Source organism: Palaemon carinicauda, chromosome 44 (genome assembly GCF_036898095.1).
Source record: "Palaemon carinicauda isolate YSFRI2023 chromosome 44, ASM3689809v2, whole genome shotgun sequence".
Taxonomy (NCBI): domain Eukaryota; kingdom Metazoa; phylum Arthropoda; class Malacostraca; order Decapoda; family Palaemonidae; genus Palaemon; species Palaemon carinicauda.
In genome coordinates, this window is record NC_090768.1 from 44,453,119 (window position 1) to 44,579,983 (window position 126,865).

The 126,865-nt window shown below is 40.6% G+C and overlaps 3 protein-coding genes across 3 annotated transcripts in view; 2 read left to right on the forward strand and 1 right to left on the reverse strand.

The window, feature by feature from the left end:
- Window positions 1–53,328, reverse strand: part of LOC137634299 (tyrosine-protein phosphatase non-receptor type 23-like) — an 81,804-nt gene extending 28,476 nt beyond the window's left edge. Inside the window, 12 exon segments of the mRNA XM_068366651.1 lie at window positions 7,370–9,940; window positions 14,202–14,398; window positions 16,078–16,312; window positions 17,308–17,439; window positions 17,934–18,066; window positions 23,916–24,157; window positions 26,540–26,716; window positions 28,501–28,613; window positions 37,535–37,679; window positions 39,288–39,465; window positions 39,842–40,044; window positions 53,175–53,328. Of these exon segments, the coding sequence (XP_068222752.1) occupies window positions 7,370–9,940; window positions 14,202–14,398; window positions 16,078–16,312; window positions 17,308–17,439; window positions 17,934–18,066; window positions 23,916–24,157; window positions 26,540–26,716; window positions 28,501–28,613; window positions 37,535–37,679; window positions 39,288–39,465; window positions 39,842–40,044; window positions 53,175–53,261 (4,413 nt within the window). The 5' untranslated portion in view covers window positions 53,262–53,328.
- Window positions 53,329–59,598: 6,270 nt separating this feature from the next.
- On the forward strand, window positions 59,599–119,629 carry LOC137634446 (DNA cross-link repair 1A protein-like). The gene is made up of 12 exons (XM_068366842.1): window positions 59,599–59,712; window positions 71,564–72,451; window positions 76,723–76,815; window positions 78,220–78,347; window positions 88,863–88,950; window positions 102,769–102,909; window positions 106,105–106,216; window positions 107,480–107,623; window positions 108,748–108,872; window positions 109,223–109,398; window positions 111,521–111,665; window positions 112,297–119,629. Exons 2-12 carry the CDS (start codon window positions 71,695–71,697, stop codon window positions 112,461–112,463), a joined length of 2,076 nt encoding a protein of 691 aa, XP_068222943.1. The 5' UTR covers window positions 59,599–59,712; window positions 71,564–71,694; the 3' UTR covers window positions 112,464–119,629.
- A 3,108-nt stretch (window positions 119,630–122,737) lies between these two features.
- Window positions 122,738–126,865, forward strand: part of LOC137634514 (SET domain-containing protein SmydA-8-like) — a 22,526-nt gene continuing 18,398 nt past the window's right edge. The window contains exon 1 of the mRNA XM_068366959.1: window positions 122,738–123,209. The gene's annotated coding sequence lies outside the window, so the exon portion shown is untranslated. The remainder of the gene's footprint in view (window positions 123,210–126,865) is intronic.

Below are 126,865 nucleotides of genomic sequence, written 5' to 3' on the forward strand. Positions count from 1 at the left end.
GGATGTGGCAGAGATGAGAATGTCGAGATCGATGTGTGGGGTGACAAGAAGAGATAGATACGGAATGAGGTAATTAGGGGTACCACAGTAGTTAGAGAACTATCAGATAAGATCCAAGAAAGTAGACTGAGGTGGTACGGCCATGTCATGAGAAGAGACGAACAGTATATTGGGAGGAGAGTAATGGAAATGGAGGTACAGGGAACGAGAAGGAGAGGGAGACCAAAGCGAAGGTGGGTGGACTGTATCAAGGATGACCTTCGATCAAAGGGATTAACCGGTGATGAGGTGTGGGACAGAGGTAGATGGAGAAAGCTGACCAGAAACATCGACCCCACATAGAAGTGGGAAAAGATGTAGACAAAGAAGAAGAAGAAGAAGAAGAAGAAGAAGAAAACAAAAGGTATTCCCGTGGAAATTCGAAGTAACTACCACGAGGTAAGAAAACGACCAAACTCCTTACTAGATAAAAACAAAATTATGTCAGAACACAGAAGCGAAGTAGAGTTACAAATGGAAATAAATTACGGGAAATGATAGCTCAATGAAGATAAAGAATAAATGGTTTTCCTGGAAGAGGGCAAAGTAGATAGCCAAGCGAAGCATTATTAGTGGGTCTCGACATAGCCACTAGGGGTGTCTCTATATGGTAGTGGTGAAACTGGGATTTAGTACCACACGGGTAAGGAAATATAGGATTACAACAGGAGATTCAGTGAATAAAGGATAATGAATGAATGTAAACAACTATCCTTTTGACGAGATATTCTGGTAAAACTGTACATAAAATACTAGAGAAACACAAACTATGAGGAGGGTGGTTAGATTCTCCGGATGGGACCTAAGCAGGCATGAAAAATTGCTCTTCCATCCAGTATACAAACGTAGTGTCTCGGGACATTAAGCCCCCAAATATGGGCATATCATGACCGAATAGGTTGTGATAAAACAAATGAGAAATTTTTAGCTAACAGCCATAATCAACTTTCATTATGAAAAATAATTTTCTATCAACTTCCACTCATAATAGTAATCAAAGTTGTAAGATTAACTGACATTTGCTTTACATAAAATACAGCATTGTACAACAAAGCTAAAATTTAAAAAAACATAAAAAAACCTTTATGTCTGGCAATCAATTCAATACAAAGTGTATGAAAAAAAAATTCAAATTTTTTTACACCAAAACAGGGTGGAATTTACAACTCAGATGACAAAATAGCAAAACTTGACATGAGACTTCAAGCTAATACCTGCAGCTGACAGATGGTGCACATATATGCAAGTCCTAATTTGATTATGCTGAGTAACCAGAAACTAGGAATGTTCCTTTTTCTTTCTCCACACATATTTTATATAGACTGACATATTCTCTACACAGAAGTTCCCAGATAGGTGGTTATGAATTCATGAATAGTCAGGAAAATAGCTATATCACGATGAAAAATAAAAAAGGGCATTGATAAATACCTCTACTAAACAGGAATTAGGATATTGTAACATGTGAAATACAGAAACAGAAGAGAATGGAAAAAACTTATTCCACTTCTGAAGTCACACAAGAAAAGTCCATAGAAAAGTTGGTAAAAAATTTCAAGGTTATAGGCGATTCTTTCTTTTTCAATCAATAAGCACGTACCTGGAACTTTAAATTGTCATACTTGTCAAGAAAATTAAGGTCATGATAACATACAGGCTAAAGTAAAGTTCAAGCCAATCAATTAAAATCAATGACAAACTAATTTGATATATCAGATCAACTAGAATTCGGCAACTCAAGGACTGGAGTTCCCAATGTTCTAATACAATGAAAACCTGATAACATTTATATACTTGTGAATTACAAAGTCTATCAACTGAAGGCTGAGAAAATTAAATATTACCTCAACACTGAAATTTTCTGTATATTTAAAAAGGAACAGTAGAATGCACTCCAAAGATTTCCAAGGCTTTCATTAACAAAAATAGTACTAAATTATTTTTCTTGTTTAGATAGGGGGCATTTAAAAGTAAATACAAAAATACAAACCATTTAAAAATATCTATCCTATATTTAATTTTGGCTTCTATGAAATATAAGTAGGATTACTAACTCCAAAAAACTACAATCAAACTTTTTCCCAAAGTTGTTGCAAAACATGTCAAATGATCTATTGCATCGAGATGGTTTTGTCACAATATTCGACCTAAAACCACAACCTCAAATAAATGCTTCCGTAATATTACCCTCAATACCATATTAAAAAATTCTTGAAATATCAAATTTTTCAACAGAAACAGTCTCCAATTAAGCCAAACACAGTTATAACATTTATATTTTTTTTATTTAAAAGTTTCTCCAGATAAACTGAATGAGATACCCACCAATTAAAAACTTTCAAACTCATCAAACCTTATCTTACAATTATTTAAAACTTACTTGCTTTCGGTCCCTTGCTAGTGCACTAATAAAAAAAGTATAAAAAAAACACTTCATGCCCCTTTTGCCCTGCACGGGGTATCACCTACAATTTACATTATACGGCACTATGTAGGCAGTACTACAACTGCATTGCTCCTACCTCTACACTTTATCTAATCCTTTTGTTTCTGGTTTCTTCCACACGTCTCCCTTTAACTTTACCTTGAACCTATCTAAAAAATAAAAAAAACACTTGAAGTCATACTTCTGAGCCTATAAATAAGACAGCCAATTGTCTAATTCTTTATCATTGATAATAGCAGTACAGTAACAATATTGCACGAGGATGTTTACTGCCTGGACAGAGTAAATGGCTTTTACACTGTAATTTATAAAAATTTCACAACCTATAATGCCTTTCCTCTGACTCAAACACTTTCACCATCATTCTCTGGATATAGAACAGATTATCATGAGCTAAGTGATGTGTAATCACTACAACATTCAATGTTCTTTGAAATGTTCTCTAAACCCTGTAACTCATGAATTTTTATTTGCTTTACTTCTCTTCCCGTGTACCACCTTCCCTTCTTTAAATTGGATCTTATAATTTTTGCAATTCATTTATGGGTTGGTTAGATTACATTATAATAACAGCATTACGGAATACAAAGATTATATTACGTTTTCACTATCTAGGAATTTGAGACATGTTATAGTTGTTTCTTCAATTCTAATAATGATGATAATTATAACAATTATAGTACAACACTTCGTTTACAAACATATCCTTCAAGGCCAGCCTTACAGTATTAGCTTTTTCAAAAAATTATACCATAGAATTTATCTTACCTTTTTGGCCTTAATTTTTTTTTTTTTTTTTTTTTTTTTTTGCTACAATGCACGGAAACATATCAATCACTTTCATCCCCGTTCCCATCCCTAAACTAAGGGATCAGTTGCATCTACGCATCTTCTCCTACTATTTCTATCTAGAGTATCGTCCTCCATGAAACCTTTTTCTAAATTCTTTACTTTGTCACGCCATCCAATTTTCACATTCCACCACAACATAATCATTTCTGTTACCTCAGATTCAAAGCCTCCCTCCTGGCTTACAAAATATATCCAAATAATTTTAAACTTACAAATCTAGGCCTCTTTTCTTTTAAAAGACTACTCATGAATGGCAGAGGCAGGGAACAGTAACATTGCCCTATCAAGCAGGACAATGCCCTAAAGACTGACCATATATTCATATGGTCAGCACCCAAGGCTCCTCTCCATCCAAGCTAGGACCAAGAAGGCCCAGGCAATGGCTGCTTCAGCAAATAGACCTATAGACTCCCCTAAAACCCCATCCTTAGCTCACAAGGATGGTGAGGTTGCAGCAACCAAATAAACTAATGAGTTTGAATGGGACTCAAAACCCAGTTTAGCGTTCACCAGTCAGGGACATTACGACATCGGCCACCAAACCACTAAAAACATTTCATTAAGAATGTCATGCTTCTCTTCCGTGGTGAATAATAATACTGCATGATATTTCCCCTACTGATAAACTTGATCTATTACTATTTTCAGGTTCCCTCAAAGTAGCAGCTCTTCACAACACACTCATAGCACCTTAGATAGCCATAGACTTTATGCCAATTACAATATTGATTAAATTCTCTCCTTGTACTGTATTACTAAAAACCAAAGAATTTACTTTGTCATGTTTTATTCCCTTATCTATTCCAGCCCGTCTTACTTATCAAATATCCTTATTCAAAAATATATATATATACTGCACACAGTGCATCACTCTCGGGAACGTACCACAAAAAGCGTACTGTATTATACTAATATATGACACTGCAGATAGTACTAAATGGTTGTCCTTCCAAGGCAAAACTTTTTTTAATATACTCTACATATTCATTGACCTTTTCCCACTGTAACGTCTCATTCGTGAAAACCAAATTTTTCACCAATAACGTGAATCAAGTTATATGGTTAGATAGTCTAGCTAAAATAATGGTAGTTACACATCTGCATCTAAATATCTACTTATTATGTTTCAATTTTCACCCAGTTGTCTACGTTTCTTAATACCCTTTCTACTCTCGCCTTATCCCTATGGCATTTCACAACTATGAGCAACGAGGGGCATCCCCACCCTCCTCTATGCAAATCAAGACCAGATTCAGTCAGTTTTAACAATGAGCACCAACCCTTTATCAGATAATTTGGCTCCTAAGTCAGAGCCCTTTGAGGGAGGATATTTTTCTCAACTCAGCAATAAACTACTGTATCCAAAGAAAGGACTTACATATTGTATTTCAATCAATTTAATTCCTCTCAATATCATTTTACATATTTTGTAAACTTTTCATGTAAATAAATGGAATAAAATTTGCAATAGCGGGAGTAGACAAATCATAACTAAAATAAGTCTAAAGACACTCAAAGGGATGATTTTCTGAGGGGAAGGGCAAGGATCACATTAATGATTCAAGAACAGAATACGCTATTCGGCACCTTTCAGCAATAACCTCTCTCAGTTGTTACATGCAGTACGTGATCCATTAAACTCTAAGTCCTAATCACAGCCAAATATAATATCCACCAATAATAGCTAAAATTTCCCATGAACTCACAACAGGATCTTAATGACCTACTGCTGACTTTGCTACCATGATAATGCTGATTATGTTAATTAAAATTAGACAGAAATAAACTGTTATTGAAAATATTTGAAATTAATTGCAAAGTCATTACAGAATACTAAAATGTAGGTACAGTATCCTCAAGAATATAAGAAAAACTGATTACATAATCAATGTAAGTCTGTAAAACTAGATTACCTGTTAACCCTTTTTCCCCCACCATAAGGTTAAATTTCGAGCACATTTTGCTATATAATTTTTTTAAATTGCTCTAAAAAGCTTAATTTTTGTCCTAGAGAGGTCAGGTTGGTCTCATTCTTTTGGAAAATGCCTGAAGTTTCTCAAAAAATTATCAAAAATATATAAAAATATGTAATTAATAGAGTTTTGCAAGAACGTACCGGTACGTCCTTTGGGGGTGAAAGGGTATTTACCTTTAAAATCTTACTTTTAAAAAATTAAAAGCAGGAAACTTATATAAAGAGAATATAAAAAATTAATCATAACTGATGTACGCGAGTATATAAAAAAAGCACAATACTGTGCGCCATTTACTTCTACAATGTAGATGGGGTGTAAAAATATGGATATAAATCACAAATTAGAATCTTACTGGTCTAGTTTAACAATGTTATTATCATTATTATCATTACTGAAGTATGTCCAGCCATGTAGAATAAGGCTTTATACAGTACTGTATATCGATTTTGGCAACTTATGTATAAACGCAATAGTGTTGCAGTAAATTAAAAGCACATGATTTAAACTTGCCATTTAAATATGAGGGCACATATGGACTCTCAGCATACCTTAATCTGGATGCCATATACCCTTCACTATCGAGATTCTTTACAAGTCAACAGTTATTTTCCACATCTTTAGCTCCACACTAATCTCTGGAGAGATCTCTTGTAATTAGTTGTTATTAAGTGACCAACTTGTGCGGTCACTATACACGGCAACAAACACAAGCGTCTATCCTCTACACAGAAGTATAGCCCAATGGTTGCAGGGAGGTCTAAAGCAAAGCTCCCACTAATGGCATAGGATCTAACGCTTCACCCAAAATCTCTCTGGTCAAGGTAAGACTGAACCAAATATTCGTCATTAAAAAAAGGATCTGTCTGTAAATGTGAAAGGCGTAACTTCAAAGTTTGAATTCTTTCACGGCTTATACTCTAATAAATTTCTGAAATCCTGAAATTGAACAATTAAGGATGGTATTTGTGAAGTAAATTTACAGTTATACGAAGAGGAGGAGGAAGCAAGACTCAATGACAGCCTGCACAACAAACTTACATTCAAGCACGTTCATCCAGTTTTAATTTCCGGAGTTCAAAGTAGGTAAGGATGATTTCCCATTAAGCAGGTTCACGTATAAAGCTCATACTTTGGCCACTTATCTATTTTCTTATTTCCTTGCTCTATTAAAAGGTATTGTTTGTTTTTATACATCTTTTACTTTACTGATTTCCTTTCCTTTTGGAGGTCTTGGGTTTGTAGAATGTGGTTATTCCCAGTAGGGTTGCTGAGTTGCTAATAATAATAATAACAAACAATGATGATGATAATAATAATAAAGATAATCCCATTAAAAAATATCATTTAAACCACATTAGTGTAAATCTGTGACAACTACCTTTATCATGTATCCCGATTTTCAATATCAAGAAATTAAACAATCCTCTTATTTAAAACTAAATGCAACCATAGATAATGTGCATATCAACTTTCATAAAACTTCTACTACAGTACATTTTCAGCTACTATATTTCAATAATTAAAGATACAAAGTGCTCATAATTCCTCTCATTCAGTTATAAAGGAAGCATGCATCACATCGATTACACCGACTTACACGATTCTGTCCCTTACAAAGTGGTGTACGAGTATGTTTGAAATGGAAATTTAATGATTTCTTATAAGATTCTAAATTCTCTGTTAATTAAGCTCTCTTAACAGCAGTCTTCTAAATAATCTCTTTAGCAGATAAAACTTTAATCCAAATTCTATTTGCTGTCTCAATATTCAAATCCATTTTGTAAGAGATATTCCACACAGTACCACACACAAGAGATTCCCCTCTAAAAAAAAAAAAAATTGTTTACAAGGTTCTAAATAAAATACTAAATATTTCCAAAGTACTCGATATATGGAGGACATATCATTCAGTACCAAATACTTACTTAGGGTCAATATATTATCAACTACAACAGTGCAGATACATGTGAAACTCCCTATACTCTGCACCCGAATCTAAACCCATGCTCTTACAGCTAAGAAAAACAAATTATAAAAGTTAATCCAACAAACTTACACTAGATACAATATTGGGTAATGTGTTCCCAACATTAGAAGCCAACTGGTTTGAAGAAGCCGCAGTAGAAGTCACATCAGGAGCAGTGCCAGAATGCGCAGGTAAAGCCGGGCCGGCTTCTCCCGCGGCGGCGTTGGTAGTATCCGACGCGGGTCTCCCTCCGCCCCCTGCTGGCTGAGGAGTTAAAGGCGACCACTGCGAACCTGGTGGAGATGTCAGCTCGATACCCGAGAGCAGGTCCAGATTAGAGATGCCGGTTGACTGTTGTGGTTGCTGTGGTTTTTGTTGATGAGGTTGCTGGGGATAATGTTGCTGTTGAACTTGCTGTTGAGGTTGTGGTGGTTGCTGGGGTACCTGGGGTTGTTGATGCTGGGGTAGCTGAGGTTGCATCTGCTGTGGTGGGTGTTGAGTTTGCTGCTGAGGTTGCTGTGGTTGGGAAAGTGGCTGCTGTAATTGTTGATGTTGCTGCTGTGGTGGTTGTACAGAGTGCTGAGGCTGGGTAGCACCCATCTGTGGCTGCTGATATGACTGTGGAGTTCTGTATTGAGCCCATTGCTGCTGTTTTGAATAATCCACATTATGCTGCTGTTTTGAATAATCCACATTATGCTGCTGTTTTGAATAATCCACATTAGGATACTGTGTTGCTTGGTGGTATTGAACACCAGCCTGACCTTGGGGCCCTGTCGAGGAGTAGACCCCCTGAGAAGTGATCGTGCCCCCACCAGCCGACGCTGTCGTGTTAGTTGTCACGGGAACAGTTGTCATATGGCTGTACGGATACGAGTAATTGGTCCCAGTTGTTCCGCCCATCTGACTTGTCTTTGTTCCTGCTCTGCCTGCTTGACTGTTGGTATATGATGTAATACTACTAGGAGAGCATCCACAGTAAGTGTTCCAATGTCCGGCAGTTGTAGCTAGGGGATGATAAACAGACGAATTTGGAGTTGCACCTACAGTTGACTGGGGAGTTGTGGTGGGGGGATGTGCTTGGTAAGCAATTCCATTATAAGTACCAGTGGCCTGTGTTGCGTAAGTTCCAGAATAACCAGGCTGAGTAGCTGAGGTCTGTGAAGAATAATATGTACTTGTTGTATTTGCATACCCTGCTTGACTCATATAGCCTTCAGCATTGATATGCCCTGTCATATTAGTTGCCCCACGATTATCAGTGGCGACAGGAGTGGTTACAGCTTGAGCTTGTGGATACTGATATGAATATGGATTGCTACTACCTGCAGTGGGGGATGTTGCTGAAGATGAATAACTAGGGTGAGTCACAGCAGGCTGTGTGTTAGCACTTGTAGTTGACATTGTTGTAGGAATACCACTCACACCACTACTAACTGTTGATGGGTGTTGATAATAATTATAATACCCTTGAGTTGAAGTGCTTGTTCCTCCTGATGCAACTGACTGACTTCCACCAGTTCCATTTGTGGCAGAATTCATTCCAGGACTTGGAGAAGATATTGGACCATAACCATACTGCAGGTGATAGGGGTTTTGTTGTGCTGAGGCTCCAGCACTTTGACTTGGGGAACCAATTGGTAATTTAAGCTGGGAATTATTGTTACTTGATAAAGTGGATGTTGTATGGGATGATGCTTGATAACCATAATAGGGATTCTGTGAATTATACCGACTTGATGGCTGAGAAACTGCTGCTGAGACTGTGGGAGGATAAGATGGTGAAGTAGTGATACTTGGAGCAGTGGCAGCCACAGTTGAGGGATGGGTGGTGCTCACAGCCCTGCCAGCTGTTGTTGCATTTGGGTACGCTGTGGAACCCATTTGCTGTGCTGCATAGTAATGCGGGGCTGCTCCATACGGACTTGCAATAGGTACCTTGTGAGGCGAACCCGAGGCTTGTGGTGCTGGGGATGGAGCTGGAGAAGGAGCAGATGGCTGGTAAGCCCCAGCCTGACTTGCGTAGCCTGGAGCATAGCCTCCAGGTAATTGACCGGCGCAGGAAGCAAGAGCATCTCCTTGTTCCGAACCTAAGGGAGCAGGTCGCATGTTACTAGCATATGGTGCAGTTGCATCAGTATAGCCATAGCCAGGCATTCCCATCTGAGATGGAGCGTTGCTGCTAGAAGGCATGGCACCTGCAACACTACCACCACCACCTTTCATATGTTGTAAGTAGTCTTTTAATTTTGGCCCACTTGTACTGCTGGCACTTGGTGGGTTCATAGCAGAAGGCTGGCCAGAAGGCAACATGGGTGCACCAGGAACTTTAGGTATTGCAGCACCTCCAGTGAACTTTTTTACATTAGCTGAAAGGACTTCTTCTCGTTCTTCATCCTGTACGCGACACACCGACTTTACACGGGCGGAAAGTTTGTTAACCTGACCTTCTAACTTGTGATAAAATTCCTGAGCATCCTCAGCTTTCTTTAAGATGTTGAGATAAGCATCATAAGATGCCAAAAGTGAGGAAATGACTTCTGTTCGCTGCGCCTGAACCTGGTTGGTGAGACGACGAGTTGTGGCATACGCAGCATTGGCTTCCGACAGCGCTTGAAGGATGTTATTCTGTGCAGACATGTTTTGCTGAAGAGGAATCACCTGCCCAAGAGAATGTTATCATAAATTGAGGTTCAAGATATAACTTATGAAACAATAAATAAATAAAATGCATCTGTATGGCATCAATAACTTTCATTTCTAAAAATTAATATAAAGACCTTTAAAATAAATATCTAAAGTTTAGTTTCATAAATATAAACCACTTACTCTATTAACGCCATAACATACATAACCGATGGGTTCATTCAAGTGATATTAAGGTGGGAGGTCAAACTGTTGTGATTTCAAACCTTTTCAAAGGTCCAATGGAAACAGTATAGGAATTAGATAGAATAGGGCAAGAAACAAGTCAAAATTATTTTCATTTGGAAATTTCCTTACATCGCCAATTCTCAAAACAAAAGAGTATATCCTTGTGATGGTCTGTCAAATCCAGGAGACTTACAAAGATCTAATGGATCCAGTAGAGCACTTGTGAACAGAATAGGTCAAGAAATAAGAGCCTAAATTATTTTCATGTGAGAATTTCATTACATCAAGTTTTTCTCAAAACCACTGTGACGGCCTGATAAATCAAAGAGACAATTATATTCCTTGAGGACATAATCTTAAAACCCATATCAAAAATATTCTTGTAAAAACTAAAGCAGTTTCCATGTTCATTCCGAATAAACTTTAATCATTCTAGCAGGACAAAATCAAATAATCCTCGTCCTGAGAAGAGACTGTAACAAGGCATGGATCGCAAAAGCGAGAGACACTGAAGATAGGTGAACCTGAAGAGATTTTTTGGCAACAATACAAGAACTACAGATTCCAATTGATAACTAACTCCAAGGGAGCCAGATTATTCCTTAAGACAGGAAGCTCACTGACATGCTTACATGAATCTGTAGTTGAAAGACAAATAAATCTAATGGTTAAATTTACCTGAGATGCATCAACGAGAGGTTCACGGCTCTTCAAAATTCGAGATAAATTCCAACAAGGATATTCCACATATTCCTAAAGCAACACCTGAAATGAACCAATCAACCAAAGGGACTTCCTGAATTTCATATTTATACAGGAATATGTCACCTTTTTCTATGAATATAGGTGTCCCTTACCACAATGAACACTCTGCTTCTTATTACACTTGCCATGTTCTTCTTGACCACATTAAATGAATGTTACTGACTTTCAGGTTCTTTGGAAGAAAGTACATTTACATAAGGCACAGGATGTCCATAGTAAAAAATTTAACTGCTGGGGGAGATTTCATTTGTTTCATATATCTTACTTTCTTGGTGAATGATCGTAATATATTTATATTCTAGTGCATTTCTTAGTCAACCAAAAAAAAAAAGCTCTGAAATAAAGGTTACTAACCATCCCCTCTGATATATCTTCCCAACCATGAGATATATTTCAGAGAAATCTTTTATAGAAATCAAAAAAATATAGCGGGTAGAGTTGGGCATATCAGTCAATCAGTTTAGTGAGAGCTTTCTTTACAAAGATACAAATATGATTTTGTATTAGCAATCAAGAGTTATCATATCATTAGAAATATAGAATTTCTAACTACCTTACATTTTCACTTGAAATCCCACTTTTTTCATTTAAGAATATTCTCCATACTCAGAAATAAACTGAGAACTAAAATTAAACAATTCCTACAATCTATGCTGTTTTGCATTATGCTGAAAGTAACGTATCTGTATCTGTACATTCATTTGTATCCCATCATATGCTTCCTTGCTTTGAGATCAGCTTTAGATATGTCCTCTTAAGGTTAACTTTGCAATCTTAGTGCATTTTGCCTTATACAGTGGAATTTTCATCCAGATCCTTTACACAATGTAATTTAAGTACTTTACCCACTGGTTTTATGCAATTTCACCCAATGGCTTCTCTTTACTTATGATGCAGCAGTGGAGTATTATTACTTTGCCATGATTCTTCTCCTACCCAATGGAATAGTGAGCTCATAAGGATACATTATAAGTATTCAAAGAGCATGGAAGAAAAAAGGACCTAAGTCTTAATTATTATCATTACTAGCTAAGTAACAACCCTACTTTGAAAAGCAGGATGGTATAAGGCAAGAGGCTCCAACAGGGAAAATAGCCCAGTGAGGAAAGGAAAAAAGAAAAACAGAATACTTTAAGAGTAACAATATTAAAACAAATATCTCCTCTATAAACTATAAAAACTTTAACAAAACAAGAGGAAGAGAAACAAGATAGAATAGTGTGCTCGAGTGTACCCTCAAGCAAGAAAACTCCAACCAAGATAGTGGAAGACCATGGTACAGAGGCTATGGCACTACCCAAGACTAGAGAACAATGGTTTGATTTTGGAGTGTCCTTCTCCTAGAAGAGCTGCTTACCATAGCTAAAGAGTCTCTTCTTCCCTTACCAAGAGGAAATTGGCCACTGTACAATTAGTGCAGTAACCCCTTGAGTGAAGAAGAATTGTTAGATACCAAACTTCAACTTTAGTTTCCAATCGTTCAATGGTTTCAGCTTTCCATTTTAAAGTCAAACAGCGAGGGATTCCACTCTTACACATTAAGTCTCTTCTTCAACTGCACGGAAAAATGGCTTATTAGTTAAGTCTTGTATGATATTCGGTGATAAATCTATTCTGAGGGAGTGTTTCAATTCTTTCATTCTTCCTGGTTTAGAGTATTCATCTTCTTTCTGGTCTTCAGCTGCCGAGTCTCATCTGAATTTGGTGGACAGGAACTTATGGTCTATTAAATCTCTTACTCCGGACCTATATATTAATCTCTAGCACCATCGTTCAATTAGTTCTATATGCATGTTGCATAAAATTTTTCATAACTCTTGACTATCCTTTACATCCAGATCTTCCAGGACAGTACCATCCTGTTCATAAGATGCGGTTAATTCTAACAATCATGCCTTCTCCATCATGAGGCTCAATACTACTCGGTATTCTAGTAGTTTTATTCTAGCTGTAACCAAGTTGTGGAATGGTCTAATCAAGCAGTTGATTTGGTAGAACTTCAAACGTTCAAACTTGCTGCATATGTTTTAATATTAAACAGACTGAAAGTCTTTTTACAGTTTATATATGAAAGATCTGTTTTGATGATACTATTTATAAAATATTTTATCTTAATTGTTCATTACTTCTCATAGTTTATTTATTCCCTTATTTACTTCTCTCCCTTGGATATTTTTTCTTGTTAGAGCCCTCGGGCTTAGAGCATCCTGCTTTTCCAACTAGGGTTGTAGCTTAGCTAGTAGTAATATTAATAGTTTATACTGTACACACAAAATCCATTTTACCATTGTTACTGATAGAGATATTTAATTTCTCTTACTCATTACTCATATAATTTTATCTGTATACTTATTTCCTTTACTCAGAGGGCTATTTTTTCCTGTTGGAGCCCTTGGGCTTATAGCATCCTGCTTTATCAACTAGGGTTGTAGCTTAGCAATTAATAATAATAGTAATTATCCTAAATAACACAAAAATTAAAGCAGCCAGTTAATGATGCCGGGAGAATGTACTCTAAGAGCTCGGTGGGCAGCAGTGTTGCCGCCTCGACACCACTCAGTGTGGACATATGCAGTGTTGCCATTATAGCTGCATAGAATTTCCGTAAGGACTTCGTGATGTTTTCTGCGACATAATTATTTCCTTCAGGGTTAACTCTAAGCAGAAGGACATTCAATTCTAATTTTGATGAATATTTAAAGTCTTATCATTCACTGATTAAATCGAAAAGCCATAATCTATATTTCATATGCGGGAAGTTTGGCTTCATTATCAAAGCTTAATTACCAAAATTTAAAGTAATGTTCCAAAGAGCTTTTTTTTTTTTACATAGGAATGTAGTCATACTCAGGGTGACCAAAGTGAGATGCCAGATATTGCTATTTGACAGAGTTTTGGAAAAAAAAAAAACACAAAACGGCATCACTTGTAGCCAGTCAGGTTGAGAGGGCTTCCCCACCCCCAACAGCAACTAACGACACCTCGTTCAAATTTTAACAGCAACCTTCCAGTTATGCTGAAAACATACCCTATGAAAGGGAATAAGTTTATATTTATGTAGGAACTAATATTATTTAATTTGATCAGGAATACTCAACAGTAAGAGCATGAAGGCTCAATTTCATCTTGAATAAAACAATAAAATAAACTACAAGTTTCATATGAGACTGAGGATTCCCCAAAAATTTATATTCCTCAATCTTTTCTAAAAGATTTATCAATATTCAGGACTCAATTTCTATTGAATATCACAAGTGACTGCTATAAATTAAACTATACTTACGAGTTTGTCATGTTTCTTCAACTCGTTCTTGAAGAACTCTTCCATGTCTTCTTGATTTGTAACTAACTGTTTTGTGACATCATCCTCGTGAAGATCTCTTCTCAGCTGATCCTCCCACCTGGCACGCTGGGCCTGCATTTCGCTCACCTTCCCAAGCAATCGCTTCACTTCCTGCCTGGCAGCAGGATCTGCTTGAGCTGTGAAAAGAATGAACAGGATTTAAATTAGAGTGGAATTGGGCTCCACAAAGCTCTAGAAGAGTTGGAAGACCCAGGCCTACGTGGCTGGGGACTACGAAACGTGAAGTAGGAGATGACGAATGGAGAAGTGTCAATTTAAAAGCTCAAGATAGAGATGACTGGCGAAATCTAACCAAGGCCCTTTGCGTCAATAGGCGTGGGAGGCTATGATGATGATGAAATGTGTGGCATACATTAAGAATTTTATATATTCACCAAAACTTATGCTAATTCTTACTAAAAATCACTAACGAAAGACATGGCATAACAAATAAGCTTACAAAATATTAAATAAAATTGAAAACAAATGCTTTTAGCTTAAGAAATTAGTTTACATTATTATTGATAAATGATAATCACTTCATGAGAACTTACTCAAAGGTAACTAATTTCTTCCTTTCACCTTGAGGATAAAATTAAGGCAGAGAGTAATGCAGCTAGAATGAAAGGGATATGACAAAAAGCCTTACAGATATCTACAGTTTTCTACAGAGATTTAAAAGTCTTCCCTTCTTATAGGCAGGGGAATGGACAATTCAGACGAGTCTATTAGACACAAGAAAAGATTCCCCAAAAAGCTTGGGAACCCCTACAGCTGTCATTAGAAATAAGATTCAAGTCACCATACTCAGATGTCAGAAAGGGCTGTCATAAATGACCATGAGATGATTGTTTGTTATTAATCCATTCAGAGATATCATGATTACAATTTCAACAATAATAATAATACCCCAGAAGGGTTTGTTGTTACTTTTAACTAATAATTAGAACATTCTATATATGGATGAAGAACATTTAAGAGGATTTAGTATTTCTACCTACACCAAAGAAGTTGGGAGGAGGTTATGTTTTTGCCCGTTTGTCTGTCAGTTTGTTTGTGAACAACTTCCCGGCTACAATTTTACTCAGAGTAGTGAAACTTTCACAAATTAATTGTCAAGTTGAGATGAGGAGGCGATTCAATTTTGAAAGTACTTGGTCAAGTTCAACCAAAAGGTCAACTGAATTAGCCCTAAGCCGTGGCGGAGGTCTGCAAACTCAGAGCCCTTTTCTAGTTGAATTGTGTAACCATTTGCCTAAATTTACGCATGTACTCAAATAGCTATACAAACCTAAAGTCATTTATATGGGTTACTGCTAGTCCTGTTTTTCAAAGAAAATTGGTTTGATTTCGCCATGCATCGTTAATAGGTAACCATAGCGTAAGTGTATGCAACAAGAGGACTCTTGCCGGCATCGCCTCCATGTAACACTGCCGGTACGAGCCGGTATGATGTGAAGAGGTTATGCTCTCACTTCCTCTCTACGATCAAGCCTCTTGCATTCAACTCGCTTCCCTTTTAGTTTAACACTCATGACTTGTGTCTTTTCTCTATTCACAGTCACTTGCGTTACTATTCATTATCTGTGAGTTATGTGCAAGTGCTATATATCTAGTAAATCACGGTATTAATATTCTTTCCCCGGACAGGATAGCGACCATTATGGCATCCTTATGATGCTGGACAGACATAGATACATCCTTTTTGTCCCAATTGCCTGGACAAGGGATGTTCAAGGGGATAATTCATGCCCCAAACATGCTGTTTTCTAAGACTCCCTAAGTCTCACTCATAAGCTTTAAAAAAACGACTTACCCTCTACTTCAGACGTGGATGGGATCGAGGCCACTATCTGATCCAGGGGCTTGGACAACAACTGTAGATTCGCCATGTGATTAGTGATAGCCCTATGGAGAGCTGTGTTATTATCTTGCGCACTCTGATGTGCCTCTCTGTATTTGTTTGCTTCTCGCTTCATCTCTCCAAGAATCATGTTGGGAGCTCTCTTGCCCATCATTGTTAGAAACTCCTTTTCCTTGTGCTCCTCCTCCTGGTAAAAAAATATTTTATAATTATATGTATTGCAACAACTACTTTTACATTTATCAACATAATTCTTGGAACATAATGTATGAGGATATACAAATAGGAGAACTGTATACAAAATCTTCCATTTCAATCATTTCTTAAGCTACAATAGGTAAATATTAGACAAAATCCATTAAAAATCCATGAAATATTCCAATATCATGTAACGAGGCTTAATTTCCTGAATAACTATCTAACTGACTGTACTAAACAGGTTACTGAATATTTACAAGCATTGGAAAAAAAAATTCAGCCTTAAACTCGGCAAACAAACCAACTAGTGCCCTATAATCTTAAAATGAACATGAGTGACTAAATATCCTGATAAAATATGTGAAACAAAGTCAAGCTCCATAAAAATGTATGTTACATATTTCATTCATACAAACTAACCTATGCCATTTGAAATCTATAAAAGGTTAAAGGGAGAATTAACCGAATTCTATTTGTAACTACCATTCAAACAATGACCTTAGCAAAGCTTACAAAATGCTTTTCGCTTGGCTACTTTTCCTTAATGACTTTTTGTTTCTCATAGATTATTTTTTATACTTTCTCTTCTGGGAGAAGGACACTCCAAAGTCAAACCATTGTTCTCTACTCTTCGATAGTGCCGTAACCCCTGTACCATGGTCTTCCACTATCTTGGGTTAGAGTTCTTTTGCTTGAGGGTACACTTGGACACGCTATTTCCATCATGTTTCTCTTCCTCTTGTTTTTATGAAGTTTTTATGGTTTATATATGATAGATCAATTTAATGTTGTTAATGATCTTGAAATATATTATTTTGATTATTATTACTTCTGCTGTAGTTAACTTATTTCCTCGTTTTATTTCCTGACTGGGATATTTTCCATGTTGGAGCTTGGCCTTATAGCATCCTGCTTTTCCAACTAGGGTTGTAGCTTAGCAAGTAATAATAATAACAGCAAACACAAAAAAAAATATATACATACCTCAATTAAACTATGAATAGCTTTCAGCTGGGCATCAATATCGTGGTAAAAATTGGAGATTTTATTCATGATGTCTGACAACTTCCTCACACCACTGCTGGCACTCAGATCTGCACAGCATTCCACTAGTTCCTGAAAACATCATTAGCAGTAGGAAAAATATCTATTTGCTTATGATTAATGATAATTTCATTTGTACAAGATAAAAATACAAAATATTAACCCTTGCAATTAACCCTTTTACCCCCCCAAAAAAACGTACTGGTACGTTTCACAAAACTCATCCCTTTACCCCATGGACATACCGGTACGTCCTTGCAAAAAACTGCTATTTACATTTTTTTTTTTTTTTTGCATATTTTTGATAATTTTTTGAGAAACTTCAGGCATTTTCCAAGGGAATGAGGCCAACCTGACCTCTCTATGACAAAAATTAAGGCTGTTGGAGCAATTTGAAAAAAAAAAATATACTACAAAATGTGCTTGAAAAAAATAACCCCTGGGGGTTAAGGGTTGGAAATTTCCAAATAGCCTGGGGGTAAAAGGGTTAACAATTCAAGATATTTAATCAAATCTCAACCATTATCTCAACAAACATCTCGCCAAGTTTTCATCTCATAATTTACCTGAGGTAAAGCATCTGAGTTGTCATCCAGGGACAAAGAGTCTAATTGCATGGATGCTAAATAAGTCTCCAACTCCTCATTCTTCTCCTGAATTTCCCCACAGATATGCCTCAAAAGTTTTGCTTTTTCCTCACTGGAATATAAAAGATATGATAAAATTAATCAGTTCATTTAAATGTCCTACAAAACACAAGCTTTGGCAAGCTGAATTCATGCATTGTTGTTATTGCTGTTGTTAAACCAAAGCATTAAATGTATATCAACCACTTAAATTAATCAATTATCAGCGATATCAATATAAAGGCTACATTAATGTCAATCATAAGGCTCGGTGACTACACTGTATTCTAGAAGTTTTATTCCAGCTGTAACCTAATCGGCTAGTTGAATCTGTGAAACTTTTAGAAGTTCAAACTTGGCATGTTGTTGAACAGGCTGACATAAGTCTTCATAGTTTATATGTGATAGATCTATTTTAATCTTGTTACTGATCTTATAAAATCTTATATTAATTATTCATTACTTCTCATGTAGTTTATTTCCTTATTTCCTTTCCTCACTGAGCTATTTTTCCCTGTTGGTGCCCTTGGGCTTATAGTATCGTGATTTGCCACTAGAGATGTAGCTTGGCTATTAATAATATCAATATGTTATTTTTATAATAAAATAAATTTTTGAATATACTTACCCGGTGATTATATAAGCTGCAGCTCTGCTGCCCGACAGAAAAACTCTACGCTCGAAATCCGCCAGCGATCGCTATGCAGGTAGGGGGTGTACTTCAACAGCGCCAACTGTCGAGCAGGTACTCAGTACTCGATGTAAACACAGAACTCAATTTTCTCCTCGGTCCACTGGGTCTCTATTGGGGAGGAAGGGAGGGTCCTTTAATATATAATCACCGGGTAAGTATATTCAAAAATTTATTTTATTATAAAAATAACATTTTTCAATATTAAACTTAGCCGGTGATTATATAAGCTGATTCACACCCAGGGGGGTAGGTAGAGACCAGCAATAATTGTTTACATTATTATGAGCTAAGGATTTCGTATTTCATTTTAGCAGTTATTCAAAATAACAAACATAAAATAAATAAGTACCTGGTAAGGAAGTCGACTTGAACAATTACTCTGCCTTTTTTAAGTACGTCTTCCTTACTGAGCCTCGCGATCCTCTTAGGATGCTGAGCGACTCCTAGGAGCTGAAGTATCAAGGGTTGCAACCCATACTACAAGACCTCATCAAAACCTCTAATCTAGGCGCTTCTCAAGAAAAGAATTTGACCACCCGCCAAATCAACCAGGATGCGAAAGGCTTCTTAGCCTTCCGGACAACCCAAAAAAACAACAATAAAAAACATTTCAAGAGAAAGATTAAAAAAGGTTATGGAATTAGGGGAATGTAGTGGTTGAGCCCTCACCCACTACTGCACTCGCTGCTACGAATGGTCCCAGGGTGTAGCAGTTCTCGTAGAGACTGGACATCTTTAAGATAAAAAGACGCGAACACTGACTTGCTTCTCCAATAGGTTGCGTCCATTATACTCTGCAGAGATCTATTTTGTTTAAAAGCCACTGAAGTAGCGACAGCTCTAACTTCATGTGTCTTTACCTTCAGCACAGCATGGTCTTCTTCATTCAGATGGGAATGAGCTTCTCGTATCAACAGTCTGATATAATAGGAAACTGCATTCTTTGACATAGGTAAAGAAGGTTTCTTAATAGAACACCATAAAGCTTCTGACTGTCCCCGTAAAGATTTAGTTCGTCTTACATAGAACTTAAGAGCTCTAACAGGGCATAAGACTCTTTCTAGTTCATTTCCAACCATATTTGAAAGGCTTGGAATGTCGAACGATTTCGGCCAAGGGCGAGAAGGTAGCTCGTTTTTGGCTAGAAAACCAAGCTGTAAAGAACATGTAGCCGTTTCAGATGAAAATCCGATGTTCCTGCTGAAGGCGTGAATCTCACTGACTCTTTTAGCTGTGGCTAAGCAAACCAGGAAAAGTGTCTTTAAAGTAAGATCTTTAAAGGAGGCTGATTGTAGTGGCTCGAACCTTTCTGACATCAGGAATCTTAGTACCACGTCTAAATTCCATCCAGGTGTAGCCAAACGACGCTCCTTCGTGGTCTCAAAAGACTTAAGGAGGTCCTGTAGATCTTTGTTGTTGGAAAGATCTAAGCCTCTGTGACGGAAGACTGTTGCCAACATGCTTCTGTAACCTTTGATAGTGGGAGCTGAAAGGAATCTTTCTTTCCTCAGGTATAATAGGAAGTCAGCTATTTGGGTTACAGAGGTACTGGTTGAGGATACTGATACCGACTTGCACCAATTTCGGAAGACTTCCCACTTCGACTGGTAGACTCTAAGAGTGGATGTCCTCCTCGCTCTAGCAATCGCCCTGGCTGCCTCCGTCGAAAAGCCTATAGCTCTAGAGAGTCTTTCGATAGTCTGAAGGCAGTCAGACGAAAAGCGTGGAGGTCTGGGTGTACCTTCTTTACGTGTGGCCGACGTAGAAGGTCCACTCTTAGAGGAAGAGCTCTGGGAACGTCCACCAGCCATTGAAGTACCTCGGTGAACCATTCTCTCGCGGGCCAGAGGGGAGCAACCAACGTCAACCTTGTCCCTTCGTGAGAGGCGAACTTCTGCAGTACCTTGTTGACAATCTTGAACGGGGGGAATGCATAAAGGTCTAGATGTGACCAATCCAGTAGAAAGGCATCTATATGAACTGCTGCTGGGTCCGGGATCGGTGAGCAATATATTGGGAGCCTCTTGGTCATCGAGGTTGCGAAGAGATCTATGGTAGGTTGGCCCCAAGTGGCCCATAGTCTCTTGCACACATCCTTGTGTAGGGTCCATTCTGTTGGGATGATTTGACCCTTCCGACTGAGGCAATCCGCCATAACATTCATATTGCCTTGTATGAACCTTGTTACTAGAGAAAGGTTTAGATCTCTTGACCAGGTGAGGAGGTCCCTTGCGATCTCGTACAACGTCATAGAATGGGTCCCTCCTTGCTTGGAGATGTACGCCAAGGCCGTGGTGTTGTCCGAGTTCACCTCCACCACTTTGCCTTGAAGGAGGGACTTGAAGCTTTTCAAGGCCAGATGAACTGCCAGTAGCTCCTTGCAGTTGATATGTAACGTTCTTTGATTCGAGTTCCACGTTCCCGAGCATTCCCGACCGTCTAGTGTCGCACCCCAGCCCGTGTCCGATGCGTCCGAGAAGAGAACGTGGTTGGGGGTCTGAACAGCCAGGGGCAGACCCTCTCTGAGGTTGATACTGTCCTTCCACCAAGTCAGTGCTGACTTCATCTTCTCGGAAATGGGGATCGAGACCGCTTCTAGCGTCTTGTCCTTTTTCCAGTAAACAGCTAGATGAAATTGAAGGGGACGGAGGTGTAGTCTCCCTAACGAAACGAACTGTTCCAGGGATGATAGCGTCCCTATCAGACTCATCCACTGTCTGACTGAACATCGTTTCTTCTTTAGCATGTTCTGGATGCATACCTGGGCTTGACTTGTTCTGGGGGCCGACGGAAAAGCCCGAAAAGCTTGACTGTGAATCTCCATCCCTAAGTACACTATAGTTTGGGATGGGACCAGTTGGGACTTTTCCATATTGACCAGGAGACCCAATTCCTTGATCAGATCTAGAGTCCACTTTAGATTCTCCAGACAGCGACGACTGGAAGACGCTCTTAGAAGCCAGTCGTCCAAATAGAGGGAGGCTCTGATATCCGCTAAATGCAGGAATTTGGCAATATTCCTCATCAGCCTCGTAAATACAAGAGGAGCCGTGCTTAGGCCAAAGCACAGGGCTTGAAATTGGTAGACAACCTTTTGCGTGGTCTTGGGTTCGTCGATGTCCGTATGCGGGTCGTCAATGTGTGCAGCGTCGTCATCATCAGAGAGTCCATCATCTGAAAACTGAGGAGGAAGCGGCAAAGGAGTAGGAATCGGCTGGTCAGCTGAGTCCGGCAGCACGGGTGCACGCATGACTGAACCGGACGCAACGTCATGGAACTGTTGCCCAGTCTGTGAACTGGCAACAACCATAGCAGCGCGGGGACGCAAAGCGTCTACTCCAGACTGTCTAGTCTGCTGTGGGCGAGTAGAGGTATCCACACTGGGTTGCGGAGGTTGACGCACCGCGTCAAAACAAAACTTAGGTTGTTGTTGTAACTCGCGAACGTCAAAGGAAGGTTCCGTGCGTCGCTGAACGTCAACATGCGGCTGGCAGGGTACACTGGAACGCATGGGTGGCGGGACTCTCACAGCTGGAGTGCGGGAGAAGGTAGCCTCAGCGTCCACTGGACGCACAACCGTGGGTGGTTGTAGGCTAGAGGTTGGTGCAGCGTCAACCTTCTCCGCACGAAAGTCCTGCATCAATGACGTTAACTGTGCCTGCATGGTCTGCAGCAAAGACCACTTAGGGTCTACAGTAGCAGGTGCGGCAACAGACGGTGTTACTGCCTGATGCGGTACCGCTTTGCCTCTCTTAGGAGGTGAACAGTCATCGGAAGACTGCAGCGAGTCCGAACTGACCCAGTGGCTACAACTGGGCCATTGGACTTGCGCGGAAGGGACCGACTTGCGCTTAAGAGGCCGCGAGACCTTGGTCCATGGTTTCTTCCGAGAAACCTCTTCCGCAGACGAGGAATAAATGGGCTCTCTCGTCTTCGTGTGGGTGGGGCGATCTTGGTTAGATACGCCCGAAACCACGGAGGGAACGTCTGTTCGCTGATTAAAGCCTCTCGAACCCTTTGGTCGTACGACATTGCTTCTCCCCTGGGCTTGGGGGCTTGGGAGCTTGCAAGAGGTCCCGGACTGGGAGGACGATAGGCACGAACAGATGAACCCTCAAGCGCAACACTATCTACAACACTTTCCACAACACTACCACTCACTTTGTCACTACCCACTGCACTCTTACACTTCAACTCCTTGACGTCTGCCATGAGTTGGTTACGATCACTCGCCAATGACTCGACTCTCTCACCCAGAGCCTGGATGGCACGCATCATATCTGCCATCGAAGGTTGTTGAGTGCTAGAAGGGGGATCAGGAGCAACCACTACAGGGGAAGGAATAGGTTGTGGGGCATGAGGAGAGGAAAATTCAACGGAGTGAGATGAACTTCTCCTGACTCTATCTCTCTCTAGCCTACGTGTGTATTTCTGGAATTCCGAAAGCCCAACGCATTCCTCACATCGATCTTCCAATTGACAGGTTTTATCCCGACAATTGGAACAAACGGTGTGAGGATCGATCGAGGCCTTCGGAAGACGCCTTGAACAGTCCCTAGCATTACATTTCCTGAACTTAGGGACTTGAGAAGGGTCAGCCATTTTGAATTAGTCAAAGGGGAATTCAAAATCTATTCAAAGTCGTCAACAAATAATCCAAAATCAACAAAAGAATGCAAGGATGTATTGAAGATAACGTCTGCAAAGCGAAAGCTCAAAACTAGAAATGTGTACTTCACCAAAATATGTGAAAACCAATCCAGTAAGCAACAGCGAATTTAGTAGGTCTTGCCGGTGGCACGACAGAGAGAAAATTGAGTTCTGTGTTTACATTGAGTACTGAGTACCTGCTCGACAGATGGCGCTGTTGAAGTACACCCCCTACCTGCATAGCGATCGCTGGCGGATTTCGAGCGTAGAGTTTTTCTGTCGGGCAGCAGAGCTGCAGCTTATATAATCACCGGCTAAGTTTAATATTGAAAAAATAATAATAATACTTAACCTGTACCCGTGACTGGAATTACTGAAACATAAAGGCATGTTTACAAGGAGATAGTTTACTAGCTTCAACATACTATCCCGGTGCAAACGCTTACTATCCCCACACAAAGGCTTACTATCCTGGAAAGTTTACTTGGTGCTAGTTACTCGCACAAGTGAACTATCCCCATGTAAACCGGCCTTATAAGAGCAAACATGAGGCTAAAAGATAAGAACCAAAAACTGACCTGTACATAGATGAATGTTGGTGAGCCTCGATGGGAACTAATTTACTGAATATATCTTGTCCCGCTACCTCCGGATCATTCACACTGAAAGGAATGCCCTTCACTAACGAGGCTCCCTTCACTTCCGCAAGAGACGATACTGGAGGTACTTTTTCATGGTACACAAATTCATTTTCCTTCTGGGCTGCTGTCAGTTTCCCACCCATCACGTCGTTGGAGAAGGTTAAACTTTCTGCGATTAGCTGTAAGGAAATAAGAACACAAAAGTGAGGTTCTACAGGAGGTTCTCAACTTACTAACTTATTAGGTGCTAAGAAGCTGTTTGCTATTAGAATTCTGATAAATTTTGTCTTAGGGTAGACCTAACCAACTTACAAACTTAATAGGTTCTAAGAAGCATTTTGCAATTAGAATTCTGATAAATTTTGTCTTAGGGTAGACCTAACCAACTTACAAACTTAATAGGTTCTAAGAAGCATTTTGCAATTAGAATTCTGATAAATTTTGTCTTAGGGTAGACCTAACCAACTTACAAACTTAATAGGTTCTAAGAAGCATTTTGCAATTAGAATTCTGATAAATTTTGTCTTAGGGTAGACCTAACCAACTTACAAACTTAATAGGTTCTAAGAAGCATTTTGCAATTAGAATTCTGATAAATTTGTCTAAGGGGAGGCATAACCTAACTCTCATGCCAAAGACTTCTAGCTGCACCAAGTCAACAAATAGTCCCTTTTCATATAAAATGAATAACAGGTTATGACATTTTGCTTACTTTATTAAATTATATAATATTGGATTATTGCAGTATTTCATTATCTCACATCTTAGTACGGTATACGAACTTTTGATACATGAAATTTATTTCAGTTAGATTTGTGTTTGTTTCTCCAACTGTTTGTAAGTTGAGGAATTATAATTATTCTGCTTATAACTACCTTGGAAACTTAGCGGAAAAAGCACTTTATCAACTGCTGCTATAAAAAAGTTTTACCTAGTTTTCAGCTTATCGTTTCAGTAGCAACGTATAACACAATAAAGCCGTACCGATTCAAGATACTTGTACCTTACAAAATTGGACAACTTTTTGCTGAACCAATTAAAGCAACTAAAGGTTACATCGCTTAGGAAATCGTCACGAAGTTACTTCGGAATAAATTTCTAAACTTACTTTCAACCAATACCCAAATATTTAACAGGCAAATTATGTGCAAATTACATATATAACTTTCATTGTCACTGGATAAAGAAAAAGCAAGCATTCAAGAAAAGTTACGCAACAAACAACCTCGTTAGAAGGTTAACTACAAAAGGACAAGATTTTCCAGACCTCCACAGCATTAGTTTCATTCATGGACTGCGCAGCCTTGTTGAGACTGTTCATTTCATCCTTGAAGCGAGCATGACATTGATAAAACATTCCTATTTAATATTTCATTGTAAAACCAGTACATCCTGACCATTATTAACCTGATCCAACATAAACTGTAAAAAACCTTCCCATTTTCATTGTTAGCATTCCACTTATGTCATTATGATTATCATTTCTAAACTTCGTCTATGTTTGTCCATATTGCATTTGATTCCACATTAAATACGACAAAGAAAAGTCAAAGAAAATTTAATGTAAAACACAAAAGTACTTGACCTTGTAGATCTCCTAACCAGGAAAACAAACAAAACACTAACTAAATCATGTACAGTATCTCAACAAGCTTACACTGTACGTGTAAGTACACAATCTTATTATTTCAAAGGCTTCATGAGAAATTAATCAAATTAATCTTAATTTCTTCTAAATACAAAATAACTAAACATCTTACTGTTTTTATCTCTTATCACATATAATTCTTTATAAATTTGTGTTAACAAGACAAATTTGGAAGTAATTTGTATTTTTCCTAACGTACAAACATCTAGCTATTTAAAAGGGATTATCTTCCAGCTTCGCCAAAAGATAATCCCTATTAAATAGTGTTAGGTTTGTTAGTGTTGAAACAAAATCGTTTTGTATTCACGATTTTTCACAAAGTCAACCAACTGCACAATCATTTAAAATTTCAACCCTAAAGTGATATAAATATCCTTTATATTCCTGTATTACTGACAAGATAAAACGAAAAACAATGCTATTCAAAATGCTATCATTAACTGCTACATAGCATTAATAAGACCAGTGTTAATGTATGGATCAGAAACTTGGGTTTTAAGATGAAAGAGGAAGCAAAGCTTGAGAGAACAGAGATGAGAATGCTAAGGTGGGTTATGGGAATATCACTATTTCAAAGACTGGAAAATGATGAAATAAGAAGAATCGCAGGAGTAGTTTAGAGTACCGAGATGATAAGAGTGTCACGACTGAGATGGTGTGGGCATGTGTTAAGGATGAAGGTAGGGAGGGAGTAAGGAGGGCTTAGGAGGAACCTGTAAGGGGAAGAAGATAAAGAGGGAGACAATTAGATGGCAAGATAAGGTGAAGGATGATATGGAGAGAAGAGGTTTGGTGGAAGAGGAAGCCTTTGATCGAAGGCATTGGAGAGGGCGCATCAGGCAACAGACCCCTTAATATAGGGATAACGGTGGGGAAGAAGAAGAAGAAGAAGAAACAAGTCATTTCACAATACCTCTTGTTTCTCCAAATTCTTTGAGAGTTTTGATGCTTCACTCAACATGTCAACAGCTGCTTGGTAATATGCAAGGCGTTCGCCCATCTTCTGTTGCTCTTCCGTCTGCATTCCTTGATACAAAAGTGCAACTGCTCCATAATAGGCTATCTTGAACTCGCAGTATTTCCGCCACATCTTCATCAAGATAATGTTTTTATTTTTATATATTGTCAAATGCCTTTTCTTTTATTATTATTATTATTATTATCAAAAATTTTAAGTAATTTTTATTTTTCCTAACATACTTACCGAGAACTACTTTCTTAGGAGTTACCAGTAACCTCCTCTCTACCGACCTAACTCCTAAGAAAGTAGTTCGAGGTAAGTATTCTTACCGAGAACTACTTTCTTAGGAGTTAGGTCGGTAGAGAGTAGGTTACTAGTAACTCCTAAGAAAGTAGTTCGAGGTAAGTATTCGTGTTGGAACAAATTATTATTATTATTATTATTTATTACTACTAGCTAAGCTATAACCCTAATTGGAAAAGCAAGATACTATAAGCCCAAGGGCTCCAACCAAGAAAAACAGCTTAGTGAGGAAAGTAAATAAGGAAATAAATAAACGATATGAGAAATAATAAACAAAGTAAAATATTATAAAAGCAATAACATCATCAAAACAGATATTTCATATATGCAAACTATGGAGAGACTTATGTCAGCCTGTTCAACATAAAAACATTTGCTACCAGTTTGAACTTTTGAAGTTCTACCAATTCAACTACCCGACTAGGAAGATCATTCCCCAACTTGGTCACAGCTGGAATAAAACTTCTAGAATAGTTTGCAGTTTCATTTTGATTATAACAGGAATGACATAAGAGGAAGAAGAATAACTTCTATAAGGCTTCAGAGAAAATAAACTGACATGTGTATATTCAATATGTTCTTTGCCCATACTGTAGTCTTTATTTAAGATAGGCAAAGGCTAGGAGAAGGAAAACTCCAAAATCAAACCAAACAAGACCCCAACGGCGGAGCTTCCCAGCGCCGGCGGAAGAGGGCAATGCCTGTCGGGCAGGCAACAAGGCGGGCCTTGACATAACAAGAACCCGGCAGCCCGATGCAACCAACATCGGAGAAGCCGCCTGTCTCATATGTCTTGCGCCGCGGTGAAAACAGTGTGGGCCAAGTGTGTGTGCGTGGCCGTTGCAAAGCCACGACCACCCAAAACAATATACCCAGCTACTGGCATTCTGTCGTTTCCTCATAAGCACCCACCCCATAGATAGGAGGCTGATGGCTGATGGCTAACGACAGAAGCCAATACTCGGACACGAGTGGGCGCCGACGACGACGACGAGTCTAACATGGATTCAATTTCATCTCTTGTCAATAAAATTTTTCTTCCAAGAACGATTGCTTCTCAAATTAAAAGAACAGTAAATCACATGAACCAAGTGAGCTTAAATAAAGGTACAAAACTTAATTCATTGGAAAAATTGGGCATTATTTATTTCTAAGTTATTATCCTCTTGTTATTTTGAAGTTTTTAAAGTTTATATATGAATGACCTATTTCCATGTTGTTATTCTTAAATTCCCATTGAAGTTTATTTCCTTATTTCCTTTCCTCACATGGCTATTTTCACTAGTGGAACCCTTGGGCTTATAGCATCCTACTTTTCCAACCAGGCAATAATAACAACAACAATAATAACTGTAATAATAATGATAACAACAATAACTGTAATAATAATAATAATAATAATAATAATAATAATAATAATAATAATAATAATAATAATATCTTTCCCATTATTCACAGCAAATATCAGGAGGCACAGTACATGAATTCTATATACTGTATATTACAAAATCATAGCTTAAAAACAATCAGCCAGCGAGTATGGAGAAACATTCTACTTTATAGAATATCAAATATTGCAAACATAAATTGCCTTTAAAATGACTACATACCTTAAGTTTTTTACCACCAACAATCTCTGTGATGACAGCATCAGCTGACTTTGCAGAACCCAGGTTTTTCATGGCAGTCTTTAAATACTCCACAACTTGCATTGCAACCTTAGCTGTAAAGCAATAGAAATGTAATAAAAGGCGCAATTACCATCAATTAATTAATCTTAGAGTAATCTAGAAACCAAACGTATAATACAAGAGAAGCCTAGTTTTTGTTTATCATAATCTGGATTATAGCCTTAACTTTCACTGATTACAGTAAAAATGTAGAATAATTTCAGGTTTCTGGCCGACCGATTAACCATTGCATTATTTTGTAGCTTCTTCAATACAATTTCCCTCTTCTCTTTCCCCAGATTCCTCTAATACAATACTGCAATATCTCTCATGAAGTGATCCTTCCGTAATGAATCAAGCTCTCTTCTCTTTAAGGTATCCAAGATACAACCAGGGAGGGCTAGGCAATGGCTACTGATGGCTCACTAGGTAGACCTACAGGCTATGGCAAACCCGGCCATTCTTAGCTCTAAAGGATGGTGAGGTTGCAGCGACCAAAGAAAGTAACGAGTTTGAGCGGGACTCGAACCAGAGTCTGGCGATCAGTAGTTAGAGATGTTATCAAATAGGCCACCACAAACCATTATCATCAACCTTCTCTATGCCTTTTTCTTCTTCTTCAGGCATAGCTATGATAAGAATATTTTAGATCTCAGACACATTCATTAAGATTTCTTTTAAATCATAATGCCCGCTTACTTTCTGAAAGCGTGTAAGAGTCCTGTTACACCATTATAGCAGCCCACATTAGTCACTTTTATAAAATGTTCAAATGTTAGTGTTTATGAAAGTAAGGATTGCAAAGCTAGTATACTATACTACTTCAAATTACGCAAGTTCAACCTTTCAAATAATCCCCAATTAACTTTTGTAAGCACACATTAGTTCTCTTCTAAAGAATGCATTTCACACAGACTCCATGAAATAATAAAGTTTCAGGTATACAGTAAAAATGTTATTTTCCTTAGTAAAATAAATTTTTGAATATACTTACCCGATGATCATGTAGCTGTCAACTCTGTTGCCCGACAGATATATAAGGTCGGGATACGCCAGCGATCGCTATACAGGTGGGGGTGTACACAACAGCGCCATCTGTGAGCAGGTACTCAAGTACTTCTTGTCAACAAGAACTCAATTTTATCCTCGGTCCACTGGTTCTCTATGGGGAGGAAGGGAGGGTCCTTAAATTCATGATCATCGGGTAAGTATATTCAAAAATTTATTTTACTAAGGAAAATAACATTTTTCAATATTAATCTTACCCGATGATCATGTAGCTGATTCACACCCAGGGTGGTGGGTGGAGACCAGCATACATTAGAAGCTAAGTATCCCGTATTTCATTTTAGCAGTTATTCAAAATAACAAGCATAAAATAAATAAGTACCTGGTAAGGAAGACGACTTGAACAATTACTCTGCCTTTTTAAGTACGTCTTCCTTACTGAGCCTCGCGATCCTCATAGGATGCTGAGCGACTCCTAGGAGCTGAAGTATGAAGGGTTGCAACCCATACTAAAGGACCTCATCAAAACCTCTAATCTAGGCGCTTCTCAAGAAATGATTTTGACCACCCGCCAAATCAAGTAGGATGCGAAAGGTTTCTTAGCCTTCCGGACAAGCCAAAAATATTTCAAGAGAAAGATTAAAAAGGTTCTGGAATTAGGGAATTGTAGTGGTGGAGCCCCCACCACTACTGCACTCGTTGTTACGAATGGTCCCAGAGTGTAGCAGTTCTCGTAAAGAGACTGGACATTCTAAAGATAAAAGACGCGAACACTGATTAGCTTTTCCAAAAGGTTGCGTCGAATATATTTTGCAGAGATCTATTTTGTTTAAAGGTCACGGAAGTTGTGACAGCTCTAACTTCGTGTGTCCTTACCTTCAGCCAAGCTTGGTCTTCCTCATTCAGAAGGGAATGAGCTTCTCGTATTAACAGTCTGAAAATAATAGGATAAAGAATTCTCTGACATAGGCAAAGATAAATTCTTAACTGAACACCATAAAGCTTCAGACGGGCCTCGTAAAGGTTTTAAAATAGAACTTAAGAACTCTTACAGGACATAATACTCTTTCTAGTTCATTTCCAACCATACGATAAGTTTGGAATATCGAACGATATTGGTCAAGGCCAAGAAGGCAGCTCGTGTTTGGCTAGAAAACCAAGATGTAGAACATGTAGCCGTTTCGGATGAAAATCCGATGTTCTTGCTGAAGGCATGAATCTCACTGACTCTTTTAGCTGTGGTTAAGCATATCAGGAAAAGAGTCTTAAAGGTGAGATCTTTCAGGGAGGCTGATTGAAGTGGTTCGAACCTGTCTAACATAAGGAATCTTAGAACCACGTCTAAATTCCAACCAGGTGTAACCAAACGACGCTCCTTCGTGGTCTCAAAAGACTTAAGGAGGTCCTGTAGATCTTTATTGTTGGAAAGATCTAAGCCTCTGTGACGGAAGACTGATGCCAACATGCTTCTGTAACCCTTGAGTGGGAGCTGAAAGAGATCGCTCTTTCCTCAGATATAAGAGGAAGTCAGCTATTTGAGTTACAGAGGTACTGGTCGAGGAAACGGATACTGACTTGCACCAGTTTCGAAAGATTTCCCACTTCGATTGGTAGACTCTAAGGGTGGATGTTCTCCTTGCTCTAGCAATCGCTCTGGTTGCCTCCTTCGAAAAACCTCTAGTTCTCGAGAGTATTTCGATACTCTGAAGGCAGTGAGACGAAGAGCGTGGAGGCCTTGGAGTACCTTCTTTACGCGTGGCAGACGTAGCAGGTCCACCCTTAGGGGAAGAGTTCTGGGAACGTCTACTAGCCATCGAAGTACCTCGGTAAGTTATTCTCTCGCGGGCCAGAGGGGAGCAATTAGCGTCCACTTGCCCCTTCGTGAGAGGCGAAATTCTGCAGTACCTTGTTGACAATCTAGAACGGAGGGAATGCATATAGATCTAGATGAGACCAATCAAGTAGAAAGGCATCTAAAAGAACTACTGCTGGGTCCGGGATAGGTGAGCAAAGTATTGAGAGCCTCTTGGACATCGAGGTTGCGAAGAGATCTATGGTTGGCTGGCCCCAGGAGACCCAAAGTCTCTTGCATACATCCTAGTGGAGGGTCCAATATGTTGGAATTATTGTCCCTCCCTACTGAGACAATCTGCTAAGAAATTCAAGTTGCCTTGGAAGAAACTTGTTACTAGTGAAAAGTCTAGACCTGTTGAACAGGAGAAGAGGTCACTTGCGAACTCGTACCATGTCAGAGAGTAGGTCCCTCCTTGCTAGGAGATGTACATCAAAGCAGGGAGTTGACCATGTTCACCTCCACTACTTTGCCTTGAAGGAGAGACCTGAAGCTTTTCCAGGTCAGACGTACTGCCAGAAGCTTCTTGCAGTAGAAATGCATTGTCCTTTGACTCGAGTTCCATAATCCCGATCATTCCCTACCGCCTAAGGTCGCACCCCAGCCTACGTCCGATGCGTCTGAGAAGAGAACGTGGTTGGGAGTCTGAACAGTCAGGGGAAAAACCTATCAAAGGTTGATAAAGTCCTTTCATCCAGTCAGACCAGACTTATCTTCCGGAAACCGGGATCTAGACCGCTTCTAGCGTCTTGTCCTTTTCCAGTGAAGAGCCAGATGAAACCGAAGAGGACGGAGGTGTAGTCTTCCAAGTGACACCAATTGAACCACGGATGACAGTGTCTTAACCAGACTCATCCACAGCCTGACAGGGCCGCGTTCCTTCTTCAGCATCTTCTGGATGGATAGCAGGGCTGGGGGTTGATCGTCTTGTTCAGCCATGTCCTCATCAGAGGGTTCCTCATCCGAAACTGATGAGGAAACGGCAACGGAGTGGGCAACGTCTGACTCGCTGAATCCGGTCGCACTGGTGGATGCGTGACGGAGCCGGACACAAGATCATGGTACTGCTGCACAGTCTGTGAACTGTCAACCATGGGGAAGCGAGAAAGTACAGCGACAACCCGAAACTGTCTAGACTGTCTGGGTTGTGCAGACAACCCCTATAGGGTTGCTGAGGTTGCCGCACTGCGTCACAACAAGTCACCTCTGCTGGTTGTTGAACGTCTTCCTAGTGACACACTGAACGTCCACAACCACCTCCGAGAGTCGCTTAACGTTAACGTGCGACTGGCAACCCACACTGGGTCGCACCGGAGGAGGAATCATCTCAACTGGCGGACGTGAGTAGGAAATCTCAGCGTCAACAGGGCGTACAACCAACCGGTAGGAAGGTTGTTGGCAAGAAGGTTCTTCTCCGTAAAAAATCCTCTATCAAGGACTAAGCTTGGACTGCATGTCTTGCAACAAAGCCCAAGGTCTATGGGAGCAGGTGTGGCAACAGACGGGGTAGCGACTGAAGCGGAACCATTTACCCTCCCTGGAAGCATGTTATGCTTTAATTAAAGTCCATAGGAGGCTAAGCAGCTTAAGGCTCCTCTCCAAATGACAGAGTCCTCAAGGGAATATCAGAAGGAGGGAGAACAGCACTTTCTCATCTACAGGAACCATGTCCGAGAAAAGCTAGGTTATCTCAGTGAGGGTCTCACTGGTGCAAAAGCAGCAGACCAGAAGGCAACGTTATGAAACTGCTTGACAGTCTGTGAACTGTCAAAAACTGAACTGTCAACCACAACAAGAGCGTGAGGACATACAGCACTGGTGTATAGTAGCAGACCAGAAGGCAACGTCATGTAACTGTATGACAGTTTGTGAGTTGGCAACAACCAAAGTTGTGTGGGGAAGCCTCAACTCTTGACTGACTAGTTTGCTGCGGGCAAGTGGCGGTAACCACAGTGTGTTGCGGAGGCTGACACACCGTGTCAAAACACGGCAGCTTGTGGTAGCTCACGCACGGCAACGGAGTGCTCCGTGTGTCTGTGGGAGTCATCATACGTCTGGCAGGGTTGACTGTGCATGGGTGGAGGAGCTCTCACAACAAGAGTGTGGGAGCAGGCAGCCATGCCGGGCGCACAACCGTGGAAGGCTGTAGGCCCACGGGTGCATCGTCAACCTTCTCCGCAGTCGGAGTGTGGGAGCTGGCAACAACAAAAGCGGAGAGCTGGTGCGTGGGAGAGACTGCCGTGGGTTGCGGAGCATGCCGCATTGCGGCAAAACACGGCAGCTTGACAGCACCTTCCCACTGCTGATGCGGTAGCTCACGCATGTCAACGGAGGGTGCAGCATGAACATGCGTCTGGCAGGGTCGACTGCGCATCGGTGGTGGAGCTCTCACAGGTGGAGTGTGGGAGCAGGCAGCCGCAGTATCTGCTGAACGCACAACCGTGGCAGGTTGTAGGTTAACAGGTGCAGTGTCAACCTTCTCAGCACGATACTCCTGCATGAAGGAAGCAAGCTGAGACTGCATATCTGCAGTATGGACCACTAGGGTCTATAAAAGACGGCAACAAACGGAGCTACTGTCCGTTGTGACTGAGGGTCTAAAACAGCTGGTGCAGCAACAGACGGAGTTACTGCCTGTTGCGGTACCACCTCCTCTCTCGGAAGGTGTGCACAGGGTTGCCAGGTTGGCCTTTTTTCAGGCCAACAAACCTCGAATTTGACCCTTTTTTTTTTTTTTTTTTAATTGGCCTTCAGTAATATCATGAAAAATATGCGGATATTAAGTACTATATATTTGGCCTTTTTCTCCATATAGGTTTTTTAAAGCTTCCGTTGTTTGAAAGATGGACTTATCTCATATAGAAAATCTGGCAACCCTGGGTGTGCAGTCGTCGAAGACTGCAGCGAGTCCGAACTGACCCAGTGGCTACACCAAGGCCGTTGGACTTGCGCGGAAGGGACCGACCTGCACTTGAAAGCTGCAAGTTTGGTCCATGGTTTCTTCGAGAAACCTCTTCCGCAGACGAGGAATAAATGGGCTCTCTCGTCTTTGTGTGGGTGGGGTGATCACGTCGGCAACGTGTGTAGATACACCCGAAACCACCGAGGGAAACGTCTGTTCGTCGATCAAGGCCTGTGAAACCCATAAGTCCTTCGACATTACTTCTCCCCTGGGCATGGGAGCTTGTAAGAGGTATCGGACTAGGTAAACAACTGGCACGAACAGACGAACCCTCGAACGCAACACTGTAACACTTTGCGCATATCACTTTATCACTTTTGATTTTCTGTTTGCACTTATTTCACTGAACTCGAAACTTTAAGTGATTTGTACCTGAAACACGCAATCCTATCCTTCATTAAAAGGTAGTAATTGCGAAAACAGTTTTACAATGCAACAGAAAAACATAATGAAAGATAAAGAATTCAGTGGCTGGAAAAGAGACTAAACACTAGATCAAATATACTACGTTTAAAATCTCTCACCGCATAAAGCCTGGGAACAAGAATAAAACTCTAGAAACGTTTTACCTTCTTCCCCTATAGCGACTAGGGAGAAGAGTAAAAAACGAGAACAACGTTACCCGCTTGAACGAAACGTTTATTCTCTTCTCTCTCCCTCCGTCTCTATCTCTCTCTCTCTCTTGACTTAGAACCTGAGAGATGAGCCCAATTATATATCGTTAAAACATATTATTTGTTAAAGGAAAAAAACTGAAAGGTTTCCCAAATAAAAAGTTCCTTTATTAGAATTAAAACCATTTAAGCTAAGAAAGAATGAACGAAACGCTAGAATCGGTTTACTCTTACTGCAACGTGAAACCGTGAAATACTCTCTCTCTATCGTAACGCTAGAGCGCATGTTGAACGTTCTGAACGTCAACAACTGCGGAGACTAAACTAAACGTTAGTTCATCTTTGAAAACAGTACGAGACTATCAAAGAAATTCTTTCAAAAACATTAAAATTAAAAAAGTATACATTCTTAAAAGTAAATACGATATGACGGGCTCAATGTTAATTAACTTCAGTTCCAAGTAAGGACCGCCTACTATTAGGAAAGGTCGTATATAAACAAACATAAAAATTAATTTTTTATAAGTTTATAATAAATGGAAAGTTAATCGAAGAGGCCTATAAATGGCGGAGAGATATAAAATAAATAGCAAAATTACCAAAAACCTAAACACACTTCCGTCTAAGGGAAGGGTCGGTCATTAAAAAGTGAAAGAGAGACCATACTCTCTTCGTCACCAACACTTCCGTCTAAGGGAAGGGTCGGCCATTAAAAAGTGAAAGAGAGTCCATACTCTCTTCTTCACCATAATTAAATCTATCCAAAACGAGTTCAAGTTTTGAAATGAAGATAAAACCCCTGCATAGCGAAAGCTCAAAACTGGAATAGTGTACTTCACCAAAACGTTGTGAAAACAAATCCAGTTAGGGACGGCGTATTTAGTAGGTCTTGCCTGTGGCACGACAGAGGAAAAATTGAGTTCTTGTTGACAAGAAGTACTTGAGTACCTGCTCACAGATGGCGCTGTTGTGTACACCCCCACCTGTATAGCGATCGCTGGCGTATCCCGACCTTAGATTTCTGTCGGGCAACAGAGTTGACAGCTACATGATCATCGGGTAAGATTAATATTGAAAATTAAGCAGACTACTAAACATTCTCATTTGCTTACTGCCAAAGTAGTTGTAAATAATTGAGATCTAATCGTGACAGTAATGACTTTACAAGTAATTGTTAAGTACCCTAATTTTACCTATCTTATTCTTAAGGCATAATTATGAAACCTTCTACTTCAAGGAAAATACCATAATGTAGACAACTTAGCGGTACTGTACAGGTCTCAGGAAAACAAGAGGAAAAAAGACAGTGATGATGACCATAAAGGAAACTATAGATAAGATCCTTTACAAAACAAAACCAAGTAGGAAACTTCAGCTTACAAAGGAATTTCATCCCAAAAGCAAGGCAGAATACCGTCTATTTACTATTAGTATTTTTGAGAGGATAAACTGTAAAGTCCTACCTATTTAGCTTTAATCCCTCTGAAAGGCTCAAACAACCAGATCCAATATTAATCATTTCTAAATAGGGTTATCTGGAGACCAAACCCTTTAACATAGCACTTGACAAGTTTTAATTTGGCCAAGAGTTAATGTCACATTTTTACCATGAAGTTAGCCATGCAAAGTGATATACTTACACTAAACAGGGATTCTAATTTTTTTTTACCTTTTTTCCTGTAAACTTAATCTTTTCAAGTGTCGAAAGTTTGTTGGCACACAAGTCAAAGAAATTAGCTGGATCATTTATCTTAGGGTTCAAGTCAGGGGACAAATACATGGAGGAGTATTGATCCAATAGGCAATCATTTACTTTAAGGGGCCAAATACCTCTCTTTACTTTTTGGTGTTTGCATACTTGAGAGACGAGTTTTGTGTTACTATTTATAATCTTAAATTCCTTCCCTTATTCAGCTTGGTGTACAGCCTCAAGAGAATTGATGGGTTTTTGTACTATCTGCAAAAATTTGGCCGTTAACCCAAAAGACCAATTTGAATTCAGCGGCATTAACTTTGAAGAGATTTCTGCTGTTTATTTAAATAGCACTCACAGGTCTTTTTGGATTAGGGAATAATGGCTTGTCTGGGGAATTTTCATCTACGATTGAAGCATTTAGTTATAAAAAAAAATCACTATTCAATAGTATATGAGAGAGAGAGAGACAGAGAGAGCTTTTTTCAGGATCACAGTATCACCTCTACAAATCCTTGAGTAATAATCATCAAGTTGAGCTTGGGTTTATGACTTTGGGCTCTATGACTTTGCGTTCTATGCCAGGAAGGACATTTAGCACCAAGAAGTAACAAGGAAAACACTGCAGTTGCACTTAGCAGTATTATAAGTCAAAAGAAGCTAGACAACAGGAATGGAACTCAAGTCCTAGAAGCTAAAAGGGGGGTGATGATTATGCAGTAAATATGAGATGTAGTTTGACAAGTAATAAAATCTATAAAAAAAAGGGTTACTAAATGACCTAATAGTTCCTTTTATAACAATCAGTTCAAAATAACCAACAAACTCGAATCAAACATACGTACCTATAATTGTAGGCTTGCGATTATCAGTCATGCTCTTTTCTAAGATGCACTCCTGTGCCTGAGCCAAGCACACATTATAAAAAAAGGTTAGCAGAGTGGGGTTCATGTCAGATTCACGTGGCTGAGGGTATGTGTCTCTTAAATGCTGAAAAGGAAAGAATTATTGAGATAAACTAATTGGTTTATACACTTAAAAGATGGTCTTCATATAGACTTTCGTTAAATCTCCAAATAAAATTTCTACAAGAATTACTTCAGCAATTTTTGGTGAAAAATATTTACTCATTTCCAAGTTTTCAAAATAATACCTACATAACAAAATTATATTTTGCTTTTTAGTGCACATGGCAATGGAGCATAGACTTCTCCATACAGATCCTCTGCTTACAAACATTCAGATAAACAAATAAATCCAACTAAAATTATACATTTCATATATTGTATCAAGAGTTCTTAACCCTTTTACCCCCAAAAGGACGTACTGGTACGTTTCATAAAAGCCATCCCTTTACCCCCATGGACATACTGGTACGTCCTTGCAAAAAAATGCTATAAAAATTTTTTTTTTCATATTTTTGATAGTTTTTTGAGAAAATTCAGGCATTTTCCAAGAGAATGAGACCAACCTGACCTCTCTATGACAAAAATTAAGGCTGTTAGAGCAATCTAAAAAAATATACAGTACTGCAAAATGTGCTGGGAAAAAAACAACCCCCTGGGTTGGAAATTTCCAAATAGCCTGGGGGTAAAAGGCTTAATGAAATAGTGTAATAATATTATATAATCTAATGCAATAAGCAAGAAGACATATGCGATATGAAACAGAACTATTTGCTGACTTTTGCCGCTAAAAATCGTAGGCGTGGGAGATAAGTGAAGCCTACCCTAAGACAAAATTTAATAAAATTCAACTAACAGCTTCTTGGAACTCAAGTTTGTGAGTTGAGGATTTTCTGTACGTAACTGTAAACGTTACTGGAAATGCATTACATAAAAAAAAATTAATAAAAAATATATAAAAAAGTTGAAGACTTTCTGTCCATAATAGTAAACCTTACGGGAAATGCATTGCACAAAAAATGAATAAAATATATAAAAAAAAGTTGAAGACTTTCCGTATATAATTGTAAACCTTACGGGAAATGCATTACATGAAAAAAATTAATAAAAAATATATAAAAAAGTTGAAGACTTTCTGTCCATAATTGTAAACCTTACTGGAAATGCATTACATAAAAAAATTAATAAAAAATATATAAAAAAGTTGAATACTTTCTGTCCATAATTGTAAACTTCACTGGAAATGCATTGCACAAAAAAATTAATAAAAAATATATAAAAAAGTTGAAGACTTTCTCTTCATAATAGTAAACCTTACGGGAAATGCATTGCACAAAAATAATTAATAAAAAATATATACAAACTTGAAAACTTTCTGTCCATAATTCTAAACTTCACTGGAAATGCATTACATAAAATAATTAATAAAAAATATATAAAAAAGTTGAAGACTTTCTCTTCATAATTGTAAACTTCACTGGAAATGCATTGCACAAAAAAATTAATAAAAAATATACAGTATAAAAAAGTTGAAGACTTTCGCTTCATAATTGTAAACTTCACTGGAAATGCATTGCACAAAAAAATTAATAAAAAATATATAAAAAAGTTGAAGACTTTCTGTCCATAATTCTAAACTTCACTGGAAATGCATTACATAAAAACATCAATGAGAAAAATATCAAAATAGTACCTGAAACGCCCACGCAGCACATTGGAAATGCGTACAGCTGATCTTCATGCCATCGGGGGTATTTCTGGCATCCATGGCACCTAAATCAGTATGGAGAGCCCCAATATTGTAGAGAATGCAAGCCATCTCATATTTGATGTCCGTTACACTATACGATAGGCTTGAATAAATGTCATACCTGCAATTTCAACGATATAAATGTTAAGCGGTTGTCGGTTTCATACTTACTTATCTTTTTCAATAAACCTGAAGCAATTAATTCAGAAATGAAAACTTAAAACACGTGTGTGTGAAGAAACACCAAATCAGGCATTATTTGCATAAAGTGATGACAAAAAACTTTCCAAATAACAAAGAAGCATTATCTGTCATGGAAAAGGATCCATAAGCTAAAATGAGAACTGCCCACACATGAATCGTCACAAATATTCAACAAAAAGAATCCTCAAATTTTTTAATAACCATAAAATCATGATCAATCTTTTACAAGACCCACTTGTTCACCAAAGGAATTTTAGTCACTCTAAGGATCTATCAGTGCTTTTAAAACTCACCAGTTAAAAGTTATAGCCAAAGAAGAATTCTCCGTAAGAGGGAAGCGTGAGAGTAAGAAATGCAACTGGCAGTAGTAACGCTTCAACGTTGAACACCCGGTAAAATCCCTCGGAGCGTGGATGGCTCCTGCACGCAAGCCTTCCAGCTCGTGAATCTCGGTGCTGTAATTGTCTGGGTCTTCATTGTAATGATCACGAATATACTGGAAATAGAAGGCTGAATTAATAAACATATATCAAGCATTCTTAACCCTTTTACCCCCAGGCTATTTGGAAATTTCCAACCCTTAACCCCCAGGGGGTTATTTTTTTCCCAGCACATTTTGCATTATATTTTTTTTTAAATTGCTCTAACAGCCTTAATTTTTATCATAGAGAGGTCAAGTTGGTCTCATTCTCTTGGAAAATTCCTGAATTTTCTCAAAAAATCATTAAAAATATGAAATAAAAAATTTTATAGCTTTTTTTGCGAGGACGTACCGGTACGTCCATGGGGGTAAAGGGATGGCTTTTGTGAAACGTACCAGTACGTCCTTTGGGGGTAAAAGGATTAATAAGAAATTATAGATTCTTAGAGAGTCATACTCAAAAAGCATATGAAAAAAAAAAAACATTATTTGATTGGGAAAACTACTGACTAAAGGAGGCTTTAACTCCCTCACTTGCAAGCTATGGGTTTAAAAATTCCAGCAATAAGTGAGAGAAGTTATTTGTGTCGGTTAAAAAAGCATGATTATTATACAGTAAAAACCTACTAATCATAAACAATACTGCCTTTTCTGCAAATAATGCAGCCAACACGCACCAACTACTTAGTGTCAATCAAGATCTAAATCCCCTCACAGCATATGCGAATTCTCTTAAGCCACTTACAATACCAATGATTGTGCTTTACCAACCCTAAAGAAAACTTAACCCTTTTACCCCCAAAGGACGTACTGGTACGTTTCACAAAACTCATCCCTTTACTCCCATGGACGTACCGGTACGTCCTTGCAAAAAAATGCTATAAAAAACATTTTTTTCATATTTTTGATAATTTTTTGAGAAAATTCAGGCATTATCCAAGAGAATGCAACCAACCTGACCTCTCTATGACAAAAATTAAGGCTGTTGGAGCCATCTAAAAAAAATATACTGAGAAATGTGCTGGGAAAACAAATAACCCCTTGGGGGTTAAGGGTTGGAAATTTCCAAATACCCTGGGGGTAAAAAACTTAATAGTAAGGGAAGAGAGAAAGATACTCACATTTGGATAATGTGAATACAGTAATGGGTTTGTATGAAAAATGTGTTTTATTGATAGAAATCAACCTTTTTCATAAATTACAGATTTATTAAATACTCACAAACAAACCTTTATCTATTGCATAAGTATCTTTTATCTCTGAAGCTGTTTCTATCATTTGAGACAGTAAACAAGGAATCTATAGGTGTGCTGGGGACAAGTCAACTAAAGAAAGTTTGTCTTATGAATAAAAGACAACGATGGAATTGCATATGGACCCACAGACAACTTCATGAAAAAAAAAATAGTATTGTTATGCAGTTCAGATTGAGTATAAACCCAACTGAAGCGACAACAGTAATTAAAGTCATTTGCTAGCATTACTTTTATGACAAACTTAAAAGGTGGTCAGTGCCACTTTCCTCTTGGTAAGGGTAGAATAGACTCTTTAGCTATGGTAAGCAGCTCTTCAAGAACAACACTCCAAAATCAAACCACTGGTCTTTAGTCTTGGGTAGTGCCATAGCCTCAGTACCATGGCCTTCCACTGTCTTGGATTAGAGTTCTCTTACTTGAGGTTATGTTCTATTTTATTTTTCTTCCTTTATTATAGTTTATATATGAAAGATCTAAATTAATGTGGTTACTGTTCTTGAAATATTTTATTTTAATTGTTTATTTTTCTCTTGTAGTTTATTTATTTCCTTGTTTCCATTCCTCATTGTGCTATTTTTCCCTATTGGACCCCTTGGGTATAGCATCTTACTTTTTCAACTAGGGTTGTAGCTTAGCTTGTAATAATAATAATAATAATAATAATAATAATAATAATAATAACAATAATAATAATAATAATAACAATAATAATACACAGTATAGCATTAAAATTCCAACAGTGAGATATCCTAAAAAGTTCATATGGAGGACAAATTCATTGATGACCTGGGGATCAAGAGAGATTATGAAACATCACAAATCTTTTAATCAATTCGTACTACATAAACCTGACCTTTCACCGCTAAGACTGGGTGCATCCCTCTCGGCGAAGGTAGATGAGAAATTGCAGAGAGGCTCCGACTGGAGAAGTATTCTGTCTATGGCACCAATCGCAGAAGATGGCCCACTTTCTGGTAGACAGCTGTAGAGGATCTATGCAGATATCCAAACATCTGTGCAGCGCCTCACGAAAAGCCTTTCACTTGTAGATGCTGGATGGTTTTTCTTGTGAAGTGACAGGGACGCCAATGATTTGTCATATCGCTGAAGGTGGGGATGTCAGCCAGTGAGGTAGTTCTACCGGTATTGCACTTCAACAAGGAGCATCAGAAGATCTGTAAACCATTTGGCTTATGGCCACTTGGGGATCACCATGATTAATCCAATGTTCGGGATCATCATCAGTCTGTTGACTACCCATTGTAACAGGCAGAAGGGATGAAAGGCACATGCATCCAGGTTGTCTCAGCGATGTTGAAAGGTCTCCTCCATTGCTGCTGATGAGGACTGAAGAGCAGAACACTAGGAGCTTCTTGTTTAGCAGGGTGGCAAGCCAGTCAACCACTGGGGACCCACAACGTGCAAGAAACTTTGGTGCCACAGGGATATAGGAACCACTCTGCTTCTAATATCTGCACCTGGTGGCTAATAGTCCTCTTCCCTGGAACAGACCTTGCTGATAGCTCAGTTGCATTGTCAAAAGGCCAAGTGTGTGCATGCTTTGCCAACTCGCAGAGGGATTGAGATATCGTTCCTCCTTGTTTGCCGACTTAGGTGACTATAGTCGTATTGTCGCTCATCAAAGAGACTGAGTCCCCTATGAAACTACATTGCAAAGTCTGCAGCACCAGTAACATTCCTAGTTTTCCAACCAATTGATATGCAAGATCCTTTAATCGTCGGACCTCACTCCTGAGGAGATCTAGCTCCTTAGGTGTATGCCCCACACCTCTTTGAATGGTTACTAGCCAAGTGGAACTCCCATATTGAAGTTTTCATCATCCAATCATCATGACAGATCGTTTCTCACTTTTTGCTCCACTGGAACTATTAAATGCAGGGAATCACACGCTAATAACCAGTGTCGCTTCCAATGCAATCTCTAGTGGAGCCACTAGTGGGGCACGAGGATCTCCAGTAATGAGAGGTGTCCTAGAAGACGTTGCCACTGCCAATCTTAAGTTGTCAAAAGACCAGGAGTCTGTTGATGCAATTGTCTGATGAAAAGACTTTCGCTTATGCATGTCATAAATATCCCCAGGTACTCCATAAGTCTCTTGGGCATTAGACTTGACTTCTGCCAATTGGTCCCAATATCACAAATTTCTAAGTAATTTGTATTTTTCCTAACATACTTACCTAGAACTACCTTCTTAGGAGTTACTGGTAACTCTACCTAACCGACCAGCTTTTTGTATAGTTTACCCTCTTTCCGTTTTCTACGAGGTCAACCTCAGGCACTGTGATACGTGCCCCGAGACGACCCGAGGTCGGGCAGCGTGCTAGCTCAGGTCGAATCGTCAGTAAGTTTCGTTGGAACAGGTACTACTCGATCCTGCAGGTTCTCGGGGAAGGATGGGTGGGCCATAACCCGAATGTAGTTCTAGGTAAGTATGTTAGGAAAATACAAATTACTTAAAAATTTGTGATTTGTTCCAACACTGTTTACTTACCTAGAACTACCTTCTTAGGAGACTTACACTTTAGGAGGTGGGAGTGTCCTGCAGGGATCAGAAGTCGACGGTGATGCACGCGAGAGAGGGAACCTCTAAGGAGGTCTTGGTTCCACGACTACTAGAAAACTGCACGAAAAGTAGGGGAAACTATCCAAAAAACTCACTTAGTGCCTAATGGCTTACCCTTTCAAAACCAACTCCGATACATGTCCTCTTGAAGGGCGTTCCTTTAATTGACTAAGGTCTTTTCAACATCTTCCTGGCCCGGACGGTCCGGGGAAGGAAGAAAAGGGGGTAAGGTTAAGGAAGGAACTAGTGTCTCTTGGCATTAACACCCCCGGTTACCCTGGGGCTATGACCTTAGATCTCATGAAGGGCTGAAATGATTAGGCCAATGGAAAACCTGTCAAAGGATATCCTCGAGCAACCTTTGAAATGGTGTTCCGTGAAGGTGGACTGTCTAGACCAGGTCCCAGCCTTCAGGATCTTTCCCACAGCCATGTTTTTCTCGAAGGCCAGCGAGGTGCTCAGACCTCTAATATCATGTGGCCTTGGTTTTCCTGGGAGAGGAGTCCCAGAAGCCTCGTAGGCCCTCTTTGTCACCTGTCGCAGCCAGAAAGAGATAGAGTTCTTTGAGATCGGTTTCTTCACCCGGCCTGTTGAGATGAATAAATTTTTGATCTGAGGGCGGAACTTTGCGGTCCTCTCCAGGTATTTTCTTACTGTTCTCACGGGACATAAGAGTAGATCTTTCGGGTTGTCGGAGCGAGGGATGGCTGGCACCGAAAAACCATCAAACCGAGGATCCCAACACGCCGGGTTCTGCGTCTTCGCCACAAAGCTAGGGACGAACCTAAAGGTAACTTCTCTCCACCCTTTGGAGTGTTAGACCTCGGAAGAGAGGCCATGTAACTCGCTCACTCTTTTCGCCGAGGCCAGGGCTAAAGGAAATGCTGTTTTAAGGGTGAGTTCCCTGTCTAGTACGTCCCTGAGAGGTTCGAAGGGTGGCTCTGACAGAACCTTGAGAACTCTGGCTAGGTCCCACTGCGGAATCCGTACCTCCTGGGGGGGCCATGATTGTTCAAAACTGTGGATGAGCACAGAGATGTGCCTTGAGGCTCCCAAGTTAATGCCCCTAAGAAGGAAGACTTGACCTAGGGCTGCTCGAACTCCTTTGATGGCCGGAATGGACGAACCCACGTCGTCTCTCAGGTACACCAGAAAGTCTGCAATGTCCTGGATCGACGCCCCTAAGGGCCTGATGTTCTTGGATGCACACCACTTCACTAAGACTGCCCACTTTGCCTGGTAGACTACTGCCGAGGAACGCCGTAGATAACCTGACATCCTCGCCTCGGTTCTCGATGAGTATCCTTTCTTCAGGAGCTTCTCGATAACCTCCACGCGTGAAGCCGGAGGGATCGAGGATTTTCGTGCCACCTGTGAAAGTGAGGTTGACGCAGGAGGTCTGGCCTGCTCGGAAGCGGCCAAGGAGGACGAAGATCTAATTCTTTTAGGTCTGCGAACCAGTCTCTCTCCGGCCATCAGGGCGCTACCAAAGTCATCGACAGGTTGGACGACACTCTCACTCTGTTCAACACTTGCCTGATCAAACTGAAGGGAGGGAAGACGTACACATCGAGGTGGTCCCAGGGATGTTGGAAGGCGTCCTCGAACGCTGCTGACGGGTCTGGGATCGGAGAACAGAACACGGGGAGTTGGGCGTCCAGACATGTGGCGAATAAGTCTATCACTGGGGAGCCCCACATTAGGATGACTGCCCGAGCTAACTCCGGGTGTAGGGTCCACTCTGAACCTATCACTTGACCCGCCCTGCTGAGGCCGTCGGCCATCACGTTCCTCTTTCCTGGGATGAACCTTGCCGTCAGTTATATCCCTTCTTATGTCGCCCACTCTAACAGTTCCGTGGCTAGGGCGCATAGGACCCTTGACTTCATGCCTCCCTGTTTCTTTACATACGCCACTACTGTGGCGTTGTCGCACATTAACGCCACAGAGTTTCCTCACAGGAAGTGTACGAACTGTCGACACGCTCTTAGAACCGCTATCATCTCCAGGATGTTTATATGGAGAGATGCCTCCTCGCTGAACCACTGCCCTTTTGTCGATTCCCCTAGCACGTGTGCTCCCCAACCCTCCTTCGATGCGTCCGTGAACAGCAGCATCTCCGGGGGATCGGGGGCGAAGGGCATTCCCTTCCCTGTGTTCGACCAGACGTTCCACCAAAGAAGGGTCTCTCTCGTCTTCGGGAGGACTGGGACTATTTTTGGGGCTCCTTGCCTTGGGTCCACGACTCCTTCCGATTCCACTGTACCGGGCGGAGCCTGAGTTTCCCTTGCGGTACTAATTTTTCCAGCGAAACTTCTGCCAGTCCTTGGCCCTCCTGGGTTGTCCCGTCAGGAAGGGTTGAAGGATATGTTCCAGGTTAGCTAACCTCTCCCCTGAGGGGAAGGCTCTTACTAACTGGGTGTCCAGGACCATCCCCAAGTAAGTCATTCTGGTGCTGGGGACTAGTTGGGACTTCCCTAAGTTGACAGTGATCCTTAATACCCTGCAGAGGTCGAGCAACATAATGCCTTGCTCCTTCAGTTGTTCCCCTGAGGCAGAAAGAAGCAACCAATCGTCCAGGTACCTGAGCAGTCGTATGCCTTTCTCGTGTGCCCATGCCGAGAACGTGGTGAACACCCTCATGAACACTTGCGGGGCCGTCAAAAAGGCCGAAGCACAGGGTTTTGAACTGCAGGACACTGGACACCCACTTGATTCCGAGGAACTTCCTGCTGGAGGGGTGCACGGGGATTTGAAAATAGGCATCCTTGAGGTCGAGAGACATGAGGAAATCCCCCTCCCTCAGGGGTGTCCATTTTGAAGTCCGTCTTTGAGACGAACTTGTTGAGGGTTGAGAGATCTATGACCAGCCTCCACCCTCCTGTCGATTCCTCCACAAGGAAGAGCCTGCCAAAGAAACCCGGGCCGGGGTTCTCCACTGTCTCTAAAGCTCCCTTGGCGATCATGGACGCTACTCCCTCTAGTAGTGCCGACCTCTTCAAGGGGTCCTTTGGAACCAGCCACTCGGCCCGATGGGCTGGGATGAGAGGGGGAGGCTCTTCTAGGAGAGGGAGTCTGTAGCCCTCTTTCAGGACCGTCACCGTCCAGGGATCCGCACCGAGATCCCGCCATGCTTGCCAAAAATGTCTGAGGCATCCCCGTACTAGGGGCTCCTGAAGGAGTAGGGGGGGGCCTCTCTTCCTACCTCCTTCTGGAGGAGCGGCCAGAGCGACCTCTCCTAGAGTTACTGTAGGAGGGTCTGAAGGCTGACTGAGGGGCTGGGTTGGTCCTACGGGTGGGCTGCTGAGAGGTTTGAAGCCAAGGAGCTGACGGTGGGTCTCTTCGAGGCAGCAAAGGGGCGGACTGGGAGGAGTGAGGGACGTCCGCCGAGGCTCTTCTAAACACGGGCTTCCTCATGGGGGGGGGGGGTCCTAAGGTCCGTGTCTCTCACCCTCCTCACTTTCTCCATCGTGTCCTCCACCAATTTGATGGGGAAAATGTCGTTTCCCCACACGGAGGAATTCCTCAGTCTCCTAGCTTCTCTGGCTGTTAACTTCCGCACCAACTTGCTAAGGACAGTATCCCTCTTTCTAAGTACCCAGTTCGTAGCCATAGACAGGGACTGGGACGACAAAAACTTGAAGGCCTTGCCTCCCGAACTAACTAGCTCCTTCAGCGAGGCCTGATTGTCTGGAAGGGAGAGGTCGTGGGACACCTGAAACCCCACCAAGTCGCAAGACCACCAATCCAACCAGGAGAACACGTAGACGAGGTCCTGTGCCATGTCCTCCAACATAGAGGCTTCTGACGGGGAAAAGCACACGGGGGCAGTGGTGGCCCTGTCTTCCGAGGCTCCCAGGTTCAGTAAGGTCACCGCTGTTCTACCGCATGGGGTCCGCTGCGATGCCCTACTGGGACGTAGAAACGTTTCTGCGATTTCAGCCCTAGAAGCAGCTTGGAGGAACTCTGGCTTCTGGGGGCCTCCGCCAGTCCTGCCTGGTAGCTATCTATTTTCTCCATCAACTTCACGTCCGGAACGAGAGGGAGAAACAATGAAGGCTTTTGTTGCACAGGGTTGATGATCATTATGGACGGTCCGGAGAGCACGGCCTTTGCTGCTGAGGGCTTAGGTTCGTCTAATCAGTAGTGTCGACGAATTAGGGCCAGAACCTTACGGTAGGGGGAGATCCAGTCAGACGAGCACTCCCCTCCTTCCACCAGGCCATCCGTCACCAGTTCCTCCGTACGGGGGTACTCCGTGACGGTGGGAAAGGCAACGCTGGACGAGTCTGCCCGTGGGGACGAAGGTATCCGTCATGGGAGTACCTTGTTCTACGGGGGACTACGTGGATGGGGGACCCATGCGGATCGAAGGGCGTCCTTGGTGCTTTAGGAAGGCCTCCAAGGTGCCCGTGGTCGACGCTAAGCCTTCCTTCATAAGATACCCGTGGTATGGGCTGCCCCGTGGGGACAAAGGTATCCGTCATGGGAGTACCTTGTTTCACGGGGGACTCCGTGGATGGGGGGTCCATGCGGACGGACGGGCACCCTTGGTGCTTTAGGAAGGCCTCCAAGGTGCCCGTGGTCGACGCTAAGCCTTCCTTCAAAAGATACCCGCGGTATGGGCTGCCCCGTGGGGATGAAGGTATCCGTCATGGAGTAACTTGTTCCACTGGGGACCCCGTGGATGGGGGGATCCATGCGGACCAACGGGCGCCCTTGGTGCTTTAGGAAGGCCTCCAAGGTGCCCGTGGTCGACGCTAAGCATTCCTTCAGAAGATACCCATGGTATGGGCTGCCCAGTGGGGATGAAGGTATCCGTCATGGGAGTACCTTGTTCCACGGGGGTCCCCGTGGATGGGGGGATCCATGCGGACCGACGGGCGCCCCTGGTGTTTTAGGAAGGCCTCCAAGGTGCCCGTGGTCGACGCTAAGCCTTCCTTCATAAGACGTACGTCCTCCCTAAGGGAAGAAGAAGCGAAGGCCACCGTTGGGTTAGTCACTACACGGGGGGCCTGGTTCGACCCCTCTTGCTAGGCGACTGGTCCGAAGGAGGAGGTAGGAGGATGAGACACAGAAGGCGAGGCTCTAGGAAGCCACCCGAAAGCGGCCATGGCTGTGGTAACCTTAAACAGCTCGCTCCGGGGCACTATGATGTTCACGTACTCCTTGAACTTGTTCTTCTTGGCTTTCTTCTTAGAGGAAACATCCAAGACTGCGGGGGGGGAAAACCTTGACGTTTCTCAGGTGTGGGAGGCTGTAAAAACAAGGGGGGTAGCGTTGACGAAGGAGCGGTTGAAGTACCTGAAATACGCCATGATACTGGGGAAGAATCCACACTTGGTTTCCCCCACATAGGATCTTCCGAGGAGACGGGACCTGCGGGCAACAGGACCTCGCCTCCTACCCACACTCCCGCACTACTCTCAGGCCCCACACATGCCTTCCCCACACCAGACACTTTCCCCACATGAATATCAGACTCTTGGGGAAGGGCAATGGGCCTCATCCCCTACTCTGGGTAGGGGAAGAAGGACGGAAGCTATGGTCTGCCGAGACGTCCGGGGAAACCACAGGCGACGAGACACTGGATTCCCTAGGCGACTTCTTAGCCGCCTTCTTCTTAGTCCCGAAGAGCACCCACTGGATCTCACTCCAGTTAGCACACTCCGGGCACGTAGAGGCAGGGGAACACACTTTCCCCCTACACGTGGAGCACAAGGAGTGGGGATCAATCTCAGGTTGATCCATAACGCAATGCTAATACACCCAGAGACACAAGGATGCAAAGGGAAAGTGAAAGGGAAACACGTGGGTAACACGCGGTAAGCACAAAGGATCAGGGGACACAAAGGGTCGCACAAGGTAAGAGAGAGCGCGGCGAGATGTTGATCACGCCGCGACCAGAAACTTACTGACGATTCAACCTGAGCTAGCACGCTGCCCGACCCCGGCTCGCCTCAGGGCAGGTATCACACTGCCTGAGGTTGACCCCGTAGAAAACAGAAAGAGGGTAAACTATACAAAAAGCTGGTCGGTTAGGTAGTTACCAGTAACTCCAAAGAAGGTAGTTCTAGATGAGTAACCGTGTTGGAACAACTCTAGATTGTGAAAAAAAGGCAAAAAGTTTGTCCAGATCTTGGAACAACAGTCATGTTGATGATGAAAAGACTGATCAATCAACGGTATCATAGCAAGCGAATCCTATTTGAGTCAGGAAGATAAAATTTCCGAGATCTAGTCAATCTAGATCATATACTAGCCACAACCTCGGCAGGCTTACCACGCCCCAGCCATCCCCAATGAGCAGACATCATCACAGTCAGAAGTACAGTAAACAGCATGGAACTTAAAAAGATAAAGAAAAAACCATAAACCAGGCTAAAGCAGGACACAAGAATGAGTACATCTGCGGGGGGAAAAGTACATCACTACACCGCCTCAGCCAAGTGAAAATACTGTGAAGGTAGCGCTACCTGTAAGATGGGTGGAGCTACCAGCTGCATTTGCCTCTTTAAAAGCTTAATAGCCATTCTAACTTTGCTAAAACCATACACCTTTTAGTAAACAGAGGTTTATATTATGTATAGGAACATACAGTACTATGATTCACATTTGTGCTAGACTGAGACAACCGAGTATTGATGTTTAAAATAATCATTTACCAATAACTATCTAATCAAGCCTTGCAAACATTTAAGCAAATAAATAAGAGTAGATTAGCAGAAATCCAGAAACATAATGAAACCTTCATAGATCAGAGAAATAAGAAACAGCTCGCATGAAAATGTGCATTCCATCTCAGCTTCTTGGGAATAAACCCACACTTAGTTAAATAAATAATTATTTTTGCATTACTTCAATTGTTATTTAATAGGACATCAGTGTTTGTTCCACCGTGGATAGCTCCGCTCGAAAATTAAAATTATCTCATTACTCCTCTCTTTCAGTTATTGATACCACACATATCTTTGCTGCTCGCGTTAGCTGCGTAGCTAAGTATTTCGGAGTTACTTCAATTACCAAATTCAATTGGCCTTTGCTTCGTCATGGTTTGCTTTGCTGTCCATTTAACATTAACTTTGCTCCTTGTTTTGCCAAGCCATACATACAGTGCTATATGCATAGCCACTGCCATTACTGTACTTCAATTATTTAATTACTGTAATCACCTAGTCAAATTTGTCTTTGCTCTGACGTGATTCACTTTGTTTGCAATTTAACATCGTCTCCTTACTCCTCTGTTTTGGCTAGTGGTACATGGTTCACTATGCTCATTTGCCATGCGAGTGACTATTTTTCCGTTAGCTAGGACTTTCAAGTGCATGATAAATATAACCAACACAAGTATATTACTGTACAGAACTTACATTATTCAGAATTCCTGAAAGCATACTCTTCTAGTTGCAACACCTGCATCTTTCGACAGGACAACTATTTTTTTTTGGGGGGGCCGAAACAAAAGAGCATTCCGTCGGAAGCTGGCTTCACACCACCAATCTTAGACTTTCTACACGTGCCTAAGAAGACATCAAGAAATACTTTCATCTTCCATTTGGAGAGCTATGAACAAGCCCCGTCACAGTACTCTCAAATCACCAAGATTGAATTTTAAATCATTAGGTTGGATAAAAACTTGCCTTCCAGTAATTGTCCTCTTAACTAGATGAATGGCAACTGGTCACAGTTTTCAAATTATGCTTAATCGTTCAGGTCAAGAGATATCCTGAGGTTTTTAAACAAAGTTCTTATTTCATACATACACATTCAAAAGTTAAAAATAGAAGTTATGTAGGGTTACAAATAGGGGTATTACGTTAGGTTATAATAAGGAGTTATATTGGTCCACCGAACTACACATGCCCAAATAGATTTAGCCTAGAGGATAACCTAGCGTAAACTAGAACTGCAGGCAATATCCAAGATATTCTACATGACCGGTATCAATCAAATTTCCAGGTAGTGTGTAGGTAGTTGGGTCACCGATTCTATGTCAACCAAAATACCTGGCCCTTAGGCTAACGTGCGTATTATTATGACTATTAATATTATTATTATTACATGGTAGGCTACACCACTAGTTGGAAAAGCAGGATGCTATATGCACAGGGGCTCCAAAAGGGAAAATAGCCCAGTGAGGAAAGGAAAAAAGGAAATAAGAGAATAAAAAATTAAAATGAAATATTTTTAGAGTAACAAAATTAAAATAAGAGGAGCAACGAAATGTTTAATTACCAGTGAAGTGAGGCACAGCAGAGCAAAGACTCGTATTTCCATTTACTGCAAAATTATAGTCATGCAGCTCTCCTCTTCGTGATTAGGAGGTTCGGAGCCTTTGCATTTCAGCGGCCAGTTCCTCACGCATTCATTAAAAATGGACATCAACTAACCTAAACTTTCCCCCCTAACCTAATCTACATACTGTGTCCTTACCTACAGTACCTAGCTAACGGGGGGCTAACGGACCCCTGCCACACCCCTTACACTGCCATATTCTAAGTTATACATAATACATATAGGTGGCCGCTATCATACATACACCCTGACTGGTATTTGTTTACAAGAGCATGCTCTCCAATTACTCCAAAATTATAGTCCTGCATCTCTCCTCTTCTTGTAAAATAATTATACAGTAATTAGGAGGTTCTTTAAATGGGGGGAAAAGCAAAAAATGGCAAGATATGTTGAGCAAAGGAGGGAGGGGTTATAAAGAAATTAGCTTGGTTTCCTCTTGTAAACAAATGCCTTTTAGCCCATTAGTGTGAGTGAAGGCAGACAAGGACAGAAAGGACTTTTTTTTAGTTTTACAATACTACAGGATATCATTTCGAACCATTATATAACGTTTCCCCAGTATGTATTCCCCACCCAAAACCCCGAGTTCCAACTAGGGGTTTCCCCATTATCGGTGGATATAGATATATATCTTTGGCCTGGTAACCCAACGATCTACATACGTACTATATTTGTTAACGTCCTACACATGTAACAAACTTCCTAACATCCTACTTCAATGTGACGTTACATTACTCATTGTAACGTAGGGCGCCGGAGATTGTCATAACGGTAACCCAAGCCTATTAATACTCCTAAGTAGGTTAACAACGCAATTAAACAAATGTCGTAGTTTTTAAACGCTTTGAAATTTATAATGGCAATAGGATTTCCGTATGACATTCCCTTTATATGAAAATTAATTCAAAAATTTACGATTTTGTCTAGACTTTTCGAGATGCAGGCTACCGACTCCTGGCAAAGTTGGGCCCTCGGATAAAATAGCTTTTTATTTCGATAAAAAGAAATCTGACACAGTTATTTCTCATTACCACTTGAATTATATAACCTTAAGCTTCGTTAAACTCACCTGTCTGAGTTTTGGACCAAATTCGACGTTTTCTGCGCTTGGTTTCAGCTCGAAGCTTAGCATAGGCAGCCGTGGGACTGCCTCCATTTTTTTTCAATGTCAACAAGTTCCAGTAATGTGATATCGAGACTTCTTAATGTAACAATACTGAATAATATTACAATATTCACTATTCAAAACATTATATTATTCCTAATAAAACACAAAATTAATATTTATAATCATCATAAAGTGTTTTGTTGAAATTAATGCATTACTCTTCTATTTTCTGAGCAATATTCTTATTCCTTGTGAGTAAACGATATTTCTTGACAGAATAATATTACAATATTCACTATTCAAAACCTAATCATATTCATAATAAAACACAAAATCAATATTTATAATCATCATAAAGTGTTGTGTTGAAATTAATGCATTACTCATATATTTTCTGAGCAATATTCTTATTCCTTGTGAGTAAATGATATTTCTTGACAGTCAGGTGACTATGCGAACGTCATAATATTACAAAATTCACTATTCAAAACATTATCATATTCATAATAAAACACAAAACCAATATTTATAATCATCATAAAGTATTGTGTTGAAATTAATGCATTAATCTTCTATTTTCTGAGCACTTTTCTTCCTTGTGAGTAAACGATATTTCTTGACAGTCAGGTGACTATGCGAACGTCAGAAAATTTAATTATTTGTTTTGCTTTGTCATGTCCCCATCTGAACTTCATGGATGTTCAATATATTATCATTCAAAGATATAATCACCACTCTACAATTAGCAGTCTCGTATCAGTGACTAAATGGCAAATTACTATCCTAAATTACCTTTTGTTCTATAAACGGTATCGACTAATTACCTTATTTTTTCCGATTACATAGTGAGGAAATTATATTTAATAAGCTACTGTTGGCTGTTTTGCTTGTCAATAATTAAATTTTTCTATTGAATAATTAATAAACCAAGAACATTTTCATGTTAGGTAAATGACTCCTTATAGGAATTAACAAAAATTCAAAATTAACTCTATATAAAATGTCATTCTATAAGCGAATACATCTTTAGTGGGATAATTTCCATAAAGTCATAATTTATTATATACTTTATTGAATATTCGTGGATTGTGACAATAATTGGTGTGTAGGTTTTAACATCTTAAACACAATTCTACCAATGTTACTATGAAATCATTAAGAATAGCGTACATTTAAATATAGTCAAGCTACAATTTGCTATAAAACTTGCGTAATTTAAAGTAATTTGAAATTTAAAAATTATTTTCTTTTAACTTTGGGCATACAAATAGTAGGCTAAACCAAATTAGCACGAATTTGCAAATAAAAAAAATAATAATTGGGTGAATCAAGAAAATTCAGATGAACAGTTAGAAATAGTCTAATCAAATATTCAGTAATAATCAATTAAGATTACGTTAAAATATGTCTATTAATAGACTCTTACCTCATTGGGCTATTTTATAATAATAATAATAATAATAATAATAATAATAATAATAATAATAATAATAATAATAATAATAATAATAATAATAATAATAATAATAATTAGTCAACAACACTGATCACTATAGAAATTTGAAGGTTCAATTTAAAAAATGCTTAATTTACTCTTTATCAAATCAAAAGTCGTATTTTAATATTGAAATGCGTAAAGTAGTGAATGAATGTACGATAAAATACACGAACATAATATATAAATGTAATTAAATAAATAAATAAATAAAAACGGAACACAGGGCTAACAGTATTTAATAGTAGCACAAGAACTACGTTGTTTTGAAAACTTTAGAAAATTAGAAGATACTAAAGTATTTAAATTCAGATCATAAAACACTAGAAAAACGAATTGAACTTATCAATTAATTAAGCTGATGCCAATGATAATGATGATGATAATGAGGACTTTATCTCTACATTTTGCTATATAATTCTTTTTTTTTTTTTAATTGCTCTAACAGGCTTAATTTTTGTCCTAGAGAGGTCAGGTTGGTCTCATTCTTTTGGAAAATGCCTGAAGTTTCCCATAAAATTATCAAAAATGTATAAAAATGTGTAATTAACAGTGTTTTGCAAGAACGTACCGGTACGTCCTTTGGGGGTGAAAGGGTTCAGTGCTTTTAGAAACTAGGTGCATAGGCCTACTGGAAGAGGTGCTAAACAGACTATGAACTGGTTCAACTAGTTATATCATAATGCACCTGAAATAGCACTTAATTGGCAGATTGATAACTGTACTATACTAGTGTACGTGATCAGTCATAAATGATGGTTAAATATTCAGGTATACATACGCGTTCACATGACTTTGTTCAAACAAGGTTATGTTCTTTTTTTAATATCTTATCTTATTAATGTCGTAGTTTGGGGGTTCCACTGACTGTTTAGGGGGAATGGGTGAAGGACTAGCTACATTCTGATGCTGTATATATTTCTCATGACTTATTCCTATCAGAAACATGGTTGATATAAGGATTTTATTGTGTTAATGTCTTATCTTATTAACGTTGTAGTTAGGGCGTTCCACTGACTGTTTAGGGGGAATGGGCGAAGAACTAGCTACATTCTGATGCTGTATATATTTCTCATGACTTATTCCTATCAGAAAGATGATTGATATTAGGATTTTATGTCATTGGGGATATATTTATAGAATCAAATGTAACAATTTGCGTAGAAATTCAATGCAGTAGGGTTATACAAAAGACATATACCCAAGATACTAAAGAATCAACTTTGGATTTAAGTATATAAAACTGATACAGGAAAATGCATTTATAAGTCTTGGTTTATAAGAATTGCCATGTAATAATTAATGCAGAATGAAAGTATGATTTAGCACCGAAATAGATTGACAAACTAAATTATCATGACTAGGCCTACTACTAGCTAAGCTACAACCCTAGTTGGAAAAGCAAGATTGCCCAAAGGTTCCATTATTATTATTATTATTATTATTATTATTATTATTATTATTATTATTATTATTATTATTGTTGTTGTTGTTGTTGTTGTTGTTGTTTGCTAAGCCACGACCCTAGTTGGAAAAGCAGGATGCTCTAAGCCCAAGGGCTCCAACAGGGAAAATAGCTCAGTGAGGAAAGGAAATATACTACAAGAGACGTTTAAGAATAATAGCGACATTAAAATAAACCTATTATATATCAAATATAAAACTTCAAAATAACAAAAGAAAGATAAATGTGATATAATAGTGAACTTACTCTCAAGCAAGAGAACTCTACCCAAGACAGTGGAAATAATAGCCCAACGAGGAAAGGAAATAAAGAAGCGAATAGACTATATGAGAAGTAATGGAGTGATATTAAGAAAAGATATTAGCTATACTCTACATGTGCCGAAGAGAGTCAAATATTAAACTATGCTTGGGAGGCTGAGACATGACTCACCAGGGTTTAGACCTTGACCCACTTTCATGCAAACTTGTCCACACATTATTATTATTATTATTTGCTAAGCTATAACCCTAGCTGGAAAAGCAAAATGCTATAAGCCCAGGGGCCCCAACAGGGAAAATAGCCCAGTAAGGAAAGGAAAGAAGGAAAAATAAAATATTTTAAGAAGAGTAACATTAAAATAAATATTTCCTATATAAACTATGAAAACTTTAACAAAACAAGAGGAAGAGAAATTAAATAGAAGAGTGTGCCTGATTGTACCCTCAAGCAAGAGAACTCTAACCCAAGACAGTGGAAGACCATGGTACAGAGGCTATGGCACTACCCAAGACTAGAGAACAATGGTTTGATTTTGGAGTGTCTAAAATTTGCGTATTTTATATAGACAATATATCAAGCTTGATCAATCTTTCATTATCACTTGTATTTATCAAAGTACTTCAAGTGAATTTCATTATAGGGAAATCTCATCATTTGAACCAAGCAATCAAGCATTTTTCTTAATTCTCCCACATTGTCCCTATATTATGGGGTCGTTTGCCTGATGCCAAATATCTTCTCTTCATATCATCCTTCACATCATCTCGTATTTTTAATGATTATGATAGAGGTTTAGGAATTATATCTTACATCATTTACGCTGTTTCTTATCATGAATTTGAGAGTAGGCCTACAGCTCACGTTTGAGATTTCAATTGTTCAGGGCCTATTTTCTCAGAATATAGAAAATCTAAAGACATTCTCTCGAAAGATAAAAACTGTAACATATGATATGCATTTATTTTTACTGAGGCGTTTCTTTTTTTTGCACTTCTGACATGTGATCTTGAATGCGGTAGTAAAAAAAAAATCGATATTAGGTGAATCATTGCATTTCTGTCGCTAGAATGCTTTCCAATAAGAATCAATATATATATATATATATATATATATATATATATATATATATATATATATATATATATATATATATATATATATATATATATATATTTCTATTATGCTCTACACTCTGAAGTAGCAATAAAATATAACAATCCCTTGATTTAAGAGAATTGTTGATTCTGATAAGAAGTGTACTATAATTAGATAAAAGAGAGAAAAAATGTGTTTTTAAAGTAAAAAAAACAGCAAAATATACCTGCCTTTACCATCAATCTGTAATATTGGGGGTCTGGATTTTGATAGGGTGGGAATGGGGGGGATATGCACCCCTAATTTCCCCCACACATCTATATTTGTGATTTCTAACTTATATCATCATCATCATCATCTCCTCCCACACATTATTATTATTATTATTATTACTATCCAAGCTACAACCCTAATTGGAAAAGCAAGATGCTATAAGCCCAGGGGCTCCAATAGGGAAAAATAGCCCAGTGAGGAAAGGAAATAAGGAAATAAATAACTGAAGAGAACAAATTAACAATAAATCATTCTAAAAAAAGTAATGTCAAAAGAGATATATCATATATAAACTATTAACAACGTCAACAACAAAAATGTCATATATAAACTATAAAAAGACTCATGTCCGTCTGGTCAACAAAAAAGCATTTGCTTCAACTTTGAACTTTTGAAGTTCTACTGATTGACCCAAAGGGCCTCGGTTAGATTTCACCAGTTGCGCCTCTATCTTGAGCTTTTAAATCAATATGACTCCATCCATCATGTAACTTATATACACAAAATCTAATAATAATGCCCATTTTGTGCAAAGCTTTGCAACCTAAAAAAATCAGCTCATTTCTCTTCTTAAATGTAGACCTATGATTCACACTCATTCGATTTTTTTTAATTAAAGCTGTCATTTTTAATCGATGTTGTGACAGTAAAAACACATGACAGTTGATTCAATAATTTGGTAAAAATTTTTTCAATAAACTAAATTCTTGGGCCATTTTATAAATTTAACCATAAAACAAGATCAGAATACTAAAGCTGTGCATGATACAGCCACTAATTTGAGAGAGATATTTGGCTAACTGATAAAAACTTAATCAATATTGACTTTTCAGATAAGCTATAATTATTAGATCTATTGCATTATCAGCGATAGATACTCTCGTAAAATAAAGATAAGATTATTCATAATCAATGATTATATTTCGTCTCTATTGGTCATATGCGACCAACTTTTCTGTGACATTGAAATGCGCGATCCAATAGAGTAAAATATATATAACCCATTTAATATTACTTTATATTATTTTGTCCACAGTTTAGTGATATAAGAATAAAAGCAATTGAGCTTCAACAACCATACGAAGAAGATAGTGCACAAACAGTTGGAAAATTCTTTTTTTTTGTGAAGAGAATATTGAAAATAAGAAAAGTATACTACAACAAATGTGGATGAAAAGAGAAAAACTAGTTAAAATAAGGAACACACAAAACTAAAAGACACAGAGGAACCTGAACTTGAACCTGAATATAATTCTGATAAAATTTTAACCATTGTGTCAAACAGGGTTGCCAGGTTTTCTAAATGAGAAAAGGTCAATTTCTAATCAACAGAGGCTTTAAAAGGTCAACCCATTAATAGAAAAAGGTCAAAAATATAGTATTTAAGGGCCGGCTTTTTTTTCATATTACTAAAGGCCAACCTATTTAAATACAAAAGGTCAAATTTGAGTTTTTTTTTGGCCGGAAAAAAGGCCAAACTGGCAACCCTGGTATCAAATTTACGAAACGATTTACGCGTTGCAAACGTGTTTTTGTTATTGTTTTGTTTACATTCTGACTCAGGCAGTGTTTCCAGATATAGGGATTTATCCCCATATTTAGGGATTTATCTCTATATTTAGGGATTTAGTGTGTCGGATAGGGATATTTTGTACAAATTTCTATGAAGGAGAAACACAGATGAGTAAATCTTTATATTGTTGCAGTTAGTTTGCTTGTACTTACATGAACTATAGCGATTAATTTCTATATTAGTAAAGTCTACGGGATCGGAAGAAAATATATTTGTGGAAATGGGGATTTTTTTGGGTTCTTTTGAGGATTTCTTATCATGAGTTTTGGGGATTTTTAGACTAACCCATCTAGAAACAGTATTTCTGAGTGCGATGACAAAATTTATTTCACACGACGTAAGTTAAAACTGTTCTGAGTTCTCATTATCATTGCAATATAAAGTTAATTTGGTTTAGATATGTTGTATTGGGTATTTACAGTTCTAAGCAGTTTATATTAATGGTATAATATTACAGTTTGTTCTAGATCTTGGGGCGGGACGTGTTGGTTTATATTTACCCTTGCACCATTTATCGTATTCTTGGTAAATTTTATGGTATATTTACATGTATGGATAGGTATATACATTAGATTTTCACCTTAAGGTTGGTGAATTAATTGAATCATACATTTCTTTCATTCGCAGGACTTGATCTGCCCACGGCAATTTTTTTTTACTAAATCTTTACCCTTGCACCATTTATCGTATTCTTGGTAAATTTGTTGGTATATTGTTATTATATATTAAAATTTCTCCTTTAGGTTAAGGAATTAAGTATAACATACATTTCCTCCACTCATTTGACTTAATCTGCCCAATGCAGTTTTTTTCCTAAATCTTTACCCCTGCACCATTTATCGTATTCTTGGTAAATTTGTTGGTATATTGTTATTATATATTAAAATTTCTCCTCTAGGTTAAGGTATTAAGTATAACATACATTTCTTCCACTCATTTTTCTTAATCTGCCCAATGCAGTTTTTTCCTTGATCAAAGCCGTCTTTATTATTATTATTACTAGCCAAGCTACAACCCTAGTTGGAAAAGCAAGATGCTATAAGCATAAGGGCTCCAATAGGGAAAAATAGCCCAATGAGGAAAGGAAATAACGAAATAAATAAATGACGAGAACAAGTTAACAATAAATCATTCTAAAACAGTAACAAAGTCAAAACAGATATGTCTTATATAAACTATTAACAACATCAAAAACAGATATGTCATATATAAACTATAAATAGACTCATGTCCGCCTGGTCAACATAAAAACATTTACTCCAATTTTGAACATTTGAAGTTCTACTGATTCAACTACCCGATTAGGAAGATCATTCCACAACTTGGTAACAATTGGAATAAAACTTCTGGAATACTGTGTAGTATTAAGCCTTATGATGGAGAAAGCCTGGCTATTAGAATTAACTGCCTGCCTAGTATTACGAACAGGATAGAATTGTCCAGGGAGATCTGAATGTAAAGGATGGTCAGAGTTATGAAAAATCCTATGCGACATGCATAATGAACTAATTGAACGACGGTGCCAGAGATTAATATCTAGATCAGGAATAAGAAATTTAATAGACAGTAAGTTTCTGTCCAACAAATTAAGATGAGAATCAGCAGCTGAACACCAGACAGGAGAAAAATACTCAAAGCAAGGTATAATGAAAGAATTAAAACATTTCTTCAGAATAGATTGATCACCGAAAATTTTTAAAGACTTTCTCAATAAGCCAATTTTTTGTGCAATTGAAGAAGACACAGACCTAATGTGTTTCTCAAAAGTAAATTTGCTGTCGAGAATCACACCTAAAATTTTAAAAGAGTCATACAAATTTAAAGAAACATTATCAATACTGAGATCTGGATGTTGAGGAGCCACCGTCCTTGACCTACTTACAATCATACTAGGAGTTTTGTTAGGATTCAACTTCATACCCCATAATTTGCACCATGCACTAATTTTAGCTAAATCTCTGTTAAGGGATTCACCAACCCAGATCTACATTCAGGAGATGGGATTGATGCAAAGAGAGTAGCATCATCTGCATATGCAACAAGCTTGTTTTCTAGGCCAAACCACATGTCATGTGTATATAGTATGAAAAATACTGGGCCAAGAACACTACCCTGTGGAACACCGGATATCACATTCCTATATTCACTATGGTGCCCATCAACAACAACTCTTTGAGATCTATTACTTAAAAAATCAATAATAATGCTAAGAAATGACCCACTCACTCCCAACTGTTTGAGTTTGAAAATAAGGGCCTCATGATTAACACGGTCAAAGGCAGCACTAAAATCAAGGCCAATCATACGAACTTCCTGACCACAATCAAGAGATTTCTGTACAGCATTGGAGATTGTAAGGAGGGCATCACATGCTCCAAGGCCTTTACGAAAACCAAATTGTAAACTAGGGAATAGATGATTACCTTTAGCAAACCTATTAAGACGTTTAGCTAGAAGACGCTCAAGAACTTTAGATAATATGGGAGTTACGGAACTTGGGCGATAATCAGTGGGATTTGAGCTACCACAAACACATTTACATAGAGGAGTAACATTACCAATCCTCCAACAAGTGCTAATAGCTCTTCTTCTTGCTAAGTTGCGCAAAATAACAGATAACTTTGGAGCTAAGAAATCTGCTGTCTTTATAATTTCTTCATAAAAAAAAATGGAAAAATACCATTTGGGTCTACACCTCCATAAGCATCAAGGTCCATCAACAGAGCTTTAATTTCACGAGATTGAAAAGCTAAACTAGTTAGTTTAGCCTCAGGAAAACAGGAATGAGGAAGTTCAAGTTTTTCATTACTCTGTTTACTGTCAAAAACATCAGCCAAAAGGGTTGCCTTTTCCTTTGGACAGTGAGTGACTGAGCCATCTGGTTTAAGTAAAGGAGGAACTGTTGCATCTACACCCAAGAGTGTAGATTTAAGGGTAGACCACCATTTATGTTCCTGAGTTGTACCAGAAACGGGTTCTTTTATAGTTAAATTGTAGTCCTTTTTAGTTGAAGCATAAACTCTCTGAGCAAAAGCTTGAACCTTACTATAGTTATTTCATGTCAAATCTGATCTGTTACCCTTCCAAAGATGATAGGCCTCCTGCTTCTCCAAATAAGCATGTCTTGGTAAATCTTTATCCGTACACCAATTATTGTAATAATGATAAATTTTTGCACCATTAGTAATTTATGTGAATTTTTTCAGGTGTATTTTCGATATATATGGGCCTATTCAGATAAATTTTGACCGAGGCCTATTCAGATTACTTTTGACCGAGGCCTATTCAGATGAATTTTGACGGAGGCCTATTCAGATAAATTTTGATCGATGTCTATTCATATAAATTTTGATCGAGGCCTATTCAGAAATTTTTTTACCAAGGCCTATTCAGATGAATTTTGACCAATGAAACACCCAATTCTCCAGTTCTTCCTTAAACCAACCCAGTACACTGTAGGCTACACTTAGCTCCTTAATCAACTCCAACAAACTCAGTGTTCTCTAATCCTAGCATGCCATAGTAGTACTGTAAATGATACATAGGTAAAGTTGTATCATATATTTACCCTTGCGTCATTCATAGTAAGAAAAGGGCATTTTAGGCTTCTATGGTAAGTTTGGGTAGGCAAATCCTTCTTAATTAATTAGGGCTTGTAATCGTATATTTGATTAGGGAGGGATTTAAGGTTTTGAAGTGCAGTAGAGAAATGGTGGTTGCTGATGTGGTAACGTCCCTGACCGGTGATCGCAAGACTGGGGTTCGAGCCCTACTCAAACTCGTTAGTTTCTTTGGCCTCTGCAACCTCACCATCCTTGTGAGCTAAGGATGGGGGATATCGGAGAGCCTATAGGTCTATCTGCCGAGTCATCAGCAGGTATTGCATGGCGCCCTCCTTGGTTGTAGCCTTTGTAAAGAGGGGGCTTGGGTGCTGATATGTATATATGGTCAGTCTCTAGGGCATTGTCCTGCTTGATAGGGCAATGTCACTGTCCCTTGCCTCTGCCATTCATGAGCGGTCTTTAAAGGTTTAAGTGGGGAATTTGATTCTCCAGATACTTTTCAAGTGAGAAACATCGGGTTTCAAGTGGTTAATAGTAACAACGTAGAAATGAAGGTTAAAAAAAAAAGTTAAAGTTGCGGGTTTTAGGTCTCCACTGAGACGATTTACATCGTCCTCCTCGGGCGACCATTAGCCAGCAGGGACTATCACTAGTCCCCTCTAACCTCCCCCGCAGGCGCCACCCTGGGAGTACCCCCCGGTAGAAGGTCTCACGGTATTCGCGTCCCTGGCGGGGACCGAACTCGGGACCACTGCAATAGAAATCCGCGACGCTACCAACCTTGCTATCCACTTCCTTTTGTAATATTATGGCAATGTGCTTCAATTCTCAACTTATAACCCTTTTACCCCCAGGCTATTTGGAAATTTCCAACCCTTAACCCCCAAGGGGTTATTTTTTTCCTAGCACATTTTGGTGTATATTTTTTATAGATTGCTCTAACAGCCTTAATTTTTGTTATAGAGAGGTCAGGTTGGTCTCATTCTCTTGGAAAATGCCTGAATTTTCTCAAAAAAATTATCAAAAATATGAAAAAAATCATTTTTATAGCTTTTTTTTGCATGGACGTACCGGTACGTCCATGGGGGTAAAGGGATGAGTTTTGTGAATCGTACCAGTAAGTCCTTTGGGGGTAAAAGGGTTAACAGTATTGGAAAGTGGAATTTTTTTTTTGAGGTTTAGATATTGCAAGATTTTGATAACCAGGATTTTTATTGTACTCTTATTTGATACCATGGTTTTAAGTTTATTTATTTCATTAAATCCTTTCCTCAGTGGGCTATTTTTTCCTGTTAGAGCTCTTGGGCTTATAGCAACTTTGGTTGTTGCTTAGTTAGTAATAATAATAATAATAATGATAATTATAAGAATAATAGTCTGAGACATTTTGATAAAGGAAACACTTTTGGGGTGATGTCCTCACAAAGTTAATTTTTTAAATTGAACTTGGCTTTTCCATCGATCAGCAATGATCAAGTGTATGTAAGTTTTCAATATTAATCTTACCCGATAATCATGTAGCTGTCAACTCTGTTGCCGACAGAAATCTACGGTCGGGATACGCCAGCGATCGCTATACAGGTGGGGGTGAACACCACAGCGCCATCTGTGGTCAGGTACTCCAGTACTTCTTGTCAACACCACCTCAATTTTTCCTCTGTCGTGCCTCCGGCTAGACCTACATGGATACGCTGTTGATTCTGGAGTTATTTCTCACGATTTGGTGATGTATTTGCTCTAGAGTTTAGCCTTCGCTATTCAGGAAGCTTTATCATTAGCTTAGCAAGTTTTTGGAATTAATTTGATTTAATTTTTGATTTAATTTTGGTGACGAAGAGAGTATGAACTCTCTTTCACTTTTAATGGCCGACCCTTCCCTTAGACGGAAGTGTTGGTGTCGAAGAGAGTATAGACTCTCTTTCTTAATTTTGCTTAACAAAAGTTATAGATTTATTTTATATCTCTCCGCCTTTTATAGGCCTCTTCGATTAACTTCCTTTTATTATAAACTTATTAAAATTAATTTTTATATTTGTTTATTTTCGACCTTTCCTAATAGTAGGCGGTCTTTTCTTGGAACCGAAGTTAATTAACATTGAGCCCGTCATTTCGTTTTTACCTGTTAACATATTATGCTATTTTAATGTTTTTGAAAGAATTTCTTTGATAGTCTCGTACTGTTTTCAAAGTTGAACTAACGTTTTGTTTTGTCTCTGCAGTTGTTGACGTTCAGAACGTTCAACTTGCTCTCTATCGTTACGATAGAGAGAGAGATTCACGGTTTCACGTTGCAGTAAGAGTAGAACGATTCTAGCGTTTTGTTCATTCTTTCTTAGCTTAAATGGTTTTAATTCTAATAAAGGAACTTTTTATTTGGGAAATCTTTCAGTTTTTTTCCTTTAACAATAATATGTTTTGACGATATATATAATTGGGCTCATCTCTCAGGTGCTAAGTCAAGAGAGAGAGAGAGAGAGAGATAGAGACGGAGGGAGAGAGAGGAGGATAAACGTTTCGTTCAAGCGGGTAACGTTGTTATCGTTTTTGCTCTTCTCCCTAGTCTCTTTAGGGGAAGAAGGTAAACGTTTCTAGAGTTTTATTCTTGTTCTCAGGCTTTATGCGGTGAGAGAATTTAAACGTAGTTTATTTGATCTAGTGTTTAGTCTCTTTTCCAGCCACTGAATTATTTATCTTTCATTATGTTTTTCTGTTACATTGTAATACTGTTTTCGCAATTACTAACTTTTAATGAAGGATAGAATTGCGTGTTTCAGGTACAAACCACTTAAAGTTTCGAGTTCAGTGAAATAAGTGCAAACAGAAAATCAAAAGTGATAAAGTGATAAGCGCAAAGTGTTACAGTGTTGCGTTCGAGGGTTCGTCTGTTCGTGCCAGTTGTTCGCCTAGTCTGGGACCTCTTACAAGCTCCCAAGCCCAGGGGAGAAGTAATGTCGAAGGACTTATGGGTTCATCAGGCCTTGATCGACGAACAGACGTTTCCCTCCGTGGTTTCGGGTGTTACCAACTCACGTAGCCGATGTGATCACCCCACCCACACAAAGACGAGAGAGCCCTTTTATTCCTCGTCTGCGGAAGAGGTTTCTCGCAGAAACCATGGACCAAATCTTGCAGCTTTTAAGTGCAAGTCGGTCCCTTCCGCGCAAGTCCAACTCCTAGGTGGTGCCATTAGCACTGGGTCAGTTCGGACTTGCTGCAGTACGACAACTGCACACCTCCCAGAGAGGCAAGGTGGTATCGCAACAGGCAGTAACTCCGTCTGTTGCCGCTCCAGCTGTTTTAGACCCTCAGTCTCAACGGACAGTAGCTCCGTTTGTTGTTGTCTTTCTTAAACTCTAGTGGTCTATGCTGCAGACAATGCAGTCTCAGCTTGTGGTGTTGATGCAGGAGTTTCAGGCAGAGAAGGTTAGCACACCTCCTCCTGCGAGCGCTCCTCCACCTCTGCGCAGTCCACCCTGCCAGACGTATGATGTTGAGGCTCCTCCTGCCTCCATGCGTGAGCTGCCGCATTGGGAGTTGCCAGGTACCAGCGCTATGCAGCAACCTCCACTTTCCTTGAGGCAGGAGCCTCATGCTATGCGGCAACCGCCTCAACTCCTGAGGCAAGAGCCTCAACTCTTGAGGCAAGAACCTCTACTCTTGAGGCAAGAGCCTCAATTCTTGAGGCAAGAACCTCAACTCTTGAGGCAAGAGCCTCAACTCTTGAGGCAAGAACCTCAACTCTTGAGGCAAGAGCCTCAACTCTTGAGGCAAGAACCTCAACTCTTGAGGCAAGAACCTCAACTCTTGAGGCAAGAGCCTCAACTCTTGAGGCAAGAACCTCAACTCTTGAGGCAAGAGCCTCAACTCTTGAGGCAAGAACCTCAACTCTTGAGGCAAGAACCTCAACTCTTGAGGCAAGAACCTCAACTCTTGAGGCAAGAGCCTCAACTCTTGAGGCAAGAACCTCAACTCTTGAGGCAAGAACTTCAACTCTTGAGGCAAGAGCCGCAACTCTTGAGGCAAGAGCCTCTCTCTGCGCAGCCACCTCCTCAACCCTTGAGGCAGACGCAACTCTTGAGGCAGGAACCTCATGCTATGAGGCAGCCGCCTCAATGCATGCAGCTCCGCATTCTTCACAGCATGAGCCTCTCTCTGCGCAGCTACCTCCTCAACCCTTGAGGCAGACGCAACTCTTGAGGCAGGAACCTCACAGGAGCCTCATGCTATGCGGCATCCTCCTCAAACCATGAGGCAGGAGCCTCATGCAATGCGGCATCCTCCTCAACCCATGAGGCAGGAGCCTCATGCTATGCGACAACCTCCTCTACCCATGAGGCAGCCTCATGCTATGCGGCATCCTCCTCAACCCATGAGGCAGGAGCCTCATGCTATGCGGCATCCTCCTCAACCCATGAGGCAGGAGTCTCATGCTATGAGGAGCCTCAAGCTATGCGGCATCCTCCTCAAACCATGAGGCAGGAGCCTCATGCTATGCGGCAACCGCCTCAACCCATGAGGCAGGAGCCTCATACTATGCGGCATCCTCCTCAACGCATGCGGCATGAGCCTCATCCCTTGCAGCATGAGCCTCATCCCATGCAGCATGAGCCTCATACCATGCAGCATGAGCCTCATCCCATGCAGCATGAGCCTCATCCCATGCAGCATAAGCCGCACGCCATGCAACATGCTCTGCTTACCTTACAGCATGCTCTACATACAGCATGCTCTGCATACCTTACCGCATGCTCCTCAGTCACACATCTTTGGTTGTTGCCAACTCACTAGACTGTCAAGCAGTTTCATAACGTTGCCTTCTAGTCTGCTGCTTTTGCACCAGTGAAACCCTCACTGAGAGAACTTAGCTTTTCTCGGATATGGTTCCTGTAGATGAGAAAGTGCTATTCTCCCTCCTTCTGATATTCCCTTGAGGACTCTGTCATTTGGAGAGGAGCCTTTAGCTGCTTAGCCTCCTATGGACTTTTATTTAAGCATAACATGCTTCCAGGGAGGGTAATGGTTCCACTTCAGTCGCTAACCCCGTCTGTTACCACACCTGCTCCCATAGACCTTGAGCTTTGTTGCAAGACATGCAGTCCAAGCTTAGTCCTTGTTAGAGGATTTTTTGTTTACGGAGTCAGTGTGTCACTGGGAAGACGTTCAACAACCAGCAGAAGTGACTTGTTGTGACGCAGTGCGGCAACCTCAGCAACCCGATAAGGAGTTGTCTGTACGACCCAGACAGTCTAGACAGCTTCGGGTTGTCGCTGTACTTCCTCGCTTCCCCATGGTTGACAGTTCACAGACTGTGCAGCAGTACCATGATCTTGTGTCCGGCTCCGTCAGACGACTAGCTTTTAAGAGCTCCCACAAGTCGTCGCTGTCTGGAGATTCTCAGATGGACTATGGATCTGACCAGGAACTGGGCCTCCTGGTCAATTTTGAGGAGTCCCAGCTCGTCCCATCCCAGACCATTGTCTACCTGGGTATGGATCTTCAGAGTCGAGCTTTTCGGGCTTTTCCGTCGGCCCCAAGGATCTACTAAGCCCTAGATTGCATCCAGAGCATGCTGAGAAGGAACTGATGCTCAGTCAGGTAGTGGATGAGTCTAACAGGGACACTTTCATCGCTGGCCCTGTTCATCGAGTTAGGGAGACGCCACCTCCGCCCCCTTCAGTATCATCTAGCGGCTCACTGGATAAAGGACATGACGCTAGAGACGATCTCAGTTCCTGTTTCCGAAGAGAGGAGGTCTACTCTCACGTGGTGAAAGAACAGCTTTCTTCTCAAGGAAGTCTACCTTTGGCTGTTCAGAAACCCGACCGCCGTCTCTTCTCTGACGCATCAGACACGGGCTGGGGTGCGACTTTGGACGGACAGGAATGCTCGGGAACATGGAATCAGGAGCTAAGGACACTTCACATCTATTGCAAGGAGCTGTTGGCGGTTCATCTGGCCTTGATAAACTTCAAGTCCCTCCAGCTTAACAAGGTGGTGGAGGTGGACTCTGACAACACCACAGCATTGGCTTACATCTCCAAGCAGGGAGGGACTCATTCGTGGAAGTTGTTCTAGATCGCAAGAGACCTCCTCATCTGGTTAAAAGATCGAAAGCTCACGCTGGTAACGAGGTTCATTCAGGGCGATATGAATGTCATGGCAGATCGCCTTAGCCGGAAGGGTCAGGTCATCCCCACAGAGTGGACCCTTCACAAGAATGTTTGCAGCAGACTTTGGGCCCTGTGGGGTCAGCCAACCATAGATCTGTTCGCTACCTCGATAACCTAGAGGCTCCCGTTGTATTGTTCTCCGATTCCAGACCCAGCAGCAGTTCACGTGGATGCTTTTCTGCTGGATTGGTCCCATCTCGACCTGTATGCATTCCCGCCGTTCAAGATTGTCAACAGGGTACTTCAGAAGTTCGCCTCTCGCAAAGGGACACGGCTGACGTTGGTTGGCTCCGCTCTGGCCCGCGAGAGAATGGTTCATAGAGGTACTGCAATGGCTGGTCGACATTCCCAGGACTCTTCCTCTAGGAGTGGACCTTCTACGTCTACCTCACGTAAAGAAGGTACATCCAAACCTCCACGCTCTTCGTCTGACTGCCTTCAGACTTTCGAAAGACTCTCAAGAGCTAGGGGCTTTTCGAAGGAGGCAGCCAGAGCGATTGCCAGAGCAAGGAGGACATCCACTCTCAGAGTCTATCAGTCTAAAGGGGAAGTCTTCCGAAGCTGGTACAAGGCCAATGCAGTTTCCTCATCCAGTACCACTGTAACCCAGATTGCTGACTTCCTGTTACATCTAAGGAACGTAAGATCCCTTTCAGCTCCTACTATTAAGGGTTACAGAAGTATGTTGGCAGCGGTTTTCCACCACAGAGGCTTGGATCTTTCCACCAACAAAGATCTACAGGACCTCCTTAGGTCTTTTGAGACCTCAAAGGAACGTCGGTTGTCCACTCCAGGCTGGAATCTAGACGTGGTCCTAAGGTTCCTTATGTCATCAAGATTTGAACCTCTCCAATCAGCCTCTTTTAAGGACCTCACATTAAAAACTCTTTTCCTCGTGTGCTTGACAACAGCTAAAAGAGTAAGTGAGATCCACGCCTTCAGCAGGAACATAGTTTTCACATCTGAAACGGCTACATGTTCCTTGCAGCTCGGTTTTTTGCTAAAACGAGCTTCCTTCACGTTCTTGGCCTAAGTCGTTCGAGATCCCAAGCCTGTCCAACTTGGTGGGGGACGAACTGGAGAGAGTACTTTGCCCAGTCAGAGCTCTTAGGTACTATCTAAAAAGGTCATAACCTTTACGAGGACAATCAGAAGCCTTATGGTGTGCTATCAAGAAGCCTTCTCTTCCAAGGTCTAAGAACTCAGTTTCTTACCTATTCAGGCTCCTGATTAGGGAAGCACATTCTCATCTGAAGGAAGAAGACCTTGCTTTGCTGAAGGTAAGGACACATGAAGTGAGAGCTGTGGCTACTTCAGTGGCCCTCAAACAGAACCGTTCTCTGCAGAGTGTTATGGATGCAACCTATTGGAGAAGCAAGTCAGTGTTCGCATCATTCTATCTCAAAGATGTCCAGTCTCTTTACGAGAACTGCTACACCCTGGGACCATTCGTAGCAACGAATGCAGTAGTAGGCGGGGGCTCAGCCACTACATTCCCATAATCCCATAACCTTTTTAACCTTTCTCTTGAATACTTTTTATGGGTTGTACGGTCGGCTAAGAAGCCTTCCACATCCTTGTTGATTTGGCGGGTGGTCAATTCTTTCTTGAGAAGCGCCGAGGTTAAAGGTTGTGATGAGGTCCTTTAGTATGGGTTGCAGCCCTTTATATTTCAGCACCTAAGAGTCGTTCAGCATCCTAAGAGGACCGCTACGCTCATTAAGGAAGACGTACTTAATAAAGGCAGAGTAATGGTTCAAGTCGTCTTCCTTACCAGGTACTTATTTATTTTATGTTATTTTTGAATAACTAATAAAATAAAATACGGGATACTTAGCTTCTTTGTTAACATGTATGCTGGTCTCCACCACCCACCACCCTGGGTGTGAATCAGCTACATGATTATCGGGTAAGATTAATATTGAAAAATGTTATTTTCATTAGTAAAATAAATTTTTGAATATACTTACCTGATAATCATGATTTAATTGACCCACCCTTCCTCCCCATAGAGAACCAGTGGACCGAGGAAAAAATTGAGGTGGTGTTGACAAGAAGTACTGGAGTACCTGACCACAGATGGCGCTGTGGTGTTCACCCCCACCTGTATAGCGATCGCTGGCGTATCCCGACCGTAGATTTCTGTCGGCAACAGAGTTGACAGCTACATGATTATCGGGTAAGTATATTCAAAAATTTATTTTACTAATGAAAATAACATTTTATCATAAATAGTTTGATTTACTGGAAGGATTTGCTCTTTATAATTGCTGTATATTGGTATAAATAGCTAATGATTTGTATCTTATTTTCTTATTTTCTTCTATAATATTTTGTTGGGATGGAGTCAGACAAATGATTCAACATAGATACATATGAGCAAATGCATCTGTATTTTTCTCGTAAGCGTAATTGTATGTCATTGGATTCTATCCAGATTTTTTCTCTGTTTCAGATGGTTCAAATGAATTCGACTCATAAGATGCACGGAGATTATCACATCTCTTGTTGGGAATTCAGATTCCTAGGATCAAATGGAAATTGAGAACGCTACTTTTTGTTTATCCTTAACCATTGTTGTTTTACATGGTCGGGTTGAATCACTTAGAGATGATAATGAACCAAAATAAAAAGATGAAACTTGATAATCAAATTGACAAGAGCTCGAGTGTCCAAGGATTTCTTAATTGTTCCGATGAAGATTCCTTCTTGATGGACAGCCTTCCTGACATTGAAGAGCTAGCCCGGGACTTTAGGGCCCGGATGGTTGATGATTCAAATGATATTTTTGCCATTGTGAAATTTTGCAAGTCGGAGTTTGAATCGGCTTCTCAAGGGGCTCCTGATGTTATTTCTATTAATTCTGTGGAGTACGTTGATGTAGAAGAGTGTCTCCCTGTCGTTTGTGAGGATCCCAGTGAACAGAGGAATTTTATTTTAAATATCTTCTTGAGGGATCTCACATCTTCTGATAAACCTACATCAGATTTTGTTTACAGGAGTCACGCTGATAAAATTAGAGAAAAATCATTGAATTATTCTGCAGAGAACCATGAGAATTGTCTTGAGAAACCAGAGGCTGATGATTTGTGTTATAGGAAATGTTTCAATGAAGGATCGAAGTCGGATGACATGTCGTTATGCAGTATTGATTCGAGCAATTTTGATAACCATACAGACCATTATAAACACATGAGGAAAGCAGTAATTAAAAGGGTTAAAGAACGTCTAAAAGAAAAAGGAATTTTTAAAGAATATGTGAAGGAAAATGGAGTTTTGAAGTCAAGCTGGCATCTGCATTTGGGATGGCCATACAGCCTCATACACAGCGAACTAGATAAAGGTAAGAATATGAAAGACCAAAGGTGGTGTCATAAAAGCAGATTATTTTATTGTGTGATTTCCCTGTTATCTGTAAGTACTGTACTGTAGTTTTCTTGTAAAGGGATTTGTGCAGAGAGATATCGTTAAGTTAATAAGCTATTACTGTTAATTATTATTAGGACAGTTTGTTCCGACATGAATGCAAACCCTTGTTCTTTAGTTAGGAGATAGAAAATAGTGCAAGCTGGAACATGGCCTTGAAAAGTTTTTTTGAATGAAGTGTCAACAACCGACCGGTTGTTTCCAGTGGGTAGCGGGGAAGCCCACTCGCAAACACCCCACTTAGATTTTAGCTGTGGTTCAGAGTGAACGTTCTCTTCACTGCTCCTGGAACTGTCTTTCCTGATAAAGACTTTAATTATTTTCTTTATCGTTTCACGCATGAGTGGTTAACCTTGAGGTTGTCGACATGCTGGTATCTCCTGGCATAGCGGGCCACTCTGCGGAAATTTTATGTCATTCGTGGAAATGGATCCTCACCGCCTTTGCTCTTTAGACATACCTGAATGAAGGCGTCTCCATGCGCTGAGTATCAGGAACGATCATCCTCCCAGTGAGAACGGTATGGCAGGAGGAGGAATAACATGTCTGAAAGGGATTCTTCGCCTTCAGGGTCTTCCTCAAAGTCCAAGAAATCCCGACAACTTCCTCCCCCTCCTGGTACCCTTCCCTCTGCCTCCTCTCATTCGGCCTCCTCCGGTTGTCGATTGAGTAAGACCGGTGACCCCTTAACTCTAGGGCAACCATCAGGTCCGGAAGCTATTCCCATCTCTCCTTGTGAGATGTCAAAACCTCCCTCCCCTGCAGAGTCCGCAGGTCAAGACCCCTTGCATCTGTTCTGGCCTTCATTAGGACTTTTGGGTTCCCCATCTTAGGACTGGCTTCTGCAGGTGTTGGTTTGTGGGCAGCTAGATAGTGCTTCTGTTCCTGGTGTGGTTGACTTCTGCACTTCCCTTCTAGATTTGACAGGAAGGAGTCTTTTTTGGTTTGGTTTCTTGCTGCCAAAACCTTCATTGGCAGCAGCAGATCCTCTCCCATTGGAGGATCTGAAAGTTATTACTCTGGGAGTGTTGCCTCAGCGTGCTCACTCCTGAGGGTGAGTTCGCGAGCAGAGCTTGGTCTCTCCGAGGTAGCGCTCAGGGGAGCATTACCCCATTGTTTGCACCCCTCGGGTAGAGTGCAAGCTCAGCGCGAGGACAGGTTTGCCTGTTCTCTCCTAGATGATGCTCAGGTGAGTGTTTCCCCAGTGCACGCCCCAGCGCAAAGAAGGGCGGAAGGCCTTAGCCGCCCTCTTCCTTCTGGGCGTGGCGATCCTCCGGGAACCTTCAGCAGATGCCCTCACAAGTGCGGTATGTTGTCCTTACCTGGGATTCTATTTCCCAGTCTATTCCCCAGGTAGATGAGAAGTGCCAGCGCAACTTTTCGATTGAGCACTTTAGCCTTTCGCAGCTCGCAGACGATTCCTTTAGTGATCGTCCAAGGGACAGGTTTCTCTAGCGCACCCATGCTGTCTTGTAACTTAGTCTTCAGTACGCAGAGCTCGTCGCACCTGTCAGATGAAATTACCATCATGCTCACCTGGCTAGGTTGAAAGCTGCACACCAGGCTCACCCTTCTGTGTTTCACGCTCGCTCTCAGCCCTTATCTGCTCTTAGACAGAAAGCGCAATACACCCGCGCGCTTCTCCCCCTTTTGGACCGTGCTCACCCATGATCAGTTGAGCTTTTCTCACCAAAAGGGGTATCACGCAATACCTAGGTAATAAAAGAGAAATTCGCCAAAAATAATGCGTGAAGGTAGACAAATTAATTAGGAAGGCAAAGTTAAAACTTTAAACGGTCCATTATAATAGACGATGAAATTTAGTGTTCTCAGGCTTTCCAAAATTTATATCATAGGTTCCATTTCTACAGCAAATGTAATGAAATCCCGAATTTTCCATATTTGTTCAAATGAATCATCAAAACTTAGACCTCAAAAGTTGATATTTCAAATAGAGCAAAAGAACATTTGAAATAAATAAGAAGGAAACCAGTTAAGAGTTCAGTTGAGACTTTAAAAATGAAGTTAATATGATTATTAGAGATGCATGGATTCAAGGAAAAATTTGCCAGTGTTTACTTTCCATTCCCAGTTATGAGAAGTTTTGATTGGTAGAGATTGTCTTGCAGGGCAATGTACACTACCTGTTTGTTTTCACAGCCCCTTAGGTAAAGACTTGTAGACCACCAGACTCTTCTGTCTGTCCATCTTGCTCCAAGTGCCAGAAGCCTTAATAGTAGGATGGGTAAAATGTCTATGATAATGAATTAGAAATTGTCACAAAGCAGACAATGATAAAAGAAATTCCAACCTGCCTGACCCTTCGTTGAAGCTACATAATAATAGATGTGAAAGAATGAGATTAGCATGTACTCCTTACTAATATATTAAAGGTGGTCTGGTTATTTTCCTTCTGTGTTAAAGAATCCGAAGAAACTGGTGGGGCAATTTGACTATGGAGCAGGCTAATTATGAATTTTGGTTTTGTATTGAAAAAAAAAAATTAGGTTACATAAAAAATTGTTTTTCTACAGTATTTTCTTCCTTATTTACTTTGTTCCTAACAAATCTTTTATAGTTTTCCTCATTAACTTTGGTACTGCATTGTGAATACAGTATTTATATTTTTCTATCTGCAATATAAGGATTCTGTTGGCACCTTTCCCATGTTCTACTTTGGTTCTTCACCCACTTTTCTACTCCTGACATCCTTCTTCCTTAATTCATGGACAGATCCTGATTGTTTTCTACTCAAATATTTCTTTTTAGTTACATTTGCATTTTTTCTTATTTTTCCACCCCCTTTCCTATATACTGTACAGCTTTATCCTTTTTTGTATGTGTCTTTGCTCTGTATAACTATTCCCCCTACATAATAGTTTCCCCCAGATGTTGCTCAACACACATTGCTGCTTTTTAAGGTTACTGTGATCCAATTCTTGGATGTTAGAAGTATACAGAAGGTCTTTAACTTCCAAACTTAATAGGCCCCAAGAAACTGTTTGTGAGTCAAATTTTGTTAGATTTTGTCCTAGGGTAGGCCTAACCTGAATCCCATGCCTATGATTTCCAGCTACTAAAGCCAATAAATAGTCAGGTTTCATATGAAAGAGATATCAGGTTATTACAAATAATGTGATTGGAGGATAGATGTGGGAGAGGCAAGAGGGCGTGCTAGAAATAGGAATGAATGGCAAGTGATTGTGACTCAGTTCCGGTAGGCCCTGCTGCTTCCTCCGGTGCCTTAGATGACCGCGGAGGTAGCAGCAGTAGGGGATTCAGCATTATGAAGCTTCATCTGTGGTGGATAACGGGGGAGGGTGGGCTGTGGCACCCTAGCAGTACCAGCTGAACTCGGTTGAGTCCCTTGTCAGGCTGGGAGGAACGTAGAGAATAGAGGTCCCCTTTTTGTTTTGTTTCATTTGTTGATGTCGGCTACCCCCCAAAATTGGGGCAAGTGCCTTGGTATATGTATGTATGTATGTACAGTACAAATAATGTTTTGCTTACTCTATCAAATGATATTGTTTAATTCTGTAGATTTATTAGAGTGCTCGGTTGCTAATATCAATTCTTTGAGATTTCTTTATCCCGAAGGGGGGGGGTTAATATTAGCCATCAGTGTGCCTCCCAGGGTGTACTTTAGGCATTATTTAAGGGTCTTTTCTGTATTCTTTTGGTCCCTAACTGCACTTGCTTTATATCCATCTACTTCTCTTTCATTCCCATTTCTTCTTTTCCATCTTGCTTTCCAACCTCTTCTAACTGAATGCCCTCACAAGTCCTAGTTCATGGAGTGTATGGCCCAAATTCATAATCCCACTTTAAAAGTCATTAACCCTTTTACCCCCTGGGCTCTTTTGAAATTTCCAACCCTTAACCCCCAAGGGGTTATTTTTTTTCCCAGCACATTTTGCAGTATATTTTTTTTAAATTGCTTTAACAGCCTTAATTTTTGTCATAGAGAGGTCAGGTTGGTCTCATTCTCTTGGAAAATGCCTGAAATTTTTCAAAAAATTATCAAAAATATGAAAAAAAAAATTTAAATAGCATTTTTTTGCAAGGACGTACCGGTACTTCCATGGGGGTAAAGGGATGAGTTTTGTGAAACGTACCAGTGCGTCCTTTTGGGGTAAAAGGGTTAAGAAATATTGTAACATAAAAATTAAAAGATTATTAAACTTTCAGGGCCTGTGAAGAGGCTTCAAAAGAAATTAAAGAAATCACAGGTTAAATCATCCAAAGATAAGGCGCAAAAGGACTGCTCTAATGTACATTATGGTAAGAATAAGTTTTGTATATAACATTTTAGAAATGATTTGGTTTTACAACTGTTCTTAGTTGTAGAAGATTTTGCACCATACTGTTCTTGTCTTTTGTCAAATGAAGTGAGTTTAACCTTACTAGTGTTTTGCTCAAAACAGTTTTCTTATTCAATAGATCTTAGTCCAATGTATGATTTGCTCTGATTTATAATTTTACATTGTAGCTGTTATCTGATATTTTTAAAAGTTCAAACGTACGGTGAATGTTTTTATGTTGAACAGGCTGACATGAGTCTCTTTTTATAGTTTATATATGAAAGATCTACTTTAATGTTATTACTGTTCTTGAAGTATTTTTATTTCAATTGTTCATTACTTCTCTTGTAGTTTATTTATTTCCTTATATCCTTTATTCACTTGGCTATTTTTCCCTATTGGAGCCCTTGGGGTAATAGCATCCTACTTTTCCAACTAGGGTTGTAGCTTGCTTATAATAATAGTAACATAGTTTATAGTGTAATTGTATTTGTATGTTTATTATATTTGATCATAACCCTTTTACCCCCAGGCTATTTGGAAATTTCCAACCCTTAACCCCCAAGGGGTTATTTTTTCCCCAGCACATTTTGCAGTATATACTTTTTAAATTGCCCTAACAGCCTTAATTTTTGTCACAGAGAGGTCAAGTTGGTCTTATTCTCTTGGAAAATGCCTGAATTTTCTCAAAAAATTATCAAAAATATGAAAAAACATTTTTTATAGCATGTTTTTTTGCGAGGACGTGCCGGTACGTCCATGGGGGTAAAGGGATGGCTTTTGTGAAACGTACCAGTACGTCCTTTGGGGGTAAAAGGGTTAATATGGAACTAAGTTGTTATTTGAAGAAAGACAACTGTTCAATGCGAGTTCACTGCTGTATGTTCAAACACTAACTTAAAGGGATAGACGCTTTCCTATAAAGTTCAATGTGCCTTCTTTTTCCTTTTTTTTGTGTATACATTAAAGGCTATAGTAGAATAAGGCTTATTATTATTATTATTATTATTAAATGCTAAGCTACAACCCTAGTTGGAAAAGCAGGATGCTATAAGCCCAGGGGCCCCAACAGGGAAAATAGCCCAGTGAGGAAAAGAAATAAGGAGATAAGGAAAAATAGAACATTTTAGGAATAGTAACAATATTAAAATAAATATTTCCTATTTAAAATATAAAAACTTTAACAGAACAAGAGGAAGAGAAACTAGATAGAAAAGTGTGCCAAAGTGTACCCTCAAGCAAGAAAGAAAGTTGTTTTATGCATGCTTTTGAGAACCCGTTTGCTTCTTTCCGCCTGATGCAAGCATCAAAGTGATAACTAATTGAATCTTTATGTATTTACTTCTGAAATTTATGTAATGTAATATTTTTTCTTTCTCTTAAGGATATTCAAAGGCTCAAGAGATTGTGTCTCAAGGTGGTTGCAGTTCACGAATACTGAGAAGCAGCAGACGAAAGCCTTCTGAGAGTTCCTATATTCCCAAGCCTTCTGGGAGTTCCTATATTCCCAAGGTAAACTCCAATGTATTTCTTTTATATTTTAAAATTTAGTATACCCTTTTACTTATTCATTAGGATCTCACTTGTTGCTGTATTATCCATAGATTTCAGAAGCATAAGTTTTGAATGAAACTGCCATGAAACAACGTAAGGAAATTGCAAAGTACCTGTGATCGTACGTTAGAAATGTTTTGGCTTTGTTTACTATTTAAGCCCCATGTTCGTTAAGAGAGATTTTTCTTACATAGGAAGTCTATAAAGTATACTTTCTTTTTGATACAGTACTGTTCATATTTTGTCATATTTTTTAAGCAGTTGAAAATTTGTTTTTCAATATTAATCTTACCCGATAATCATGTAGCTGTCAACTCCGTTGCCCGACAGAATTCTACGCACGGGATACGCCAGCGATCGCTATACAAGAGGGGGGTGTACTCACCAGCGCCACCTGTGGCCAGGTACTGCAGTACTTCTTGTTGACACCACCTCAATTTTTCCTCTGTCGTGCTTCCGGCAAGACCTGCATGGATACGCTTATAATTTTGGAGTCTTTGTTCACGGTTTTGGTGAAGTATTGCTCTGAGATTTCAGCTTTCGCTATACAGGAAGCTTTTCCTTAGCTTAGATAGCTTTTGGATTAATTTTGATTTATGGTTTAACGATCTTTAGCTTTAATTTGGAAACCCCCTTGACTGTTCTCTGATCCAAGATGTCCGACCATTCTCAAGCTCCTCCCCAAAGACGATGTAGGACTTGTATTAGGCGGCTTCCGAAGGCCTCGGTTGATCCTCACACCGTTTGTTCCGACTGTAGGGGAAAATCCTGTCAGTTGGAAGATCGATGTGAGGAATGTGCCGGACTTTCGGAACTTGATTTTATTCGATTTCTCAAGTATACCACTAAGTTAGAGAGAGAGAGAGTTAGGAGGAGTTCGGCTCGCTCTTTACTTTATTCCTCCCCCCATGATCCTCATCCTTTTCCTCCCCCTGTAGTGGCTACCCCCGAACCTACTATTAGTGCTCAGCCTGATATGTCAGATGTTTTACGTGCCATTCAGGCTTTAGGTGATAAAGTGGAGTCGGTAGTGAGTGACCACAAGTTCCTTTTGGCAGACGTCAAGGAACTTAAAGTGAAAAGTGCAGTGGGAAGTGGTAGTGCCAGTGCTGTGCCTAGTGCTAGTGTCAGTGTCAGTGTTGCGCGTGAGGATACTTCTGTGCGTGCCAGTCGTCCTCCCAGTCCGGGACCTCTTGCAAGCTCCCAAGCCCAGGGGAGAAGCAATGTCGAAGGGCAAAAGGGTTCGGCAGGCCTTGATCGGCGCACAGTAGTATCCTCAGTGGTTGCGGGCGTATCTTATAGAGATCGTCACTTCCACTCTCAGACGATTGAGCCCTTAATATCCTCGTCTGCAGAAGAATTTTCGGGGAGAAAACGCTGGACTCAGGTCTCAAGACCTCTTAAGCGTAAAGTCCAGACCGCGAGAGTCCAACAGCCAGGGTGTAGCCATTGGGCTAGCTCGGACTCGCCGCAGTCATCAGGTGACTGCACGCCTCCTAAGAGAGGTAAGGTGCTGCCTCAACAGACCTCAACTTCTGTTAAAGCTATGCCTCAACAGACCTCAACTTCTGTTGATCCTAAGATGGCTTTGCTGCAGACTATGCAGTCGCAGCTTGCGGTTTTGATGAGGGAGTTTCAGGCAGAGAAGGTTAAGACACCTCCTCCTGCGAGCGCTCCTCCTCCTCAGCGCAGTACAATCTGCCAGACGCATGAGGTTGAGGTTCCTCAAGCTACCTCCATGCGTGAGCTGCCGCGTTGGGAGTTGCCAGATACCAGCGCTGTGCAGCAACCTCCACTTTCTTTGAGGCAGGAGCCTCTTACCACGCAGCAACCTCCTCAACAATGGGGACAGGAGCCTTATGCTTTACAACCTTCTCTACCCTTGAGGCAGGAGTATCTTGCTTTACATCCATCCTCGAGGCAGCAACCTCTTGAGGTACGACAACCTCTACCATCCTTGAGGCAGCCACCTCAACTCTCGCAGCAGCCACCTCCACCTTCCTCGAGGCGAGAACCTCAACTCTCGAGGCAAGCACCTCAAGAACCTCAACTCGTGAGACAAGAGCCTCTCTCTGCGCAGCTACCTCAACCCTTGAAGCAAGCGCAACTCTTGAGGCAGGAACCTCATGCTATGAGTCAGCCACCTCAACGCATGCATCTGCCACTTTCTCCTCAGCTTGAGCCTCTTTCCATTCAACTGGAATCGCAGTCTTTGCAGCATGAGCCTCATGCTTTACTACAGTCGCCTCTCACCACGCTTGCTCCTCAGACCTCCGCAGAACCTCCTTCATCCCAGCCTCAGGACTTTGTCATTACCAGCCCTCATCCTCTTCAACAGAGACTTGAGGATGAATCCGCTAGTGCGCATGCACCCGCTCTTCAGGATTCAGCCATTCAGCAGACCGCTTTAACTTTACCTCTCGCTTCTCAACTCTCAGGTGATGAGGTTTCTGAGGATGAAGCGGCTCACCTGGATGATCCTTCTTCTGACGTGGAGGAACCCAAGTCATTGCCACCCTCCATCGACTTTCGCAAGGTTCTGGCTCTGTTCAGAGAACTTTACCCAGATCACTTTGTTTCTGCTACCCCTCGCTCTCCTCCATCAGAGTTCTCTCTAGGCATGCAACCTGTTAAGTCTGCCTACACTAAGCTCGTCTTCGCTAGATCTTCAAAGAGAGCTTTGAGAATGTTAGGGGATTGGTTGCAGTCCAAGCAGCAACTGGGAAAGACGTCTTTTATGTTTCCACCTCCTAAGCTGACGTCTAAGGCGGGCGTCTGGTATGCCACAGGAGAGGAACCAGGCTTGGGGGTCCCTGCCTCTGCCCAGGCTGACTTCTCAAGTTTGGTTGACTCTCCACGAAGGTCTGCTATGAGACGCTCTAAGGTCTGCTGGACCTTTTCTGACCTGGACCACTTATTGAAAGGAGTCTTTCGCGCCTTTGAAATTTTTAATTTTCTCGATTGGTGCCTGGGGGCCTTGAGCAAGAAGACTGCCCCATCTGACAAAGACTCGGCCATGCTGATCATGTCCTGTATGGACAAAGCAATTCGCGATGGTTCCGGCGAACTTGCCTCTATGTTTGTATCAGGAGTCCTCAAGAAAAGGGAACAGCTTTGCTCCTTCCTTTCCACTGGTATCACCTCTTGCCAAAGGTCACAGTTACTTTTTGCTCCTCTTTCTAAGTTCCTGTTTCCTGAGGATCTTATCAAGGAATTGTCTGCGGCTCTCATTCAGAAGGACACGCATGATCTTGTGGCCTCTTCAGCACGGAAGGCTAAGATTGCTCCTTCAGTTCCTAGAACTTACCGCACTCCAGTGGCTGATACTCCTGCTACTAGATTTATTCCGCCCTTTCGTGGCAGAGCCCCCAGCCGAGGAGGTACCCGCCCAGACGGTCACAGGGGCAGGTCCAAGAAAGGTATCAAGTCTTCGAAAGGCAAACACTGACTCTCCTCCTCTCCAGACAGCTGTAGGAGCCAGACTCAAGACCTTCTGGCAAGCTTGGGAAAGAAGAGGTGCAGACGCCCAGTCTGTCAAGTGGCTAAGGGAGGGTTACAAGATACCATTCTGCCGCAATCCCCCTCTGACCACTTCTCCCATCAACCTCTCTCCCAACTACAAGGAAAAGGACAAGAGGCTAGCGTTACATCAAGAGGTGTCGCTCCTGTTACAGAAGGAGGCAGTGGTGATAGTCCGGGATCATCAATCCCCGGGCTTCTACAACCGTCTCTTTCTGGTGGCCAAGAAGACAGGAGGTTGGAGACCGGTGCTGGACGTCAGTGCGCTCAATGCTTATGTCACCAAGCAGACGTTCACTATGGAGACGACGAAGTCGGTCCTAGCAGCGGTCAGGCAGGAGGACTGGATGGTCTCGTTGGATCTGAAAGACGCTTACTTTCATGTCCCCATTCATCCAGACTCCCAACCTTTTCTGAGATTCGTTTTTGGAAAGGTTGTATACCAATTCCAAGCCCTGTGTTTTGGCCTAAGCACGGCACCTATGGTGTTTACGCGACTGATGAGGAATCTTGCAAAATTCCTCCACTTGGCGGACATCAGAGCCTCCCTTTATTTAGACGACTGGCTGTTAAGAGCCCCCACAAGTCGTCGTTGTCTGGAGAGTCTCAATTGGACTTTGGACTTGACCAAGGAACTGGGTCTTTTGGTCAACTTAGAAAAATCCCAGCTTATTCCTTCCCAATCCATCGTTTACCTGGGAATGGAGATTCGGAGTCAAGCTTTTCGGGCTTTTCCGTCGGCCCCAAGAATCAACCAAGCCCTAGAGTGCATTCTGAGCATGCTGAAGAGGAACAGATGCTCGGTGAGACAGTGGATGAGTCTAACAGGGACCCTGTCATCGTTAGCCCTGTTCACCGAGTTAGGGAGACTCCACCTCCGCCCCCTTCAATTCCATCTAGCAGCTCACTGGGACAAGAATATGACGCTCGAAGCGGTCTCTATTCCTGTTACCAAAGAGATGAAGACTACTCTCATGTGGTGGAAGAGCAACATCCTTCTCAAGGAGGGTCTCTCGTTAGCTGTTCAGACCCCCAATCTTCATCTCTATTCGGACGCATCAGACTCGGGCTGGGGCGCGACCTTGGACGGACAGGAATGCTCGGGGACATGGAACAAGGAACAGGAAACGCTTCACATCAATTGCAAGGAGTTGTTGGCAGTACATCTGGCCTTAATGAACTTCAAGTCCCTCCTGCTAAACAAGGTGGTGGAGGTGAACTCCGACAACACCACAGCCTTGGCATACATCTCCAAGCAGGGAGGGACTCATTCGAAGAAGCTATACGAGATCGCAAGGGACCTCCTCATTTGGTCAAGAAGTCTAAACCTCAAGCTGGTAACGAGATTCATTCAGGGCAATATGAATGTCTCGGCAGATCGCCTCAGCAGGAAGGGTCAAGTCATCCCCACAGAATGGACCCTTCACAAGGACGTGTGCAACAGACTTTGGACCTTGTGGGGTCAGCCAACGATAGATCTGTTCGCCACCTCCATGACCAAGAGGCTCCCATTGTACTGTTCCCCAATTCCAGACCCGGCAGCGGTTCACGTGGATGCTTTTCTGCTGGATTGGTCCCATCTCGATCTTTATGCATTCCCGCCGTTCAAGATCATCAACAGAGTTATTCAGAAGTTCGTCTCCCACGAAGGGACACGGCTGACGTTGGTTGCTCCCCTTTGGCCTGCAAGAGAATGGTTCACAGAGGTACTGCAATGGCTGGTCGACGTTCCCAGGACTCTCCCTCTAAGAGTGGACCTTCTACGTCAACCTCACGTAAAGAAGGTACACCCAAGCCTCCACGCTCTTCGTCTGACTGCCTTCAGACTATCGAAAGACTCTCTAGAGCTAGAGGCTTTTCGAAGGAGGCAGCCAGAGCGATTGCCAGAGCAAGGAGGATTTCCACTCGTAGAGTCTATCAATCCAAGTGGGAAGTCTTCCGAAGCTGGTGCAGAGCCAATGCAGTTTCCTCTACCAATACCTCTGTAACCCAAGTTGCTGACTTCCTGTTACATCTTAGGAATGTTAGATCTCTTTCGGCTCCTACGATCAAAGGGTACAGAAGTATGTTGGCAGCAGTTTTCCGCCACAGAGGCTTGGATCTTTCTTCCAACAAGGATCTACAGGACATCCTTAAGTCTTTCGAGACCTCTAAAGAACGTCGCTTGTCCACTCCAGGCTGGAATCTAGACGTAGTTTTAAGGTTCCTGATGTCTCCTAGATTTGAACCTCTCCAGTCAGCCTCTTTCAAGAACCTTACTCTCAAAACTCTTTTCCTCATCTGCCTTGCAACAGCCAAAAGAGTTAGTGAGGTTCACGCCTTCAGCAGGAACATAGGATTCACATCCGAAACAGCAACATGTTCCTTACAGCTCGGGTTTTTGGCAAAAAATGAACTTCCTTCACGTCCTTGGCCTAGATCGTTTGAAATTCCTAGCCTCTCCAACATGGTGGGTAACGAGCTAGAGAGAGTTCTTTGCCCTGTCAGAGCTCTAAAGTATTATCTTAAAAGGTCTAAACCTATACGAGGACAATCAGAAGCCTTATGGTGTGCCATCAAGAAACCTTCGATGCCTATGTCCAAAAACGCAGTTTCGTATTACATAAGGCTTCTGATTAGAGAAGCTCATTCTCACATGAAGGATGAAGACCTTGCTTTGCTGAAGGTAAGGACCCACGAAGTGAGAGCTGTAGCTACTTCGATGGCTTTCAAACAGAACCGTTCTCTGCAGAGTATTATGGATGCAACCTATTGGAGGAGCAAGTCAGTGTTTGCATCATTTTATCTCAAAGATGTCCAGTCTCTTTACGAGAACTGCTACACCCTGGGACCATTCGTAGCAGCGAGTGCAGTAGTAGGTGAGGGCTCAGCCACTACATTCCCTTAATCCCATAACCTTTTTTAACCTTTCTCTTGAATGCTTTTATTGTTGTTTTTGGGTTGTTACGGTAGGCTAAGAAGCCTTCCGCATCCTAGTTGATTTGGCGGGTGGTCAATTCGTTCTTGAGAAGCGCCTAGGTTAGAGGTTGTGTAGAGGTCCTTTAGTATGGGTTGCAGCCCTTTGTACTTCAGCACCTTAGAGTTGTTCAGCCTCCTAAGAGGAACGCTGCGCTCAGTAAGGAAGACGAACTTATTAAAGGCAGAGTAATGGTTCAAGTCGACTTCCTTTCCAGGTACTTATTATTTCATTGTTATTTTGAATAACTGATAATATGAAATACGGGATACTTAGCTTCTTGATATACATGTACACTGGTTTTCACCCACCTCCCTGGGTGTGAATCAGCTACATGATTATCGGGTAAGATTAATATTGAAAAATGTTATTTTCATTAGTAAAATAAATTTTTGAATATACTTACCCGATAATCATGATTTAATTGACCCACCCTTCCTCCCCATAGAGAACCAGTGGACCGAGGAAAAATTGAGGTGGTGTCAACAAGAAGTACTGCAGTACCTGGCCACAGATGGCGCTGGTGAGTACACCCCCCTCTTGTATAGCGATCGCTGGCGTATCCCGTGCGTAGAATTCTGTCGGGCAACGGAGTTGACAGCTACATGATTATCGGGTAAGTATATTCAAAAATTTATTTTACTAATGAAAATAACATTTTTGAAACACATAAATGATATATTTTACTTACGGTACTTTTCAGGTTTACAATATAGATTATTTATAATTGCAATTGTTCAAACTAAAGCTATTTATATGTTTTTTGCTGCCAAAGGGTTAATAAGTGTAGTAAAGATTGTAAAGGCGAGTCAGTTTCATGAATGAGATAGTATGGGCACGTGTTGAGGGTAGATGGTGGGGAGGGAGTGAGGAGGGCTTGGGTGGAACATGTTAGGGGATAATATCAAGAGGGAGGCCAAGAATTAGATGGCGAGATAAGGTGAAGGAGGATATGGAGAGAAGAGGTTTGGTAGAAGAGGATGCCTTTGATTGAAGGCATTGGAGAAGGCGCATCAGGCAACCGACCCCTTGATATAGGGATAACACTGGGAAAAATAAGTAAAGTATTTGTGCATGGTGTTGAGGATCATTCGTGTTTCATTCTTATTTGATACTTGTAATTTGTGGTTAAAACCATTTTCTGCTCTACTCTTGGCTTTTGGTAAATATTATTACAAGCTAAGCTATAGCCCTAGTTGGAAAAGTCTTTTTATAGTTTATTTATGACATATTTGTTTTTGATGTTGTTAATAGTTTATATATGACATGTCTGTTTTGACGTTGTTACTCATTTTAGAATGATTTATTGTTAATTTGTTCTCTTCATTTATTTATTTCCTTATTTCCTTTCCTCACTGGGCTATTTTTCCCTGTTGGAGTCCCTGGGCTTATAGCATCTTGCTTTTCCAACTAGGGTTGTAGCTTGGATAGTGATAATAATGATAATAATAATATAAGGTTAAGGGCTCCAAGAGGGAAAAATAAGCTAGTGAGGAAAGGAAACAAGGAAATGAATAAACTACAAGAGAACTAATAACAATCAAAGTAAAATATTTTAAGATCATTGACAACATTAAATTAAATCTGGCATATATAAACTATAAAAACTTCATAAGAGGAAGAGAAACAAGATAGAATAGCGAGCCCGAGTGTACCTTCATGCAAGAGAACTCAAACCCAAGACATTGGAAGACCAGGGTACAGAGGCTATGTAAACCATGTATAATTATGTTACTCTGCCAACAATATCAGTCACAAGGAAAATCTATACTGTAGTTTGTTGTGGTTCCTTGGCTTAGCAAGATCATGTTATATGAATGAGGTAGCTCATAAGTGATGTGGTGGCCTATTTATATATCTAGCTTGAGTGAAAACTGAGCAGATGTGTCGGAAAAATGTGATGTAAATGTTGGTGTAATAAAGGGATTTTGACGAAGGAAAAATCTATTTCTGGGGAGAGACCTGTGGCGCCCGGTGAAAAGAGTCCTTCTTATATATCTTTTCTGATAAAACCTTCCAATTATACCAGAGAAAGATAAAAGCATGGAATGCTGAGGTTACTACCCTCGCGCGAGCACCTTTTGGGTGTCGTGTATAAAGCAAAGGCGCGTGAAAACCACTATTCACAGGTTGTCTTCCATTCAGTTAATTCCTTCGTCAAAGGGATGGGCCGATACAAAGGCCCTAGCCAACCACCAGCGCCACACCACCACGCCTAGAATCATTGCTGAGCCATTTTTTTATGTTAATAGATAAAACAATAAAGGTGCACTATAAAGAAATAGATAAAACAATAAAGGTGCACAGTAAAGAAGGCACATGGGATTTACTTTATACAGATGGCCGAGTGTTAATTGCAGAATCCGGGGAGAGGGGGGGATGTTTTTTACCTCTGCCAACTAAGTTGACAGGAGGTTATGTTTTACCCTGTTTGTGTGTTTATTTGTTTGTGAACAGTTTCATGGCCACAATTTTAATCGTAAATTAATGAAACCAGCAGGAATTAACTGTCATGTAAAAAGCTGGAAATGATTAAATTTGAAAGATCAAGCAAAACGTCCAATTCACGTAATCAGTCATAAGTTTAGACATTGTTGTCACAGAGACTTCAAATTTGCTTCATATTTGTGTGTATGAAAATCCATGCCAATTAATACATGTTAAGGTCAAGGTCAAAGTAGAGCTAAAGGTCGAGGAATAAGCTGCCGCGGTGGAGATCTTATCTATACTGAGTGGCCCTCTAGTTTTAAAGGTTTAACATGAAGAAATAGAATAAAGAGAAGAGGACTGAAAATCAATGTAAGCTAAACAAATTTCATCCATCCATCCATCCATATACCAAGGCACTTCCCCCAATTTTGGGGGGTAGCTGACATCAACAAAGAAACAAAACAAAAAGGGGACCTCTACTCTCTACGTTCCTCCAGCCTAACCAGGGACTCAGCCGAGTTCAGCTGGTACTGCTAGGGTGCCACAGCCCAACCTCCCACATTATCCACTACAGATGAAGCTTCATAATGCTGAATCCCCTACTGTGATAGGAAATGAAGCAGTGGAAATACAGTATAGTAGTGCAACCAAGAAAGGTCCCATGACTAATGTGGTACTGTAAAAGAGAAAAAATGCAGAACTGTGTTGTGATAGGTGTGGAGTTCTTAGAATTACTCAAGCATTTCTGTTACCTTGAGGAGACATCAGTACTGCGAATGAATTGGGAAGAGTTAGAATGCAGATATAACTTGACTACTAGTAAAAGAAAATGCCCCATTAGTAGAAAGATCACAAACATATGATTAGCTTATGTTTGTGCAGTCCAATGGAGGAGAAATATGGTCAATACTACAGAAAATATAATTCTAAAATTGTGTTTTATAGCAATGTCTAACTTTCCAATTTAAGTCGAAGGCTAGATCATATTACAAATGAAAAGTCAAAGGAAGATGTGTCATTAGAGTAGAGTAGTTTAAACATGTCGAGAAGGAATGAGGGACAGTTGGGTAGAAGCTAGTAGATCTTGAAGTGTCAGATGAAAGCAGACTGAAAGACCAAGAACGTCTGGTAAAAAGTGGATAGACAACGTCTTGGACCTCATACGAGTTCAGTTGGAAATAGTAAATTGGCAAAGAACTGAAATGAACTGTTATGATTTCTAATCCCAGGAAAGAAAAAGCCATCTTAGAATGTTTAAGATAATAACTCCCTTTTTTAACATATTTGTACATTAGCTCAATACATTTTGTCCAAAGCACAGAACGTTTTGTGTTCATCAAAATGTCAAACAGAAAGGTAAACTACATAATTTATCACAAAAGCATATGATTTGAGCTTTCATTACCGCTGAGGTTTTGACAGACTCAAAAGCTTTTTCAGTCTATAAATACCATACGTAATGGTCTGTTTTAACTTGGGTTTAGTTTGATCATTCTTGTAATGGTCTAAAAGCTTTCAAATATTAGTTAAAATTGATTTAGAAAATGATTATATTCTCAACTTCTCAGGATGATGGATTGCAGAATAACCTGAACCGAACAACTAGTGCATCAGTTGAGATGGTGTTAAATGATTCTTCTGATAAATTTATTAAAGGTAAGAGTATAAAATTAAAATATTGTCTTACATCTTCTGTATCGAGTAGTTATGTTACTTTTCCCAAGTTTCCATTTGTATTTGATTTAGAGGAATTTTAAATTTAAGCAATTTATAATCATACAAGAATGATTCTTTAAGTTTTTTAAAGTGAGGTAATATTTATTTATTGCCTCTGTATTTAAACCAATAGTGTACTACCGAACAGAATTACGATAATTTATCTGTGAAGGAATTTTAGTTGAACAATTTATTATTATTATTATTATTATTACTACTACTACTAGCTAAGCTACAACCCTAGTGGAAAAAGAAGGATGCTCTAAGCCCAAGGGCTCCAACAGGGAAAAATAGTCCAGTTAGGAAAAGAAACTAGGAAATAAATGAACTACAAGAGAAGCAATGAACAATCAAAATAAGATATTTTAAGTGCCGTAACAACATTAAATTAGGTATTCTATATATAAAATATAAAAGCTTAAAACAACAAGAGGAAAGAGAAACAGGATAGAATAGTATGCCCAAGTGTACCTTCAAGCAAGAGAACTTTAACCCAGGGCAGTGGAAGACCATGGTACAAAGGCTATGGCACTACCTACGACTAGATAGTATTGTTCTTGTTAAAGTGGTTGGAATTCCTATTATTATTATTGTTATTACTAGCTAAGCTACAACCCTAGTTGGAAAAGCATAATGCTATAAGCCCAAGAACTCTATTATTATTGTTATTATTATTATTATTATTATTATTATTATTATTATTATTATTAGCCAAGCTACAACCCTAGTTGGAAAAGCAAGATGCTATAAGCCCAAGGGCTCCAACAGGGAAAAATAGCCCAATGAGGATGATATAATATGCAAGAGGTTGCAGTGATTAAAAGACAGGTCTTGATTGCTTGGGTGCTAGGTAGAGACTGCCCTTTATTTATAGCTACATGGGACTACATGATACCACATCCCCCTTATCACATACAAAGCATTGATTACACATAATAACTAATCTGGCATATAAGTACAAGGAAATAAACGATGAAAGTTCCATATTCAAACGTATTCCATTGTTTTCATCCCTTCACAATAAACATGCATAGTACAATTTGTGATTGTGGATAGTAATATAAACATAATAGCTATTATCTTTGCGGAATTTGGTCCGAATAGTGTTGGTTACAGCAGGGCAGTCATAAATATGTTATTTTTATTAATAAAATAAATTTTTGAATATACTTACCCGATAATCATGTAGCTGTCAACTCCGTTGCCCGACAGAATTCTATGGAGGGATACGCCAGCTATCACAATACTAGAAGGGGGTGTACTTACCAGCGCCACCTGTGGCCAGGTACTCAATCATTTGTTGTTTACACCTCCTCAATTATTCCTCGGTCCACTGGTTCTCTCTGGGGAGGAAAGGGAGGGTCGATTAAATCATGATTATCGGGTAAGTATATTCAAAAATTTATTTTATTAATAAAAATAACATTTTTCAATATTAAACTTACCCGATAATCATGTAGCTGATTCACACCCAGGGAGGTGGGTGAAAACCAGTGTACATGATTAAAGGATAGCTAAGTATCCCCAAATTTCATATAACAGTTATCTCAAATAACAATGAAATAATAAGTACCTGGTAAGGAAGTCGAATAGAACCGTTACTCTGCCTTTTATTTAAAGTTCGTCTTCCTTACTGAGCGCAGCGTTCCTCTTGGAGGCTGAATCAACCCAAAGGTGCCAAAGTACAAGGGGTTGCAACCCTACTAAAGGACCTCTACCAAACCTTTAACCCAGGCGCTTCTCAAGAATGAATAGACCACCCGCCAAATCCAAGGATGCGGAAGGCTTCTTAGCCTACCGTAACAACCATAAAAACAACAATAAAAGTATTCAAGAGAAAGGTTAAAAAGGTTATGGGATTATGGGAATGTAGTGGCTGAGCCCTCACCTACTACTGCACTCGCTGCTACGAATGGTCCCAGGGTGTAGCAGTTCTCGTAAAGAGACTGGACATCTTTCAGATAAAATGATGCAAACACTGACTTGCTCCTCCAATAGGTTGCATCCATAATGCTCTGCAGAGAACGGTTTTTATTAAAGGCCAACGAAGTAGCAACAGCTCTTACTTCGTGGGTCCTTACCTTCAGCAACGCAAGGTCTTCCTCCTTTAAGTGAGAATGTGCTTCTCTGATCAGAAGCCTTATATAGTACGAAAGCCCATTCTTGGACATGGGTCTCGAGGGTTTCTTGATGGCACACCATAAGGCTTCTGACTGTCCTCGAATAGGTTTAGACCTCTTCAGATAATATTTGAGAGCTCTGACAGGGCAAAGAACTCTCTCTAGTTCGTTACCTACCATGTTGGAGAGGCTAGGTATTTCGAACGATCTAGGCCAAGGACGTGAAGGAAGTTCGTTCTTTGCTAGGAATCCAAGCTGAAAAGAACATGTAGCTGATTCGGTTGTGAAACCAATGTTCTTGCTGAAGGCATGAACCTCACTGACTCTCTTAGCTGTTGCAAGGCAAACGAGAAAAGCAGTCTTGAGGGTAAGATCCTTGAAGGAAGCTGACTGGAGAGGTTCGAACCTAGATGTCATAAGGAACCTTAAGACTACGTCCAGATTCCAGCCTGGAGTGGAAAGACGACGTTCTTTAGACGTCTCAAAAGACTTGAGAATGTCTTGAAGGTCCTTGTTGGAAGACAGGTCCAAACCCCTGTGGCGGAGGACTGAGGCCAACATGCTCCTATACCCTTTAATTGTAGAAGTAGAAAGGGATCTCTCATTCCTAAGATGAATAAGGAAGTCAGCTATTTGGATCACAGAGGTATTGGTAGAGGATATTGAATTGGCTCTACACCAGCTTCGGAAGACCTCCCACTTAGACTGGTAGACTCTACGAGTGGAAATTCTTCTAGCTCTGGCAATCGCACTGGCTGCCTCCTTCGAAAAGCCTCTAGCTCTAGCGAATCTTTCGACAGTCTGAAGGCAGTCAGTCGAAGAGCGTGGAGGTTTGGGTGCAACCTGTCTACGTGTGGTTGACGTAGAAGGTCCACTCTTAGAGGTAGAGTCCTGGGGAAGTCGACTAGCCATTGACGTACCTCTGTGTACCATTCTCTTGCAGGCCAAAGGGGAGCAACCAGCGTCAGCCGTGTCCCTTCGTGCGAGACGAATTTCTGCAGAACTTTGTTTATAATCTTGAACGTAGGGAATGCGTACAGGTCGAGATGGGACCAGTTCAGAAGGAAAGCATCTACATGAACCGCTGCAGGGTCTGGAACAGGGGAACAATAAAGCGGAAGTCTCTTGGTGATGGAGGTGGCAAACAGGTCTATGGTAGGTTGACCCCACAACGTCCAAAGTCTGTTGCACACACTCTTGTGGAGGGTCCATTCCGTGGGAATGACCTGATTCCTTCTGCTGAGGCGATCCGCTGAAACATTCATATCGCCCTGGATGAACCTCGTGACCAGAGTGAGGTTTAGACCTCTTGACCAAATGAGGAGGTCCCTTGCGATCTCGTAAAGGCTCCTCGAATGGGTCCCTCCTTGCTTGGAGATGTAAGCCAAGGCTGTGGTGTTGTCTGAATTCACCTCCACCACTTTGCCTAGCAGGAGGGACTTGAAGTTCAACAGGGCAAGATGGACTGCTAACAGTTCCTTGCAATTGATGTGGAGTAATCCTTGTTCCTTGTTCCACACTCCTGAGCATTCCCGTCCGTCCAAGGTCGCACCCCAGCCCGAGTCCGATGCATCCGAGAAGAGAAGAAGATGGGGGGTCTGGATGGCCAATGATAGACCCTCCTTGAGAAGAAGATTGTGCTTCCACCACCGGAGAGTGGTCTTCATCTCTTGGTTGATAGGGATAGAGACTGCTTCTAGAGTCGAGCCCTTGTCCCAATGAGCTGCAAGATGGAATTGAAGAGGGCGGAGGTGGAGTCTCCCCAGCTCGACAAACAGGGCCAGAGATGAGAGGGTCCCTGTGAGACTCATCCACTGTCTCACTGAGCAATTGCTCCTCTTCAGCATGCTCATGATGCACTGTAGGGCTTGGTTTATCCTGGGGGCCGATGGAAAAGCCCGAAAATCCCGACTCTGAATCTCCATTCCCAGGTACACAATGGATTGGGAGGGAATGAGTTGAGATTTCTCTAAATTGACTAATAGACCTAGGTCTCTGATTAGATCTAAAGTCCAAGAGAGGTTCTCCAGACAACGACGACTCGTGGAGGCTCTCAACAGCCAGTCGTCTAGGTAGAGGGAGGCTCTGATGTTCGATAAGTGCAGGAATTTCGCTACATTCCTCATCAGATGAGTAAAGACCATAGGAGCTGTGCTTAGGCCAAAACACAGGGCTTGGAACTGATAGACAACCTTTCCGAAAACGAATCTCAGGAAAGGTTGGGAGTCTGGATGAATGGGAACGTGAAAGTATGCATCTTTCAAGTCCAATGAGACCATCCAGTCCTCCTGTCTGACCGCTGCTAAGACCGACTTGGTCGTCTCCATTGTGAACGTCTGCTTGGTGGTGACATACTCGTTGAGAGAGCTGACGTCCAGCACCGGTCTCCAACCTCCTGTCTTTTTGGCCACAAGAAAGAGACGGTTGTAGAAGCCCGGGGATTGATGGTCCCGGACTATAACCACTGCCTTCTTCTGCACAAGTAGCGACACCTCCTGTTGCAATGCTAGCCTCTTGTCCTCTTCTTTGTAGTTGGGAGAGAGGTTGATGGGCGATGTGGTCAGAGGCGGTTTGAGGCAGAATGGAATCCTGTAACCGTACCTCAGCCAACTGACAGACTGTGCGTCTGCACCTCTCTTCTCCCAGGCTTGCCAGAAGATCTTGAGCCTGGCACCTACTGTTGTCTGGAGAATCTGAGAGTCAGTGTTTTCCCTTGGATGTCCTGGGTCCTTTCTTAGACTTGCCCCTGTGAGAGTCTGGACGGGAGCTTCCTCGGCTGGGGGCTCTACCACGAAAGGGCGGTATGAACCTAGAGGCCGGGGTATCAGCCACTGGAGAGCGATAAGTCTTGGGGACAGAGGTGGTAACCTTAGACTTACGAGCCGATGAAGCTACAAGATCGTGCGTGTCCTTCTGTATCAGGGCAGCCGACAAGTCCTTAACTAGCTCCTCTGGAAAGAGGAACTTAGAGAGTGGAGCAAAAAGGAGCTGAGACCGCTGGCACGGTGTAATGCTGGCTGAGAGGAAGGAACACAGTTGTTCTCTTTTCTTCAACACCCCTGATACAAATAACGACGCTAGCTCACCCGATCCATCCCTGATAGCCTTATCCATGCAGGACATAATTAACATGGCAGAGTCTTTGTCCGCAGGAGATGTTTTCTTGCTGAGGGCTCCCAGGCACCAGTCGAGAAAATTGAACATCTCGAAAGCTCTGAACAACCCTTTCAGAAGATGATCCAGGTCTGAGAAGGTCCAACAAACCTTCGAGCGTCTCATCGCAGTCCTCCTAGGCGAGTCCACCAGACTTGAGAAGTCAGCCTGGGCAGAGGCAGGAACTCCCAAGCCTGGTGCTTCCCCTGTGGCATACCAAACGCAACCTTTCGATGCGAGCTTCGTTGGAGGGAACATGAAGGAAGTCTTGCCCAGGTGTTGTTTAGACTGAAGCCAATCCCCTAAGATCCTTAAGGCCCTCTTGGAGGATCTAGCTAGGACAAGCTTAGTATAGCACGACTTAGCTTGTTGCACGCCTAGCGAAAACTCAGATGGAGGAGAGCGGGGAACAGCAGAGACGAAGTGGTCAGGGTAAAGCTCCCTGAGTAGAGCCAAGACCTTTCTAAAATCAACAGACAATGGAGAAGGCTTAGACTCCTCCACGTCTGATGAGGGATCAAGATGTGCCTCCTCATCATCCGACACTTCATCAGCAGAAGGTAGCGAAGCAAAAGGACCAGAATGCTGAACCGCAGAGTCAGAATGGGTAGGAACAACAGCAGAGGTTTCCTCAACTTGAGGGAAAACCTGAGGTTCAGACTGCATAGGTTGAACAACAGTCGGAGCAGAAGGCAGGTGCAAGGGTGAAGGAGGTTGACTCCTAGCAAGAGTTGCACCCAAGGAATGCACCAGCTGAACGGAGGACGGAGGCGGAGTAGACCGTTCCTGTTCCTGTGGTATGAGTGGAGCGTGAAGAGACCGAGGCTGTGCAGAACAAGGTAAAGTTCCCGCAAGCAGAGATGTCTGAGGAGCAGGATCAGGGTGCACGGGTAGAGCTCGGTGCAGCAACTGAGGAGACTGACTCACAGGTGGAAGAGGTTGTTGTACCTCCACCGAGAGTTGCACCGCTGGTGGAGCAGCCAGGGGAGGAGGAGGAAGAGTGGAGTAATCCTCCTGATCCCAAACCGAAGGTTGCCTTAAAGAAGGCTGATGCTGAACAACACTGGGAACAGTGAACACAGAAAGTGGTTCAACATCGTATGCCTGGCAGATGGAGCTGCGACTGGGTGCAGCGAGTGCAGGCGGGTGCAGCACAGGCTGAACGGGTGCAGGAGGTTGGTGCACCACCGGTACAGGCGGGTGCCGCACAGGCTGAACGGGTGCAGGAGGTAGGTGCACCACCGGTGCAGGCGGGTGCAGCACAGGCTGAACGGGTGCAGGAGGTTGGTGCACCACAGGTGCAGGAGGAGCAACACTCTCAGCACGACACTCACGCATCAGGTCCGAAAGCTGAGCTTGCATGGACTGAAGCATAGACCACTTGGGATCAGCAGAGACAGTAGCAAACTGAGGTAAAGCCATAACAGTGGTTGCACCACCGGTGCAGCTCTGTTGTACCTTACTCCTCTTGGGCGGAGTACAGTCGCTAGATGACTGAGGCGAGTCAGAGCTGAGCCAACGACTGCAACCTGGCTGAGCACTCGAGGGCTGGACTCTGCGTTTAAGCGGTCTAGAGACCTGAGACCAACGTTTCTTCCCCGAGAGAAGATCAGCGGACGAGCGGAAGACGGGCTCAATCGTCTGCAAGTGGGAGTGACGGTCTGTGGAAGACACGCCCGCAACCACTGAGGATAATTCTGTGCGCCTAACAAGGCCTGCCGAACCCTTATGCCCTTCGACATTGCTTCTCCCCTGGGCTTGGGAGCTTGCAAGAGGTCCCGGACTGGGAGAACGACTGGCTCGCACAGAAAAATCCCCACGCACCACACTGGCACTAACACTAGTACAAGGCACTGCACCGACACTAGCACTCGTCACAGCACTGGCACTAACTTCACCCACTGCACTCTTGGCCTTCAACTCTTTCACTTCGGCCATCAGAGACTTATGGTCACTTACCACTGACTCTACCTTATCGCCTAAAGCCTGAATAGCGCGTAAAACCACTGACATATCAGGCGGAGGGCACACAGTAGGATCGGGGGTAGCCACTACAGGGGTAGGATCAGGTTGGGGATCATGAGATGAGGAAAATAAAGAAGAGTGAGAAGAACTCCTCCTAGCTCTAATTCTCTCTAACTTAGAAGAATACTTTAAAAGTCGGACAAAATCCAATTCCGAAAGTCCGGCGCATTCCTCACATCGATTTTCTAACTGACAGGGTCTGTCCCTACAGTCAGAACAAGCGGTGTGAGGATCTACCGAGACCTTCGGAATACGTCTATTGCAAGACCTACATCGTCTATGGGAGGGGGCTTGCGAAATGTCAGACATTTTGTTTTCAAGAGAAGTCAAAGGGAGATCCAAAAAACAAGCAAAAATTCGTTAACCGTTAAACTGAATTAAATAAAAGCTATCTAGCTAATATCAGAAGGTTTCTAGTAATGCGACAGCCGTAAATCAAAGAGAATACATCACCAAATAAGCGAGAATAAACTCGAAGACCATAAGCGTATCCCAGAACGTCTAGCCGGAGGCACGACAGAGGAATAATTGAGGAGGTGTAAACAACAAATGATTGAGTACCTGGCCACAGGTGGCGCTGGTAAGTACACCCCCTTCTAGTATTGTGATAGCTGGCGTATCCCTCCATAGAATTCTGTCGGGCAACGGAGTTGACAGCTACATGATTATCGGGTAAGTTTAATATTGAAAAATGAAAATAAGTGGCAAATTATAATTTTTTTTTTTTTTTTTTTTTTTTTTTTTTTTTTTTTTTTTTGATGCAAAGAACAACAACACCCAAAATATATTAAAACAAAATGGAAACCTGATACACATGTAACGAGTGTTCGAAATGGAGCCTGTTCTCCAGTCCGAGACTCGTAAATTTTCAAATAAAATTCATTATTCTGAATCACTTATCAGTCCTGAGACCGATAACTTTTCTTGAGTTTCAAACTCTGGTAACGACCTCTCAGAATTTTCGGTCATGAAACGAGGGGGGGGGGGGAGTTGTATATTAATATTTAACTTAACACTTTATGGGAATTTACGGTATGTGACCGCGTTACTTTCAATATATCTGGATGGGGTTTTCACCAGCCGGCCTGACTTGGTATACACCGCTGTCGGGTCTGTAGTGTTATCACTAGTTGCGGGTCTTTGGTGGGTTATTTCGGTCTCACTAGGTGGCGGCAGCGATATATCGGCGGGTCGTGGTGGAGGCTGTGCTGATGATGTTGGAGCCTGCTGCCGGGTGTTGGGCGGTTCTGTGTTTGTCGCGAGCGGTGTCGGACGGATGTGGGACCGGTTCCTCCTGAGGCACGCTCCGTTTTGGGCTTCCACAATGTATGATTGGGGTTCTTCTGACTTACGTACCACTCTGCCTGGCACCCATGTGTGGCAGGCCTTGTCGAATATTCGGACTGGTTGTTCGGGTTGGAGGTCTGTGAAGTGCCGTTGTGTCCGATTTGGTCGTAGGTGGTCCTGGAGGTGGTTGCGGGTCGTGATGTGTGCGAGATGTGGTTCGTTTCTGCCTGGTAGGTCAGTGGTCACCTTGCGACCAAACATGAGCTCTGCGGGGCTGGTTGTCTTATTGTCGATCGGGGTGGCCCGTAAGTGGAGTAATGCAGTATGCATATCACCACCTGTCTCGAGGCATTTTTTGATAATCGCCTTGCATGTTCCAACTGCGCGCTCCGCGAGGCCATTGGACTGAGGGTAATGTGGGCTTGATGTGATGTGCTCAATACCCCAGGCTTTTGTGAAGTCCCTCATGGCTGCTCCCGTGTATTGAGGTCCGTTGTCTGAGACCAGGGTCTTGGGGCATCCGAACAGCGAACACAGGAATTTGAGGTGATTGGCCACACTTTCAGATGACAGGTTTTTTAGTTCGGTGACTATCGGGAATTTTGTGAAATAATCAGTTGTGATCAGATATGTCTTGTGGCCAATTTGGAAGATGTCCGAAGCGACTTTGAACCAGGGCATTGGGGGAATGTCATGATGCGTGGTTTCACTAGGACTTTGCTGGGGCTGGTACTTCTGGCATATGTCACATGCCCTGACCTTGTCCTCTATATCCTTTGCAATGTTGGGCCAGAATACACACTCCCGTGCCAGGGCTTGTGTTTTTGTGATCCCTTGGTGGGACCGGTGGAGCTGGTCCAGTATACGGCCTCTGACCTCTTTGGGGATGATAACTTGTCGCCCTTTGAATATGACTCCGTCTTCCACGGCAAGGCATTCTCTGTATGAGAAAAACTGGCGGATATCGGGGTGACAGCCTTTTACTGAGGTAGGCCAACCCTCGATGATAGTATGCTTGAGAGTGCGCAGCACTGGGTCGGTGTCAGACCTATGGCGGACCTCTTCCAAAATCTGGGGACCAAATTTTATGAGTGTAACTGATATCACATCGATGTCATCTAGTTCCAGTCCGTCCACTCGTGTATCCAAAGGGATTTCCTTTTCATTTTGTGGGTTAGGAAGGCGTGATAGGGCGTCGGAAAGTACAAGGGTTCGTCCTTCCTTGTACTTGACCCTCATGTCATACCCCTGCAGTTTCAAGAAGAGACGTTGTAGTCTAGGTGGGGCACTGATCAGTGGCTTCTCCCAGATATTAACGAGGGGTTTGTGGTCAGTGACAGCTTCGAAGTCTCTTCCGTATAGGTAGGTATGAAATCGTTGCACGCCGTGTACTAGTCCAAGGGCCTCTCGCTCGATATTGCTGTAATTTGCCTGCGTTGGTGTCAGGGCTTTGCTGGCGAAGGCTATTACCTTCCCGTCTTGGATGAGGGCCGCCCCGAGGCCTTTTCGCGATGCATCGACTTCAAGAGTCACGGGTCGAGTTGGGTCATAGTAAGACAGCGTGCTTGATGGGGCTATTTGGCGTTTCAGGTGTTGATAGGTGGATTCATGGTCTTCTTCCCATTGGAAGGGCACATCTTCCTTGACCAGATCTCGAAGTCTTTGTGACTGAGCTGAGTAATGTGGTACATAGGGGCTGAGGTAAGTCATTACTCCCAGGAATCTCTGTAGTTCCTCTTTATTGGAGGGTGACGGCATGCTATGCAGGTCGTGTACCTTTAACGGGTCTGGCATCATGCCCTTGCTGGTATAGCGTGTTCCGAAAAACTCGATTTCTGGTTTTGAAATGGAGCATTTCTTCGAGTTTAGGCTGAGTCCGTGTTGGGCTGCACGCTGCATGAACCCCATCAGGTTTTTGTCGTGTTCCGACTGGTCTTTCCCACATATTGCCACATCATCAGCGATGCCAACAACACCTGGGAGATTCTCGATGATGGAGTCCATCCTGGCTTGAAATATGTCCTGGCTTACATTCAGCCCGAATGGTAGCCTTGTCCAACAATACTGGCCGTGTGGTGTTCGGAACGTTGTCAGTAGTTGTGAGTCCTCGTGTAGCGGTATACTCCAGTAGCCTGCTTTGGCGTCTAGCTTGGAGAACACTTTCGCTTTGGAGAATACCGGGTTGATCTCTTCTAGAGTGGGAATCTTGTGGGGACATCTTTTGAGGTTTTGGTTGAGCCGCTTGGGGTCCAGGCAGATCCGTAGGCTTCCATCGGGTTTTGTGACATACACAAGGCTGCTACACCAGTCTGTGTGTGCCGTTACGCATCTGATAACCCCCTCTTTCTCCATAGTGTCAAGCTCGGACTTGATGCGGGGCTTCAGGTGGATACTCACCTTACGGGGCGGATCACAGAAAGGTATCGCGTCATCCTTGAGGTGGAGCATTGCGGGCTCTTTTAGTTTGCCGATACAGTCAAACTGTGCTGGGAATTGCGCTTTTAGTTGTTCGACTGACCTAATAGGGCCTTGTTGGCTTGGTTGCTCAGGTATTCCAGTAACGTCGTTGACATTGATATCCACAATACCAAGTTTTTGGCATGAGGGAAGGCCAAGTATGGCTGGACCAGACACATCAACCACGAAGAACTTTTCTTGCGAGAATGCTGGGTTGCTGAGTTTGCGGACGCTGAGCATTAGTGACCCTAGGCAGGGAATATTGTCGCCACTGTATGATGTTAGTCTTACTGACGGTTCTGGGGATAGTACGAGGCTGGTGGGTGCATCACCAAACATTTGCTTGTATGTCCGCAAGGGCAGCGTATTGCCACTGGAACCTGTGTCGATTTTGAGTTTCAGGGGCCCATAGGCTGGGGGGTTTTCATGCTTGACCATAAGCTTTGAGAATACTTCTCGTTTCGGTGCCACTCCTATGTCGGATATCGTTATCATGTCGAAGTTTGGCATATAATCTGTTTCTTCATCAAGATTAGGGTTTTCATTAACCATGACTTCGTGTTGCCTGTGGTTAGGAGCCCGATTCGGCCGTCGGTAGAAGCGCCCTCTTGTCTTGCTCTGACGTTGTGTCTGCTGCATTTTGTCTCCTGGCATTGTTCTGCCTCCATCAGTTTTGCGGCACATCTTTTTCCAGTGCCCCTTGATGCCACAACCACTGCATCTGTCATTGTAAGCGGGGCAAAACCTTATGGGATGGCTAAGCCCACAGTTCCAGCAGGGATTGTCCGTGGTTTGTAGTTTTTTCCGTGGCTCGTTGCTTTCCCTTCGAATTGCATCCATGTTGGTATGGCTTGTACTTGTGTTCTCAGAGCTCATCTGTATGGAGCGTAATGATGCCGTGGAGGCCGCAATGGCCTCGTATTCCCGACCTCTCTCTAGAACGTTGCTCACAGCATAGCCCTTCGGTTTAGTTAGGAGTTCTTTCCGAAATTCTTCGAATTGTGTTCGTAGTATGGTCATTTCGATAAGTCGTTCGTTGAGTTCTCTGTCTTCAAACTCGCACTTTGTTGCTTTTTCACGGAGTCTGGCCAGGAATTGACTGATTGTTTCAGCAGGTTTCTGTTTGGTATTTGCAAATTCGAGGCGGTGAACTCGGAAATTTATTTTCACCGTTGCATCCACCTCACTTTCAATAAGCCTCCATATGTTCTGCGGCACACGTTGCTCCTGTTCAGTGAGGCCGCTCGCCAAGATACGCCTCATGCCCTCATCGCCAAGGGCAATTTTAATTTTAGTTGCTTGCTTGCCCGGGTCTGTGACTTCCTGGTCTTTGAGGTATAAGTTCATGCGCGCCTTGAATGCACGAAACGACTCTGCCAGGGGCTGGTGAGCCCAGTCCATACTTGGGCATTTAGGCTGGGCCATGATTGGATTTGGTTTCGAGTGTTACACAATAGATAGATAGTGATTGGATTAACAACACAGTTTACGGTTCACAAAGAGACATATAATGAGAGTATGGAAATCACTACAAAAATTTGTCACTGGTAGCCGGCACGGTTTTCAGTTTTGTTTACACTGCTGAATGTACGTTGTTGTTTGGCTCATTTTGTGAAGTAGTGCGCGGATAACAATGGCCAAAATACTTGTAAGTAATCTATTCACAACTTTCTTCACTATTCTCACTGTAATCACGGTGCACTAATGTCCATTCTATGCCATATCCTGACTATATAAGTTATGTATGGTTGTTATCTGGGCCGGTATGACAGTCTTTGTCTGGTTGCTGTTGGGTGAAAATGGCGTCTTCTGCAGCCGCTGGTAATAAACTCTGGCTGATTATGAGTCCTCTTCTCAGTTATTACGGACAGGAGAGGTATGTAAAGTGTCTCTATGGTCCGGGTTTGTTGATGGAATGGCGTGGGGTGCGTTACCACGCTGCCACCATGATATAATATGCAAGAGGTTGCAGTGATTAAAAGACAGGTCTTGATGGCTTGGGTGCTAGGTAGAGACTGCCCTTTATTTATAGCTACATGGGACTACATGATACCACAGAGGAAAGGCAATAAGGAAATTAATAAATGAGGAGAAAATATTAATAGATTATTTTAAAAACAGTAATAACATCAAAACATATGTCATATATAAAGTATAAAAAGACTTATGTCAGCCTGTTCAACATAAAAACAGCCCAGTGAGGATAGGAGATAAGGAAATAAATAAATGAATACCCGAGAGGTAGTTGAATCTCACTAACATTTCCTGTATTTGTTCCTATTGACCCTCTTACCCGACACTCATTTTTTGAAATTGAACATCTGCACATCTCATTTTCTTCTTATTTTACCTGTTCTGTGATTTCTTGAGGTTATTAGCTGGGTGGCCAGTTAGGAAGGTATTTAAGAAAACAATTAAAAAAGTTTGAAAGTAAATTTAGAAAGCAGTGCAGCGTATGTTGAGCGTATGTTGAAGCGATGCTGCAAAAAGACTTTTCAGTCACGGGTACAGGACTCATACTCGTGCTCCTGTAAGTATTATCAGTATTCTAGTCTTTATTTGTGACTTTTGGGGACTCTCTCTCTCTCTCTCTCTCTCTCTCTCTCTCTCTCTCTCTCTCTCTCTCTCTCTCTCTCTCTCTCTCTCTCTCTAATTTGGTGTGTACAATTGTAAGCTTGATGGTGAATATTTGATTAGTTTCTATTTTTCCTCCTAGGAACAAGATTTCTTGTGGATAACTTTTCCCACAATGACTCTGGAGAAGCCAAAGGACATTTTCTAACAAACTTTCACAGTGAAAATTACCAAGGGCTTGGAAAGGACTTCAAAGAAATCCTCTACTGCAGTAATATATGTGGTAAGTTTTCCTATATTTAGTAGATAATGGAAATAAAAAGAAGTAATGGACATGCAAAATGATGACATACATTAAGTTCACTACCACTGAACTTGGAAGACTTTAAATTTTGGATCTTTAACAAAAAAGGCCAAATTTAAATACAGAAGGTACTCATCTTACAAACTTAACCCTTTTACCCCCAAAGGACGTACTGGTACATTTCACAAAAGCCATCCCTTTACCCCCATGGACGTACCGGTACGTCCTTGCAAATAAATGCTATAAAAATTTTTTTTTCATATTTTTGATAATTTTTTTAGAAAAATTCAGGCATTTTCCAGGAGAATGAGACCAACCTGACCTCTCTATGACAAAAATTAAGGCTGTTAGAGCAATTTAAAGAAAATATACTGCAAAATGTGCTGGGAAAAAAATAACCCCCTGGGGGTTAAGGGTTGGAAATATCCAAATAGCCTGGGGGTAAAAGGGTTAAGTTCACTACCACTGAACTTGGAAGACTTTAAATTTTGGATCTTTAACAAAAAAGGCCAAATTTAAATACAGAAGGTACTCATTTTACAAACTTAATTGGTTCCAAGGAGCTGTTTGTAAGTCAAATTTTATTAAATTTTGTCCTAGAGTAGACCTAACCTGAATCCCATGCCTAGGATTTCCAGCTACAGAAGTCAACAAATGGTCGGATTTCATATGAAATAGATATCAGGTTACAGTATTACAAATGTCATTGTTCTTATTGTATTATTAACGACAAACACGTGAAAAACACCGAGAGCACAAAAAATACGACTATGTGGGCAAGTCCAAAACAGAAGGATGACCTAGAGGGCGCGCGTGTTGGGTGTCGGTGGCGTGGTCCAACTGTGTTCTCTAGGGCCTGTTACGGCCCTTCCCTTTGATGAAGGGATTATCTAAATGGAAGACAGCCTGTGAATAGTGGTTTTCACACGCCCCTGTTGTATACACGACACCCACAAGGTGCTCGCGCAAGGGTAGTAACCTCTGCATTCCATGCTTTTATCTTTCTCTGGTATATTTGGAAGATTTATATCAGAAAAGGGTAAAGAAGGACTTCTTTCACCGGGCATCACAGGTCTCTTCCCAGAAATAGATTTTTCCTTCGTCAAAATCCCTTTGTTCTTATTGTATTAAAGGATATGATATTGTTTTATTACATTATTTCTTTATCTTATGTTTTTTATTTTCAATTGGATTTGTGTTTGTAAGTTGAGGACCTCCTGTAATTCAGAATATTCCTAGATTAACACATGAATTGACAAATGTTTAATTGTCTTGTTCTTCAGTGGTATCTCAGATTTTCTCCTATACTCAATTTTTTTTAATGAGGCGCATTTGCACTGACTTGCAGCGGTGCCCTTTTAGGTCGGAAAAGTTTCCTGCTATCCGATTGGTTAGAATCATCTTGTCCAACCAATCAGCGATCAGGAAACTTTTCCGAGCTAAAAGGGCACCCTTGCGAGTCAATGCAAATCTGCCTCACTAAAAAGAATTGACTATAGGTAATATGTAATGCACTAGCACCAGTAGGGACATCCAGAGATTGCATGTTAGGTTTCTGTTATTCTGTAGATCGTTGTTATTGAGTATAGATGTTACCCTGTGCATCATTTTGTAATTATCTTCTTAGATGCCTGGTTATTTTTTAGTGCTGAATTTCTGTAATTTAGTATTACAGTATGTATTGTATGTGTATTTGAATCCTGTTATATCTCGGTAACAAGTCAAGATATTGTGATACTGTAAATTATAGTCAATTTCTTTTAGCGATGCATTTTTGCACCGACTCGCAGCGGTGCCCTTTTAGCTAGGAAAAGTTCCCTGATCGCTGATTGGTTGGACGAGATAATTCTAACCAATCAGCGATCAGGAAACTTTTCTGAGCTAAAAGGGCACCGCTGCGAGTTGGTGCAAATCTGCCTCGATAAAAGAAATGGACTATAGTTCTGCACGTAAAAAAGTACTGTACATTTGAGTTAGAGGTTTTCTTTTGGGGGAGAGAGGAAAGTGAAGATCCGTCGTGCAATAGATTGGTAGGTATAAGAAGGAGAGAATTTCTGTTACCAATATACTGGGTTATGAAGCATGATTTTAGAGGACAGTAAGAAAAATAGTAGCTACAGCATGGTTGAAATAGAGAGAAATTACCAGACTACTGGTAATTAAGGATTACTCATTAGGAGAAAGAGCTACACTCATTACTGCTCAACTCTATGGTGAAAAATCAGGTGCACTGAAAAGGGAAAAGAAAAAGATATTGAAGAGGTGCAGCCACAGAATGTGGGCAGAGCTTTATTTTGAATGAGGTAGGGACAGAGATATGTGGTGTAAATGGATTGGGAAACAGATGGAGATCTCAAAGAGGGTAAAAGTTCAGTTTGGTAATAATGGATGAGGAACAGTTGGTTGGAGAAGCATTAGATAAGATAGAAGATAGCAGGATGAAGATCTGTAGAAAGGTCCAGAAGTCATGATAGAAAGGGATTGCCAATGACTTTGATGTGGTATTTCAAGCAGAAAGAGTGCAGAGTTAATTTCTTGTCTAACCCCAAGATTGGAAGGCACAATACTCATGGTGATAATGGAACTGAAGTCCTGTGGTCCTCTAGTCCATTTCTTTTAGCGATGCATATTTGCACCGACTTGCAGCGGTGCCCATTTAGCTCGGAAAAGTTTCCGGATCGCTGATTGGTTGGACAAGATAATTCTAACCAATCAGCGATCAGGAAACTTTTCCGAGCTAAAAGGGCACCGCCGCGAGTCGATGCAAATATGCATCGCTAAAAGAAATGGACTATAGGAATTAGTAGTTCTGCTGTTATTGTAGATGCTCTGTGCATCTCATATGCTCTTGTTGACCAGAAGGCAAACTTTTTAATTTTGTTTCTGTAAAGCTAGTTTATATTTTAATTTTGTTTTTTCTGAGTTAGTTTATATCCTAATTTTGTTTTTGCAAAGCTAGTTATGTGTTAATTTTCTTTCTGAGAAGCTAGTTATATTTGAATTTTGTTTCTTTGAAGCTAGTTTATATTTTAATTTTGTTTTTGCAAAGCTAGTTGTTTTAATTTTCTTTCTGAGAAGCTAGTTATATTTTAATTTTGTTTCTTTGAAGCTACAGTAGTTTATAATTTTAATTTTGTTTCAGCTAATCTAGTTTATATTTCAACTTTGTTTCAGCCAAGATAGTTAACGCTCGTCTTGGTGTTCCCAGAGAATTTATACGTCCTCTTTCACTAAAAAAATCTTATTCCATTTGTGATATTGAAGTTACCTTCCTCGATGCCAATCAGTAAGTACTTTTGAATTGGTGCAAAATCTGTTAGAGTTGCTAATTTATATCCTTATAGTGGGGTAGTGCCTTTGGTACTCCTTAATGAATGAATGATTTGTAATTATCTGGCATCATAACATCAGTGGTCACTGATGCCGATTTAATCATGCTTAATTTTCAATTAATAACTAAGATAAAAGCTAAAAATAAAAACAAATTAATAAATAAACAATGAAACTTTTTAAATTTAATGCATTTAAAAATGAGTAAGAATGCTAGCTTCTAATATGAATTTTAAAATGCCGATAGCATCATAATAAATGTCTCCTCCAAGAATCTTGGTGAGGATGTACCTGCCATTCTCACCACGAGTGGTACTGTACACCTTAAAGGATGACTGTAGGAGTTACTTGAAGGTCTTTGCAGCATAATTTTGTCCCCTAGCTGCACTCACTTTATAGCAGTCTACTATACCTGTGTCCTTACTTCCTGTCTTCCATCTTGCTGTATAGCCTCTAAAGCCCCGTACACACTATGTCATCATGTATCAGCCTTGTGATGCAGTAGTGGTGTTGAAAAAAATTATTAGCAGCCAAACTGTACTGCAACACTGCTTACTTACTTTCACGCACTAACTGCCCAGTTGTAGTTCAGCTTTCATCGGGAGAGGATGTATGCCGATGATAGCTATTGGAGCTGGAGCTGAGCGGACGTCCTCCCACTTTGAATGTTGACGCTCCACTGAGCAGACGCATGAAATTGGGGCGGCCCGTCAACACGTTGGTGATGCAGCAGCTTGTTGATAAAGTCATTTTTCAACACATCCATTCAACAGTGCAAGCATCATTAATCATAGTGTGCACGCGGCCTAACTTTTCCTTCATACTGCAACTGAGTAGTCTCCCATGCCTCAGTGCTTGGCCTTCTGACCCAAATTGAATATTAAGATAGAATACATTGTACAGTGGAGCCACAATACTTCTATTTTTTATGTAGAAGGCAAAAATAATATACTCTAAAATATTTTTGTAACTCCTATAATGCAGATATATAATTGTATTATCATGGTAACAGATTTACTTAGCATTATAAAGATTCGTATTAGTCAGTTCTTTTGTGAGGAATGACCGAATGACCGGTAAATCACTCAGCTGAAGTAATAATATAGAAAGTAATGTTATTTATGCCACTTTTTAAGTACAACACAAATCAGTCAGTGCTGGTGTTTGGAAGATTAATTTTGTAAATCCTTCATATGCCTTTTTTTTCTTTCCATTGCAGTTGGCCTGGTGCTGTGATGATACTATTTAAGTTACCTAATGGAAATTGTACGCTGTATACAGGGAACTTTCGAGCAGATCCAAAGATGGAATCGTATCCATTGTTCTGGAATTGTGAAGTCGATACTGTTTACCTTGATACGACGTACGTATGATTAGGAGTCTTTCTTAGATTGCGTCCCCGGGAAAAATTTATTCTATACCGTTTATTGAATGGCTTGTTACTGTTTATCAAATGTGTGTTCCTACCCAAAGGCAAATAATTCCCATAGCTAAGAAAGGGAAAGTTTACCATTGGAAATTTATAAAAATCAATGGTCATTTAGATGGAGAATTAGTGATTATCCACTACAAAGAGTTGGTGAGAGACTTCAATGCTGATTCTATCTGTTAATTCCTTTGATGGTCTCGGTGATCAGCGATAATCAAATGTGATTCTTACCACATATAGTAACGATGTAGTTTTCGTTACAGTCAGTTTTGGTGTCATGTAGCATAGAAGAAAAGGGTTTTTTACATGATAGAAGACATAGAAGACAAAGGTCTTTATATGGCAAAAGACCTAGAATACAAAGGTTTTTACATGAAAAGAGACATAGAAGGCAAGGGTTTTTACATGACAAGAGGGAAAGAAGACAAGGGTTTTTACATGACAAAAGACATAGAAGACAAGGATTTTTACCTGACAAAAGACATAAAAGACAGGGGTTATTACGTAATTAGCCATAGGAGAAAAGGTGTTTTTACATGATAAAAGTCAGAAGGTAAGGGTTTTTACATGGCAAAAGACAAAGAAGGCAAGAGTATTTACATGACATGAGACAAAGAAGGCAAGGGTTTTGACCTGACAGAAGACATAGAAGACAAAGGTTTTTACCTGACAAAAGACATAGAAGGCAAGGGTCTTTATATGGCAAAAGACATAGAATACAAGGGTTTTTACTTGACAAAAGACAAAGAAGGCAAGGGTATTTATATGGCAAAAGACATAGAAGATAAGGGATTTTACAAGATAAAAGACAAGGTATTTTATTGGCAAAGGATTGTTTGAATTTGAAAGTTATGTACCCATATTATTATTGTTTATATTTGTAGACTTCAGGTCTAAAAGTTATGCAGAATAGATGCTCGAGTAGTTGAATATAAAAGTATGAATTTATTTTATTTTTCTAATGTAGAATGAAACTTTTCTATTAGCCTTGTTAACTAAGAAAACTTGGTTAATGCGTAAAATTGATGTTACGAGTAATGCGTTTTGTCCTACCATAGGTACTGGAGATCTTTCAGCGACTTCCCACGTCAGGATGAGATTATACAGGATTGTGCCATGATCTCGCTGAGTCATGTCATCGATAACTCCCACTCTCTCATTGTTGTTGGTTCTGACACCTTAGGTGAGTCAATAATTTACTATGAACATTATTCTTTACTTACTTTTACTTGTACATGTAGTTTCCATGGAATTTTAACTCATTTAAAGCACTCCTTTAGCTTTTGCATATTCATCTTTTGCGTTTAGCAATTATACAGGTACATTTAAAAATGCCATCCAAATGCTCCCCTGATCAGGAATTATCTGTATACAATTTAGAGATCATCATCGACTAAATACATTTCAATTCCCTTCTTCCTATAAAATATTTACAGGGTTACCTAGTTATTTGAAATGAATTCCTTCCATACTAATTATTTTAGTTTATTGGTTTGTGCTCATTATTGTGGATATCATGAAATTTCCTTCCAGGTACGGAACGTGTATGCAAGGCCATTGCTCGTGCATTAAACTGTCGCATCTGGGCTTCCAAAAACAGGCGGGAAATTCTACATTGCATTGGTGACGACAAAATTCTCTCAAGATTAACTTCTGATAAATTTTCTGCCAGAGTTCATATACTTCCAGAGAGATGTATTCATCCTAGGGTAGGTTTCTTTGGTAGTTTCATTTTTATGGTAACTTAGCTCAAGTTTGTCTGAAAGTGGGTATAAAATTCCAGCTTATTTGCATCCCTAGTTGTCTTCTGGCCTAGAATGGCTGGAAATTGGCTAATTTTTACCTTGTTGATACACTGGATTCCATAACAGGTATTGAAAAGGCAGTGCAAATAAAACTAGAGGGGCATTCAGTAGAGCGCAGACCTCCGGCCCAGCAGCTCATTTCTCGACTTTTTGCTATGCCTTGACCTTGACCTTTGACATTAACATGCATTAATGTAGGTGGATTTTCATACACTCAAATATGAACCAAGTTTCAAGTCTCTGACAACGATGTCCAAACCTATGGCTGATTACGTGAATTGGATATTTTGCTTGACCGTGACCTTGACCTTAGACCTTGACCTTCCAAAATTTAATCACTTCCAGCTCTTTACATTAGATAATCCCTGCAAGTTTCATTACTTTACGGTGAGAATTATGGCCACGAAGCTGTTCACAAACAAACACACACACAAACAGGGGGTAAAACATAACCTAATTTCAACTTTGTTGGTGGAGGCAATGGGCAGGAACAGCCTGGATGGAAGAGTAAGAACTAATGGGTTATTCACCTTTTTATTATCGTATCTCCCCTTGATAAAAGTCACAAGATATAAATCTATGTCATTTTAAAGCTTTTGTAAATCATTTAATTCCATATCCGTGACTAACGTAACAGAGGTCAGATATTTCAACTAGAAATGTCTTTGTACATATAAGACATTCATGGACAACCTCATTAAATTTTGGAGATGGTCCGGATCAAGATCACAATTCTGGATCAACATTGAACTTTCCACCATCTACAGTCAGCATATGAAAAGGAGGATGCACTGTCTGTAGACTTTATTTGAATGTTAACCCCTTTACCCCCAAAGGACGTACTGGTACGTTTCACAAAACTCATCCCTTTACCCCCATGGATGTACCGGTACGTCCTTGCAAAAAAATGCTATAAAATTTTTTTTTTCATATTTTTAATATTTTTTTTTTTTTTTTTTTTAGAAAATTCAGGCATTTTCCAAGAGAATGAGACCAGCCTGACCTCTCTATGACAAAAATTAAGGCTGTTAGAGCAATTTAAAGAATATATACTGCAAAATGTGCTGGGGAAAAAATAACCCCTTGGGGGTTAAGGGTTGGAAATTTCCATAGAGCCTGGGGGTAAAAGGGTTAAAGTTGGTCCAGCCACGGTCAGTATGTGCAAAAAAGAAGTGTTTCACCCGTAGACTTGAGTAAAATATTAGCAATATTCATTGGCGGAGGTCTGAAATTTCTGATTGCTCTTGTTTAATTTTGATATTTTAGGTTAAAGTCAATCACAGTGAGCATGTACCGAGCTATACCTGCCAACTACAAATCCCACACATCTTTCATAAGCTGAGGTGACTTCACGAAACTATACTCTTAACCCTTTTACCCCCAGGCTATTTGGAAATTTCCAACCCTTAACCCCTAGGGGGTTATTTTTTTCCCAGCACATTTTGCAGTATATTTTTTTTTAAATTGCTGTAAAAGCCTTAATTTTTGTCATAGAAAGGTCAGGTTGGTCTCATTCTCTTGGAAAATGCCTGAATTTTCTAAAAAAATTATCAAAAATATGAAAAAAAATATTTTTATTGCATTTTTTTGCAAGGACGTACCGGTACGTCCATGGGGGGTAAAGGGAAGGCTTTTGTGAAACGTACCAGTACGTCCTTTGGGGGTAAAAGGGTTAATATTCATTTTTTCTCTGTTGATCGGATAACTCTTTACCTGGATGTTATGATGAAAATCAGATGCATACTTTATAGAAACTTGTTGATTTTTTGCCATAAGGGCTGATTAATTAAAGTTCAAAGTGTTGACTTTCTGCTGGGAATTTCTTCGCTAAACATAAGACAGTGAAACTTGTTTGCTAAGTAAAAGACAGTAATAAATTGAGGTTCACTCTAACAATTATAGAAAGACTAGAACTGCATGACTTAGTGTTAACTTTTTGCTTGAAATTTTTTGCCAAGTATAATAAAAGCTCCGTTTTTACAAAGTAGTTTTTGTTAAATATATTTTATTTTTTCATATTTTCCAGTGCTTATCAAATTATATAGATACCCTTGAACCTACGTACAAAGTGGCTGTCGGCCTACGATTGAGCGGATGGGAGCATTTTGAGGACAACGCGGATTGTGCTCCGTATTTGAAACCGACGCAATTTGGGAATGTGTACATATATGGTAAGGCTAAATATTTTACTTAACTTATTTTACTTTGATGGCTACTTTTCCGGTCCCATACAGCAGGAGAACCCTACTCTCTACAGGACCTCCTCTGTCGTTTTACCTTGTTCGTTTAGAGTATTTATCATTTCAGATCATGCATCGTTCGTTTACTGTTAAATCGTCAGTGTTGTATTATTTTTGAAATAAGAAAGTCTTCAGTTTCCTTTCGAAAGCCTTAATGTTTTCATCAGTAATTTTTTTTATTGAACCTGTAGCTTGAAAGTAGAGTTATTTTAACCTTATTTTCTTATTTATATCTATCAACCTTGGATGGTGAACTAAAAATTCCGTATTTTCTTCCTTTCAAGAAGCAGTTAAGGACAACATAATTTTCCTAATCTAACCTTACAAATTTTCTTGTTTTTTTGGGTAACAAAGCAGTATAGAAATGACATCTTTTGTTATTCAAATGAAATATATTTTATTACTGTATAACCTTTGCGTTGAAATCTCTCTCTCTCTCTCTCTCTCTCTCTCTCTCTCTCTCTCTCTCTCTCTCTCTCTCTAATGTTTGTTAAATATTTTGATTTGTTAGAGGGGGTAGTTTTTTTTTCTTTCATTAGAACAGCACATTTAATTTTTATAGGTATCCCGTATTCAGAGCATTCAAGTTATGGAGAGCTGAAACGATTTGTGCAGTTCCTTCGCCCAAAGAAGATTGTACCAAAAGTGTTTCCTAGGAATGAATTTGCTTCAGAGCAGATGAGATGTACTGTTTTAAAGTGGATAGAAGAATCTACTAAAACTCACTGAGAAGAGGTCCTGTCACAATGTGTCACAATGTCAGGATAAAGTTCTCGCGAATCTATGTTTTCACTAGAGACAAGTTTTGATGTACTATTAATAGATTTAATGCAAATGTTTATTTTGTGATCTCACTGTTTGTAGGTTTACAAGGTTCTAGATATTGCCAAAGATAGTGATGATTTTAGGATGATTGTTGCAAGGTCACTCGTTAGCCCACGGCTGTTTTCTTTGAATGTCCTTCGACAACGCAAGCATCCGTCTAAAGTATAGGAGTAGTGTCATCTGCTAGACCAGTGGCACTTGAAATGCATTCTTTATTTTTATCACTTATGAAAGCTTTGCTTAGGTCCTGTTTGGATGATCAACTTTGTAGTTTTACCTTTCCCCCCCATTTTTTTTTTCTTTTTTTTTTTTTTTTTGTAATCATAACTGTGTGTATGCTATCGGGTAGTTTGGGTAATTGCTTAATCATGCTGCAGTTTTCATTTGTCTGGTATGTGTTTATCTACATATTTTAATAAAATTTTCATATACATTAATGATATAAGGAAAAAAGCTGCTTAATTACTTGATGCAAAATATGTTATAGGGGGCTGAAGAGATTAGAAATAGTGGAAGTAATTTATGTCCTGTGGAGTTCAAAGGGTTAGATGAGGCAGAGTAAACCTTTTTGGTCTTTCATAACATTTGTCTTTCAGTGCACTGATCAACTTACAATAGGTTGTGGATTTTATTTCACTAGCTGCCCTCACTCTTTTTATATTTTGTTCCCTGCTTCTCTCTAGTTGATATTTACAAAGGATTTCTTTGTGGATTTTTTTACCATTGCTTTTTGAAAGGAATGGTTGTAGGGAGCTGTCTGTTCAATCTGAAGAAATAGCCCAGTTGTTTCATTGCATCTAGAAGGCCGAGAGGGTGATATAGTTTCTTGGTCGTGATTCTGGGCTTCATTTTAGGTTAATCTCGTATATCTTGGTCAATGACCATTAATCCTTTTACCCCCAGGCTCTTTGGAAATTTCCAACCCTTAACCCCCAAGGGGTTATTTTTTCCCCAGCACATTTTGCAGTATATTTTTTTTTAATTGCTCTAACAGCCTTAGTTTTTCTCATAGAGAGGTCAGGTTGGTCTCATTCTCTTGGAAAATGCCTGAATTTTTTCAAAAAAATATAAAAAATCTGAAAAAAAAAATTTTATAGCATTTTTTTGCAAGGACGTACCGGTACGTCCATGGGGGTAAAGGGATGAGTTTTGTGAAACGTACCAGTACGTCCGTTGGGGGTAAAAGGGTTAAAAGTAGGAAGACGCCATCACAAGAAAGTTCTCCTTTCTTCTGACTCCCAACGTATTAGTGTGACCAAAGTATTTCTGATATATGATTCTCCTTGTCTTCATAAGGACTTGAGAGCTGCATTTAGTGTCGCTTTGTTTGCCAGGCAGTGGTCGTATCTAGGCAGAAGTATTCAACACTCAGCCTGTTGAATTATTGAAAGTAGACAGTCAAGAAGGCCAAGTACCATGACAGGACGTTCATGTCCTACCATTCTTTCAGAAGGCATCCACCAAGAACATAGGAGTCTTGCTTTTTGGCTCGAGAAATGTGGTTGGCCTACAGGGAAATTCACTGCCAACAGGCCAACCGAAACAAATAAGATTAAGCTGTTTTGTCCACGAACCATTCGTAATCGGTAGAGACCTTGTCTCTAGAAATTAAGGGGAGCATAGACAAAATTAGCAACAGAGCAATTGTGTTAGAAGTTGAGAAAATGGGCTGCTCATTTCCTTTTCAGTTGGGAAGCTGCTTCTCAACCGACTTGTTGAGACTACTATAGGTTCGAATCCATGGAGATTGATTTGAGGTTTATGTGGGAGAAGCTGGCGATAGAATAGGCGAAAGCCATGTTAGCGTTTTATTACATTCAATTATTTATAGTGCCAGATAGGAGTGGCACCAAATCTCTTAACTTAGCTCTTTGAACAAGTTTGTGTAATAATTGATTTTAAGTTAGAAGTGGTGGACCCCAGAAATGGATTTCATTTAGATTGGGGATGCTGAACCTCAAGGGTGTTTACCTCCACATTCTATTTAACCCAACTTTGAGAGAAGATACCTTGGGTGTATATGGATAGAGAAGTACCAATTTTCATTTTTTGCTTTGGATCTTATTGCAACCAAATTTTCACAAAGACTTTACTTAGGCCTTTGGAAAGGGATTAAGTTCAGATATTTAAGACATGGCTTAATTTTGGCAGCTCTAGTACAGGAACTTCGTCTATAACTACAGTATATGGTTCAAGGAATCTAGAGGGCAGAATTGGTTTTCAAATTAATCAGGAGAGGTTGACATGCGTGGGAATGAACATGGACACGTAGAAACTTGATGTATTCCTTCATAAGGTTTTCGGGGTAATTGACTCATTCCAAACACTTACTTGTTAAATCACATTGTTTACCATTACATTTAACACAAGGAATATGGGTTCTTTTCTTATAACAAAATCCTATTAACTGAACACTCTTCACATTAACATGTAAAACAAGGGAACGATATACTTTACTAATCTTATTCAAAATACTGCAACAGCATAAAAGTGTCAATATTACCCAAAAATTTGAAATTGAGGTCCAGCTGGAGAGAGCGAGTTCTGAGCAGTGGCAGCCATTCCAATTGTTTTGAAGTTCTTGGCGAACACATGCTACCATTTGTTACTATTCCTACATGTAGACTACTGGTAACATACATACATACATACTTATACCAAAGGCACTTCCCCCAATTTTGGGGGGTAGCCGACATCAACAAAGAAACAAAACAAAAAGGGGACCTCTACTTTTTACGTTCCTCCAGCCTAACCAGGGACTCTGCCGAGTTCAGCTGGTACTGCTAGGGTGCCACAGCCCAACCTCCCACATTATCCACCACAGATGAAGCTTCATAATGCTGACTCCCCTACTGCTGCTACCTCCGCGGTCATCTAAGGCATCGGAGGCAGCATCAGGGCCTACCGGAACTGCGTCACAATCGCTCGCCATTCATTCCTATTTCTAGCACGCTCTCTTGGCTCTCTCACATCTATCCTCCTATCACCCAGAGCTTTCTTCACACCATCCATCCACCCAAACCTTGGCCTTCCTCTTGTACCACTGGTAACACCAGAAGGAATGGCAAATACAGTACTTCTTTTTTTTTTTTTGTTTCAAGTCAAGGAGCAGTTTGGTATTGTTAGCTTTATGAAATTACAGTAAGATCCAACCCACCTCATGTCCCTCATCAGTTACCTCGTACATTAGGAATGCGGTTGGCCCACAGACATCTCAAACTGAGGTCACTTTATATGCGGCTATCAAAGTCCTGGTCAGATGATTTTTATTTTCCTGTTATTTGAACAGTAATTTGCAGTGTCTCAGGACATTCGTAAGCCAGTAAATATTTACATAAGAAGTGGTATGTGTATACAGTACATATTTATTTTTTTACAATGAAAAAAGAATTGGTTTTGTAAGACAGAGCCACTCCGTTAGAATAAAGTTATTTTTAAATAAGTTTCATGTTTCACATACAGAAGATTAAGCTGAAGTATAACTGATGCCTGTTGCGTGGTGGTCATAATGCTTGGTATTGTTTGATTTGAGTTAGTAATTCAAACACTGGGACATGTTTCGTAAATAATAACATTATTTCGTACATAGCGTGAAGATTTCAGTTGTTTCAATGAAAGTATTACAAATTTTGCAGGGAAAGGTTTTTCTTATCGGTAGGTATTCCACAAATAACTCCCCATAATATTGAATGAGGAGCTTTCTCTATATAAAGACCGCGTATCGATAAACTTTCTTGCCTCCCTAAAGCATATCTAAGAAGTCTAAGCAAATCATATACCCAGAGGTCAAATTATTTTTGTCATTATGCTACAAAGTGAAGAAACTACCATGCAACTCTAAGAATTTTGAAAACTAAACAGATTTATTAGTGACTGCCACAGTCAGAGTAAATTTAATTTAGTCATTGGAAACTACAGAGGAGCCAATACACTTAAAAAAATTTCTGTAGATTCCTGACACCTTCCTGTGGCATATAATGTATGGCTGTGAAAGAGTTGATGATTTAAGGAAACTGTAAAATAAAGTTTTAAGCTTGTGTGTATTTCCAAAGCTTTTATAAACATGTTTGTGATCTTTTCACAGCCTCATGTCTATTTGGGAAATTGATGCATAACTTGATTCCAGTGTATTTAATCTGTTTCTCATCGTTACGTTGACTTGAAATTTCACATCCCTGTGCCTTTGGCTTTAGTCACGTAGATATTTTCCTGAGATCTACGTTATGGAAGTTGATTGTTAATCTTCAGATAGAAATAGGTACCGTATATTTCTGCGTATAAATCAACCCTATATTCCAAAATTTATCTATTAACCCTTTTACCCCCAGGCTCTTTGGAAATTTCCAATCCTTAACCCCAAGGGGTTATTTTTTTCCCAGCACATTTTGCAGTATATTTATTTTAAATTGCTCTAACAGCCTTAATTTTTGTCATAGAGAAGTCAGGTTGATCTCATTCTCTTAGAAAATGCCTGAATTTTTTCAAAAAATTATCAAAAATATGAAAAAAAAAATTTTATAGCATTTTTTTGCAAGGACATACCGTACCATGGGGGTAAAGGGATGGCTTTTGTGAAACGTACCAGTACGTCCTTTGGGGGTAGAAGGGTTAAAAATGGGGGGTCGTCTTATACTACCGTTATAAAAATCACACCTTGAATTCTATGTCTGGTTTATCAGTAGGCTAGCCTAGGATGAGGTGCGATAACCACCGACACACATATACAGTACTATCGGTATGAGATAAATTCATAAAAATTTTCTCAAATTTTGTACCTCGTCTTATATGAAGGTCGCCTTATACGCGGAAATATACGGTAATTCACTGCCATTGTAATTTTTGCTGCTGATCCAAAGCCAGTATATTTTTTATATAAGAATATTTTTTTTTATAGCAAGTGTAACATTAGTATAAAAAAATGTAGTGTATTAAATTTCTTAAGGAATAGTGATAAATATATTCTACAGTAGCAAAAAAAAAAAAAGAAGCTTTGAATGCACAGTAGCTTCAATGATATATTTTTACAGGTCATTTACAATCTTTTTATAAAGACAAAAATGTCTTCGTGCTTTAAAGCAGCATTTTTTGTGGGAAAAATATTATTAGTATTTTGTTAGGATGACTGTGATAGCCTATCTGTTTAAGAATCCCATATTTGGTAGCTGTACGTGATATGACTGTACCTTTTTTTTCAGTTACTGTAATTCAATATTTACTCCAAGGAAATGCTTTATTTGTCGATATCCATTTGTTATCTAGTTAATCATATAGTGTATTCTATGATTGTTGCATCTTTGCTTCACATCCATTTTTATTCAGAGAAATTTTATTTGATTTCAAAGTTGATTTTAAAAGATACGAGGCCAGCGAAAGTGTTCTCCAAGAGTTTTGCAGGATATTGGCCGCATTCAGCCAAACTAGATTATAATATTGGTTTTATTATAAACACATTGCTTTCTTATAGCCTTTTGTGCATCCAGACATACTCCAAAAAGGAGGAAAATTCTCTCCTGGTTGGCTGTGCATGCTGGCTCTAAAGGACTCCTGTTGATAGATTAATTCCCTGTGTGTTTGGTTTGCTATATGTAACTTTAAATTCTTCTCCCATAAGTGTGCCTTTTTTCCTCTCACTTCATTGTGTAAACAATCTGGAGAATATTTGATTACGATCACCGGAGAAAACTTTTAAGACAAAGAGTATCTGACACGGCAGTACTGTGCTTCTTACCACTTACCACTAGAACGTTCCATTCCTTGTTAAGGGAAAAGACTTTGAGAAAATGTTTAGATATTTAAAACTTCATGGGTAAGTGTCGATCAAACTGAGTTTCTGGAGAAAAAGCAATCTGAACATCGTTGTCGTCGTAGTCATTGTCGTCGTTGTCATCATTGTCATCGCCGTCGTCTTCATCGTCGTTGTCATCATCGTCATCGTTGAGGGGTGAGGGTTTCCCCTACAATTTAGTGATGCGTTAGATGAAGCTGGCTGACCCTTTATGTAAGGGTCCCCATTTAGGCCTTGGTAAGAAACCGTTCTATCTAAGAAGGCCACGGGCATGCCATAAAACATACCATTTACAAAAGTACCCTCTTCCATCCCCTTTTTCTCTTGCATTTAGAGGCTGTTGTGGCCGATGAGGTAACATCTCTGACTGGTGAACGCCAGACTAAGGTTCAAGTCCCGCTCAAACTTGTTAGCTTCTTTGGTTGCTGCAACCTCACCATCCTTGTGAGCTAAGGAATGGGATGTTTGGGTTAGCCTTTAGGTCTATCTGCTGAGTCATCAGCAGCCAATGCCTGGCCCTCCTTGGTCCTAGTAGCTTGGGTGGAGAGGGTTTTGGGTGCTGATCATATGTATACGTGGTCAGTCTCTTGGGTATTTTCCTGCTTGATAGGACATTGTCAGTGTCCTTTGCCTCTGCCATTCACGAGTATACTTTAAACCTTTAAATACTACAGGGAATAAATCTTTAATTGCTATTATAGCTGTTTTGTAGTCCTAAGACACATTCAACCTGATGGATCCCTTCTTATTTTTTGCCTCTCTCTAAAAATATCTCTGGATACACAATAGGCCATTAAAAGTAATTGGTTTCCAATAGAGATTTATATTGTTTATGAGGAACTGATGATTTTATATTTGTATCTTGAATTCATATGAAGAAGATTATCTTTGTTTTATTGATTTGAAGAGTATCTTGTCACAAAAATATAGAATTATATTAATTGTTTTATTGTAAGAGCTTTTATGTATGAAACATATATCCATCATGGATACCAAGCCTAAACTATAAAGATGTATAGTTCTAATACTTGATCTTGAATTCGGCATTTCCCAAGAATGAGATATATTATTTTTACTCACTTTATTTCATAAATTTCTTTTATATTCTTGAAGTCTTAGGTCTTGTGACCATTTTTTTTTATGTTAACAATGTCTCTGTGTTCATGTTTATATGTTATCAAAATTCATTGTTAAGAGATAAACTTAATACATCATCAGCCATACCTTTTTTTATGTTTATAATCCTTTACAGTTTGTTTATATTAAATAGTCTTTGGAAGATTTATGTGATGTAGATTGTAGTGTGATGGCAAGGGGACTATTCATCTTGAAGCACTATAAGTATTAAAACATAAATCTCAGATATTGTATCAAAAACTCTAAGTGAAATACCGCAATAAAACAATATTTCATACATTCATATACCAAAGCACTTCCCCCAATTTTGGGGGGGTAGCCGACATCAAACAAATGAAACAAAGAAGGGGACCACTCCTCTCTATGTTCCTCCCAGCCTGACAAGGGACTCAACCGAGTTCGGCTGGTACTGCTAGGGTGCCACAGCCCACCCTCCCCCGTTATCCACCACAGATGAAGCTTCATTACGCTGAATCCCCTACTGCTGCTACCTCCGCGGTCATCCAGGGCACCGGAGGAAGCAGCAGCGCCTACCGGAACTGCGCTCGCCATTCATTCCTATTTCTAGCATGTTCTCTTGCCTCTTTCACATCGATCCTCCTATCACCCAGAGCTTCCTTTACTCCATCCATCCACCTAAACCTTGGCCTTTCTCTTGTACTTCTCCCATATACAGGTAATTTAATACAGTAAGCAAGATGACATTTGTAATGTGAAAAGGACCATTTGTTGACATTTACAGCTGAAAATCGTAGCCATGAGAGTTAAGTGAAGCCTACCCTAAGCCAAAATTTAAAATCCGACTTAACAAACAGCACCTTGGTACTTATCAAGTTTGAGTTGAGGACTTTTTTACAGGTCCTCAACTTACAAACTTAATAAGTTCCAAGAAGCTGTTCGTAAGTCAAATTTTGCTAAATTCTGGCCTAGGGTAGGCCTAAGCTGACTCCCATGCCTACAAAAGTCAACGAATAGTCCCGTTTCATATAATATCCCTTTTACCCCCAAGGTAAGGTTAAATTTCGAGCACATTTTGCTATATATTTTTTTGAAATTGCTCTAACAGCCTTAATATTTGTCATAGCTCAGGTTGGTCTTATTCTTTTGGGAAATGCCTGAAGTTTCTCTTAAAAGTTATCAAAAATAAGCAAAAACATGTAAATAACAGTGATTTGTAAGAACGTACCGGTACGTCCTTTTGGGGGCGAAAGGGATATAAATATCAGGTTATTGCAAATGTCGTTTTACCAACTTTATTAAGTGATATAATGTTTTTATTACAGCATTTCTTTATTTTACAAATAAACAAACTTTTGATACAGTATCTGAGGTTTATGATTTGTGTTTGTATCTCTGAATATTTGTAAATTGAGAACCTTCTTAACCCTTTTACCCCCAAAGGACTTACTGGTACGTTTCACAAAACTCATCCCTTTACCCCCTTGGACGTACCGGTACGTCCTTGCAAAAAACTGCTGTTTAAATTTTTTTGCATATTTTTAATAATTTTTTGAGAAACTTCAGGCATTTTCTAAGAGAATGAGACCAACCTGACTTCTCTATGACGAAAATTAAGGCTGTTAGAGCAATTTAAAAAAAATTTACTGCAAAATGTGTTTGAAAAAAGGTAACCCCTGGGGGTTAAGGGTTGGAAAGTTCCAAATAGCCTGGGGGTAAAAGGTTTAATTAACAGATATGCAATATTAGATTCATCAATTTTTCTTTTTCCTTTTATTTCTTTCATGGCTGTCATTAGCTTTGTATTTTTTTTATAGATGTTTATGTTTTCCTCTCCAGTCCATTATTGTATTTTATTTGTTTTTTACCCTAGCTGTCGGCGTGCTGCCGCGCCAAAAGAACTTTTTTTAATAGTTTGTAGCCGCCTCCGTTTTTCAGAACATAGCATAGGACTTGCTGATCCCTTATGAACATAAGCATCTCTTACAAAAGCTAATATACCTCTCTACCACCTTCATCTGTTTAGATTTGGTGGTTTAGTATTGTAACAACTGTGTAGATTTGGTGTTTCAGTATAGTAACAATTGTGTAAATTTGGTGTTTCAGTATAGTAACAATTGTGTAAATTTGGTGTTTCAGTATAGTAACAACTGTGTGGATTTGGTGTTTAAGTCTCTGAGGCGTCTTTTACTGGAATGGAAGGATTTCACGTTTTCGCCCCTGTTTGTTTGTGTGTGTTTGTTTTTTAACAGCTTCCTGGCCACAATTTTAATCTTAGAGTAATGAAACTTGCAGGGATTAACAAATTACCTAATTTTGGAAGGTCAAGGGTCAAGGTCACAGTGGAGCAAAAGGTCGAGAAACAAGCTGCCATGGTAGAGATCTGCTATCTACTGAGTGCCCTTCTAGTTCTTATTGCAACTTCGCTGTTTCCCTGCTGCACTTCGGGACTGTATGGCTCCCTAACTTTAGTGGTGGGAATTACGGCATTGTTTTTTAAAGGATAAGAATGAGAAGATGAATGGATTAAATAAATGTCAGGTAACTGAATTGGGTACTATCAAACCACTTAAGTTTACTAAATACAGTAGTTAGGACTATTTCATATACAGTATATAGAATATGAAGTTGTTATAATAAGAAACTAAGTTTAATACTAAAGAGATGCAAGAAGAGCTGATTATAACAGAACTAAAGTTCACATATAAGAATTTGTGTTTGAATAGCAAATATAGAATATAAATGAAGGAAGAAATAAGTACTCGAAGAGAGGAAGAATGAAAATTTTACCATTTTTTATATTGATGGGTAATATTAATATTTAGCTTCTCTCAAGAGGTTAACTACTGCACTGTAATTGTCCAATGGCTACTTTCCTCTTGGTAAGTGTAGAAGAGACTCTTTAGCTATGGTAGGTAGCTCTTCTAGGAGGACACTCTAAAATAAAACCATTGTTCTCTAGTCTTGGGTAGTGCCATAGCCTCTCTACCATGGTCTTCCACTGTCTTGGGTTAGAGATCTCTTGTTTCAGGGTACACTCAGGTACACTATTCTATCTTGTTTCTCTTCCTCTTATTTTCAAGTTTTTTACAGTTCATATAAGAAAGATTTATTTTGATGTTATTGTTCTTAAACTTCTCGTTGTTTTTCCTTATTTCTTCTTAAACTTCTCTTGTTTTTCCTTTTCCTATCCTCACTGGGCTATTTTCCCTGTTGGAGCCCTTGGGCTTATATCATCTTGCTTTTCCAACTAGGGTTGTAGCTTAGCAAGTAATAATAATAATAATAATATATAATAGTGGCTAGCTAGATCTTTGGGCCAGGTTGCAAGGTAAAATACTATTTCATTCCTGTTTCTGGCACGCTCTCTTGCCTCTCTCACCTCTATCTTCCTGTTACCCAGAGCTTTCTTCACTCCATCCAATCACCCAAACCTTGACCTTCCTCTTGTGCTTCAACAAATTAAACTTGAATTTCTCCTCTTCTCCTGACATCCCAGATTCTTTAATAAGAAGCCCTTGATTGCGGAAGCTCTGTCCAGCTGCTACCTTTTCAGGGAGGGGGTGGACGCCTTCAGGAGTGATGCGGTGCCGTAAGAACGATGCTTCGTCTGCGCCAAAGTTTTGGTGTTTCAAGTTCACTCGATGACATTCATGAGTATATTAATAGTTAATAGTGTTGCAGCTTGATGGCCATATTTGCTCCATCTAACTGGACAGATAATAGAACTTCGTCGTCATTAATTTTACGTCGAGAAGATCAGCATGGTGGTGAGTACCCATAGTTTTTCATTTTTATTTGTATATTTGAAACAAGCAAGTATACATTTACATACTGTATTGTACATTATAGGGATGTATGGATATAGGAATTATTCTTTTCACTTAAACTTACTTATATAGCTAATTAATAATGGTTATTTATTAATATCTTTTATAGAATACATAATTTTTTTCATGTACCTTGGATATAGCACAGTACAGTATGTGAATAGCTTGTGTATTAATTCATTATAATGTATTTGTGAATATTAAAGATAGATTTTCCGCAACCTTGTGCCTCATGGATTATATCATGGTGTAGCAATTACCTAAAAACTTACCATTGAAAAAAAAGCGTTCATTGATTGTCTCCTAAAATAAATTTTTTGTATAGTTTTTTTTTTGTATGTGTGAAGACTAAAGATCGTCCAAATTTAGATTTATTTGACCAATTTCCTTCTTTTGCACAATGTGGATTGAATATCTTCTGATTATTGATTTTGGGAAGGAATAATTGATTGGCTGTGGTTGGAATCTCAAACTTGGATTATGACTTAATTCTAATGTTTGGCTTGTACGTGCATTTGGACAATCTCGAATCGAACTCAGATATTATAGGGTTGGACCTGAACATGATCTCAGATTGTGTAGACTCAGATTTGGCCTCAGATTATTTAGAATCAGCTCGACTCGGTCTTGGCTTTAGATTGTGTAGACTCGAACTCAGTCTTGGCTTCAGATTGTGTAGACTCAAACTCAGTCTTGGATTCTGATTGTATAGACTTGGACTCAGTCTTGGCCTCAGATTGTGTAGACGTGGACGCAGTCTTGGCATCATATTGTGTAAACTTGGACTCAGTCTTGGCCTCAGATTGTGTAGACGTGGATGCAGTTTTGGCATCATATTGTGTAAACTTGGACTCAGTTTTGGCCTCAGATTGCATAGACTTGGACTCAGTCTTGGACTCAGTCTTGGCCTCAGATTGCATAGACTTGGACTCAGTCTTGGCCTCAGATTGTATAGACTTGGACTCAATCTTGGCCTCAGACTTTGTAGACTTGGACTCAATCTTGGCCTCAGATTGCGTAGACTTGGACTCAGTCTTGGCCTCAGATTGTATAGACTTGGACTCAGTCTTGGCCTCAGATTGTATAGACTTGGACTCAGTCTTGACCTCAGATTGTGTATACTTGGACTGTCTTGGCCTCAGATTGTGTAGACGGGGAGTCAGTCTTGACCTCAGATTGTGTAGACTTGGACTGTCTTGGCCTCAGATTGTGTAGACTTGGACTCAATCTTGGCCTCAGACTTTGTAGACTTGGACTCAATCTTGGCCTCAGATTGCGTAGACTTGGACTCAGTCTTGGTATCATATTGTGTAAACTTGGACTCAGTCTTGGATTCAGATTGTGTAGACTTGGACTCAGTCTTGTCCTCAGATTGTGTAGACTTGGACTCGGTCTTGTTCTCAGATTGTGTAGACTTGGACTGTCTTGGCCTCAGATTGTGTAGACAGGGACTCAGTCTTGGCTTCAGATTGTGTAGACTTGGACTCAGTCTTGGCCTCAGATTATGTAGACAGGGACTCAGTCTTGGCTTCAGATTGTGTAGACTTGGACTCAGTCTTGTCCTCAGATTGTGTAGACTTGGACTCAGTCTTGGCCTCAGATTGCGTAGACTTGGACTCAGTCTTGTCCTCAGATTGCGTAGACTTGGACTGTCTTGGCCTCAGATTGTGTTGACAGGGAGTCAGTCTTGACCTCAGATTGTGTAGACAGGGACTCAGTCTTGGCCTCAGATTATGTAGACAGGGACTCAGTCTTGGCTTCAGATTGTGTAGACTTGGACTCAGTCTTGGCCTCAGATTGTGTAGACTTGGACTCAGTCTTGGCCTCAGATTATGTAGACAGGGACTCAGTCTTGGCTTCAGATTGTGTAGACTTGGACTCAGTCTTGGCCTCAGATTATGTAGACAGGGACTCAGTCTTGGCTTCAGATTGTGTAGACTTGGACTCAGTCTTGTCCTCAGATTGTGTAGACTTGGACTCAGTCTTGGCCTCAGATTGCGTAGACTTGGACTCAGTCTTGTCCTCAGATTGTGTAGACTTGGACTGTCTTGGCCTCAGATTGTGTTGACAGGGAGTCAGTCTTGACCTCAGATTATGTAGACTTGGACTCAGTCTTGTCCTCAGATTGCGTAAACTTGGACTCAGTCTTGTCCTCAGATTTTGTAGACTTGTACTTGACTCTAAAAGTATTGCATTCAATAGCATCACTGTTCATTATAGGATGAATAATGAAGCGTAGGATTTTATAAATCATGAAGATACTCTTCCTATTATAATTCATTCAATAAATGTACATAATTCAGTTAAATGTAAACAGGCTCCAAGAAGCTGTTCGTAAGTTAAATTGTCTTTAAGTCGAATTTGATTATATTTCAACTCAAGTGTTGGTGGCCGATGCGGTAACGTCCCTGACTAGTGAACGCCAGACTGGGGTTCGAGTCATACTCAAACTCGTTAGTTCCTTTGGTTGCTACAACCTTACTTTCCTTGTGAGCTAAGGATGGTGGGGTTTGGGGAGCATATAGGTCTAACTGCTGAGTCATCAGCAGTCATTGCCTGGCCCTGCTTGGTCCTAGCTTGGGTGGAGATGGGGCTTTTGGTGGCTAATCCGGTAACGTCCCGGACTAGTGAACGCCAGACTGGGGTTCGAGTCCTGCTCATTCTCGTTAGTTCCTTTGGTTGCTACAACCTTACTTTCCTTGTGAGCTAAGGATGGTGGGGTTTGGGGAGCATATAGGTCTAACTGCTGAGTCGTCAGCTGTCATTGCCTGGCCCTGCTTGGTCCTAGCTTGGGTGGAGATGGGGCTTTTGGTGGCTAATCCGGTAACGTCCCTGACTAGTGAACGCCAGACTGGGGTTCGAGTCCTACTCAAACTCGTTAGTTCCTTTGGTTGCTACAACCTTACTATCCTTGTGAGCTAAGGATGGTGGGGTTTGGGGAGCATATAGGTCTAACTGCTGAGTCATCAGCAGCCATTGCCTGGCCCTGCTTGGTCCTAGCTTGGGTGGAGATGGGGCTTTTGGTGGCTAATCCGGTAACGTCCCTGACTAGTGAACGCCAGACTGGGGTTCGAATCCTACTCAAACTCGTTAGTTCCTTTGGTTGCTACAACCTAACTATCCTTGTGAGCTAAGGATGGTGGGGTTTGGGCAGCATATAGGTCTAGCTGCTGAGTCGTCAGTAGCCATTGCCTGGCCCTGCTTGGTCCTAGCTTGGGTGGAGATGGGGCTTGGGCACTGATCATGATTTCCAGGGGCAAAAGTCAACAAATAGTTGTGTTTCATATGAAAGATATATCAGGTTATTACAAATGTTTTGCTTATTGTATTAAATGATATAATATTGTATTATTATATCTTATCTTTGTTATTATCAGTTGTAATTGTGTTTGTATTTCCGAATGTTTGTAAGTCATGGACCTTATATACACTTTTTGCTTGAGGGTACACTTGGGCACACTATTCTATCTTATTTCTCTTTCTCTTGTTTTGTTGAAGCTTTTATAGTGTAAAGGAGATATTTATTTTAATGTCACTGTTCTTGAAATATTTATTTTCCATGGTTCTTTTTCCTCACTGGGCTATTTTTTCCCTAT

What these genes read in the sequence shown, in the direction of transcription:
- LOC137634446 (XM_068366842.1), top strand. Translation starts at nt 71,695, where the DNA reads ATGGTCGGGTTGAATCACTTAGAGATGATAATGAACCAAAATAAAAAG. An exon ending in CTACTGCAGTAATATATGTG is followed by an intron (nt 102,910 to 106,104) that starts GTAAGTTTTCCT and finishes ACTTTGTTTCAG; the next exon opens with CCAAGATAGTTAACGCTCGT. An exon ending in ACCTTCCTCGATGCCAATCA is followed by an intron (nt 106,217 to 107,479) that starts GTAAGTACTTTT and finishes TTTCCATTGCAG; the next exon opens with TTGGCCTGGTGCTGTGATGA.